The sequence below is a fragment of the Homo sapiens genome, chromosome 12 (genome assembly GCF_000001405.40).
Source record: "Homo sapiens chromosome 12, GRCh38.p14 Primary Assembly".
Lineage (NCBI taxonomy): Eukaryota > Metazoa > Chordata > Mammalia > Primates > Hominidae > Homo > Homo sapiens.
Genome location: NC_000012.12, coordinates 77,016,438 through 77,160,616, shown reverse-complemented (window position 1 = coordinate 77,160,616; position 144,179 = coordinate 77,016,438). Strand labels below are relative to the sequence as shown.

At 38.7% G+C, this 144,179-nt stretch overlaps 1 protein-coding gene and 1 long non-coding RNA gene across 5 annotated transcripts, besides 10 other annotated features; one reads left to right on the top strand and one right to left on the bottom strand.

Moving 5' to 3' along the window:
* Positions 1-8,512: 8,512 nt before the first annotated feature.
* Positions 8,513-38,210, bottom strand: LOC105369853 (uncharacterized). 2 transcript variants are annotated; one of them, XR_945118.2, is made up of 5 exons: positions 37,995-38,210; positions 31,398-31,468; positions 26,600-26,899; positions 26,105-26,160; positions 8,513-8,596 (listed from the first exon to the last, which is right to left on the bottom strand). It is a non-coding gene; the product is annotated as an uncharacterized LOC105369853 (long non-coding RNA). The 2 variants fall into 2 exon arrangements; XR_945119.1 differs by lacking the exon at positions 26,600-26,899 and having other exon boundaries at positions 37,995-38,182.
* Positions 57,594-57,888: an enhancer, noted in NCBI's record as "tiled region #14502; K562 Activating non-DNase unmatched - State 9:DNaseU". NCBI's record gives its function as "activates a minimal TATA promoter and a strong SV40 promoter by Sharpr-MPRA in K562 cells {active_cell/tissue: K562}" and the evidence as "EXISTENCE:reporter gene assay evidence [ECO:0000049][PMID:27701403]".
* Positions 94,394-95,100: an enhancer, noted in NCBI's record as "OCT4-H3K27ac hESC enhancer chr12:77459297-77460003 (GRCh37/hg19 assembly coordinates)". NCBI's record gives its function as "activates a minimal SCP1, AML or CMV promoter by ChIP-STARR-seq in naive H9 embryonic stem cells {active_cell/tissue: H9 hESC(naive)}" and the evidence as "EXISTENCE:reporter gene assay evidence [ECO:0000049][PMID:30033119]".
* Positions 94,394-95,138: a biological region, named in NCBI's record as "OCT4-H3K27ac hESC enhancer GRCh37_chr12:77459297-77460003".
* Positions 94,429-94,658: an enhancer, noted in NCBI's record as "active region_6684". NCBI's record gives its function as "activates an Ori minimal core promoter by ATAC-STARR-seq in GM12878 lymphoblastoid cells {active_cell/tissue: GM12878}" and the evidence as "EXISTENCE:reporter gene assay evidence [ECO:0000049][PMID:35858748]".
* Positions 94,709-95,138: a silencer, noted in NCBI's record as "silent region_4677". NCBI's record gives its function as "represses an Ori minimal core promoter by ATAC-STARR-seq in GM12878 lymphoblastoid cells {active_cell/tissue: GM12878}" and the evidence as "EXISTENCE:reporter gene assay evidence [ECO:0000049][PMID:35858748]".
* Positions 95,048-139,366, top strand: E2F7 (E2F transcription factor 7). 3 transcript variants are annotated; one of them, NM_203394.3, is made up of 13 exons: positions 95,048-95,272; positions 95,982-96,074; positions 104,487-104,762; positions 109,873-110,041; positions 114,289-114,579; positions 115,822-115,980; positions 117,418-117,552; positions 126,575-126,760; positions 127,495-127,567; positions 130,285-130,786; positions 132,479-132,734; positions 134,635-135,059; positions 136,432-139,366. In NM_203394.3, the coding sequence occupies exons 2-13, from the start codon at positions 95,982-95,984 to the stop codon at positions 136,600-136,602; spliced, it is 2,736 nt and encodes a 911-aa protein (NP_976328.2). In that variant the 5' UTR covers positions 95,048-95,272; the 3' UTR covers positions 136,603-139,366. The 3 variants fall into 3 exon arrangements, with proteins under 3 accessions (NP_976328.2, XP_011536268.1, XP_011536271.1); XM_011537966.3 differs by lacking the exon at positions 117,418-117,552; XM_011537969.3 differs by lacking the exons at positions 95,048-95,272; positions 95,982-96,074 and adding an exon at positions 107,955-107,997.
* Positions 95,159-95,208: a silencer, noted in NCBI's record as "silent region_4676". NCBI's record gives its function as "represses an Ori minimal core promoter by ATAC-STARR-seq in GM12878 lymphoblastoid cells {active_cell/tissue: GM12878}" and the evidence as "EXISTENCE:reporter gene assay evidence [ECO:0000049][PMID:35858748]".
* Positions 97,500-97,649: an enhancer, noted in NCBI's record as "active region_6683". NCBI's record gives its function as "activates an Ori minimal core promoter by ATAC-STARR-seq in GM12878 lymphoblastoid cells {active_cell/tissue: GM12878}" and the evidence as "EXISTENCE:reporter gene assay evidence [ECO:0000049][PMID:35858748]".
* Positions 97,680-97,739: an enhancer, noted in NCBI's record as "active region_6682". NCBI's record gives its function as "activates an Ori minimal core promoter by ATAC-STARR-seq in GM12878 lymphoblastoid cells {active_cell/tissue: GM12878}" and the evidence as "EXISTENCE:reporter gene assay evidence [ECO:0000049][PMID:35858748]".
* Positions 99,834-99,913: an enhancer, noted in NCBI's record as "active region_6681". NCBI's record gives its function as "activates an Ori minimal core promoter by ATAC-STARR-seq in GM12878 lymphoblastoid cells {active_cell/tissue: GM12878}" and the evidence as "EXISTENCE:reporter gene assay evidence [ECO:0000049][PMID:35858748]".
* Positions 127,366-128,565: an enhancer, noted in NCBI's record as "P300/CBP strongly-dependent group 1 enhancer chr12:77425832-77427031 (GRCh37/hg19 assembly coordinates)". NCBI's record gives its function as "activates an origin of replication core promoter dependent on BRD2, BRD4, P300/CBP, MED14 and CDK7 cofactors, with strong dependence on P300/CBP, by STARR-seq in HCT116 cells {active_cell/tissue: HCT116}" and the evidence as "EXISTENCE:reporter gene assay evidence [ECO:0000049][PMID:35650434]".
* Positions 139,367-144,179: the final 4,813 nt, after the last annotated feature.

Below are 144,179 nucleotides of genomic sequence, written 5' to 3'. Positions count from 1 at the left end.
GTTAAATCATGAGCCGGTGAATAACTTCCTGACCCTATCTCACCATTAAATTATGTCATTCTCCCTCATGTAGAGGGAGTTCAGTGAAGGGTACAGAAAAAGTCAAAATGTTTTCCCCCAAATACTGCCCTCCTTTCAGAGTTTAGGACACAATCCCACTCAAGAAAAAAATCAAAGAAAAGTCAACTAACATTTCCCCGAGAAACAAATTTTGTCAAAATTTATTTTGTGTTTATATTACTCTTATGTTCTTTTCTTAAAAAAATTAAAATTCCATTGTTTTGTCACAGTACTTTCCAAATTAATAGGTTATACAAAATCACTTGGCCAGTTTCTCTCAATCCCAATGAAAGCCACTAATAGTTACGATGATAGAATTAGCCATCTATTCTATTGACTTGATGAAAAGTCAACATAGGATGTGCAAATTTTATCAAGTGTATCACCACACATGGGCATCTGAATATTTGTCTAACGAGAATTTTTGTTTGTTTAAGGAACTGAAATGATCCTGAGAAATACTGGCCCATGTAATAATACTAAGGAAGCTGTCTTATAAGGTTACTTTACGCATGTATTCACCCAACCCATACCAGGGAGTGTTAAAAGTACTAGGGCAACAGGCAAGGCCCTGTTCTCATAGACTTTCATTCAAGAAGACAGTTATAGTCAATGAGTAAAAGAAATACATAAGCAAGATCATTTTATATAGTGATAAATAGACACTAAAACTACTCCATGTGATAGTTACTTGAAATCACCAATTGAAGACTGCAGAAGGGAGGACTTTGGGTTAAGTGGTCAAGAAAATCCTTAAGAGAAACCACTGGAGCTGAGACCTTGGTAAGTGAATTCATATCATTTCAGGACACAAAATTAACCTACAAAAATCAGTACCATTCCTACACACCAGGAATGATCAACTTGAGAACCAAATCAAGATTATTTAACCAAGAAGGCGAAAGAGCTCTACAAGGAAACGTACAAAATACTGATGAAAGAAATTGTAGATGACACGAACAAATGAAAAACATCAGAGGCACATGCTTATGGATCAGAAGGATCAATATCATTAAAACGACCATAATACCCAAAGCAATCTATAGATTCAATGCAATCCTTATGAAAATACCAATATCATTTTTCACAGAATTAGAAAAAAAAATTCTTAAATTCATATGGAACCAAAAAAGAGCCCCAATAGCCAAAGCAATCCTACATAAAAAGAACAAAGCTGGAGATGTCACATTACTTGACCTCAAATTATACTATAAGGCTATAACAAGCTTGTTCAACCCATAGCCCACAGGCTGCATGCAGCCCAGGATAGCTTTGAATGCAGCCCAACGCAAATCTGTAAACTTTCTTAAAACATTATGAGTTTTTTTGTGTGATTTTTTGTTAGCTCATCAATTATCATTAGTGTATTTTGTGTGTGGCCCAAGACAATTCTTATTCTTCCAATGTGGTCCAGGGAAGACAAAAGATTGGACATCTCTGGATAGTAACCAAAACAGAATGGTACTAGAATAAAATAGACACATAGAATAAAGAACCCGGAAACAAAGTCACACATTTAAAGTCCACTGATATTTGAGAAAGTCAACAAAAACATACACTGGGGAAAGGATACCCTTTTCAATAAATGGTGCTGGGAAAATTGGATTGCCATATGCAGAAGAATGAAATGGGACCCCTGTCTCCCACCATATACAAAAATCAACTCAAAATGGGTTGAAGACTTAAAAGTAAGACCTAAAGCTATAAAAAATACTATGAAACCCTAGGAGAAACTCTTGTGGACACTGGTCTAGGCAAAGAATTCTAGATTCTAAAATCTCAAAAGCAAAAGCAACAAAAACAAAAATAGACAAATGGGACTTTATTAAACTAAAATGCTCTGCATAGCAAAAGAAATAACCAACAGTGAACAGACTACCTGCAGAATGGGAAAGTACACATCCAACAGGGGACTGATATCCAGAATTTACAAGGAATTCAACAACTCAACAACAACAAAAAACAAATAGCCCCATTAAAAAGTGAAGAAAGGACATGAATAGACATTTTTCAAAAGAAGATATACAAATGGCCAAGAAGCATATTTTTAAAATGCTCAATATTATTAATCATCAGAGAAATACAAATTAAAACTACAATGAGATATCATCTTACCCTAGCCAGAATGGCTATTATTTAAAAGTCAAAAAACAACAGATCTTGGTGAATGGGCACAGAAAAAAAGGATGCTTATGCACTTTTAGTGTGAATGTAAATTAGTACAGCCCCCATGAAAAACGGTATATAGCGTTCTCAAATAACCAAAATACCCAAAAATAGAACTATCATTTGATCCAGCAATCCCACTACTGGTATCTACTCAAAGGAAAAGAAAAAAATAATGCTATCATAAAGATACCTGCATTCATATGTTTGTCACAGCGCTATTCACAATAGCAAAGATATGTAATCAATCTAAGTGTCCATCAATGAATGATTGGATTTTTTAAATTATATATTTTATATATGTGGGTGTGTGTATATATATAATATATATAATGGATATATATATATTATATATAATGAAATACTATTCAGCCATTTAAAAATGAAATCATGTCTTTTGCAGCAAGATGAAAGGAACTATAGACCATTATTTTAAGTGAAACAACTCAGGAACAGAAAATGAAATACCACATGTAGTTACTTATAAGTGAGAGCTAAGTCGTGTGTATACATGGACAGAAAGTGTGGAATAAATAGACACTGCAGATTTGGAAGAGTAAAAGGGTGGGAGGGAGGTGAGACCTGAGAAATTACTTAATAGGTACAATTTATACTTTTTGAGTGATTGACCCTATCTCACCATTAAATTATGCTATTGATGTTACACTAAAAGCCCAGACTTTACCACTATGCAATATATCCATGGAACAAAATTGCATTTGTACCCCTTAGATTTATAGGAATAAAAAAAGAACAGAACAAAAGAATTTAAAAAAGAATAAGGAGCCAGCCAAGCCTGAAAGGGAAAGCATTAAGTCATAAGACTATGCAAAAGCCTTGAGATCAGAAACTACAGTTTCAATTTTCATGGAATCTAGCTTATCTTAGTCCAAGAAAATCACTCTATAGAATGTTACCATACAACTAAACAGCTTACTTCTTTGTAAATAACACATGGTAAACCAGTGGGAAATGGCATACAACTAACGATGGATCCTGCGGTATTGATCCATGATGAGGGATGAATAAACGAACATATACCTAGTGCCTACTAAATGCTTTGCACTGATAAAGGTTCTTTTATATTCTGCTCACTTTGAACAAATGCATCCATTATTTATTTAACAAATTTGTATTGAGCTCCTCTACATACTTGGTATGGTACTTGGCATTAAATTCAATTATGACTCCATTCAGTACTTCTTGCAGGGTGCGTATGCTCAATTAAGGGTGCACATGCTCAATTAAGACAAACATGCTATTGTGATATAGCTTGATCAGTGTCATCAAATGAGTGAAACTCAGGTGCCGTAGGTGCACACAGAGTTGCTACTTGGGAAAAGGGGTCAAGAAAAGCTTCCTAGATGAAGTGACACTTAAATGAGGCTTTATAGGTGTGTAGGAAATAGCCAGGCCACATTACCTAGAGAGGAAAGAGTTTCAGGGAATTACAAGTACTTCTCCATGACTGAAACCACAGAAGTTGAGGAAACTCTCAAGAGATTAAGTCTGCAGGATCATCAGTGGCAGATCAGACAGAGCCTTTATGCTGAGTTGAAGAATTTGGACTTTATATGGAGGTAAGGGGAAAACCACTTTAAGCATGGAATGACATAACAGTTTTGTGGGTTTAAAAAAAAAGTCTCTGTAACTTCAATGTAGAGATTCCAAGGTGGGGAGGAGAAAAGCAGGTTGAAAACGAAGTGAACATAATCTATTCAAATAGTCTTCCGTGAATACTTGAAAGCCACCATTGAGCTAGATTTCTGCCCAAATCACACAGTGCATTGCTTTAAATGAGCTTAAACCTTACTTATAAACTTCACTCACATTTTTAATACTCACATGAATTTAATCACATAAAGTTATATTGTATAACTTACTTCATGTACTTTGAAATATGTTTTTCACTGAGCCAGCATTGCGTATATTGCTTAGCTCAGGAAAATATGTCAATCCTTATGTCCCTCAAAACTGCCATTAACACGCATGGCATCAGATTTTTTCTAGGTGATGTAAAATTAAATCATGATTCTTTGCAATGTATTCTAATCAGCTATTCCATTAACTGTTTTCAAATGGTAATCAACTCAGTTCCAAATGAACAGTTACATATTCAGCTTGCTCCATGAATTCTATGAATGCATTTACCATTACAAGTTATAATTATATTACTTTCAGAAGTCATTTACAGCAATTGAACAAACTAAGAAAAATTCTAAGATTCTTATGTGACAGAGTAATTAAACAATATGAAATGCAAGGCTCTACTTTATATTATAAAATTTAGTTATGATGTTATATTTTCAGAGAAATGATTTTTTGGAGCAAATAAGTATTGTTCAGTTAAGGCTTCATAACTTTAAATCACAGACCACCAAGTAAAATTATTAGACAATATACTATATTGTGTTACGTATGAAATTAAATATATACCTAACAGAAAGGAATCATCTCCTTTTTATTGGAGTGGTAGGTGGTAATCTCTGCAGCAAAAAGATTGTCTGGGAAAAAGTAACTAATATCTCAGCGAACTTGCTATGTGCCCATTCCCTGTGCTAAGGACTTTACATATTTTGACCTATGTCATCAATTTAATCCTGAATATGTGATAGAAGAACCTATATTACTCTAAGCAGAATTCTTTAATTTCTAATAGTTAGCTCACTTACAAAACAGGCTACAGTGTTATTTTAAGTATTCTTTGTTGTATAACACACTACTCCCAAAATTCAGGAGCTTAAAATAACAACAAACATGTATTATCTCTCATGGTTCTGTGTGTTGACTAGACATTTCGGCTTCTGTGCTGATGACTGGGGCAATGAGCTAGCTGGAAGGTCTACAGTGCTCTCACTTATATAGTAGGCACTACTGTTGGCTGCTGGTAGGGAGCTCAGTTGGATGTGTTGGCAAGAGGTCTTGGTTCTTCTACTCTATAGAGGCCATTGTACGTTGTTACTTAAATTCTCACAGCACAGCAATTTGGTTCCAAGAAAGAGCATTGTAATAGTGAGTATTTCAACAGTATTAACCCAACATGCAAACACTTACTGTGGTAAGCAGAATAAAATAAAATAAAGGCCCCCCCAAAGACATCTATGCTCTAAAACTTCCAAACTTATGAATATGTTACCTTAAATAGCAAAAGGCACTTTGCAATGTGATTAAGTTAAGGCGAGGCGGGGAGAGTGTCTGGGATTATCCAGGTGGACCCAATAATGCAATCAAAAAAATATTTTATAAGAGGGAGGTAGAAGTAAGACATTTGTCCACGTTATGCTGCTGATTTTGAAAATGAAAGTGGAAGAAAGGGCCACAAGCCAAGGAATACAGGCATTCTCTAGAGGCTAAACAAGACAATGAAATTCTCCCCTACAGCCTCCAGAAAGAATGCAGCCCTGCTGACACCTTGATTTTAGCCCAATGACACTTCTGATCTACAGAACTATAAATTAATGCTTTTATTTTGTTTTGAGCCAGTAAGTTTGTGTGATTTGTTAAAACAGAAATAGGAAACTAACACATTTGTAAAGTCTTGGTTTTTATCCCATTTGTTAATATTGTTAATATCCCATTTGTTAATACTGCATGGCTAAAGCCTAGAGTCATTGAACTGAATTCACAAAGCCATGGTTTATCATAATAGTCTACAGCAAAGTAATAATGCAATATAAGCATCATTTCCCTCAAAACATTTCCCATGTTTTAGTTTTCTACTGCTACTGTAACAAAATACCCAAATTTAGTGACTTAAAACAACACAAATTTATTATCACAGTTTCTGTAGGGTATCCATCTAACATGAGTACTAGCAGGCTGAAATCAAGATGTTGGCAGGGCTACATTCTTTACTGGGGGTACTGAGGGAAAATTTAATCCAAGCTAATTCATGTTGTTGGCTGAATTCAGTTCTGTGGGGATGTAAGACTGAGGTCCCTGTTTCCTTGCGGGCCCTCAATCAGTGGCCATCATTAGCTCTGGAGGCTTCTCTCCAGTCCTCACATGTGACCCCTTAGATCTCAAAATCAGAAAGAGTGCATCAAATACTTGTCACTCTCTGAATTCTCTGACCCTTCTTTCCACTACATCTTCCTCCATCTGGAGAACATTCTCTGCTTTTAAAAATTATGTGATTAAATTGAGTCCCCCCCGATAATCTCTCCATTTTAATACCACACCTTAATTACCTCTGCAAAGCTCTTTTTGCCATGTAATGTAACATATTCATAAGTTGCAGGGATTTGGTACAGACATCCTTGGGGAACATTATTCTTCCTTCCATAGTTCTCCAAAACCAGAATCTTCATGCCAATCAGAGGTTTAAAGTACAGCACCAATCTGCTCTGTACCCTGCGTATGAACAAACCCTCAAAGGCACAATTAGCACAGATAAACTCATCATCATTCTGCTGTTCACTGACTCCATCAGCATCTCCAGAAGACAATTTATTTGAGATGTTACTCCTCCAAAATTAGTCACAGTTGGCTATTTCATAACCAGCTCTGCTCTGTTGTTAAAGGGCAAGGCTTTTCAAAAGAGCAACAATGCTGTTTTTGCAATAAACACACAAATTGCCTTTCTTGACCATGAAGGACAACAACAGGAAGATTAATTGATTGAAAATGATCTCGTGACATCTTATGGTGGACAATGTGCCTGCAGTGACGAGTGCATCTTCACATCCCTCTTTACTCTCCAAAGATTTTGGACTTACTGTTCAACATTCAGAATCTCCTGGTATCTTCTTCATTGGAAAATGCAATGTAATTAGAGCATTTGGAGTGAATTGTGATTATCCTATGTTACAAACACGAGAAGTGTTTCTTATAGATACAGAGACTAACACAAATAGGTAAGTAGCAGCCGCAACTATATGTTTTTTAAAATCCAACTGCTTTGATTCATTCCAAAAAATTAATTTTTAAAATATTGTATTAGAGATTCAAGAACAAGTTTGAAAAAACAATACTGTAGCAACAAAGTTAAGGAATAATGTGATATTCAAAGTTAGTGAGGAGAATTTCATTTTTTAATTGATATATAATATTTGCACATATTTATAGGGTACCTGTGATATTTTGTTAAATGCACAGAATATGTATTGATCAAGTCAGGGTATTTAGAATGTCCATCACCTCAAGCATTTATCATTTCTATGTGTTGGGAACATTTCAAGTCCTCTCAGCTAGCTGTTTTGAAATATACAATACATTATTCTTCACTGTAGTTACCCTAGTCTATCCAAAATTAGAACTTTATCTAACTGCATGTTTGTGCCCATTAACCAACCTTTCTTGATCCCTTCTCCCTCCCCCATACACTGTTGCCAGTCTCTAGTAAGTATCATTCTACTTCCATAGTTATTCAACCAAGAGAGAAAATTATGTGAAGGAGCTGGTAGAAGGTAGGGTACTTTGCAATTGCTGAAGCCTTCTTGCCAGTGATGCATCTTTAAATTCTGTTCCTCCAGGGAAAATTTCAGGGTGCCCCCTCCTACCACCCCCAACAACAGATACAGCTTGGGAAAAACTAAAGCTGCCTGGGAAGATGTAAGTTTAGAAGCTTTTGTTCTAACTTTACACATTGAGGTGGAAGGGAGCCTCCTTCTGGTCAATCACATAGAAGCGAATTTTGTTTTTCACTGAAAGTTCTACTTTGCCTACTTTATTGCTGGACTTGCAACCAGCTTCTCTTACTAAAAAAAAAAAATTCTGCAGTAATCATGTAAGAACAAAGGGGGGAAAAATCACTCTAAACTACGACAGCAGAAATATGCCCAGACATATACATACTTCAAAGCAAAGGAAGTTCTGTACTGTTTCAATTACTAATCATTTAACACAACAAATTCCAAAGAAAACACAACCTACATATTGAATATATTCTTTAGTTATGGGAAGATTTAGGACAAACTCTGTAAGCTAAATAACTTGAAAGTGAACTTTTTGTATGACCTTTTCTTTAAAATATTTATTATTTTAATGTAGTCTACATGTAGACTCCTAATATTTATTTATAATAAATGTACTATAGGAGCATAAATCCTGATTTATTTATTTTAATTTACAAATACATCAATCTGATTAATGGAGTCATTTTTCTGTCCTGTCACATTAAATTACATCCATAGTCAAACACCTAAAGTAAATTATAGGCTTATTCAGGGAACATCCTGTCAAGAAACTATTTGGCACACTGTAAACAGCCAATAAATATTGAAAATAGTAAACATGTATTCTATCAAGGCATATATAGTGTAGATTTTCACATACTTGTAAATTCTTCAGTTGAAACGTTAACAGTCCAGTTTGTCCCTCATCCAATACACTTGAGAGTTTCTTCTCCTTCCATTAATTGAAATGCATTCTGGAGAGAGAAGCTGATTAATATTAATCAAGCTTACTATGAAAGCAAAGCCATGCTATTGCCATATGATAATTTTAGAATCAAGAATCAATGCATTCCTTGTTTCCTCAATTCATGCTGACATTTAATTTTTATCTATTTATTTTTATTTATTGATTGATTTTTTTAATTTTATTATTAATATACTTTAAGTTTTAGGGTACATGTGCACATTTAATTGCATGTCCTAATGTAGAAATATTCACTTGTCGAGAAGAATCGGGGAGAATGGGGCTGAAGTGCCTCCTTTACATATTCTGGGAAGGCTTCCTAAATGCTAATTCATACTGAATGGGAGGAAGAGGATTCCCCTCTACTAGGCACTGGGTCTATACAGTGGAGAAAAGAGGTACAGTTCCTGTCCTCAAGAAGTTTATAATCTATTAGAAAGAAGGTCAAAATCAGAATATACAGCAGAGAAAACAGGTATAGTTCCTGTCCTCAAGAAGTGTATAATCTATTAGAAAGATTAAAATCAGAAGTGCAAGGAAGTATTATAAATGCTGAGATAGAAAAAATGAAAAAAAAGAAAGAACTTGTCATTTCAAAGTTAGTTCTAAGGGTGAACGGCTGGGAAACGTTCTACTCTTGTGCTTGAGCACATCAGCTCCCTGCTGTAAAAGGCACCTGAAAGTCTTATCTTTCTGTGCGAGATGTAGGAAATGTTATGAAAAACTGAATGAAGGAAAAGGCCCCAGGCCAACTTGAGGCTGATTCATGATCAAAGCATTGTTTGCAGTAGGCTAGTCCCTAACCATCAGGTATAGACTCAAATGCCAGATAGCAAATGCCAGAATGTAGCTTCCTGCTGGGTGCCACCCATGGGCACACCTACATACACGGGATATGCTGCCTCACACTAGAGATATTTCTTTCACTTTGGTGTTCATTCAACAGCCTTAGAAATACTCAAGGGCTTAGAACCCTGACTCACCAGTACCACAGTCCCCTTTTCCCCACCCAGGTCTCCAAAGAGATATGTGTGTTCTGCGTAAATAGGATTCTTGGAGATATGTCCCAAAATCCCAAATTATCTGAGTTCAAGGAGCTAAAGAGCTCCCTTCTCACTATCATCTTCCTGCAGCCTCCCCAGCCCCCACTCAGCAATGGCCATTCCTAGGTGAGGATGGGATCTCTGGCAAGGATTATGTCTCCTATTTCTTTTTGGGGATCCTCCACAGTTCCTGCCATAACACCTTACAGGTTAGTTCATTAAATGATTGATAATGATGATGGTGGTAACAACAAATGCAAGAACTCCTCAAAAGTGACTAGAATGGTAGAATCCCAAGATTTTACCATGAGCCAAAAGTTCTGTGAAAAATCTGGTTGGATAGCACAATTAAAGACATTCTATGCATTTATATTCTCATTCTCTCTTCCCCCAGTATCTTAACAGAGTGTTGACTGACATCTGTGTTCTTTACTAGTGCACCCAGGAAGAAATGCAGAGGCTCCTGTTGGTGCTAAATAAGGCATCTTATTTGCTTAACACAAGTCACCATATGGAGCAGGTTCTACCTGAGTCCTGCCTGGGTGAAGTGAAATTATCATGAGACCTTATGTCCAATTTATTCTGAGCCCTGGCGTAGTAAGCAATGTCCCGAGGTGCTGCCACAGATGCTGGGCCTGTGTTAGTAGAACCAGGCATGGGGGCCCTAACCTGTGTCCAGTAAACAGAGGGAGGTCTTTGATCTCACTGGGAGGGTGCAGTTTTGTTGCTTGCACCCCATTCTGGACCCATAAAGCTTATATTTGTTACAAGAGCATTTATTTGGAAAATTAATAGACAAAGTGCTCATTTGCTTTAAGAAAAGCAAAGAACAAGCTCAACAATTTATGGGAAATTTTATTTGACTACTGGGTCACTGGTTTAATTTTGCATATGTTCTCATAAATGTAACCAGCAGGGTTTTATGCAAGAATCATCTTGTAAACTAAAAGTGCTGGCAGAGGAAAATCAGTTTGCAGCACCCAAGACATTAGGGAAATTGGCAACCATGGAAAACACCTGTAATGCTTTCCTCCCCAGCCTCACAGCCAACCACCAGAGGAAGAATACCCTTGCTCAAACACTCCTCTTGGGTGATTAGCTCTTCTGTCAACCAATTAACTTCTGAGTGAATTTCAATATTAAAGAGGAGAAGCTGAAAGTAACAATAGCACTTATCCCGGTGTTATTTTGTAATAAAAAAATATTATCTGGCCAGGCAGGGTGGCTCACTCCTGTAATCCTAGCACTTTGGGAGGCTGAGGCAGGTGGATCGCTTGAGGTCAGGAGTTCGAGACCAGCCTGCCCAACATGGTGAAACCCCGTCTCTACTAAAAATACAAAAATTAGCCAGGTGTCGTGGCACATACCTATAATCCCAGCTACTCAGGAGGCTGAGGCAGGAGAATTGCTTGAACCTGGGAGGTGAAGGTTGCATTGAGCCAAGATTGCACTACTGCACTCCAGCCTGGGTGACAGAGGGAGACTCCATCTCAAATACACACACACACACACACACACACACACACACACACACACACATATACAATCTGACTTAGTAATCAGGCTGTCACACCTTGTGTACTCCCAAACAATGGCAAATTAACGTAAAACATAATAAATAGAGAAATTCTCTGGTGTGTGTGTTGAGGGAGGGAGGATTGCATGCTTTGCATTTAAATGGCAAAGACTGACCTGAGAAAATGTGCTTATGGGAACTTTAGAGCCTTGTACATTTACCTCAGCGCTACTAGAGATCAGAAATCCACCAGTGCAGACGAACAATCCCCATGTGAAGTTGCTGCTGTGAGGATGCAAGTTGATGTTGTAATTAAATTCACTCTAGACAGACATTTTGCTTTCTGAGCAGCCCTACATACTGCTGTCCCTTAAAGTGGTTATTAAAGGGTTATGATAGGACTTAACGACGGTGGCTACTATTTGTGATTAGGACCTACCAGATCAAGACACTATGCTGGGCAAATGAACCCTAACCCCTTTCAGTACTGATACAATCTTGCAGCATATGTATTCTTATCCCTATTTTACAGATCAGGAAATGGAACCTCAGAGAAGTTAAAAAGCGGGAAAAAAATGATATGTGAACTTAGTCTAACTCCAAGTCAAGCTCATGATATGTGAACTTAGTCTAACTCCAAAGTCAAGCTCTTTCCACAATCATTTCAAGCTCTTTTCACATATATTTTCCCCTAGGGGGAAAAGGATCCCCAAATAGAAAGTTATAGTTTGCAGTTCTTTGTCATAGAAGTAGAGCCTCAGGGAGCTAGAACACTGCTGACCTGACCCAACTCAGGAGCCGAAACAGTAAACCTGTAAGGTTTGTCATTCATGTATTCCTCATTTCACCCTAAAGACAGATTGTGGTGTTTTCACCCTTGGTAGTAATGTGATTCTGTAACAATCTTCTGAATACCCATGAGAGGATTGAGGAGACCAAAGAGGAGTCATTCATTCATTCATTGGTCCTTTCACTTGTTCAGTCATTCATTTAATCCAAGCAATACAAGAATAATGGTTTCAAGCAGTGGTTGGCAATCTACTACTTTATTACAATCATAAATAAAGTTTCATAAACTTTATTAATGAAATCAGGTAGTGGGTCACATGTGGGTCAAATGTGACTCACCACTGGTTTTCATAAATAAAGTTTTACTGGAACACAACTTTGTGTTCATTTACATATTGTCTGTGACTGCTTTGCACACTACAAGAGCAAATGTGAGTTATAGCAATAGAGGCAGAATGCACCACACAGCTGAAAATATTTATGAATGGACCCTTTACAAAAAATGTTTGCTAATTTCTGATTATTCCATTCAAACACTGGCCCTGCCCATTGGGCTTGAACCTCTCTGAGCCTCGATTTCCTCTTATGTAAATCAGAGATGAAAATAATGATGTTACCTAATTGATTTGCTATGAGGATTAAATATTTTTATATGTAAAGTACCCAGGACAAAGTAAGCACTGAATATTGTTATTATTATTATTCATTCCTTCACCAGTATTGCCAGAGTGGTTGAAAAATAGGGCACAGGCTGCAATTAGTACTGTGTCCAGTCCCCTGCCTGCTGGGCTATTTGAGATGCCTGTTACATGGGCACATAGGCAGTAGGGAATCCATGTGTGGGCCAGGTGTATACACTTGGGAGTTAATCATGAGTGATATTTTAAAGCTACAAAGCTGGATGAAATCACTTAGAAAGTGATTGAGATGGAATTACTGGAGAAAATGTATGCAGAGAGTAGAAAAGGGCCAGACACAAATCCTGGAGTACCCCAAAATTTGAGGTGAAGTAGAGCAGGGGAAGTCAGGAAAGGAAGTTGAGAAGGAAAGGATCGACGAAACAGGAAGAAAAGTAGGAGACTGTGGTGGCTGAGAAGTTTAAAAATAAATTGTTCCAAGGAGAGTGTGGTCAGATATGCTAACTACACATGATGGTTCAAGAACATGTAGACTAAGAGTGGATCCATTTGATTGGCAACATGCAGGTCATTGCTGACTTCCTAAGAAAGATTTTGCTGGCTGGTATGCTTTCAAGAGTGTGAAGGTAGAAACTGTACATACAGGCAACTATTTGGAGGACTTTTGCTATAAAAGGGAGTGGAGAAATGTGGCAGAATCTAAAAGACGTGGGATCAAGGGAGGAATTTGTAAGACGGGATTACAACAGGTGGGTCTGCTGGTGGAAATGACTCAGGAGAGTGGGGAAAGAATGGAGATGGCTGCAGCAGTAGCTGAGCAAAGATGGAATTCAGGGATAAATGGGCAAGCTACATTCCTTATTCAAAATTTCTGCATAAATGAATTACATTTGTCTACCCAACTCCTGGCTTTTGGCAACTTCAATATCCTAGTCCCCCATTTGGTCCCATATTTAGCTCTTATTTTCTGTGTATCCTGTAATACTGAGACTCAAGTTCTGGCTTTCCATCTTGTCTTTGCCCTTTGACACATCTAAAGGATACAACTCTACTCCTCTTAATCCCAATGACTCCAAAGAAATTGACCCAGGTAGGCTGCTCCATTTGCTGTTTGCTGTCATTGTGCTTTTGAAGGATAATTGGATACAATTGTGCAATGTGCACTGTGTAACCCTAGAGGCCATCATTCACATAGTTGGCTGAGTTATTAATATAATGTTCTAGCAGATGGCAACAAGTGTTTTTGCTCTATCAAGACAATATTCCATCAGATAAAAGTTGCATCTTAATGAAGAAGCCCTATTTTCTTTTTTGTTTTTTGTATTTTAACTTTTTTTTTAATACTTTAAGTTTTAGGGTACATGTACACAACGTGCAGGTTTGTTACATATGTATACATGTGCCATGTTGGTGTGCTGCACCCATTAACTCTTCATTTAACATTGGGTATATCTCCTAATGCTATCCCTCCCCCCTCCCCCCACTCCACAACCGTCGCCAGTGTGTAATGTTCCCCTTCCTGTGTCCACGTGTTCTCACTGTTCAATTCCCACCTATGAGTGAGAACATGTGGTGTTTGGTTTTTTGTCTTTGCGATAGTTTGCTAAGAATGATGGTTTCCAGCTTCATCCATGTACCTACAAAGGACATGAACTCATCATTTTTTATGGCTGCATAGTATTCCATGGTGTATATGTGCCATATTTTCTTAATCCAGTCTATCATTGTTGGACATCTGGGTTGGTTCCAAGTCTTTGCTATTGTGAATAGTGCCACAATAAACATACGTGTGCATGTGTTTTTATAGCAGCATGTTTTATAATTCTTTGGGTATATACCCAGTAATGGGATGGCTAGGTCAGATGGTATTTCTAGTTCTACATCCCTGAGGAATTGCCACACTGACTTCCACAATGGCTGAACTAGTTTACAGTCCCACCAACAGTGTAAGAGTGTTCCTATTTCTCCACATCCTCTCCAGCACCCATTGTTTCCTGACTTTTTAATGATCACCATTCTAACTGGTGTGAGATGGTAGCTCACTGTGGTTTTTATTTGTATTTCTCTGATGGCCAGTGATGATGAGTATTTTCTCATGTGTCTTTTGGCTGCATAAATGTCTTCTTTTGAGAAGTGTCTGTTCATATCCTTTGCCCACTTGTTGATGGGGTTGTTTGTTTTTTCTTGTAAATTTATTTGAGTTCATTGTAGATTCTGGATATTAGCCCTTGGTCAGATGAGTAGATTGCAAAAATTTTCTCCCATTCTGTAGGTTGTCTGTTCACTCTGATGGTAGTTTCTTTTGATGTGCAGAAGCCCTTTAGTTTAATTAGATCCCATTTCTCAATTTTGGCTTTTGTTGCCATTGCTTTTGGTATTTTAGGCATGAAGTCCTTGCCCATGCCTATGTCCTGAATGGTATTGCCTAGGTTTTCTGCTAGGGTTTTTATGGTTTTAGGTCTAACATTTAAGTCTTTAATCCATCTTGAATTAATTTTTGTGTAAGGTGTAAGGAAGGGATCCAGTTTCAGCTTTCTACATATGGCTAGCCAGTTTTCCCAGCACCATTTATTAAATAGGGAATCCTTTCCCCATTTCCTGTTTTTGACAGGTTTGTCAAAGATCAGATAGTTGTAGATATGTAGCGTTATTTCTGAGGGCTCTCTTCTGTTCCATTGATCTATATCTCTGTTTTGGTACCAGTACCATGCTGTTTTGGTTACTGTAGCCTTGTAGTATAGTTTGAAGTCAAGTAGCATGATGCCACCAGCTTTGTTCTTTTGGCTTAGGATTGACTTGGCGATGCGGGCTCTTTTCTGGTTCCATATGAACTTTAAAGTAGTTTTTTCCAATTCTGTGAAGAAAGTCATTGGTAGCTTGATGGTGATGGCATTGAATCTATAAATGACCTTGGGCAGTATGGCCATTTTCACAATATTGATTCTTCCTACCCATGAGCATGGAATGTTCTTCCATTTGTTTGTATCCTCTTTTATTTCATTGAGCAGTGGTTTGTAGTTCTCCTTGAAGAGGTCTTTCACATCCCTTGTAAGTTGGATTCCTAGGTATTTTATTCTCTTTGAAGCAATTGTGAATGGGAGTTCACTCATGATTTGGCTCTCTGTTTGTCTGTTATTGGTGTATAAGAATGCTTGTGATTTTTGCACATTGATTTTGTATCCTGAGACTTTGCTGAAGTTGCCTATCAGCTTAAGGAGATTTTGGGCTGAGACGATGGGGTTTTCTAGAAATACAATCATGTCATCTGCAAACAGGGACAATTTGACTTCCTCTTTTCCTAATTGAATACCCTTTATTTCTTTCTCCTGCCTGATTGCCCTGGCCAGAACTTCCAACACTATGTTGAATAGGAGTGGTGAGAGAGGGCATCCCTGTCTTGTGCCAGTATTCAAAGGGAATGAAGAATCCGTATTTTCTAATTCACACTAAGGCAACATAACAACTTCTGATAGTCCCGCATGTGAGGTCTATTTCTGCTGTAACATGAAGGGAAATCACATAAGCGGTTCAGTAGGATTGAGCACAAAACTCAAGGAGAAGATATTGTGCCTAAAAGAACCATAACAATGTCAAAGCCTTGTCTCTTGCAAACCATAAATAAAAATATTTACCAATTCCTAATGACGTGGAATTGATGATTAAATGAACAATCCAACAGTAAAACACCTGATGAAATTTGTTATACATGTACCTGCATTCATTATTACATAAACCTGTATGTAGATTGCTTATAGCAATGCTTTTTTTCTTTAAAACAATAGAACATAACCTGTCATTTCAAAGCCAAATCAAAATACTCCATTCTGTAACAGTTGATGTTTAAATATAAGAAACCCAAGTATCGAAGCTTTTTGGCCCTAGGCAGGTACTTTTTTGCCCTCTAGACCATGACTTACACTAATGAGCCTTAGATATAACTAATGCCCAAATGATGATTCTCCCTGAATTAAGAACTTCCAGGTAAAGTCAGATATAGGCAGACACAGTGAACAGCACCCAAAATATGCACAACTTAAGAGAAATTTGCCCTGAGGAAAATGAATAAGAAGCATTATTCTTGGGCTCCTACCTCTCTCAGCACATGTTAGGGAAACATACCTTTTCACACTATCTTAATTTATTTACCTTATTTAGCTTCTATTATCTCTGCCTGTTTAGTCCCACCTGTCTTTAAAGACCTAGCTCAAAATCTACCTTCTTCTTAAAAAGGCAAATACTGTATGATCCTACACATATGAGGTATCTAAAGTAGTCAAATTCAAAGCAACAGAAAGCAAAATGGTGGTTACCAGGGGTGGGAAAGAGTGAAGGTAACCTATAGATTGGGAGAAAATCTTTGCAAACTGTATATCTGATAAGGGGTTAAAATATCTAAAATATGTCAGGAACTCCTACAATGCAATAGCAAAAAACTAACAACCTGATTTTAAAATGCTTTCTGTTATTTTTAACTGTTGATTTTATCACAAAAGAAAATCTCTAACTTTAACACCATTCCTTCCCCCTACATTTTGACTTTTTGATATCTCAATTTACATCTTCTACATTTTGTATATCTTAGCCAACTTTTGTAGTGATATTCTTTAATAGTTTTGTCTTTTAATCTTCATACTCAAGATATAAGTGTATAAAGATATCCATACCACAATTATAGTATTAGAATAGTCTGAATTTGTTGGCGTATTTACTTTCACCAGTGAGTTTTATACCTTCAGATGTTTTCTTGGTACACATTCATGTTCTTTTCTCTCAGATTGAAAAAAAGATCCATTTAGCTTTTCTTTTTTTTTTTTTTTTTTTCGAGGCAGAGTTTCGCTCTCATTGCCCAGGCTGCAGTGCAATGGCGCAATCTCAGCTCACCAAAACCTCTGCCTCCCGGGTTCGGGTGATTCTCCTGCCTCAGCCTCCCAAGTAGCTGGGATTACAGACATGCACCACCATGCCCAACTAATTTTGTATTTTTAGTAGAGATGGGGTTTCTCCATGTTGGTCAAACTGGTCTTGAACTCCCGACCTCAGGTGATCCACCCACCTCGGCCTCACAAAGTGCTGGGATTATAGGCATGAGCCACCATGCCCAGCGCATTTAGCTTTTCTTATAAGATAAGTTGGGTGTTGATGAATTCCCTTAGTTTTTGTTTGTCTGGGAAAGTCTATCTCTGTTTCATATTTGAAGGATAGTTTTGCTCGGTACTGTATTGCGAGGAAAAGGAAAGAAGAGAATGAGGAGGGGCTAGTCAATGGGTACAAAGTTTTAGTTAGAAAAGAAGAATAAATTCTGGCATCTTTTTGCATAGTAGGGTAACTATAGCAAATAACAACGTATCATATATTTCAAGATAGCTAAAAAAAGAGGATCCTGAAAGTTATTACCACAAAGAAAAGATAAAGGTTTGAGATGATGAATATGTTAATTACCTTGATTTGATCATTATACAATGTATACATATATTGAAACATCACAATGTACCCCATAAACATGTGCAATTATTATGTGTCAATTACAAAAAACTTTTTTAATTGGCAGAGGACTTGAATAGACATTTCTCCAAAGAAATGGCCAACAGGTATATGAAAACACACTCAACATCACTAATCATCAGAGAAATGCGCATCAAAACCACAATGAGATATACCTCACACCTTTCAGGATGGCCATTATCAAAAAGACAAAAGAAAACAAGGGTTGGCAAGGATGCAGAGAAATTGGAAGCCTTGTACACTGTTGGTGAGAATGTAAAACCTGCTATTTTAACTCCGCTTTCTAATACCAGGATCTTCAAGATTTGGAGACCTGAGGCTGAATCTGAGTTAAACATAAAGGTAACACAAGAAATAGGTTAAGAGTGAAACTCCTCAGAGAAGTTTCAACTGGCAGTCAAGGAAGACTATGCAGACAGTGGCCTCTTTCATTTGCTCATTCTTTCATTCAGCAAAAGATTATTGAGCTTCTAAGTACAAAACACCATCCTTATTGTGTGGGAAACAAGGCTGACACAATCCCTGCCTTTAGAAATGTGTAGTCTAGCAGATTCTTACTCTTTCTCCCAAGAAAAGATGAGGAGAAAGTGCCAGCCATGTGGGCCCGTGTCAGCCCAGGATCTGTGGGCTAGAGCCAGATATAACAGCAACTTAAGAAGGGCCGAAATGTCTCAAAATGTGCCCAAAGAAAAGAAGAAAAAATATGAGAAATTAAATTTGTCAACAGGTACAAGAAGCAAATACAAATGCCAAAATATGAGACAAAGACAAAGGTAAGGTAAATGCAGCCACGGAGCAAGAGTTAAGGACCAAGATGAGACTACGACAAAAATTACGAGGACTTTGGCCATCATCAGAACAGGATATCAGAGTTCTCTCATAATAAATGCATTTCCAATTGCTACAGGTGAATTCACCAAGGTAAAAGGCCTGGGATCAGGAAAAGCAGACAAGTAGGGTAAATCTACAAGCAAACAAATGAGAAATATTAAGTTTCATAAGAAAGAAGACTGCAGAAGAGACAGCATAACATAGCATTTAGCAGCACAAATACTGATGTCAATGTGTCTCAGTTAGACAACTGCACCAGTTATTTGCTGTGTAGCCTTGGGTGATATGACTTGGTTTTCCCATCTGTAAATTAGAAACAATTATATCTGACTTATAGAAGGCATTGTGAGGGTGAAATGAGTTGATTTATGTAAAGGGTTGAGTATAGTGCCGAGCACATAGTAAGCTAACTATAAGTGTTTGCTATTATGGGTTAAAGGCAAGAGTAATCAATTCCAGGTGTGAGAGCCAGGGAAGCAACTAGCATTTGAGTTCATTCTTAAATAATAGGTACAACTTAGACATACGTGAAGGGACTGTGTGGATAGGTGAGAATGGCATGAATGGTCAAGCTGTGTTTTGAGAAGAGAGAAAGAAAACAGAATGGTTGAAATACAGGGTCAGAATAATCAGAGATGGGACTTGAAAGGCAAGTTGCAGTGGGATAAGTTGAATGCTAAGCTAAGAAGTCCAAACCTTATTTAGAAAGCAATGGAAAATCCTTGCAGGAGTTTGAAATGGGATGATCAGAGCAGTAAGTGAATCTGGCAGCCCTTTGGCAAAGTACCAAGGTACGAAGCACATATACCCAGGTAAAGAAGAAGGATTAGGTACAAAAGGCATCGTTAAAGACTTGCAAATTGTGCAGTTATAAGAAAGTATCTTAGAAAAGAGGTGTAAATAAAACCTGTGAAACATATAACCTATCAACATACAAAATCAATACTGTATTTCCACTGTAACAACTAAGAATTTGAATCTCTTGTCATTCTATTTTTTATCTAGATGTCCATTTCTATGTAAATTTCTTTAAAACGCATTCACATTTCTTCAAAATATGATCCTAAACTGATCTCCAACCTTATCTATCTCCAGCCTGTATCTATCTCCACTCCATGCTATAGAAAAATTGCATTAATTATTGTTCCCAATCAGTGAAAATACATTGCAAATCATAAAGAACCATATAAACTTCCATGGTTTGTTTATTATTTAAATAGTTTGTATTTTCTTTACTTTAGGCCTTGGCTCACACAGTTTTCTCTACTGGAAGAGTCTTTCTATCTGCAACTGCCAAATTCCTATCTAAACTTCAAGGGCCAGCTGAAACACTGTCTTTTCCATGAAGCCTTCCTTGCCTCTTCAACAGGAAATGATCTCTCAAAGCACTTGTTATGTAACCCTCATATAGCTATAATTTAATGCAAAATGCAATAAATGCTAATTGTGAATGTCATAGCTATGCCATTACTAGTATGTTTTTTAATTTGAATAGTGCTTGAGAGTTTACAAAGGCATGTCTCACCAATATACAGAACCAAGTAATCCTTTTAAATACTTTGATACACAAGAAAAGAAAATTATTATTACCCTCATTCTTTACTGCTGATGAAAGATTACATGAATTACTCAATGTCACACAGTTGGAAGGTAGCAGCACCAAGACTTGAGCCCAGATCCAGGGAATTTCCTGTCACATCTTCTCCCACCCAAGAAGATCCCCTGATCCCAAACCTCTCAGACTGTGCCCATCATGAGCTTATGCTGGTCCAAGGAGCAGTATCTCCATGGTGTGCTGTCTTCCAGGGCAGAGGCACTGTGATTTTTACCTTTCAGTTTACAGATCACCATTACCCTATCTGCCTTTGCCAGACATGACCACAATCACAACACTCTTTCTACTTTCAGCCCATTAGTTACAGTGTCCCCGCAAGCAGCCAAGACCAAGTGATCAGAGTTGCAACCAAAATAAAGACTGTTGGCCATCCTGGATACAGGGATCATGGAGGTATCACAGTGTCCATCTCAGAACAGCAAAGGCTGGACCTGACTACTTCAGATTTAGTACAATTATCTTAGTACACTGCTCAGCAGGACATTGGACATTCTGTCCCAATTCTGTCCAGTGCAGGAAGGAGGAAAGAGGAAAGGAAAGGAGGGTGGAGAAAGGTCACTAGAACTTTGCATGATTTTGTAATATTCTGTGACTTTACTTAAGGGTCTTGCTTTTACCATCATTTATGTATAATGAATAGTTTGTCATTTTCCATGTTTCATTTTCTAGCTGCAGAGCTAGACCAAAAGGGACAACCTAGCAAAGGGAAAACAAATGATTGAGTGGTACGAGGCACTAGTTCATGAAGTATAACATTACTTTCTGCCAAATCCTTTCCCTTGTCAAATTTTTGCCAGAATCAATTGGTTATTTTTGGAATTATTAAACATAGTACTGAATCAAGCAAATTATGCTACAAATAATACTTTGCAGAGAAAGAAAATAATAGATGATTAATGCTTCAATGCAGTCTTCTTAGAATAGTGTTTTCTAATGAATTACATGATCTAGATATTTAGAAAACTGTCTTCCTACCAAGGAATGCTCCTTTATGAACTTAAAAAAATCAGAATGATGCCTTACACAAATAGTATTAATTCTTGGTTTTTAAATAAGCATTTTTCATTTAAGTAACAAATGTGTAGGAAGAATATTCAGTCATCTAATTTCATATTTTCAGGACTTTACTTCCTCTGATTTTCTTAAATCATTACAGAAAATTCAGTGTTTTTCATCACATCTTTATTTTAATCTTTATTGCTTTTCTGATTATAATGCTATGCTGATTATAAGAATAATGCTATACTGTACTACTATAAAAATTCATATATTTCAGAAAAGCATTATACAGAAAGCAAAGAATCCTGCAATTAGCCAGAATTGCTACTCTTCTAGCAATCTCTGAGCACAGCTTCAAATTTTCTCAATCTATTAACCTTTTGACCTCTCTTTCTTCAAGATCAGCCCAGCCCCAGTTCCTTCCGCCACAATACAGCCCTGACTTTCCAGCCTACGTGCAGTGAAACACCCATAATTTTTTAAATGTACTTTGGTCCTTCAGTCGCTTTAAGCCCTGCAATTTTTCTCTTTTCTTTCTTATCTAAACATCTCAAGAGCAAGGTATATTCATTTCTCAGATCACTGAAATCTGGCTTCTTTCCCTTCTACTCAACAGAAACCATGAGGTTCTAATGTCCCAATGTAATGAATACATTTTTCTAAGAAATCTTTTCTCTAACTTTAACACTGCTGTGTCTCCTTCCTCAAAATACTTATCTCGTTGGTTTGATTACGGTTCTCTGTCCTGCTTTTCTTCCTACGTCTCTGATAATAGTTTGCTGAGTTCATTTATTATTCCTTCTCCCTTTGTTTGTCCTTTATATCTTGGTGCCTTGTGTTTGGCCCACTCTCCTCCCCACTCTACATGCACTATCTCCTCTGAGTTAGCTATTGATTTCATGGTTTCTACAACCACCTATTTCAGACTGATAACTATAAATCTTATTCATCTCCAGCCCTTAATGGTATCATTAGGCTCCATACTCATGCAGGTACCTGTATTTCCCAAAGACATCTCAAAATCAACATTGTCCAGAGTGAATTCGTCATGTCCTCCCCCTTTTCCTAACCTGAGACCCCCTCCTGCTGTATTGACATCACCCATCTCATTACCCAAGTGAGAAACCAGGCAGTCATGTGTTACTTTTTCTTCTTCTCTATTCTTCTTACAAACGTAACCATCAATACACATTTTGACTCCGTTCCTTTGTTTTTAATTTAGGCCCCGTTTCTCTTTGCAACTTGTAAGAATAATTTTCTTGAGTCTCATCTATCAAAGTCCAGATACTGATTTTCTTTGTAGAGAAAGGAGGAAATAAAAATAATTGGATTATGGTAATATTTTAATTCTTAATCTGAATAGTGCTTAACTAGGAGCATTCACTTTATGATCATTTGTCCAGCTGTATATTTACAATTTTTACAAACTTTGATGTATGTGTTACACGTCAATAAAAATTCCCTTTAAAAAAAAACAGGACATCTATAACTAAATAGAAAATAGTATTATGTACAATTGAAAAAGGGTTATAACTATAAAGCAATATTTTAAAGAAACAATTTGGAGAAACTAGGTGTCTCAGCATAGATGCCTTAAAAAGCTATTACAACTAAATTACTGGAGAACTACCAACCACAAATAAGTATCCAACACAAACATATTATTACTATCTCAAAGAATTCATGCAGAAATTTTACTTAGATACAATCAAAAAGCTACTTGTTCCATAAAATATGCTCTAGCTTTCAAAGAAAGGTGAAAACAAAGATGATTCTCAGTTGTTTTTTCCAGCTGACATCACCAGAAAGTTCCTTTTCAATTTCATTTGTTTTAGAGGCAGCTGCAGGCTTTTCCTGGACCATGCATTAGCTAACTGTCCCTTTACAAACTTTTTCACTGTCTATGCATACCTAGAAGACCTTCAGGGTTTTTTATCCTTATGTTCTGATGCAGAGTAGGACTACACAGACAAATATGTGCCTTTCAAAAAGGCCGGAAAATATTTCAACAGCTTCCAGGTGTCTTTCCAGGTCAGGAAAGAGTTTATATTAAGAGGCTTTTATCTTTAAAAATAGGAAACAGGTTAACTATCAACTTTAGGTCAATGTTAGATGATCTAACTGAGAGGTTAAAATGGTATCCAAATGTCCTTGCCATAGTTTGCTGAGAATGATGGTTTCCAGCTTCATCCATGTCCCTACAAAGGACACTAAAACTTAAAGTATAATAAAAAAAAATGGTATCCAAATGGGCCACCTTCAGCTTGTGGTCCAGCAGGAATAGCAGAAGGAATATGAGTTGAGTAGATGAAGTTTGGTATCCACCTCATGGTCATCTATTGCCTCTATCTGTAGTTAAAAAGTGCAGCAGCCAACAGCACCCATACCTCACCACCATGCTTCCTCACATACAGGTACCACATGGGTTCTTTTCACAGCTATTGTAGGGTGGCCTCAGCCAGTGACAATAAGCAGAGAGCCCATAGGTGCTTTTCCTCCCAGAGAGGGGCAAGTTCTCCACTCTGTCACCTCCTACAATCAACATTTAACATATTAAGTCATATATTCCAAGACACAATATCTCTGGCCTCACAGAATTCTTAGCCTAGATGGAAACTCTGATATTTTTAAACTCCATTATTCTACAATTCTAGTAAATGGGCCTTTGCTTTGTTCCCCTAGTTGTGAGCTTCCACTTCAGTAAACCACTTAGACCCACAGTTCCTGTAGAAATGGGGTTTCTCTGGCTTGCTCTTGTCAGCTTCCTTTCAGGAACCACGATCTGCCCCTTAATCCCTGTCAGGCATTGCTGAAACATTTCAAGCCAATTTCTTGTCTATTAGTCTGACTTTCTGGCTGCCTATTTGTCTACCCACCTGGAATTTCAGATGATTCATTTTTTTCCCCAATGATGCATTTAGAATTGTTTATCATCTTGGATTGAACTCCCACCCTCACCTTTATATCAAATGCTTCCTGACACAGAGACTGATCTGGAAGAGGGGACTTCTCCAAAGCTCCAGCAATTTTGTCTAATGTTTCTGTAATGAAAAAATACTGACAGAGCCCCAAATTGTTCCCACCTTCTGGTAACCATACCTATGTATAATTCCTCCTCTTCAGTATGAGTGAAAACTACTACTTGCTTCTAATCAATAGAATATGACAAAAGTGATGGGATCCATTTCTGTGATTAGGTTACATAGAATCTTATGTTCCATCTTGCTAGCAGACTCTTATCATTGACTCTGTCTCTTGCTAGCTTTGATGTAGTGAAATTGCATATGGAGAGATCCATATGGCAAGAAACTAAAAGTGACCTCAGGCAAATAACCTGATAGAAACCAAAACTCACAGTCCAACATCCCACAAAGAACCAATCTTGCCAACAATCATGCGAGCTTAGAAGTGGATCCTTCCTCAGTTAAGCCCCAAATGAGACTCCAGCCCTGGTTGACACTTTGACTGTAGTCCTGCAAGAAACCCTATGATAGAAGACCCAGCCAAACCATGCCTAGACTCCTGAGTCACAGAAACTGTGAGCTAATAAATGTGTTATTTTAAGCCACTAAGTCTATGGTAATATGTTATACAGCAGATCATTAATATAGTTTCCAATGTCTGCCCCACTCCCAAATGGTAACCGAAGTTAAGTGGGTCAATTCCAGACCAGTCTCAAATTGTCACATTTTTAATAACAAGCCTCTAACTTGATAGGTATTTGAAGACAAAGAAAGAGCAATATGTTTACAGAGATCAATTTCTAGTGCTATTAATTTCAGCCATTTTTGAGTGTCTGAGGAGAGTTGGTAAACAGTTAGTAAATGTCTAACAATATCTTTTATTTTATTTGGCAGAAGCATTGTTCATTTTCCTATCCTGTGACAGACTATATTTTCAGAAGATGGCCACACCAATATCCTTTGTCCTACATACTCTCATGCAATGTGACCTTGCCACTATTCCATCAAATATGGAGTTTAATTCCCCTCCTCTTGGATTTGGGCCAGGTTTGATGACATGTTTATAACCAATAAAATGTGTAGAAGTGATGCTGCATTTTTGAGGCTAGATCAGAAGAGGCTGCCCAGCTCCCACTTACTCCTTCTCAGAACCCAGTTATCACACTGTGAGAAGCTGAAGCCATATGGAGAAGCCAGTTGCAGGAGCTCCAGATAACAGGTGTAGCTGAGCCCAGCCTTCAGGTCAGGTACCAAATTCATGAATGAAGAAGCCCCCCAGTGGTTCCCCAGCAGTGTGGATCACTCCAACAATTTGAGCTTTCCCAAGTGAAACTGCAAGCATCATGGAGCAGAGACAAGGTATGTGCGTGTGTGTGTGTATGTGTGTGTGTGTGTGTGTGTGTGTGTGTGTGTCAAACTGGGCTAGAATCTGGTACCCAGTTCAATTAAACACTAATATAGATGTTGCTGTGAAGGTAACTTTATAGATTGGATTAACATCACATCTATAATCAGGTGACTATATGTAAAGATTGTCTGGATAACCTAGGCTAGCCTTATTCAATTGGTTAAAAGGCTTTACAAACAGAGCTGAGGTTTTCCAAAAAAAGAAGAAATTCTACCTGTGGATGGAAGTGTCAGCTGCTAACCTCGTTTCCAGTCTAGTCTTTCTGTTGGCCTGCCATAAAATACCATAAACAATAAACAAATGGTTATTTTTTATACCACTAAGATTGAATTGTTTGTTATACAGCAATAGATAACCAGAACATTTCCTGTTACTTGGTCATTTTCTAAGGAATTCTCTAAATCACTGGAAAATACTGCTTGTATGTATTTTGCATCCCTCTCATACTTAAGGCAAAATAAAGGAAGATGTAGAGTACTGCTTCTGAATCCAAATACACTTTCATTCATTACACCATTGAGCTCTAAATCAAACACTCCTCTGTGTCTTTAGTCAAGACTATATTAAAAATATACACAACAAAATGCTTCCTAACCTATTCTTAGAGAAGGGAACTACATTTGTAACCTGGATTTTCCCTTGCTGCATCAACGTACCAGACTCACACAAATAATAACAATGATATCAAATTAATGATAATAAACAGTACCTCTCCAGATGCAGCTCCACCATTTTTTAGAGCCTCCATTCTCTAAAAGCTCTCCTTCTCTATCTTCAAATTTTTCTGTGTGCCCTTTTGAGGTTTCTCTTAAATGAGCAGGCAAAAAACCATCTTCTCCACTTCTGCTTGGTGCCCCCTCATTCTTTCTCCACACTTCTTCAGCCCCCATTTGGAGTGTCCAGTGTTGAACCTGCCACTGACTTGCGAAGTCTTGTAAGGGAGGTACCCTAGTACACCATCAGCGTCTGCTGTCCGTGGTGCTGATATCTGTGCCAAGGGCACTATAACCTAATGACAAAAAGCACTGCCTCATACTACTGATAAAAACCACTGGCCCCAGACATCAGAGCCAGAGCTTCATTCTGGATTTTGCCAGATGCTCCCATAAAAGATATTGACTATTCTCATGGTTCTGGGGGCAGGGTTTGGTTGAAGCTGCAAGTGTTATTAATATGTTGGTGCCCTAAATATACCAAAGTTCCATAGTCTCTGTACTCACCTTTTTAATCCCTTCATTTTTTTTTTGTACCATGCTTCTTTAACCAGAACGAATACAGTTTGCTTACTGATCTTGCTGTGTTACTAAGTTTTTGGTGAAAATGGGTTCTTCCCATTTTCATCTTTAGCCCTCAGTTTCCTAGAGATAAATTCATGAGCATTATGCCGAAAAGCAAATCTCAATAGCAGACAATATGTTGTATTTAAAATTGGCTCCCACTTCTAATTATCCAGCTTGCCTGTTAATTGTCTGTTCTCTTGAAATAAGCTCATTCTGGAGAGTTTTCTCAGGCCTTCTTCCTGACAGACCATGAGTGAACCTGCCCTGATGTCTCTCATTCTAAGATAAGCAAGACTCAGGCTGTATTTGAAAATCCCCACTATACCACATTTCTTTAAAAACCTAGTTTAGTTGAGAGAATGAGTTCTTGTTTCATCCTGACAAGCAAAGAATCCAGGTCCTCAATTTTAATTAAAACATCTTATTGTGGCCAAGCATGGTGGCTCACACCTGTAATCCCAGCACTTTGGGAGGCCTAGGCAGGTGGATTGCTTGAGCTCAGGAGTTTGAGACCAGCCTGGGCAACCTGGTGAAACCCCGTCTCTACAAAAAAAAAATACAATAACAATTAGCCAGGTGTGGTGGCACATTCCTGTAGTCCCAGCTACTCAGGAGGCTGAGATGGGAAGATCGCTTGAGCCCAGGAGGTGGAGGCTGTGGTGAGCCCAGATTGTGCCACTGCACTCCATCCTAGGCAACAGAGGGAGACCCCTGTCTCAAAAAAAATCTTATTTTGGTTTGTTTGCTTATTTGGATTTGCTAATCCTAATCTTGTAAAGAGTATAGTAGTTAAATGATAGTCTTTGGAACAAGTCTATCTGGGTTCATCCTAGTTCCACCAATTATTAGCTATGAGACATTGGAAAAGTTACTTATCACTCTGTGCTTCCCTATTTCTAGCTATAAGATGAATTTAGTGATAGTATATATAGCCTAGGATTTTAGTGAAGATTATTTCACATTAATAAGCAGCATAGGCATATAAACTCATCAACACAGCGATTGGTATAAGATAAGCATTGCATATGGATTTGCTAATATTATTAAACAACTGTTTAGTTGCTGTAACCTTATCAGTTATCACCCATGCAAAGAGCTTCTCATTTAGTGGCACTAGATGAGTAATAATTGATGTGGTCTGGGCATGTGCCAAGTATTATATTTACTTAACACTTCTGTGAAATCTGAATTGGAGAAATAGGATATATAAAGGAAACTGTGCAAATATTTGTACTTATTTGTAATACGGCATTTAATTCCAGCACATGCTACAGTTGTAAGAGTATGTTGCTTGGGAGCTAGTTTGCAAGCAAATGTGTTTATTGGCCTATAGACATCTTTCCTGTGTAAATGCAGCCATGCATTTTAACCAGCAGCTGGCACAGATATATGATATTTATAAATTATATATATATATGTAGCTCATATACAAGGTCCTGTGTGTCAAGCAATATAATTTAATTATATTCTATCAACAAAATGGCAAATTTATACCTATTTCAACCAAAAAAATTCTACCAACAAATATAGAATATTCACTGCTAATTTGTATATTTTCCTTATTCATTAGCTAAAAATACTGGGCACCACTAAATAATGAATTAACAAAATAAAAAAATAAGGTACAAGTGAAAATTTAGATTCGTACACACACAAAAATCTATGCATGGATATTCACAGCAGTTTTACTCCTAATAGCCAGAAATTAACTCCTAGTAGCCAAATGCTCTTCAACAAGTGAAGAGATAAACAAACTATGGTACTTAGTACTATATTTGGTCTTTCCAAATCATGAAATACTACTCAGCAATAAAAAGAAATGAACTGTTGATAAATGCAACAACTTGGATGAATCTCAAGGGAATTGTTCTGAATGAAAAACAGTCCATCTCAAATTATATACCATATGATTCCATTTATATAACATTTTTCAAATGACAAAATTAGAGAAAGGAAATTGATTGGTGGTTGCTAGAGGCTGAGGGAAGGAGAGAAATGGATATGACTATAAAAGAGTATCATAAGGAACCCTTGTGATGGAACTGCTCTGTATCTTGGCTCTCGAGCTTTATAATCCACACATATAAAAAATGCATAGAACTAGATAATAAATGAGTGCATGTAAACTTGATAAAATCTAAATAAGGTTGATGGAGTTTATCAATAGCAATTTCCCAGCTGTGATACTACGCTATAGTTATATAAGATGTTGCCATTAGAAGAAACTGGATAAAAGGCATATGGAAACTCTCTGTATTATTTCTTAAGACTGCACATGAATCAACAATTATTTCAAGACAAAAATTTTATGAAAAAGTGTACCTAAGAACTTTCATTAAGGTATTATATAAAACATCAACTTAAAAATTGGAAATCTAAAAGTGGTTTTATTTCATTACCTTTCAACTCACAATATCTGCTATTTTAAAAGCAGCAATTCCATCATTCTGATTCTATAAATGTTCACTCACTGCTTACTGAGCTCTAGGCACAATAGAAGACATTTCAGCGAAGAAAATATTATATGACCTTTAAAGATATTCTTGTGGTAGGTACTATGATCCCTACTTTACAAATGAAAAAGCAGATTTAGTGCCATTAAGGAATTTGCCCAAAACCTCATATCCATTACATAGCAGGTCTGGCATTTGCTCCCAGCCCAGTGTTTTTTCCAGTCCTTTATCAGTGCAGCCTCTGTTCTTCATAAATCAAAATACCAGATAATTAGAATAAATTTGGGAACTTAAATGACAGGTTTTGTGTTTACTTTTCCAACACAATAAGGGGTTCACCAATTCCTTGTAAATAACCAGTGAAAGAGAAGTTCTTGCTTCTGCATGAACCCTAAGGGACAGGGCCCCGCTCTGGTGCACAGGAATTTGAGCGAGGCTAGTGATGGTGGTAGGTGAGGGCAGTGGCAACACTATAGGAAAACTGAGCTTTGGTCAGGAGGTGAGACTGCTCTTTTTGTCACAAGCTTCTCAGTTGAAAGACGCCCTAATACCTAACTCAGCCCCATCTGCTTTTCCCGGACAGAGCCATTGGCAGGAATCCAATCCAAGCACATCGCATTGTACCTTGGGGACTTACTAACATTTCATCTCTTGAGGGAGAATGCCTCAACTGTGAGGCCACCCGGGGAAAACCTTACATAGGCTATCTGGAATGGGGAGTTGGGTAGTTAGTTTAACTTCCTTCATTGTCCATAATACTAAACACTTGGATTCTTAAACATCTTTAGTTCCCAGGAGCAAGCACTGCTCTTTCACTGGTCATTTACCTCTAAGATTCAGCCAGAGAAGTGAGAGCCTAACCATCATTGAATGAATTGATCCAAAATGAAAACCTGGAGGCCAATAAGCTAATAAAAATCATGAAAATTTGCTGATAACGTTTTTAAAGTTCAAATGCCTGTATTCTCTTGAAAACGCTGCACACAGCCAGAAAGGGCAAGAGCTAAGTGGCAGATATCCCCTTGCAGAAAGTCAGTCACTCTTTAGTTCTTAATTCCAGCAGGGCCTGCTTGACCCAGGTGAGTTACTGGCGGTCCCCAGAAGGCCTTCCAGTTAGCCAACTTTGACTTGGGGAGGTAAGTCTGATCATTCTTAATAAATGACACCTGTGAAAATAACCTGTGTCTCAGAGACTTTCCAGAGGCATCAAGCTCACTATTCAACAGTGTACAGAATGCATTTCCTCAGCCTTTGTGAAAATTCATATTATACCTTAGACTTTAGGGGCAGGGGAGGTAGCATAATAGCAAAAAGCTCTAATAAGGAAATTTGTTCAAAGGAGTTAGAAATTTTTTAAAAACAAGCTACGTATATTTACTGACCACTTACTACGGGCAGTAGTGGCTGTGGTTTAAAAAAAAAAAAAAAGTAAAGTACAAGCATAGTAAAGCACAAGTGCATTTTGTTGTTGTTGTTGTTGTTGCTTCTCAGGCTTTTCTAATGTTTGTTTAGCTTCCCAGACCCCTTGTCCTCCTGGGTCTACAAACTTATTTTAACAAGCACTCTGGGGAATTTTTATCCTCAGGGAGCTTGGTAAATATTGCATTATCTTATTTTATCTTACCACATTCCTATAAAGACAGATACTATTCCTGAAAGGAAAACACAATTTAGATTAGCTTATTTGCCAAGGTCTCTGTCTTAGTTCTTTTGTGCTGCTATAACAGAATACCTGTGACTGTGTAATTTATAAAGAACAGAAATTACTTCTTACAGTTCTGGAGGCTGGAAGTCCAAGACCAAGGTGCCAGTATTTGGTGTGATGAGGACCTTCTTGTTGTGTTCCTAGAAGGCAGAAGACAGAAGGGCAAGCTAGCCAAATACTGGCTGGCTATGTAATGCCTCCAGGGCCTTAATCCCATTAATGATGGAGGAGCCCTCAGGGCTGAATCACCTCTTACAGGCTGCACTTCTTAATGCCATCACATTGGCAACACCTGAATTTTGGAGGGAACACATTCAAACCACGGCAGGCACACTGCTATTGAATTGGTGTGAATCAAGAGTGCACCTAGATCAGGTATTCACAAACTATGGCTCACAGACCTAATCCAGCCCACTGCCTATTTTTTGTTTGTTTGTTTGTTTTCTGAGATGGAGTCTTGCTCTGTCTTTCCCAGGCTGGAGTGCATTGGCATGACCTCAGCTCACTGCAGTCTCCGTCTCCCAGGTTTCAGCGATTCTCCTGTCTCAGGCTCCTGAGTAGCTGGGACTACAGGCATGTGCCACCGTACCTGGCTAATTTTTGTATTTTTAGTAGAGACAGGGTTTCACCATGTTCCCCAAGCTTGTCTCAAACTTCTGACCTCAGGTGACCCACCTGCCTCAGCCATCCAAAGTGCTGGGATTACAAGCGTGAGCCACCATGCCCAGCCTGTTTCTGTTTTGTATTTAGATAAAATATACAGAACAAAAAATTTACCACTTTAGCCATTTTTCAGTTGTAATTCAGTGGCATTTAGTACATTCACATTGTTGTGCCACCATCACCACAAGTCACCTCCAGAATTTTTTCACCATTTCAAACTGAAACTCCAAAACTATTAAACAATGACTCCCCATTCTCTCTTTCACCCAATTTCTAAAACCTACCATTCTATTTTCTTTCTTTCTTTTTTTTTTTTTTTGTGATGGAGTTTCGCTCTTGTTGCCCAGGCTAGAGTGCAATGGCGCAATCTCGGCTCACCACAACCCCCGCCTCCCAGGTTCAAGAAATTCGTCTGCCTCAGCCTCTCAAGTAGCTGAGATTACAGGCATGTGCCACCACGCCTGTATTTTTAGTAGTGACGGGGTTTCTCCATGTTGGTCAGGCTGGTCTCGAACTCCTGACCTCAGATGATCCACCACCTCAGCCTCCCAAAGTGCTGGGATTACAGGCATGTGCCACTGTGCCCGGCCTATATTTTCTGTCTGTATGATTTTTGACTAATCTAGGTACCTCATATAAATTGAATAATACAATATTCATCTTTTTGTGACTGGCTTATTTCACTTAGCATAATGTCTCCCAGATCTATGCATGTTATAGCATGTGTCAGAATTTGCTGCCTTTTTAAGGCTAATAATATTCCATTGTATGTAGTATATGCCATTATTTTTTATCCATTCATCTGTCACTAGACACTTTTATTGCTTCCACCTTTCGGCTATTGTGAACAATGCTGTTATAAATATGGGTGTATAAAAATCCATTCAAGTCCCTGCTTTTAATACACAGAAGTAGGATGCCTGGATCATATCGTAATTGCATTTTTAATTTTTTGAGGAACTGCCATATTATTTTCCATAGCAGCTTCACCATTTTACATTCCCACTACAAATGCACAAGGGTTCCAATTTTTCCATATCCTTGTCAATACTTGTTATTCTCTGGTTTTTTAGTCATCCTAATCATATGAGGTGGTATCTCATTGTGGTTTTGGTTTGCAGTTCCCTGCTTTTAGTGATATTGGGCATTTTTCATGTGCTTATTGTTCATTTGTATATCTTCTTTGGAGAAATATCTACTCAAGCCGTTTGTCTATTTTTTAAATTGGGTTGTTTGTTTCTTGTTGCTAAATTGTAGGAATTCTTCATTTATTCTGGATATTAATCCCTTATCAGATATATGATTTGCAAATATTTCCTCTGTGACTTTTCACTCTGTTGAGAATGTTACTTAATGCACAGAAGTTTTTACTTCGATGAAATCTATGTGTTTTTTTTTCTTTCATTGTCCATGCTTTTGGTATCATATCCAAGACACCACTGTAAAGTTCAATGTCATGAAGCATTTCCCTTATGTTTTCTTCTAAAGGTTTTAGAGTTTTAGCTCTCAGGTTTAGGTCTTTTATTCTCTTTGAATGAATTTTTTGTATATAGTATAGGCAAAAATTTCTTGCTGCCCAGGGAACACTGATTTTTAAATTAAAAATGTGAGTCTTTAGCATTGCCCCTCTTTCAGCTGCCATAACTGGCTCTTCTGTGATTTTCTCCCCCTCTAAGTATGTTGTGTTTAATAGAACTTACATTTTCAACCTTTTTCCTGATGTATTCTCTCTGACATTATTTCAACTTTGTCTTTTTTCCAAAGAATTTTTATTGCCAGTAGCCCCAGAGTTTACACCAAATCAATCAACCCATTAAAACTCTGCAAAATTAACACCTATAATTCTACTTTGTTTTTATTGAAATAAAAATGGGGCTGGTTTTGTCCTCTATCTTCAATCCCTTCTTGGGGAATCAGCCCTGCCCGCTCTTGTCAGATTAAGGTACTGGAAACAAAGATAGGATGTTAGTGAAGACATACTTATTTTGGAGGCAGTGGGGAAGTTATGATTCACATACCACACAATTCAACGATTTAAAGAGTATAATTCAATAACTTTTAATATAGTCACAAAGTTGTGCATCTGTCAGCACAACTAATTTCAGAAGATTTCTGTCACCCCCCCCCAAAAAAGAACAAACCCCGTAGCTCTTGTCTCTGACCCTTCCATGCCCCCTAAGCCCTGGGAAGCCACTAATCTACTTTCTTTTTTCTTTTTTTTTTCTTTTCTTTTTTTTTTTTTTTTTTTTTTTTAAGACAGGATCTTACTCTTTTACCCAGGCTGGAGTGCAGTGGCACAATCATTGCTCACTGCAGCCTTAAACCCCTGGGCTCAAGCAGTTCTCCCACCTCAGCCTCCCAAGTAGCTGAGACTACAGGAAAGTGCCACCATGTCCAGCTTTTTTTCTTTTTAGAGGTAGGAATCTTGCTTTTTGCCCAGGCTGGTCTTGAACTATTGGCTTCAAGGGATCCTCCCACCACAGCCTCCCAAAGTGCTGGGATCACAGGTGTGAGCCACTGTGCCTGGCCTACTTTCTATCTTTATAGATTTACCTATTCTGCACATTTCATGTAAATGGAATCATACGATATGTATTCCTTTGTGACTGGCTTCTTTCACTTAGCACAGTGTTTTCAAGGTTCAACCATGTTGTACCATGTAGAAGTAAATTTCTTGTAATCACCAAATAATGTTTCATTGTATTGATATACCACATTTTACTTATCCATTAATCAGTTGATAGACTTTTGGGCCATTATGAATATGCTGCTATAAATATTTGAATATAAGTTTTTATGCAGACTTATGTTTTCATTTCTCTTTGTTATATACGTAAGAGTAGAAATGCTGGATCGTATGGTAAGTATGTTGAACCATTTGAGGAACTGCCAGCCTGTTTTCCAAAGTGGCTGTATTATTTTGCATTCCCACCAGTGATCTAAGAGGGTTTCAATTTTTCAACATTCTTGAAAATACTTACTGTCTTTTTTATTCTAGCCATCCTAGTGGGTGTGAAGTGGTAATTTATTGTGAGCTGAGTCACATTTTTGATAGCATCAACTAAGTCTTGTGGGATACTGAAGCCCTCTGCACACCTGATTCTCAGTGAGTTCAAGTCTAAGTCCCCAGGCTCCCTCCTGCTCCCCAGACCTCATTGCTCTTTTTCTACAATGACTGCTGTACTCCAATCCCTCCCAGCCCCTGGTCCTGCTTGAAGAAGGCCCTTATCTACATGACTCCAAAGATCTACATCTGAGTGTCAGACCCTCCTACAATAAGCTTGCAGATTTTGTGTCAGCTTCCAGGAGCTTACTGAAATCTCTGAAATTCTATGCGCCCCTGGAGCATTTGTTGATGCTCATTCCATTTCATTGAACTACATTTATCAGGTAATAGTTAAAATTAAGAAATCTGAGCTTTTTTTGCTCTTTGCTTTCCCACTTTAGGTTGCCTTCTGGGCCTTCACTTACCAATGGTCCTAGGGCACCAAAGGAGGTTGACATGTCGCCATGGATCCATCTACTTCAAATGCTATTTATTAGAATTCTCTCTCTCTCTATGACAAAGATAATGCCCCATGTGGGCGTTTTTACTAAGATCCTTTCTCTAACACAAGAGATATTTCTTGTTCTCACTGATTTGCACAGCAAGGATGACTGATGTTTCCAGAACTGAATATATGACCAAGTCCTTTCTGACTCAGAATAACCATCTCTTTGTTCATCCCTGAATTCTCTCTAGTAACCCACACTGTTGCCTTAACCCCATAGGGACTTTTTTCTGGAAGGGTGATTAACCTCAAATATTATAGTGTTTCCAAACCAAAGTGTCTTTAAGACTGGTAATTTTTCTTCAAGGAAAGAGCAGGATGGTCCCTAAAAAAGATTCTTAGGCCAATTTATTTATACTTTTAAGTCCCTTTGGCTGATTTTCGTGGTCTAAAATTGTAATTTAGGTATCAAATTATTTCAGTGTTTGCTACTTCTGGATTAAAGGTTTATCTCTAAATTCATGGTTTCTCTTACAATTTAGTAGCATGTATTGTTTAACATTGAAATTTTTTCAAGATGTTTCTTCCAAGTGGAAAAAGAAATGAATTCATTATCTGAATTTTTTGATGTTGGGAAATGCAAATAAAAGCAACAATCAACAAACAAGCAGTTGTTTTCTTTACAATTACTACACAGCTATTACAATGGCTAAAATCCAAAACCTTAACAGCATCAAATGCTGGCAAGAATATGGAGAAACAGGAACTTTCATTCACTGCTGGTGAGAATGCAAATGGCACAGACACTTTGGAAGACAGTTTGGTGGTTTCTTACAAAGCTAAATATACCCTTGCCATATGATCCAGTAATCACATTCGTTGGTATTTACCCAAAGAAATTGGAACCATGTCCCTACAAATACCTACACATGGATGTTTAAAACAGCTTTATTTATAATTGCCAAAACTTAGAAACAACTGAGGCATCCTTAAGTAGGTGAATCGGTAGATAAACTGTAATTTGTCCAGACAATGGAATATTATTCAGTGCCAAAAGCAGTTAGCTATCATGCCATGAAAAGACATTGAAGGAAACTTAAATGCATATTACTAAGTAAGAGAAACCAATCTGAAAAGGCTACATACTGTATAATTCCCATTAAATGACATTCTGGGAAAGGCAAAACTATGAAGACAGTAAAAAGAGCAGTGGTTTACAGTGAGTAGCAGTAAGAAAACAATAAGTGGGCAGAGCACAGAATATTTTGAGGGCAATGAAACTACTGTGTATGATATTATAGTAGTGAGTACATGTTAATATAAATTGGTCTGAAACTATAGAATGTATAACACCAAGAGTGAACCACGTAAACTGTGGGCCATGTAAACTATGGAGTCTGGATGAAATGATGCATCATGCAGGTTTATCAGTTATAACACAGGTCCCACTCTGGTGGCAGAGGTTAATATGGGGAGAGGCTACATATGTGTGAGGGCAGAGAGTATTGGGGAATCTCTGTACCTTGCACCCAATGTCGCTGTGAAACTAAAACTACTCAAATAATAAAGTCTAATTAAAAAGTTATTACCTTTATAATATTGGTAGCAATGCCCTTGATGTTTAGTATATTATTCTAAGCCAGAATATAATTTTTATAAATAGCTCCTGTCATTTTTTACACCTCTCCTTATCCCACATTTGATTTATTGATGAGTTTTATTCATTCTGCTTCCACAATACATCCTGGGATTTTCCCCTTCCGTTCATTTAGACTGTCATCCCTGTGGGAAAGTCTACTACCATCATCTATCAACTAGGCAATGTATTAAAGTTCTTTCTCTTCATTGTTCTCCCTGATTCCTTTTGTCTCCCTTCAATCCACCCTCCATACAACAGTCTGAGGCTCCTGTCATTCCTCAACTAAAACTCAAAGGCGTCCCCTGTCCTTACAATAAAAATCCAATGCCCTTAACATGACTAAGGTGTAAGAAGCCCTGTGCTGATCTAGCTTCTCAAAACTTATTCTAACCCATGACCACTCTCCTCTTTATTTCCAAAGCTACACTCATATCAGCCTCCTCTAGGTTCCTCATATTAATACTTGCCACATCCTTTCACTAGGGTCTCTGTAAGTGTTGTTTCCTGGGCCTGGCATGGCCTTCTCATTTTCTTCTCTTGAAATTGCCAGCTCAAGTCCCTGCTCAAATGTCACTACCTCAGAGAGACTTTCCTAACCAGATAACCTAAAACTGGTTCACTGCCAGCCCCTGGTTCTCTCTCATAGCATCCTACTTTTTTTTCAAAGATCTTTCACAATCTGAAATTTCATCTTTATCAGTATTTACTTCTTTTCCCTCCATTATATAAGTTCTAATAAGGCAAGGACTAGTTTTGTTTTGATCCACTTTATAACAGTACCTAGCACATTGTAGACCCTCATAAAAACATGAATGAATGAAAGGACAAATGAAAAAAAAATCAGTGCTCAAAGATGTAGTAGTCCCTCCTTACCTGTGGTTTCACTTTTTCCAGTCTCAGTTACCCACAGTCAACTGCAGTACAAAAATATTACATAGAAAATTCTAGAAAGAAAAATTCATGAGTTTAAAATTGTGTGCTATTCTGAGTAGTATGATGAAATCTCAGGCCATCCTGCTCTGTCTCATGTAGGGACGTGAATCATTCCTTTGTCCAGCATATCCTTGCTGCCTAATCAACCAGACTGTTAGTCACTGAGCAGCCGCCTCAGTTATTAGGTTAACTGTTGTGGTATGTCAGTGCTTGTGTTCAAATAATCTTTATTTGACTTCATAATGGCCCCAAAGCGCAAAAGTAGTGATACTGGCAACTCGGATATGCCAAAGAGAAGCTGCAAAGTGCTTCCTTTAAGTGAAAAGGTGAAAGCCCTTGACTTAATAAGTAAAGAAAAAAATCATACACTGAGGTTGCTGAGATCTATGGTAAGAACAAATCTGTCAAACTGTGAAGAAGGAAAAAGAAATTCATGCTAGTTTTGCTGTCCTACCTCAAACTGCAAAAATTATATCCACAGTGCATAAGTGCTTAGGCAAAATAGAAAAGGCATTAAATCTGTAGGTAGAAGACATAAACAGAAATTTGTTCCAATTGACAGCAATCTGGTTCACTACTATCCACAATTTCAGGCATCTTGGAACATATCCCCTACAGATAACGAGGGACTACTGTATACAACATTTGTTCAAAGTAGGAGCTAATCCTGTTCTAAGTCAGAAATAAAACCATAATTCCTTCTGTTTTCATCCAGCTCTTGAGCCATTGTATTATACTTTTCCTCAAGGAGCATAAAGGATTGTTTTTCTGGTTATACATAGAGTAGAATGGCAGAAACTAAGGACTTTCAGAATTCAAACCCCTAATTCAAAACTGCCACATTCCATGACTAATGTGAACCATAGGCTATCACTAATATAGATTAAACTATTGTGAATATGACTATTATTCTTAATCAATAATTATTGACAACTATATTCAAAACTGGAAGACCCAGAGAATAGTTGCTACTTCAGTGGATTTTTCACTGAATCATAACTTCAATATAATACCTTATTTTACTGTTAAATCTAAATTAATGAATGTTATCATGAATTAATATGAGCAACTTTTATCATAATATCATATATATTTGTTTTGATGACTCTGTGTACTGTTTCATTTTTACCCACTAGCTTTCCAGTTATCTTCTGTTTAAATTTGAGCAACTTTGAAAACGAATGAAGTTTATAAGCTCTACTGAGAATGTAAAACATTGCATGCTAAATTTGTTTGAAGTTTTTCTATTTTATATCACTTATTAGTCACAGACTGCACAACTTGGAAAGATTAAAAGTCTAAAAAGTATTTGAATTCTACAGACTCCTTTTGTTTCTAATTTTATAAAATTTCTGCCAAATTTTTCTCAGAATTGACTACTTTATCATATTCAGTCTATGAGAAGCACTCCTGCTTAATTCTGGCCATTTTTGTAGTCCCTAGACATGTATCTATCACTGTTATAGTCATCATTGTTTTCTAGTAATGCATACATGATCTCATGTCATAGAGATGTAGTTCTATATGTGCTCATGTTCTCCCCTATTTTATATATTTTGTCCATCTTCTTTGTTAGATCATAACTCTCTTGTGATGAAAATCATGTCTACAGCTGCATCTTTTGAAACTTTCCACAGATCCTGGCAAAGCCCTCTGCCCATTGTAGCTACTTCATAAACATTGGCTCATTGCCTAAAGAAAGCAATTGACAACTCAGTCATAAAGAATTCACAATGGCACATAAATTTATCAGTTTAATTTTTTATATTCCTGTGGAGGTGATGTACAAAACTATTTTCTAATCTTAGGTGAGATCAACTCTTACAATCAGTCTAATAAGTATAAGAAAAAAACTAAATAACATTTACATTTGTGGTTGCCTAATTTTGTAATAGTAGGCTTTTCAGTATGTAAAAGTTAAGCTTGCATGAACAAAATTGGAAAGGAATGTATTCTGTTTATCTGAATTTCCTTAATTTGCTTCTTTCCTTAATGTACAAATTTGAGATGTGTGATATCAACTTGGGAGACATATATCAACGATAATATTTTATAAGAGCATTTTCTAAAATAATACAAAAATGCAGAATAATAGGATGGATTTGTTGGAGAAATAATGGGCTTTGAATCTGGATATTTCTGGGTTCAGATCTCAGCCCTGCCACTTACTCATTACATGACCTTGCATGTGTCACTTCCCCTCTCAAAGTCCTGGTTATTTCAACTGTAAAATGGAATAAATAATCTACCACACAGTGTTGTTATGGGGATTGAATGAGTCAGGATCCATAAAATGTTGACTACAGATAGTGCAAACAAATGCCTAGAGAATATTTTTATTAAATTTTCTTCCATAATAGCTTCCCTTTTGTTAAGATATTGGCTGCTGGAATGGGATATAGTGGGAGGAAGAAATTATGCAAATCTCTTGGGTGATCAGGTAGCTGCTGCAACAGGTAGCAACGTTTCTCACCCCAGTTTCTCCCCTCCTCCTCACAATAAACAAGGCTTTTCAGCAACAGTGGTCTCCTGGAAAAATCAAACAGTACAGTGCCCAGTACAACGTTTATTTGTGTAGTTTTCCTCTCTTTTTACATAATATTTTTATTCTCCTCTCTGTTTACATAATACTTTCATTTTAAAACAAAAGATAAGGTTATGGCAACATCTGGGCATTGCCCCCCCAAAATCTTCAATAATCCTTAAGAGACTCAGCAGTCTCGAGTCCAGTTAATCTCACCTCCCCTTCCCACACACACACCAGTCTCTCCTCACTATGATCCACCCGCACCCACATTTGTCACCAGAATTCTCCTCTTACAGTTTAGCCTTGGGCCTGTCTTTCCACATTCAAGAACATTCTGGCACGCCCCATTTCCTAAAGTTAAACTTTTTGCTTTGGCTCCCACGGCCTTCCATAATCTAAAACCCACCTTTCTTTCTACTCTAAACTCTCACTACACTCTGATGGGGTCAAAGAGAGTTATTGATCAATCTTGAATATGCCCTAAACCACATGCCTTAATTATGGCTCTTCTCTCTACCTAATACACCAAATTTCCATGTATAACTATTAAAACCCTATCTTTTCTTTAAAATTCAATTAACATATCTTACTTTCTTTGGCTTAATCTACCTAAAACTCACTCTTATCTCCTCTTCATTACCTGAGCGCTTGCTCACCATTTAAATTCCAAATGTGAGAGTTATATCCTCTTTGGAGTCCCCCAAGATAAATTTCCCCATGTCTCTAACTTCAGGTAGAATCAATCACTGCACTAAACTATTTGTTATCCATTTCCGTTGTAGTCTTTCCCTATAATACTTTGCTGGTCTCACTTGCTCATCTCTCCCCAATTAGACTCCCTGTCCTTTAAGAGCATGTTCTGTATGCCCAATACACACCACTTATTCCTCTGTGTAATGTCGCTAAATGCATTTGCTGAATAAATGAAACTCTTCATGAAGACTGCACTGTTCTTTCCCAGATTTCATCCAAATACACTTTTTCTCTCTGTGGCACAACAGCTCTCTGTATTTCTATTATTGGACATAACCACATTATTCCCTGATGTATGATTACACGTGTCCTTGTATTTTCCTTCTTACTAGATAACAAAATCCCTGAGAGAAACAACAGGGTGTTTCTCAAGGAGACACTCATGCCTACCACAGTTTTTCAAATGGGAGGTGTTTACCGAATATGAACAGCTTTGTAACTCTTTAAACTACATCAGAAAGGCCATCAGAAGAGCATGACTCATGCTTGCTCTTTGAAGAGAGAGTACTATCATTTGCAAAAGTTGATGTAATTTAAATCAAATGTATTAATCCCTAAAGTAACAGGACAGATCCACCAAAATTATTCAGACCAGGAGGTGGAAACAGACTGGTAGTGAAAGAATAACGCACCTTTGGTATAAAGTAATAGATAGAGCAGTGACTAGGATTAACTTTATAGAGTTCTTGACCACTATCAGTTAGTATTACCACATCTTCAAGTGTTTCAAAAGAAAACTAAAATATGTATTTTATATAATATCCCCCCAGTTTGTTAATGTTGGTAACCAATTCACCTTAAAAGAATAAAAAACACAGTACAATCAAAACTTAGTACATCTCTGGGTCAGGTAAGACCTATAAGCTGTAAAATTTCCTGACGTCTCTCCTCTGAATTGATTGTAATGCCTCCTAGTCATTGAAAGTTCATTTTGAGTAACACCCTGTGCTAGGAATTCTGCATTAATCATACAATTAACTTTGCCTTCCTATAATCTGGGTATCATTGATCTGGATTACATTAAGATATCCACTTTACAAATGAGGAAACTGAGACACTGGGAGATTTAAGTTACACACATCAGATGATGTTATCAAACATGTCACCCTCCCTTGAGAAAACTCAGATTTTTGACCAACTGCAATGTAAAAATGACTTTGAGTCATGCACGCTTCCAAGCATGCTATTATTTTACTTCTCCCTGGTATTTTGATCTCCAAAATACCTGATCAAAATAAAACCAAGGTTGAGAACTTCTTCTCTAGAAAATAAAAGTAAGTGGAGATATACCTAATGTAAATGACGAGTTAATGGATACAGCACACCAACATGGCACATGTATACATATGTAACAAACCTGCACATTGTGCACATGTACCCTAGAACTTAAAGTATAATAAAAATATATATAATAAAAAAGAAAATAAAAGTAAGTAAAATTGCTAAAATGTATTATATACATACATATATATATATATATATATATATAAATCTTACCTTAAGGCTATGACTATTGGTCTTTCAAAAGACAGCCCACTATAAACATTGCATAGAAAAACATCTTAAATATCTTTATCCAAATATGAGATTAAAACCAGGAAGAATATAAACAAGCAGGGGTGAAGCCAAGAATGATGGCACAGACATTTGGGAAAGATTAAAACTAATAAGCACTGCATTCAGAAAACTTTTTAAAGTACAGACTATATTCAAAGGTGTGTGTTCAAGGAGTTATTTTAACAGCTTAGAGGACCGATGATGGTGTCAGATTTGTGAGACACTTCAGAACTAGAATTCATAGGAATTGGTGACTAATTTGAAGTGGAGGGTACTTGAGAGGGAGTAATCAGGGATGATGACTTAGAGAGCAGGGGGAAGATGGTGTTGTCATTAACTAAGATAAGGAAACATACAGAAAAGAGCAAAACTTGGTGTGGAGTAGATAATGGAGTATATTGACAATGAAAGAGGGTTCCAGAGGGCACGGCAAAGTGGACAGATGGCACTCAATAAAACAAGAGCCAGGCGAAGAGGGTGAGTTGGATGAAGATGAGATGGCATTGAGAGCCTAGGAGAGGGCAGGAGTCCAGGCATCCTTGTCTCCTAGGTCATTTTCATGAGTCACAAGAAGAGTCTGAAAATTACCAAATGGCCAGGAGAAACATGGTAATGATGGAATAGGGCAGTGCACTAAAGTTCAGTTCCAATATTCCAAATGGTACTATGCTGTCACAGTTCAGTGGTTCCAACTCCACGGAATCATTGCTTGCTATTTACAATGTAAGCAAGCCCACTGAGTTTTCAAATTGTGCAGTGCAAAGCCCAAAGGATTTTACTGAGGGGCTTTAGGGTTCACAGAACACTGAAGGAATCAAGTTCTGGACCCCATCCTAATCCAATCAGTGAAATTTTCTCAATTTTTTTTATATGTTGGGCTTCTTAGTTAAAGGCCCCTGATAAAAAAGAATTCCACTGCTTTAAAAATAAAAAGCTTAAAAATAACTGAAGTGTCTTATTATCCAATTTTGAAGTACATCTGAAGTATTATTTTGTATTATAAAGTAATGATGTTTATAAATCACAGTCAACTTAAAGATATCCTACTAATAATGCCATTCTTGCTAACACTTCTAGTTGCATTCTTGGGTTGGAGAAAAAGACTAAAGATATTTCTAGTGTGGTAGGAGTTTTAGTAAACCCAGCTACACCAGTGGGAATGTGTTGTTTATGTGAAAGTCATCCTTCCTGTGTGTTAATAGAAATAAATGTTGAGAGCTGGCCATCCTGATGATAGCCAAAGTCCTTAAAAGCTGGAGAATATCCAACTCCCCAACTTCCAACCCATGACCAAGGAAGGATGGATGAATCACTGAAGGGTCAAAGGGAGAGGTCCCTCCTAAAGACCACAAGTCAAAGCTGTGGACAACGGAGTTGCACTTAAGGGCCGCATGGAGATAAAGGGACAAATCAAGCTGAAACCTGTTCAGAAAAGCCAAACCAAAGCAACACCAAATCTAGCATGAAAAAGCAGTAAGTAATGTAAGTAGAAGCAAGCATGACAGTGATGAAAAAGGAGATATCATCAAAGCAAATTTAGTTCTATATGTGTGTGCATGGGAATGCTGAGTTATCTTAAACAGTTGGAGCAGGCAAATAGATGCCCCCATTCTGCCTCAAAGAGCATTAATTCTTCAAGCCTCAGCAACAATGGCTTCCTAAAACTATGTCTCAACTTAGATGATAATTCATGGGAGGTTCTGAAAGAGCAAAAATAAGAGAAATACATTTTATAAGATTTGATTAACAGTATAATTTTACTATACCTTTTGTATCTACATTGGGGGTTGTTTCCGTGTGCCTTGTCTCAGCCCTATCCTATAGGTATATGAGATTTGCAAAGTAAATAAAGACTTGATGCAGGAAACAATCCAGGAAAAACAATAGGGTGCCTGGCCATCAGGAGCTGAAACTGAATTGACTGTCAGGACAAAAATATAAAAATCAGAAGCAGCATCTTTGGGGAGCAAATCATTGTACACACTATAAAGACAGTCCCCTAGAAATGCAGTTGTAAGAGGGCATGACACAGTAATAGAGCAAAGATCCAGTGAGCAGATAGTTTCAACACAGGCAGTGACCACAGAGGAGGAGTTCTCTGGAGAGTTAAAGAGATACGATTTAGTACAGCAAACAAACTAATACTCATTCAATTCTAGATTTGTACTAGATGTTTATTAAGCCTGTTGGTAAGAACCAATGTAGAAACACCAGAACATGCTTCTACCTCTTACTTCAAGACATTCTTGCTCTTCCTAGTCATAACTCATTCATTCATTTGCTTGATAATAAAACTATTATAACAATTTAATACTATCATTAATAATGTATAGGATACTTTATTGCTCGTCATTATATTAAACTTTTTAAATATATGATTTAATTTAGCCTTCATAAGAAACCAGTGTTGTTATTATGAATGATGGTACAACCAGGTGTCTTTAACATACGCATAACACACACCAACAATCACCATTACCCATTCCTGACTCTTTGATGTGGACAATTGACATTTTTGAAAAGTGCTATGCAAGCTCAGTGTAAAGCTCCCCTTTCAGCCAGATTGCCAGCACAAGCCTCTTCTAAAAAGAAATTCTGGAACTATCTTTGATTATTATCCCTGCAGATGAGGAAATATAGCTCAGAGAAGCTCAGGTCACACAACCAGGATTCAAATCCACATAGCATTCCTCACAGAGTACACACTCTTAGTGTCTATATGCCTTACAGGCACCCAGAGAAAATGGGAATTTTGTGAAACTGTTAGCCAAAAATCTATAGCCTGCAGATTTTAACTTTATATTAATTATTTCTTCTAATTCAACTTTGTATTGTTTGTGTGTGCTAAGGCCTTTGTGATGGTTAATACTGAGGGTCAAATTGATTGGATTGAAGGATACAAAGTATTGATCCTGGGTGTGTCTGTGAGGGTGTTGCCAAAGGAGACTAACATTTGAGTCAGTGGGCTGGGAAAGGCAGACCCACTCTTAATCTGGGTGGGCACCATCTAATCAGCTGCCAGCACGGCTAGAATATAAAGCAGGCAGAAAAATGTGAAAAGACTAAACTGGCCCAGCCCCCCAGCCTACATCTTTCTCCCATACTGGATGTTTCCTGCCCTTGAACATCAGACTCCAAGTTCTTCAGTTTTGAGACTGGAACTGGCTCTCCTTGTTCGTCAGCTTGGAAATGGTCTATTGTGGGACCTTGTGATTATGTGAGTTAATACTTAATAAACTCCTCTTTATACATATATATCTATCCTACTAGTTCTGTCTCTCTAGAGAACCCTAAAGGGGTTCCTTCAGGATACATACAGTCCTAATACAATCCTTTAGGTTACAAGACACAAGTATTATCAGTTTAACCGTGTAGTAGGAATTGGTTGCAAGGATGTACAAGGAAATGGACAACCCAGAAACTTATTTCAGTAGTCGCTCAGTTCGCCTTCATGGACCTGGTAAGTAATTTATCCCCATTCAGAAAACGACAGACATCCACAGTCCCAGAGACCCCATAGCATCTGTTTGTCATCCCCTGAAATGGTCATGAGCTGTTGACTCATTCTTGTGACTCAGCTTCCCTTTGTCCCAGCCTCTCTTCAATGTGGCTGTCCTACTGCTGCCTAATTGTTCTCCTGCTGTGTGCCTTACCTTATAAACTCCAAAAGAGAAAGGATTCAATTTGGTTGGTAGGTCAATATCTAAACTGGAATCCCTTATGGTATGCCATGAAACATTGAGGAAAGTCTCTTAGGAGACTAAGATTTAAAAATAGAACTATCATATGATTCAGCAATTCTACTCTTGGGTATATATCAAAAGGAAATGAAATCAGGATATTGAAGAGATATCTGTACTCCTGTGTTCATTGCAGTGTTATTCATGATACCCAAGATACAGAATCAAACTCAGTGTCTATCAATAGATAAATTAATAAAGAAAATATAATATATAATTGTCTCTCAAATACCTCAAGGATATCAAATCCTCAGATTATCAAGTTCCTTATATAAAATAGCATAGTATTTGCATATAACCTACACATAACCTTCCATATACTTTAAATCATCTCTAGTCCGGGCGCGGTGGCTCACGCCTGTAATCCCAGCACTTTGGGAGGCCGAGGTGGGCGGATCACGAGGTCAGGAAATCCAGACCATTCTGGCTAACACGGTGAAACCCCGTCTCTACTAAAAAATACAAAAAATTAGCCGGGCATGGCGGTGGGCGCCTGTACTCCCAGCTACTCTGGAGGCTGAGGCAGGAGAATGGCGTGAACCCGGGAGGCGGAGCTTGCAGTGAGCGGAGATCGCGCCACTGCACTCCAGCCCGGGCGACAGAGCGAGACTCCGTTTCAAAACAAACAAACAAACAAAAAAAAAACTCTCTAGATTACCTGTAATACCTAATACAATGTAAATGCTATGTAAATAGCTGTTATATAGTATCGTTTTTTGTTTCTGTTTTCTACTGCTGTCATTTTTAAAAATCTTTTTATTCCAAAGTTGGTTGAATTTGCAGATGCAGAACTTGTGGATATAGATAATCGGCTGTACATACACACTGGAATACTATTCAGCCTTAAAAATAGAAAATCTTCTTATTTGTAACAACATTAATGAACCTGGAGGACATTATGTTCAGTTAAATAAGCCAAGCACAGAAAGACAAATACTGCATTATCTTACTTATATATGAAATCTATAAAAGTCAAACTCATGGAAGAGGTAGGAAGTAACAAGAGGGGAAATGAGGATATGTAAGTTAAAGGATATAAAATTTCAGTTAGAGAGGAGGAATAAGTTCAAGAGATCTATTGTACGATGGTAACTATAGTTAATAATAATGTATACTTGAAAATTGCTTAAAAAGTAGATTTTAAATATTCTTGCCACAAATAGCTGATACTTTTGTGAGGTAATGCATATATTGATTAGCTTGATTTAGCCATTCCACAATGTACACATATTTCAAAACATCATGTTGTATACCAGGAATGTTTACAAAAATTTGTTAAGGAAGACAAATAGACAGAGGCAAGAAACTTGGAAAGACTGTGCAATGGAAAGAAAACCTCAAAAATGTATTAATATTTTTTATAGAAAAATGTACCTATGAGACAAAAATAGGATGGCGTAAAAACGAATACTCAGAAATCAAAAAGAATCTCTTGAAAGAAATTAAAAGATGGTAATAGAATTATAGTGAATAAACCAAGAGTAAAAACAAAATTGAACAGTAAAAAAAAATTCAATTAATCCAAAAGAAGGTAGAAAAATAGGAAAAATGAACAATTATTAGATGGACAAATAGAAAACCAATGGCATAATGGATGGTCTATTTAAATCCAACCAGATAAATAATTACATTAAATGAAATGATCTAAACATGCCAATTAAAAGGCAGAGGTTGTCAGTCTGCATAAAGAATAAAAACACAACTATATGCTATGTACAAGGAGCCACTTTAAATATAAAAATAGATAGGTTTAAAGTAAACAGATAAAAAAGATGTACAATAAAACCCTGCAAAGGAACATGAGGAAACATTCTGGTGTAATTGAAATGTCCATGTATTGATTGAGTATACATGGTCAAACCTTATTAAGCTGTACCCTTAAATAAGTGTGTTTTGTTTGTATAAATTATACCTCTATAAAATTGATGTTTAAAAATTTAAAAGATGATTGTAGAAATTTAAAATAGCAGAAAGACTAAAAGAAATAATTGCCAGGCACAGTAGCTCAAGCTTGTAATCCCAACAGTTTGGGAGGCCCAGGCAGGAGGATTGCTTGAGCCTAGAAGTTTGAGGCCAGCCTGAGCAATATGTCAAGACCCTCTCTCTACAAAATAAAAAATAAAAAATTAGCCAGGCACGGCGGTGCACTACTGTGGTCCCAGCTACTCAGGAAGCTAAGGCAGGAGGATCACTTGAGTCCAGGAAGTCAAGGCTGTAGTAAGCCAGGTTGGCACCACTGCACTCCAGCCTGGGTGACAGAGCAAGATGCTGTCTCAAAACACACACACACACACACACACACACAGAAGAAATAATAAGGAAGCCCCTCAGAAAGTAGGAAAAGGACAGAAGTAGTAAGTAGTAGAACAAAAATAAGAAAATCAGATGATTAACTTAGGAAATCCAATTGCGGTGTAATAGACATGTTTCAAAAGATCATGTTGAGGGATAAAATTAAAACCAAGTTTGAAAAATGTGAACATAACTGAAGACAGGTTTCCAGAGTGAATGCTGAGCACAATGGATGAAAACAGCCCCACATTACTGCACATTATTGTAACACTTCAGGACATAAGAAAGAAGAGCAGACACACACAAAAAAAAAATTCCAGAAAGAATAGGTTTTACGCACAATCCAAAATAATGATGGCATTTTGGTTTCTTATCAACAACAGTTGAAGCTATAAAATAACAACAGAGCAATGACTTTAAACTTGTGAGGGAAAATGATTTGCCACCTAGAATTTCATATCCAGCAAAACTATCAATTAAATGTGAAGATGGGATAAATACACTTAAAGGTATACAAGTATCAAAAAATTTACCTCCCATCTTTCATTCTCCAGAGGCTCCTGAAGAATGTGGTCCACTAAAATGGGGAAGTAAATGAAGAGAAAGACTCAGAACTGAAGAAACAAAGATTCTAACACAAGAAAGAAAGAGAAGAAACTTCCAGGATGAGAACCTAGGGGATAGCTCTGCAACAGGTCTTGAAAGTTGCCATGTAAATTGAGTGAATTAGAAGTTTTCAGGAAAGTCATCTCCAAAAGATGAAACTGATAGAATATTTCTTGTGTTAATAAAAGGTTTAGACAATGGGGGTGGGGGGATGGTTGGGGTTGAATTTGTGGTAAATACATAAAAATAATTATCATCAAGAAAGATCACTGTTAATCCCCCAAAACCAAAGTATTGCCAGGTGTCTTAGTCCATTTTCATACTGCTATGAAGAAATACCCTAGACGGGGTAACTTATAAAGAAAAAGATGTTTAATGGACTCACAGTTCCACATGGCTGAGGAGGCCTCACAATCATGGCAGAAGGTGAAGGAGGAGCAGAGGCACATCTTACATGGCAGCAGACAGAAAGTGTGTGCAGGGGAACTGCCCTTTATAAAACCATCAGATATCATGAGATTTATTCACTTTCATGAGAACAGCATGGGAAAACCCACCCCTATGATTCAATTACCTCCCACTGGGTCCCTCCCGTGACATGTGGGGATTATGGGAGCTACAATTCAAGATGAGATTTGGGTGGGGACACAGCCAAACCATATCACCAAGTAAGAAAAAAATAATCATAGAGTATAACACATTACTCAAGTATAACCAGCATTTGTATAGGGATACTTATTTAAATGCTAAATATAGATCCAAACAAATGTTTAAATATCATAAAACTATATTGAGCGGATGACAGAATGGATGGATGGGAAGTACATGCGTGCATTTGGGGTGGACAGGGAGGCAAGTGAAAGAGCTAAACTGTTACCTTTCATTGTAGGAAAGCAGTAAATAAGGGCTAAAACTGAAAAAGCAAGAAATAGCAATACATTAAAGTTATTTAAAGATATCCAGATATCAAGCATCAATGAAAACATCTAAATATAGACAAAAGTGCTTATCTCTGGGTAATGAGCAATGTGGGAGGCATTAGTGGCTGGTGTTTATTTTAATGACCCTCATAGAACTGTTTGACTCTCTGAACAATGTGAATGTAGTACTTTTACATAAAGAAAATGTTAGGCCAGGTGCAGTGGCTCATGCCTGTAATCCCAACATTTTGGGAGGCCGAGTTGGGTGGATCACTTGAGGCCAGGAGTTCAAGACCAGCCTGGCCAACATGGTGAAACCCCATCTCTACTGAATATATAAAAAATTAGCCAGGCGTGGTGGCGCATGCCTGTAATCTCAGCTACTCAGGAGTCTGAGGTAGGAGAATCTCTTGAACCCAAGGTGTGGAGGTGGCACTAAGCCGAGATCGCACCACTGCTCTCCAGCCTGGGCAGCAGAGCACCACTCTGTCTCAAAAAGAAAAAGAAAAAAGAAAGAAAATTTTAATTTAACAAATACAAAGAAAGCCTAAAAGTTATTTTTTTAACAAAGCTAAAGCAAACTGACAGAGCAGTATTTGGACAGAGTTATAGAAGTGGATTCCACATTGCTTCTCTCTGAACCCCTCCCTCATTCCTTTCCTTGAGTAGAGGTAGCACATAAAAATATGACTAGCTGCAGTAACGCGGGTCCCCTCATAAGTAGCTACGGTACTTGTAAGATTGATATAGGACTTCCTCTGAAGAGCTCAGCTGCTGAACTGAGAACATTAAGCATGGAATATTTGATTGATACAGAACTTCCTCTGAAGAGCTCAGCTGCTGAACTGAGAACACTAAGCATGGAGTATTTTAACACTCTGAAATTAAAAAACAAGGCAAAGGTATGGAAAGAAAAATAAGAATGAGAGATTACAAAGAGCAAATTAAATCAAATCTTCATTAGAAGATAATTAAGACCAAGCCTTGAATAATTCTGTAGCTTCCCCAGGATGCTAATGACAGAAATTAGTAGTGTTATCAGTTTTTTCATGAACCATTTCCACCATATGTCAGTGTTTCTCACTTCTGCCATTTGTTTTGCTAAAAGCACCCAAATAAACTTTGACCATCTGAAGTGATCAAAAGCCAGCCTATATCACTTCATTCTACTAAGATTATTCAAGTTTAGTTAGGGAAATATGTCATCAGGACCACCTGTGGCTTGATCTCTTTTACTTGTGGTTTGCCCTGCCCCTTGGAAGGTCAAATATTAACTTAAAATAATCTGGTTTAGTCCTGGATTCCTGGAACTTTTCTTTCTAATTCAGTCTCTACTGGACATTCAGATACGGACTTATGGAAAACTGAGATCTTGTTTATAATATTACCTCTTTGGGCTAGAAATCTGGATATTATTTAATAGAAGTGGCTTAAATATATTAGCCAGAGGAAAGAACTCTGTCAGCTCATTTTCATTATGAGCTGCTCTTATGATCTGCTTCAGAACTCCCTTTTCTACAGATTTTTTTTAAAGCAGGGTGTGGAAAAGGAAAAGTGATGATTAATTTTATTCTGACTTTAAGATATGAGCATAGAAAAGAGTTTAGTCAGAAAGTATATGACATTAATTCCCTTTCATTGGGTACTTTCTCTGTGTTGGCCACTGTGTTAGACCCTTTATATAATATGATCTCTAATTCTCAAAATAACTCCTCAAGATAGCTATTATATCTGCAATTTACAGATGAGTACACCAAGGCTCTAAGTAATGCAGTCTTCCCTAGATCTCCAAAGGCACCACAGAAGCAGTGTGGCCTGCTCAACCCCCATCTTCCCTGAGTTGATATGTAAGATTTTCCACTGCCTTGGAAGGAGACATGTCCTGGTAATGGTGAATTATACCTACCTTATGGAGTTGTTTCAAGGATTAAATAAATAAAAGAAAATAATAAACTAAAGCACTGAGACCAGTGCCTCAACATATGAGTGTTCAGTACATGTTAGCTCTTGATGTGATTGTTAGTGTCAGTAGATATTCAATAAGCTAGAAACATCGACTTCCTTTTATTTTCTCTTCTCCCATGGTGGAAAGGAAGAGAGAGATCAATATGCCTTTAAGTGGAAAGAAATAGTTTCATGATTCAAGAGATTTCAGCAAAAGCTTTTGCTCCAAGAGATCTTCCCTGCTAAACAGCGTACAGTTCCCCTAAGACAGAGCTTGTTGTGTAAGTCACAGCCTGAGTATGTAACAGGAGTTAATACCTCATATGAAATCTATTTTCCTGACTAGCTCAGTCCTTTGGTAAGATGCAGTACTGAAGGGTGTGCACTGCTACCTCTGAGTTGCCAGGACCAGCATCATAAATAAAGTGATGTTTATTGAAACAATTTACTCTAGCTCATTCCCTCCTCTCACATGGGAACTGAGAAAGAGGGCTCCCCCTCAATGCAGTTTGCATACATTTCTGACACCCTTCTATTAGCCTACTCATGGCACTGTTCTACTTGGTTGTAAACACAACAGCGACCCTACTTCTAGCAGATGATGGGTTGTAGCTATCAAGTGCCTTAACACAATTACTCCCTTCAAGAGCCTCTCATAATGCTGCTTTATACCCTCCACCAATTACCGTTTCACATACTGTACTTACCTTGCCATTTTCCCTACAGCTTCCTTCACATATTCTCACACAATATTCCTAAGATTCATATAAATTCCTTCCCTTCCTCCTCTCCCAACAAATGCCACCCCATCAGAGGTGAATTTATCTCCACCTGAGCGTCTCCACACCTGGGTCTTTAGTTAAATCTTGACTGCTTTTCTGATTCTATTCCTATATCCCACCGCCAGGGCTGTTGGCTGCCACACAGCCACTGTAAGGCTGCTCACTCAACTCCTTCTCCTTCCCCTTCTTTATAGGCCTCTCTTGAAGTTTTTGTTTTTGTTTTTGTTTTGTTTTTTTGAATGTCACATTTTATTTTATTTTTAATTCACAAAATTATATATACTTATGGTGTACAACATTGAGTTTTGAAATATGTATACACTAGAATAGTGGACTCAAGCTAACATATGTATTACCTCAAATACTTATTTTTTTGTTGTGAGAACAATTAAAATCTCTCCTTGCAATTTTCAAGTATAAAATACATTGTTATTAACTGTAGTCATTATATTGTACAATGGATTTCTTGAACCTACTGTTCCATCTAACTGAAATTTTGTACCCTTTGGTCAAACATCTCTCTAATCCCACCCCACTACCCCACCTCAGCTCCTGGTAACCACCGTTCTACTCTCTCCTTCTATGAGTTTGTTGTTTTTTAGATTTCATACATAAGCGAGGTCATGCAGTATTTGTCTTCCTGAGCCTGGCTTATTTTACTTAACATAATATCCTCAAGATTCATCCATGTTGTTACAAATTAGGAGATTTTTATCTTTTTAAAGGCTCAATAATATTGGTTGTGTACATATACCATATTTTCTTTTTCCATTTCCATTTATGTGTCAATGAACACTTAGGTTGATTCTGTATGTTTAGCCAAGGTGAATACTGCTGCAGTGAATGTTGGAGTGCAGATATCTCTTTGTCATTCTGAATTCTTTTCCTTTGGATATATACCCTATAGTGGGATCACTGGATCATATAGGTAATTCTATTTTAATTTTTTGAGGAACTTCCATACTATTTTTCATAATGGCTAGATGATATATCCCCAACAGCAGTATACCAGGGTTCCCTTTTCTCTACATCCTTGCTAATACTTATCTTTTATCTTTATGATAATAACTAATCTACGATAATAGCTAATCTATAGCTAGGTATAAGGTGATATTTCGTTGTGGTTTTAATTTGCATTTCCCTAATAATTAGTGATGTTGAACATTTTTTAATGTACTTGTTAGCCAGCTGTATCTCTTCCCATAGGAAATATCTATTTAGGTCCTTTGCTTATTTTTTAATTGGGTTATTTGTTTACTTGCTATGAAGTTGTTTGAGTTCTTTATATATTTTAGATATTAACCCCTTATCATAGAATGACACATTTTAAGAAAAGGAATGAATCTTCTTGTGGAAGCTTAATTCCCTGTCCCAACATGGCACATGTATACCTATGTAACAAACCTGCACGTTGTGCACATGTACCCTAGAACTTAAAGTATAATAAAAAAATATATATATTTTTATACATATATAAATATATATTAAAAAACAGTAGAAGTATAGAGTTTGTAAATGAGTGTGTCTAGTGCAAGGAGATGTAAGGGCTGAGGAATTAGGACAGGTAATTAAGCTTCCACAAGAAGATGTTTTTGTTTTTTGAGACAGGATCTCAGTCTGTCACCCAGGCTGGAGTGCAGTGGCACAATCTTAGCTCACTGCAACCTCTACCTTTCAGGCTCAAGCAATTCTCATGCCTCAGCCTCCTGAGTAGCTGGGACTACAGGTGCCCACCGCCATGCATGGCCAATTTTTGTATTTTTAGTAGAGACAGAGTTTCTGTATGTTGGCCAGGCTGGTCTTGAACTCCCAGCCTCAGGTGATCCTCCCACCTTGGCCTTCCGGGAAGTGCTGGGATTACTGGCATGAGCCACCATGCCCAGCCTCTTGAAGTCTCTTCTAACAACAGTGTCAGAGGAGAGTTTTCTGTTCTTCTCCTCAGTTGTTTGACCACATGAAAAATAAAAAGAAGGCTCTAAATCTGGGAAACAACACTTGTTACATACCACTATGCACAACTATTTGCCATAATCCTGACAACATAGGAATGCACATAGGAACAATTCTAGTATTACAAAGCAGCATTATATTAGTGCCCCTCATAAGACCCACATGTGTGTACAGTCGTTCATTCATCCATGAATCCATCTGATAAAAATACTTTTCTTGCCTAAGTGCTGGCCACTGTGATAAACACGAGATACAAAGGTGAACCACATAGTAACTGGATCAGAGGAGGAAGGGACAGGCTTTGACCAAAGAAGCCGGTTAAGACAATGAAACAGTAGATTCAGGCAAGAAAGGATAAGGTCCGGAATGAACTAAAACAGGCACAGTGGAGCTAGAAAGCAGGGACAGACTCAAGATATAAGGAGGCCATATCAGAAGGACTTGGGTATTGATTAGCTGTGAGGAATGAGGAAACAAATGACTAAAGCAAAAGATTTCTCAGTAACACTGAGTGCATGATGATGTCATTTCCTGTCAGAGGACTAGGAGAAATCGGTTTGGAGAGAAAGAATGAATCCAGTTTTGGAAAGTGAAATATCTGTGGGATATCAAGGTACAGATAACTACTAAATATTTAGAATAAAGCTAGAAATATAAGTATATGAGATTAAATACTTGTCACAGAGTAGAATCTCATGCTCAATGTCCTCAAGAAGTATCAAAAGCTGTTTTAAAGAATATTTAGGGAGAATTGCTTGCAAGACAATAAAACTGTCATCACTTCAAGACATCCTAAGTTAAGTAAAATAAAAAACATATTCTACAACATTCCCGTAGGAACAGAGACCATGTTATATTGGCCTATAACTGAATTGCTTTAACTAAATTTAATCTTATTCATATCTATATCCTAAATGGAAGATGTTTATAAGATACAGACCCTGAGAACTCATGAGTGCATCTTCTGGAAGGATGGCATGGAGGATGTGATTCATATCATGTGGAGGTCTCCTCACCCCACCCTGAGAGAAACCTTTGTTCATCTCAGTAGCAAGAATGGTTATATTTCTAGACAATTGGATGTGTAACCATGATGAGATGTCACCCTCTTCTCATTGGCTTCTCAAAAGCTTAGAATTTTCAAATTTAGTACTCACATTTAGCTGCACTCTACTTGGGTTATATTTTGTCTTCACCCTTATTTTTTTTTCTTTTACCTCATACTAATTTTGTACTACTCAGTAGATGTTTGTACCCTTCTTAACCATTTTAAATCTTCTTAAGACAAGATGTATTATTTTAAAAGTAATTATTCATTTATTCACCTCTTTTGAGTTCATGGATTTTCAGCCTATAGATAGAAGTCATAGGAGAAGATGAGATGTCCAGGCTGAGCACTTACAAAAAGAAGAGAAGAATAGATTATTTACATCTTAGGGTGGGAACAAGAAGAGGAACTGGCAATGGAGACTGAAAAGAAATCATGAGAGGATTCTGACAGAATTGTGCCACAGAAACCAGGGAAGAAAAGTTGATTGTAGGCCAAATGCTGCAGAGAGATGAACTATAATGAAGTCTGAAAACAGTCCCTTGGAGAATGGTTAGGAGATGATGGCCAGGGCAATCTCATTGACATGATGGAATCAGTTGCCTGACTCCCACAGAATGAGTCAAGGCAGAAAATAAAGATAATTCTTGTGAGGCATTTGATGCAGAAGTGAATGGAAGACACAAGGAGACAGCTAGAGGCTCACTTGTGATCAGGGAAGAAGTTATTTTTACATAAAAGAGACTAGAATTGTTAAGACCACAGGGAAGAACTGAATTAAGAGGATAGAATAAAAGAACGGAAAAGGCAGATAAAGCAATGCAGTGGGTTTAGGGTGACTGAATTAGGGACAAAGACTGAGTTAAAGATTTCAGAGGTGGTATTGATTGGACCCAGCAGGTAGCCACATAGGTAGCTGAAATATAGGAAATTCAAGATCCTCTGAGAGTAAAGTGTTCAATTTATCATCCATGGTGATAGTAAAGTCAATTAGGATAATGGCGTGACTTGGAAGATGGTGATCCATATGCCAACACCCTCAACAAATGAGAAGGAGTGACCTAGATTGAATGACAGTCAGAAAGTGTTTAGATGGTAGTATGGACAGGAGGCAGAGTCCAAAAGGGAAAGGGACATTGCTTGAAAGTGAAAGAGACACGATTGGCCACAGTTAATGGCAATATTGAAAAGTCTCATGCTGCCTCATAGTGCACCCACACTGAAGAAAGCTGAAATTCATTAGGGCAAAAAGATGGGAGGTTAATTGCCCATTCTGATGGTTATTGTTTGGAGAAAGCTTAGAGATGTGACTTACAAGAGAAGAGTTCATGCTCATTTATTGCCCCGCCCCCACTTTTTTTTTTTTTTTTTTTTTTTTGAGAAGTGGAGATTACCGCAATGCACACAGCCTTTGAATAAATACCTGGATGCCACTTCAAGGGTGTTGAGCCTGAGAAGCAGATTTGATATGCTGAAGAAATGGAAGCTTCTCCCAATACAAAAACAGTAACAACTGCCACAATGCTTATCATGATGTGACTCACTCTGCAAAACTTCATATTTATTTGGAAGAGGAAGAAGGCAAGAGAGGGATGAATAAGATGATCACATCACTAGTAAGTGTCTAATTTGTCTGGGTGAGAGTTTAGGAAAGCAATGCTCTCAGAAGTGCATTAATACATTAGCAGCTCTAATTAGCAACACAGGACACCTAATTCTTTCCCTTTGGAACTCACAGGGAATGAATTATATGAAGAACTCATCTGATGGGGCGGGGAGACTGAACTTGTTTGGATCCTTTCATAAACCAGAGGATATCAAATATACAAAATGGTCTTGCTTACAACTTTTATTTCAAAAAAAGAAATCAGCTTTTTTTCACATTCCACAGCTAAAGAAAATACCTATTAGTAGCTACAGTCACTTTGATGTTCTGATAATCCTCAGAGAGCATTTTTAAGTGAAAATAGAAGTCCATTAATGTTTCACATAGGATTTAAACTCTTGGGCATTTGAGAGGAAAAAAAACCCAAGTGGTCTGATTTTTCTATAATGACGATTTTATGTTGTATATCATCACTTGCTCATCTTACAGAGTTTTAATTCAGAGCTTTAAATATTGCACAATATGGGTGGCAGCCAGATTGACACAATAAATCTTAATGTTTCTAAATTTAAAAGTCAGTAGCTATTTGCCAAATACATCTTCAACCTGCTATATCAATTTTTGCATAAAAACTATACCTTGTAGAGTCTACATTTTTATAGCTCTCATCATAATGAATGGCGTGTAGTCAATGCAATATCAAGCTGTGTCCTTTTTACTATAATTTTTTATATTTAGGTAATTTTCTAAGTATAACATTTACTATAAAGCTAAAAAAGGAGAGTTGCAATGGTTATTTCCAACACAAACGTGCGTTATAAAAACAATTATGATGTAAAAAACGATATTGTCCTCTTTCTTTCATGAAACAACCCACTTCCAGTTTAGAATCTGGAACAGCCAAGGTGCTCTAATATTGCTATCTTACACATTTGATTTATAATGGCTATGTTTTCCCCATCATTATCATCTAATTTTTAAAGCTGTAAGCATCTCCTGAATACACAGTTCAAAGAAGAAGCAATCATTTAACACTTACTTGCATAAGTAAATATTCCTGAAAATTAAAAAGTAAAAGCTATTATGTTCATTGGCATTTTCTGCTACCAAAGGGCCACATTTCAAAATGAAAATCTAAACCATATATGCGGCACAGTGTATAAAAAAAATTAAGACATAAAAGATATTTATTGCTTTTAAACAAACTTGTTCTGATGCACCGTCTCTCATCTGCCTAACTACTGCCTCATACCCCCACCACCCTACCCTTCATCCTATCTCAATGTCCTTTTTGATTGAAAGTAACAACTGCCAATGTTTTCTTTCCTGGCTTGTTGCATTGGTATCACGCTAAAAATTGGAATAATATATGAAAAGACTTTACACGCACAGAGAATACTTTTTATATTCTTCTTCACCTTCCCAGTACTTTTATAATAATTTTTATAATTAAGTATTTAATCTATACTGTTTAATTTATAATGAATGTGAGTCAGAGTTCTAATTTCTTCCTTTCTTTTTTCTTCCTTTTTTTCTTTCCTTTCTTCTTTCTTCCTTTCTTCTCTTCTTTTCTTTCTTTCTCTCCAAATGGCAAGCCAATTGCCCCAACACTATGCATTATATAGTACCTTCATGCTGCACTGATTTTAGTGTCATGTTTATTATATATTAAATTCTAGCATTAACATTAGCTAACACTTTTTCGGTGTTTACAACAGGCCAGGCAATGTTCTAAATGCTTTACATTTATTGTCCCTACAGCAACTGTAAATGGTTTGGACCACTTTATCCCTAATTTTTAGATGAGAAATTTGAAATACGGAGGGCTTAATAATTTGTCCAGGGTCACAAACCGTTAAGTGGCAAAGCTGTGCTTTGTACCTTGACAGTGTGGTTCCAGAATCTGTGCACTCCACCACACACTACCTTGCTCTCATCTGCCACATATACCTTGTCCTGGACTCTAGTTTGTCCCCTTAACAATCTCTCAGCTGCTATCACACTTTTTTTAATAAAAAATTGAGACAAGGTCTCAATATGTTGCCTAGGCTAGTCTTGAACTCCTGGGCTCAAGTGATCCTCCCACCTTGGTGTTACACTTTTAATTACCATAGTTTTATAGTACGTTTTGACATCTACCAGGGCACATACCCTTCATTGTTCATTTTCAGTTTTCTTGCTGTTCTAACACAGTCAATCATTAACATAAATTTCACCATTAACTTATCAACTTAAAAAATACATTTTGAGTGGAATTATATGAAATTTACAGATTTGGGGAGAACTAATGTCTTTACAACACTAAATCATCCCATCCAGGAACTTGCCATGATTCTTCATTTACCTCAGTTTTCTTTTTATGCCTTTCAATAAAATGTTATAGTTTTCATCACATGAGTTACAGTCATTTCTTATTTATCTATAGGAATTACATTTTTATTTCCATATGTTTTCATTCTATTTCTAGTCTCTCATGGGTTAAAACATCATTGAAAACCTCTTGATTTTTGTATCTTATTTCCCACATCTTACTGAGTTATCTTATTTGTTTCTAATAGATTTTCAGTTAACTCAATTGGATTTTGGAACATTTAATTATATCTTCTGAAAAGAAACATAATTGCATCTGTTTCTTTCCAATATTTGTACTTCTTTGTTTTTCTATTTTATTGTTTGGATTAAGACTTCCAGAACAATATTAAATAAGGTAGTAAGGCAGAAAGTATTAGCTGTTCCCTAGTATCCATTCTTTACTCATAGAAAACCCTAGTTTTTAGATAAGCACATGGCTAATCAGATTAAAGCTACACTTTTCAACATTCCTTGCAACAAAGTGTGGCCATGTGACCAATTACTGGCTAATGCCAGCAAAACTATCATGCCGTAACTTCCACAAGCATTATATACAAAACAGCAGATATGACTTAGGCCTCCTTTGTTCTTTGTCCTCATATTTTTCCCCGCCCTTCTGAATTAAATAAGGATATGCTGAACTTGAATTATTCCTTGAAATATGAGAATGAAGACCACACCCTAGCAGTGATAGAATGAATCTGGGTCCCCGGATAGGCAATGGATTAGACCCACTTTGCCACCCTTTACTGCCTTTCTTCAGTGTTCTTGAAAAGAGGGAGAAACAAAATTATTTTAATCAAAACCAAACCTAATTCTAATGGACATAGTTGTGATAGTAATGGTCATCCTCTGTCCTGAATATAATGTAATGCCACTTGTATTTTACTACTTATTATATTTACCATTGGTTTTTATGTATACTGTTTCTCATATCAAGAAAGTTTCCTTCTAACCCTAATTTACTATAAGTTTGTTTGTTTTTTGTTGGTTGTTGTTGTTGTTGTTGTTTGTTTGTTTGTTTGTTTGAGATGGAGCCTTGCTCTTTCACCCAGGCTGGAGTGCAGCGGCGTAATCTTGGCTCACCGCAACCTCCACCTCCCGGGTTCAAGCGATTCTCTCGCCACAGCCTCCCAAGTAGCTGGGACTACAGGCGCCAGCCACCATGCATGGCTAATTTTTTGTATTTTTAGTAGAGACGGGGTTTCACCATGTTAGCCAAGCTGGTCTCAATCTCCTGACCTCGTGATCCTCCAGCTTCGGCCTCCCAAAGTGTGGGGATTACAGGCATGAGCCATGGTTCCCGGCCTATAAGTTTTTTATCAGGAATGACCATTACTTTTATCAAATGACTCTGCAGCATTGATTTATAGCAAAACTATCCAATAGAACTTTCCCCAATGATGGAAGCACCCATTATCTGTGTTTGTACCGTAACTACTAGTCACATGTGGCTACTGAGCACTTAAAAGTGGCTAATAGGAATGAGAAATGAAATTTTTTAAATAACCTAATTTCAACCATTCAAATTTCAATGGAAAGAGCCACATATGGCTAGTGTCTACCATTTTGGACACAGCTGTGAAGTCAGAGGAACTGTGAGTCAATTAAGCCTCTTTCCTTTACAAATTACCCAGTTCTGGGTATGTTCAGAGCAGATCTAGATGATCACATAGGTAGTTTCTTTAAATCTATTAATATAAAGATATGTATCTTCATAAATATGAAATGAAACCATGCTAAACCATCTTTCATATCTGAAACAAAACCTACATGGTAATGCTATATTTGACTTGCTAATATATTATTAATGTAATAAGATGGAGAAAATTGCATCCACCAGAATTCTTATTAGAGAAAGCACTATATTTATTCAGAAGAAATGCTTCAAAAGCCTCTTGGGGTGGTATATAAGACCTTGAGGGGATGTGCAAATAACAAGGATAATGGAACTTGTTTCCTGTGATGAAGGAGTGTGGAATTTTAAGTCCCAAATAGAAAAACTGAGAGGGACAAAGTGAGTAGAGCCAGTGAGGCTGGAGGCTGCATGAGGGAAGAAGAAGAGAAAAACAAAGCATTACCACCATAGAAAACGAAGTAGGAAAAAGAGAAATTTCAGATGAGGATTTTTCTAGCAAAATTCTATATACAATATGATATAATTCCTCTTTTGGTCCCCACAAATTTTCAACAAATTCCACAAAGGTTATTAATGTTGGGATGTGTGTGTGTGTGTGTGTGTGTGTGTGTGTGTGTGTGTATGCTATCCATTGGATGTGTTCACTGATACTCTATTTCTCTGTCCTTTCAGACATATGGTAGAATTTAATTTTCTCAACCTCTTAAAATTAGCTATGACTTGCGTTCATCAATAAATGTAAGTGGAAGTGACATAGGTCATTTCTAGACAGAAGCTTGAAGCACCTGTGTGCTTCCCACACTCTCTTTCCCCTGACATGGCTGCTGGCATTGATATGGTTTGGCTCTAGGTCCGCACCCAAATCTCACCTCAAATTGTAATAATCCCCACGTGTTGTGAGAGGGACCTGGTGGAAGGTAATTGAATTATAGGGGCAGGTTTTTCCCACACTGTTCTCATAAGTGAGTAAGTCTCATGAGATCTGACAGTTTTATAAAGGGCAGTTCCCCTGCACATGCTGTCTCTCGCCTGCCTCCATGTAAGCCATGTCTTGCTTCCCCTTCGACTTTTGCCATGATTGTGAGGCCTCCCCAGCCATGTGGAACTGTGAGTCAATTAAGCCTCTTACCTTTATAAATTACCCAGTTCTGGGTATGTTTTTATTAGCAGCATGAGAACAGACTAATACAGGCATGTTCAAGATAATAGCATCTCTAACAACCTATGTCCCTGAGGGAGGACAATATAGAACACAACCCATAGTCAACCTGTGATAAGCATAGTGTGAGTGGGAAAAAAAATCTTTGCTGTCTTAGACCACCAAAATTTGTAGATTGTTATCACAGCATAACCCAGTCTATCCTAATGGATAAGGAAAGTGATAGCATAGACTGTTACTACATTTTAAAAAAATAAAATATTTGGCATTGTATTAAGAAATGGAAAATAGTTGGTGAAGAAAACAATGCTAGATCATGAAAAGATGAAAACCCATGCTGTACAGTGAGAAATCATTTGGCATGAGATCAAGTAAACAAGGCATATAGCAATTATCAGAATTATGTCCTGAAAAGAATTGTGGCTACACCTATTGGCACATGGAGCTTACTGAAATCTAATAGGAAATAAGCAATCCATGTCTTTAAGTGATTTGTACGGCAAAAGTACCAACAATTTGGACTGAAAATGATTATAACTATTCTATATTTAAGACAACCATAGACTCCAATCTTCTATTGACAGAAAACAGACTGATAAAGCCAATTGCCCCAATAAAAGCCATAGTCCCCAATATTCATTGCAGATGTCACTGAAGACAATAATCAAAAAAAGGAAGCATTTCTTAGAGATAGAAGCTAGGAACAATGAAGAATAATGGTCAAGAGATGCAAATCAGGACTTGATCAAGGAATAACTCCCACATCCAAAAAACAGGCTCTTTTCCTATTCCTCTAAAAGTGTTTATTGAGTTGCCCAACACCTGTGTATACTGAGTATGTGAAGGGCAGATAACATTTTAATTCATAAGTTTCCAGATGAAAAGCAACCACATCCCACGCCTGATAGAGACTATTAGGCATTACTTTGTCTTCATGAAAAGACCATCACACATCACCCAGAGATCCTGGATGTTGAGTATGGTCTTGTTACACTATGCAAATTTTGAGTCTCCCTTACAATGGGGACAGTTGTATTTTGAATGTAGAAAGCAAAGCTAACCAAATAATTGGTGAATAGAAAAGAGCACTCTGGCTGTTCCAAGATGGCCAAATAGGGGTAGCTCCGGTCTGCAGCTCCCAGCGTGATTGACACAGAAGACAGGTGATTTCTGCATTTCCAACTGAGGTACCTGGTTCATCTCATTGGGACTGGTTTGACAGTGAGTGCAGCCAACGGAGGGCAAGCGGAAGCAGGGAGGGGCATTGCCTCACCTGGGAAGCACAAGGGGTCAAGGGGTTTCTCTTTGCTAGCCAAGGGAAGCCGTGATAGACTGTACCTGGAAAAACAAGACATTTTCACCCAAATACTGTGCTTTTCCCAAGATCTTAGCAACTGACAGACAAGGACATTCTCTCCTGTGCCTGGCTCAGTGGGTCCCATGCCCACGGAGCCTTGCTCACCGCTAGTGCATTAGTCTGAGATTGACCTGTGAGGCAGCAGCCTAGCAGTGGGAGGGCCATCAGCCATTGCTGAGGCTCGAGTAGGTAAAAAAAAAGTGGCCAGGAAGCTCAAACTGGGCGGAGCCCACCGCAGCTCAGCAAGGCCTACTGCCTCTATAGACTCCACCTCTGTGGGCAGGGCATAGCTGAACAAAAGGCAGCAGAAACTTCTGCAGACTTAAACGTCCCTGTCTGACAGCCCTGAAGAGAGCAGTGCTTCTCCCAGCATGGCGTTTGAGCTCTGAGGACAGACATACGGCCTCCTCAAGTGGGTCCCTGACCCCCATGTAGCCTAACTGGGAGACACCTCCCAGTAGGGGCTGACAGACACCTCATATAGGTGGCTGCCCCTCTAGGAAGTAGCTTCCAGAGGAAGGATTAGGCAGCAATATTTGCTGTTCTGCAGCCTCCGCTGGTGATACCTAGGCAAACAGGGTCTGGAGTGGACCTCCAGCAAACTCCAACACACCTGCAGCTGAGGGACCTGACTATTAGAAGGAAAACTAACAACAGAAAGGAATAGCATCGACATCAACAAAAAGGAAATCTACACTAAAACCCCATCTGTAGGTCACCAACATCAAAGACTAAAGGTAGATAAAACCACAAAGATGGGGAGAAACCAGAGCAGAAGAGCTGAAAATTATAAAAACCAGAACTCCTCTTCTCTTCCAAAGGATCGCAGCTCCTTGCCAGCAATGGGGCAAAGCTGGACGGAGAATGACTTTGATGAGCTGACAGAAGTAGGCTTCAGAAGGTCAGTAGTAACACACTTCTCTGAGCTAAAGGAGCATGTTCTAACCCATTGCAAGGAAGCTAAAAACCTTGAAAAGAGGTTAGACGAATGGCTAACTCGAATAGCCCGTGTAGAGAAGAACTTAAATGACATGGTGGAGCTGAAAACCATGGCACAAGAACTTCATGACACATGCACAAGCTTCAATGTCTGATTCAATCAAGTGGAAGAAAGGGTATCAGTGATTGAAGATCAAATTAATGAAATGAAGTGAGAAGACAAGGTTAAAGAAAAAAGAGTAAAAAGAAATGAATAAAGCCTCCAAGAAATATGGGACTATGTGAAAAGACCAATCTACATTTGATTGGTGTACCTGAAACTTATGGGGAGAATGGAACCAAGTTGAAAAACACTCTTCAGGATATTATCCAGGAGAACTTCCCCAACCTAGCAAGGCAGGCCAACATTGAAATTCAGGAAATACAGAGAACACCACAAAGATACTCCTCAAGAAGAGAAACCCCAAGACACATAATTGTCAGATTCACCAAGGGTGAAATGAAGGAAAAAATGTTAAGGGCAGCCAGAGAGAAAGGTTGAGTTACCCACAAAGGGAAGCCCATCAGACTAACAGCAGATCTCTCGGCAGAAACCCTACAAGCCAGAAGAGAGTGGGGGCCAATATTCAACATTCTTAAAGAAAAGAAATTTCAACCCACAATTTCATATCCAGCCAAACTAAGCTTCATAAGTGAAGGAGAAATAAAATCCTTTACAGAAAAGCAAATGCTGAGAGATTTTGTCACCACCAGGTCTGCCTTACAAGAGCTCCTGAAGGAAGCACTAAACATGGAAAGAAACAACTGATACCAGCCACTGCAAAAGCATGCCAAATTGTAAAAACTATTGATGCTATGAAGAAAATGCATCCATTACCAGGCAAAATAATCAGCTAACATCATAATGACAGGATCAAATTCACATATAAAAATATTAATCTTAAATGTAAATGGGCTAAATGCCCCAATTAAAAGAGACAGACTGGCAAACTGGGTAAAGAGTCAAGACCCATCAGTGTGCTGTATTCAGGAGACCCATCTCACATGCAGAGACACACATAGACTCAAAATAAAGGGATGGAGGAAGATCTACCAAGCAAAAGGAAAGCAAAAAAAAGCAGGAGTTGCAATCCTAGTCTCTGATAAAACAGACTTTAAACCAACAAAGATCAAAAGAGACAAAGCAGGCCATTACATAATGGTAAAGGGATCAATTCAACAAGAAGAGCTAACTATGCTAAATATATATGCACCCAATACAGGAGCACCCAGATTCATAAAGCAAGTCCTTAGAGACTTACAAAGAGACTTAGAATCCCACACAATAATAGTGAGAGATTTTAACACCCCACTGTCAATATTAGACAGATCAACGAGACAAAAGGTTAACAAGGATATCCAGGACTTGAACTCAGTTCTGCACCAAGTGGACCTAATAGATATCTACAGAACTCTCCACCCCAAATCAACAGAATATACATTCTTCTTAGCACCACATCACACTTATTCCAAAATTGACCACATAGTGGGAAGTAAAGCACTCCTCAGCAAATGTAAAAGAATAGAAATCACAACAATCTCTCAAACCACAGTGCAATCAAATTAGAACTCAGGATTAAGAAACTCACCCAAAACTGCACGACTACATGGAAACTAAACAACCTGCTCCTGAATGACAACTGGGTAAATAACAAAATGAAGGCAGAAATAAAGATGTTCTTTGAAACCAATGAGAACAAAGATACAATGTACCAGAATCTCTGGGACACATTTTAAGCAGTGTGTAGAGGGAAATGTATAGCACTAAATGCCCACAAGAGAAAGCAGGAAAGATCTAAAATTGACACCCTAACATCACAATTAAAAGAACTAGAGAAGCAAGAGCAAACACATTCGAAAGCTAGCAGAAGGCAAGAAATAACTAAGATCAGAGCAGAACTGAAGGAAATAGAGACACAAAAAACCCTTCAAAAAAATCCATGAATCCAGGAGCTGGCTTTTTGAAAAGATCAACAAAACTGATAGCCCACTAGCAAAACTAATAAAGAAGAAAAGAGAGAAGAATCAAATAGACACAATAAAAAATGATAAAGGGGATATCACCACCAATCCCACAGAAATACAAACTACCATCAGAGAATACTATAAACACCTCCACGCAAATAAATTAGAAAATCTAGAAGAAGTGGATAAATTCCTGGACACATACACCCTCCCAAGACTAAACCAGGAAGAAGTTGAATCTCTGAATTCAACAGGCTCTGAAATTGAGGCAATGATTAATAGCTTACCAACCAAAAAAAGTCCAGGACCAGACAGATTCATAGCCAAATTCTACCAGAGGTGCAACAAGGAGCTGGTACCATTCCTTCTGAAATTATTCCAATCAATAGAAAAAGAGGGAAACCTTGCTAACTCATTTTATGAGGCCAGCATCATCCTGATACCAAAGCCTGGCAGAGACACAACAAAAAAAGAGACTTTTAGACCAATATCCCTGATGAACATCGATGCAAAAATCCTCAATAAAATACTGGCAAACTGAATCCAGCACCATATCAAAAAGCTTATCCACCACGACGAAGTTGGCTTCATCCCTGGGAAGCAAGGCTGGTTCAACATACACAAACCAATACACATAACCCATCACATAAACAGAACCAACAACAAAAACCACATGATTATCTCAATAGATGCAGAAAAGGCCTTCAACAAAATTCAACAGCCCTTCATGCTAAAAACTCTCAATAAACTAGGTATTGATGGAACATATCTCAAAATAATAACAGCTATTAATGACAAACCCACAGCCAATATCAAACTGAATGGGCAAAAACTGGAAGCATTCCCTTTGAAAACCAGCACAAGACAAGGATACCTCTCTCACCACTCCTATTCAACATAGTGTTGGAAGTTCTGGCCAGGGCAATCAGGCAAGAGAAAGAAATAAAGGGTATTCAAATAGAAAGAGAGGAAGTGAAACTGTCTCTGTTTGCAGATGACATGATTGTATATTTAGAAAAGCCCATCATCTCAGCCCAAAATCTCCTTAAGCTGATAAGCGACTTCAGCAAAGTCTCAGGATACAAAATCTACGTGCAAAAATCACAAGCATTCCTATACGCCAATAACAGAGAGCCAAATCATGAGTGAACTCCCATTCACAATTGCTACAAAAAGAATAAAATACCTAGAAATCCAACTTACAAGGGATGTGCAGGACCTCTTCAAGGAGAACTACAAACCACTGTTCAACGAAATAAAAGAGGACACAAACAAATGGAAGAACATTCCATGCTCATGGATAGAAAGAATCAATGTACTGAAAATGGCCATACTGCCCAAGGTAATTTATAGATTCAATGCCATCCCCATCAAGCTAGCAATTACTGTCTTCACAGAATTGGAAAAAACTACTTTAAAGTTCATATGGAACCAAAAAAGAGCCCACATTGCCAAGACAGTCCTAAGCAAAAAGAACAAAGCTGGAAGCATCACGCTACATCACTTCAAATTATGCCACAAGGCTGCAGTAGCCAAAACAGCATGGTACTGTTACCAAAACAGAGATATACACCAATGGAACAGAACAGAGCCCTGAGAAATAACACCACACATCTACAACCATCTGATCTTTGACAAACCTGACAAAAACAAACCTATTTAATAAATGGTGCTGGGAAAACTGGCTAGCCATATGTAGAAAGCTGAAACTGGATCCCTTCCTCAAACCTTATATAAAAATTAATTCAAGATGGATTAAAGACTTAAATGTTAGACCTAAAACCATAAAACCCCTAGAAGAAAACCTAGGCAATACCATTCGGGACATAGGCATGGGCAAGGACTTCATGACTTCATGACTGAAACACCAAAAGCAATGGCAAAAAAAGCCAAAATTGACAAATTGGATCTAATTAAACTAAAGAGCTTCTGCACAGCAAAAGAAACTACCATCAGGGTGAACAGGCAACCTACAGAATGGGAGAAAATTTTTGCAATCTACCCATCTGACAAAGGGCTAATATCCAGAATCTACAAAGAACTCAAACAAATTTACAAGAAAAATCAAACAACCCCATCAAAAAGTAGGCAAAGGATATGGACACTTCTCAAAAGAAGACATTTATGCAGCCAACAGACATGAAAAAATGCTCATCATCACTGGTCATCAGAGAAATGCAAATCAAAACCACAATGAGATACCATCTCACAGCAGTTAGAAAGGCGATCATTAAAAAGTCAGGAAACAACAGATGCTTGAAAGGGTGTGGAGAAATAGGAACGCTTTTACACTGTTGGTGGGAGTGTAAATTAGTTCAACCATTATGGAAGACAGTGTGGAGATTCCTCAAGGATCTAGAACTAGAAATACCATTTGACCCAGTGTTCCCATTCCTGGGATATATACCCAAAAAATTATAAATTTTAAATATACCCCAAAATATAAATATACCCAAAAAATTATAAATCATGCTGCCATAAAGACACATGCACAAGTATGTTTATTGTGGCACTATTCACAATAGCAAAGACTTGGAACCAACCCAAATGTCCATCAATGATAGACTGGATTAAGAAAATGTGGCACATATACACCATGGAATACTATGCAGCCATAAAAATAGTTCATGTCCTTTGCAGGGACATGGATGAAGCTGGAAACCATCATTCTCAGCAAACTATCACAAGGACAAAAAACCAAATGCCACATGTTCTCACTCATAGATGGGAATTGAACAATGAGAACACTTAGACACAGGGACACAGGGTGGGGAACATCACACACTGGGGCCTGTCGGGGGGGTAGGGGTCTCGGCGAGGACAGCATTAGGAGAAATACCTAATGTAAATGATGAGTTGATGGGTGCAGCAAACCAACATGGCACATGTATACCTATGTATCAAATCTGCACATTGGGTATATGTACCCTAGAACTTAAAGTATAAAAAAGAAAGAAAGAAAGAAAGAGAAAGAAAGAGAGAGAGAGAGAGAGAGAGAGAGAGAGAGAGAGAGAGAAAGGAAGGAAGGAAGGAAGGAAGGAAGGAAGGAAGGAGGGAAGGAAGGAAGGAAGGAAGGAAGGGAGAGAGAAAGAAAGAGAGAAAGGGAGAAAAAGAGAGAAAGAAGGAGGAAGGAAGGAAGGAAGGAAGGAAGGAAGAAAGGAAGGAAGGAAGGAAGGAAAGAGTTTTCTGGTAATCATTAAGAATGTTTGCAAATATTCCAGTTCTTTCTACTTCTGGAGTGAAAGTAGGATTGCTCTTAATCAACCTTTAAAAGATAGATGCAGACATGTGACTTCCCTTGGCCAGTGACATGTAAATGAATATTAAGTATATCATCTCTGTGATATGCTTCAAGAGCTCAAATATCCTCCATGTTTCCTTCCTTTTGTAGCAATCACTAAGTAATGTGCCAAATGGTTGATACTCTGAAAGCCTGTATAGTCCTCAGTGAGGAAATCCCCAGCTGACCCTGGGAAGAGCAAGCAAGAAATAGGCTTTCATTGTTTAAAACCATTGAGAACTTGGGTTTATTTATTACCACAGCAAAACCTTGTCTGTCTGGACAGGGACAACGTGACTGAGTTTTCTGTGCAAACCAGAGAAGAGGGTAAGATCTGCAGTGAATAATTCAGGGCCAAATGGAACCAGCCTGTGAGGATAAAGAGATAGATGTCTTCTGGTTACATTTAGGATATATGCATCTATAGTCTTATACTCGTTGTTTTCATGTGCTGTGACTTTTCAGTTTTTATATCATAGTTACACTAGCCTTATAAAACAGGTGGAAAAATGTTATGGGTGTTTTTCCCTCTGCTTTGGAATAGCAAAAAGAACAAAGGAATTATCTGTTCCTTAATTATTATTTTAATTCACCAATAAAACAATTTGGGTCAGAAGTATTTCACCTGCAAGTGAAAGATGACTAAATAAAATTAGCTTTAGCAAAAAAAAAAAAAAGAAATTTAAAAAAATTATTATCTCACATGTAGGAAGGACAGGAGTAGCACTGATAGACAATGTTCGATCTTTCTCTTTTCCTCTTTTTCTTTATTTCTATGTCTGCGTCTAAGTTCTATGCCTTATGCATCTCTGCCTGTCTCAGTCTCCATTTCTTGGTCAGTCAGAGGTTTCTAACTGTGTGTGTATGTGTGTGTGTGTGTCTGTCTTTGTCACTGTATACCAACCCCACCCCCCTATCCCTCTCTGAGTTCTCTCTCTCTTATTGCAGATCAGCTTCATCTATGTGGGAGAGGGTAGCTGTGACCATACCCAGTTCTAGGCTTACACCATTGCCATTTAGCAACCCAGAAGAGACCTTTTCCCATAAATACAATACTACATATTACAAGACAGGACTCAATTAACTTTGTTGGGTCACCTGCCCCACCTTGGATTAATATATACAAGGATATAGGCTACTATACTCAAACATACCTGAGTCAGTGTACAATTGTTTTCTGCTATCATAGTATCATATAATTGGGGTAGGAGAGGATCCATCCCCAAAGGACGGCATAGTATTTATACCAAAAAAAAAAAAAAAGAAAAAAAAAACAGAGAATAAGATAGGGAGAGACACACAATTGCTAGCTAAATAAACACAGTAGATAACGACTAAAAAAAACAAATGGGCTTAGCTCTAGTGGAGAATAGATCTTCAGCCATCTTCACAATTCCCTCCTTGGTCATGGTCATCAGTCTATTCATGTTTCTCTGACTCCACTTGAGTCCATTTTAATAATTCACAATTTTTTAGAATCACCTATTTCATCTAGATTTTTGAATTTATTGGCAAAAAGGTAAAAAGGCTTTTCCTCATAATGTCCTTCAAAATGAAAGCCTATGGCATAATGCTGAGAGCAATTCCATTAAAGCAATTCTCTAGGAAACTAAAACAAAAGTATTTCAGGCTGCAGTTCTCTCTTGGTTTGGCTTAATCCAGGAATAAAATTGAATGTGTCTAGAGAAAGGATGGACTGCATATCCTTCAGGCGATTCTCCATCTATATTACTTTTGATAAGTGAGCTTTTGATAGGTTCTAGGTAGCAGAGATTTGTAGGTTATAACCTCTGACAAGAATTTGAAGTACAAATTATTTTACAGTGCTCAATTTCATATGTTTCATTGGTCAGTCCAAATGGAAAGAGTTGACATTCTCTTATGAAAGTTGAGACACCTAAATAGGACATGTGTCTGAAGAGAAGATGTTCTCAAGACCACACAAAAGTAGTTCCCAGAATAGTACTCATGGGGTAAAGCCAGGCTTTTCCTAGAGCAATTAAACAGCTGAACAAAACACAAGGCGGAAGACAGAATGAAAAACACACAACAAGATAAACCAAGACAGGGGGACAAATAGCATTCTGTGGAGAGCCAAGAAGTAACTGAGGTGCTGCTATTAAAGGGTATGTGAAAATGACCTAGACTTCATCAAGAAAGTGCTAGTTGAGATGGCATTATAAGATGAGAAAAATGTTGATGGGTAGAAGGTAAGCAGAGGAGCTAGAAAGAACTTCATGAGCAGGTCTTGTGTCTTATGTTTCTTTGGAGTTTAGGGAATGGGCTGAAGGGATAAAGCAAGGGCTAGATGAAAAGATGAACTAAACTGTTGTCTAGCCACCACGATGTAGGAAAGTCCAGACTAAACACTGAATGATGTGGAAAGTGGCCCTGAGAGACAAAGGCCTTGCATGTTGCAGCTCCCAGCTGAGCTACCCATTGAATCCAGCCACATGAATCACCCCAGATACAATCGCATGAAGCAGAGGAAACACTGAGCTTCACCCTGCCACAGTTCAAGCCAACACTGAGAATAATAAGCTGTTGTGGTTTGAATCCAGCAAGTTTTGGCATGGCTTGCTCTCGGACATATGCTCAGGTCTGAAACTCCCTGCCTCGTCTTGTGCTACTCTTATGCTAATATTCATTATGTCTCTTTGCAATCAATCCTACCTCACTCCTGGCCCTAGGAAATCACTTGTCTGCTTTCTGTCTCCAAAGTTTATTTTGCATTTTCTAGAATTCCAAGTAAATGGAATCTCACAGTATATCCTTTTTTTTTTTTTTTTTGAATGGCTCTTTTGCTGCACAAATAATATATTTGAGATTCTTGCGTGTTGTGTATTCCTTTTTATTTTTCTTTATTGCTGAGAAATATTCCACTCTATGGCTATACCATAGCTTACTTATTTAGTCTCTATTTGATGGACATTCAGGTTGTTTTCAGTTTGGCACTATTATGAGTAAAGTTGCTACAAATTTCATAAACAAAGGTTTATGTGGATATATACTTTCATTTTTCTTAGGTAAATTCCTAGGTGTAGAATTGCCAGATAAATGATAACTACATGCTTGACTTTATAAGAAATTGTAACATTGTTTTTCAAAGTGTGTGTACCATTGTACTTTCCCTCCAGCAATGTGTGAGAATTACAGATGTACCATATCTTTGCCAACATTTTATACTGTTAGTATGTTTCATTTTTCAAGGCATTCCGATGGATGAATAGTGGTATATCACTGTAGCTTTAGTTTGCATTTTTCTGATGGCCAATAATTCTGAACATCTTTTTATGTGCTTATTGGCCATTGGTATATCTTTTTTGGCTAAGTATCTTTTCGAATATTTTGCTCATTTACTATTGAGTTGTTTATCTTGTCTTTGAGTTGTGACAGTTCTTTACATATTCTTGATACAAGTACATTTTTTATATGTGTGTATTGAGAATCATTTCTTCCAATCTGTGTCATGGCTTTCATTTCTTTAATGATTTCTTTCAAAGAATAAATGTTCTTAATCTTGAGGAAGTCTAATTTCTCCTCTTTCATAATTTTATGATTCGTACTTCTTGTGTCCTATCTAAGAAACTATTGTCTACTCCAAGTTCATAAAGATTGTCTCCTATAAGTTCTTCTAGAACTTTTATCATTTTGGCTTTTACGTTTAGGTTTATGATCCTCCATTTCAAGATAATTTTGTGTATAATGTGATGTATATGCTGAGATTTTGTTTTATTCCATGTGGATACCCAGTTATTTTAATGCCATTTGTTGAAAATAATTACCATTTTTATCCATTGAATTAACTTGAAATTTTTATCAAAAATCAAGCAATTGTATATATGGGTCTATTTCTGGACTCTCTATTCTAGCCCATCAATCTGTATGCCTATTCTTATGCTAATATTCATGATCTTGAGTTTTAACTTTATGGCACTTAGAAATTAGATAGTATAAATTCTCTTCATTCTTAATTTTTAAAATTGTATTGGATATTTTAGGTCACCTGCATTTCTATATAAATTTGATAATAAATTTGCTAAGATCTACAAAAGACAGCCTATAGGAATTTTGATTGGGGTTATGTTAAATTGATATATCAATTTGGAACATTTTTAAATTTTACTAACATTGGGTCTTCCAATCCACGAACATGATATATATCTCTGTTTTTTCTTTTTAGATTTTCTTTTCTTTCCCTCAGAAATGTTTGGTACTGTTCTGTGTTCAAGTATTACATATATCTATTAAATATATTTTTAGATATTTTATTTTTATACTATGTAAATAGTATTCAATTTTTTATATTTGATTTTCCAAGTGTTTCATTGCTAGTATAAAAAATTCAAGAGTATTGTATATTGAACTTGTAGCATGCCAGCTGACTAAATTCACTAATTAATTCTAGTAGCTTTTGTAAAGGTTCATTAGGACTTTTTTACCTAAACTATCACATCTTCTGCAAATGGAACAATTTACTTTTCCTTTTCCAATCTATGTACCTGTTATTTCTTCTTTCTTGCCAGGATCTCTACAAAAATATCAGGAAACAACAGATGCTTGAGAGGATGTGGAGAAATAGGAACACTTTTAAACTGTTGTTGGGAGTGTAAATTAGTGCAACCACTGTGGAAGACAGTCTGGCGATTCCTCAAGGATATAGAACCAGAAATACCATTTGACCCAGCGATCCCATTACTAGGTATATACCCAAAGGATTATAAATCATTCTACTATAAAGACACATGCACACATATGTTTATTGCGGCACTGTTCACAATAGCAAAGACTTGGAACCAACCCCAATACCCATCAATGATAGACTGGATAAAGAAAATGTGGCACATATATACCATAGAATACTATGCAGCCATAAAAAAGGATGAGTTAATGTCCTTTGCAGGGACATGGATGAAGCTGGAAACCATCGTTCTCAGCAAACTAACACAAGAACAGAAAACCAAACACTGCATGTTCTCACTCGTAAGTGGGAATTGAACAATGAGAGCACATGGACACAGGGAGGGGAACATAACACACCAGGGCCTGTGGGTCTGGGGGTTAGGGGAGGAATAGCATTAGGACAAATACCTAATGTAGATGACGAGTTGATGTGTGCAGCAAACCACCAAAGCACGTAGATACCTATGTAACAAACCTGCACATTCTGCATATGTATTCCAGAACTTAAAGTATAATAAACAACAAGAAAGAAAAAATATATTGTATCACAGTGGTGAACACCTTTGCCTGTTCCCAGTCTTAGAGGGGAAGCATTCAATCTTTACTATTTTTGTTTTGCTTTGTTTTTGAGACGAAGTCTCATTCTGTTGCCAAAGCTGGAGAGCAGTGGCAGGATCTCAGCTCACTGCAACCTCCACCTGCTGGGTTCAAGTGATTCTCCTGCCTCAGCCTCCTGAGTAGCTGGGACTGCAGGCATGCACCACCATACCTGGCTAATTTTTGTATTTTTAGTAGAGACAGATTTCACTACGTTGGCCAGGCTGGTCTCAAACTCCTGACCTTGTGGTCTGCCTGCCTCAGCCTCCCAAAGTGCTGGGATTACAGATGTAAGCCACCGCACCTGGCCCAGTCTTTACTATTAAGTATGATGCTGGTTGTAGGTTCTTCACAGGCTCCACTTACCAGGTTGAAATTTTCTTCTATTTCTAGCTTTCCAGGGGTTCTTTTTAGTCATTAACGAGTTGAATTTCTAAAACATATTTTTACTGCATCTATGAAGATGATAATCTGGTTTTTCTTCTTTGTTCTTTTGATATGGTGAATTACATTAATTGATCATTGAGGGCTAAACCAACCTTGCATTTCTGGAATAAATCGGATATGGTCATGAGGTGTTATTTATATTGCTAGATTTGGTTTGCTAATATTTTGTTTAAAATTTTTTGGTCTATGTTCTTGTCTTTAGTTTTCTTATCTTTTAATATGTTTATTTTCAGGGAAATTCTGACTTAAAAATATTAAAAATGACTTGGGAAGTGATTTTTTTAATCTCTGTTTTCTGAAAACTGTCATGTATTACTGGAAATATTACTTCTGAAATTTTTGGTACAATTAACTAGTAAGTCCATCTGAGACTAGAGTTTTCTTTATGGGAAGGCTTTTAAATATTAATTCAAATTATGTAAAATGTAGAAGGCTATTCAGATTTTCTGTTTCTCTTTGAGTCAATTTTTATTATCTGTAACTTTTGCTAATGCCATTTTTATCTCAATTTTAGTAATGTATTACAGTCATTTATGTCTATTTTATCTGATGTACATGTGTAAGACTGTGTCTGGGATATATACCTAGGTGTAGAATTTGAGGCTTTGCCTGTCTTCTCCATTGCATCTCTGTTTCCTTTTACATTAATTTCTGGTCTGATATTTATATTTTACTTTCATTTGGTTTATTCAATATTTTTTCTAACTATACCTCGCATTTTGATTTTCAATCCACCTTTTCTTTTTTCTTTTCTTTTTTTTTTTTTTTTAAATAGAGACAAGTTCTCACTCTGTCGTCCAGGCTGGAGTGCAATGGTGCAATCATAGCTCATTGAACCCTCAACTCTCTGGGCTCAAGTTATCATCCCTTCCCAGCCTCCTGAGTAAGTAGGACTACAGGCATGCACCACCACACCTGGCTAATTGTTTTATTTTATTTTTTGTTAGTCAGGGTCTCTCTATGTTGCCCAGGCTGGTCTTGAACTCCTGGCCTCAACTGATCCTTCTGCCTTGGCCTCCCAAAGTGCTGCAATTACAGGCATGAGCCACCATGTCTGGCCAACTGTTTTTTGTTTTTTTTGTTTTTTGTTTTTTTTTTTCTAAAAAAGAAGCATTTATTTTTAAAAATTTCCCCTAAATGATGTTCTCACTCATTGTTCCAGTAATTATTTTTAGCATTTTTATTATCATTGATGTCTAAGTATATTTTCCTTTTTGACTATTATTCCTTTTTCACTAAGTTACTTAGATATGCATATTTTTAAATTTTCAAATGTATGAGATTTTGCATTTTAGAAATATTTTTGCTATTGATTTTATACTAGATTGCATTGTTGACAGAAAATATAAGTTATGTCATACCTACTCATTTCTTACAGCTTACTTCATGGCCTAACACATGATCAGATTTGGTTTTTTGTTTCAAAGTTCCTTATGTTCTTGAGAAGAATACATACTTTCTAATTGTGGAGTACAGAGTTTTATATATATACATTAACTCAAGGTTATTAAATGTATGATTCGTGTCTTCCATATATTCATTTTTGGTTTGTACAACTTTAATTGAGAGATATGTGTTGAAATCTTTCATTTGAATATCAGAGTTATCTACTTCTTCTCTAGTTATATCAAATTCACTCTCTGTATTTTAAGGCTTTGTAAATTTTTGATTGTGTTTTATATATTTTACTGAGTCCTGCAAATTTAGAATTATTAGAATTTTCTGTTTAAACTGTTTATCATTGCATTGTGACTCTTTTTATCTGTAACAGTAGTTAAAAAAAATAAATTTAAGGGCTACAAGTGCTGTATTGTTACGTGGATATATTGTGTAGTGGTGGTAAAGTCTAGATTTCAGTGTAACCATCCCCCAAACAATGTACATTGTGCCCATTAGGTAATTTCTCATCTCTCACCCCCTCCCCGCCCTCACCCTTCTGAGTCTCCATTGTCTATGATTCCACACTCTATGTTCATGTGTAACATTATAACCTTATTTAGCTTATAAGTGAGAATTTCCAGTATTTGTTTTGTTTTTGTTTTGTTATTTTATTTTTTTTAGACAAGGTCTTGCTTTATCTCCCAGGCTTGAGTGCAGTGCCACAATCTTGGCTCACTGCAACCTCTGCCTCCCAGAGAACATGCAGTATTTGGCTTTCTGTTTCTGAGTTGTTTCACTTAAGATAATGGCCTTCAGTTCCACCCATGTTGCTGCAAATGACGTGGTTTCATTCATTTTTATGACTGAGTGGTTTTCTATTGTACACACACACATATATACATATAATTTTCATTATATGTATTGACAGACATTGACAGACACTAAGTTTCATTTCATATCTTTGCTATTGTGAATAGTGTTGCAATAAACATAGAAAAGCAGGTACCTTTTTGATGTAATAATTTCTTTTCCTTTGGGTAGATACCCAGTAGTGAGACTGCTGGATCAAATGGTAAATTCTGTTTTCAGTTCTTCGAGAAATCTCTATACTGTTTTCCACAGAGGTTGTACTAATTTACATTCCCACCAACAGTGAATTAGCATTCCCTTTTCTCCACATCCTCACCAAGATCTGTATCTTTAAGAGTACTTTTTATCTTAAAGTTTAGCTAATATTGCTACAAAAATCTTAACTTTTTTTGGCATTTTCCTGGTGTGTCTTTTTTTTATTCTTTTACTTTTAACCTTCCTTCTTCCTTATGTTTCAGGTATGTCCCTTACAAACATGCAAGTGGATTTTGCATTTTTATATCTAATGATCTCTATATTTTAGCTGGTGAGTTCAGCTGACTTACAGACATTGTTACCTGATATTGTTTCTATCATCTTGCTGGTACTTTATTGTGCTTTCCTCTATTTTCTCATTCTTTCTTCAGGTAAATTGTTAATTTGCCATCTTTTTAAAAAAAATTTGTGGTAAAATATACATAACATAAACTTGCCATTTTAACCTTTTTTTTTTTTTTTCAAGGAAAAAGAGAGAAGCAACCAATATTCCAAATGTTCTTTCAGTGGTGTTACTATATCCACAATGTTGGGCAACCATCACCACCATTTCCAAAATTTTTTGTCACCCAGTGCAGAAACTGTGTAACCATTAAGCAATAACTCTCCATTCCTCCCTTCCCCAGCCTCTGGTAAGCTCTGATGTACTTCCTGTATCTAGGAATTTGCCTATTTTAGATATTTCATATCAGTGAAATCATACAATCTTTATCCTTTTGTGTCTTATTTCCCTTAGCATAAAGTCTTCAAGGTTCATCAATGTTGCAGCATGTATCAGAACTTTGTTCCTTTTATGACGGAATAATATTCCATTGTAAGTATATGCCACGTTTTATTTATCCATTCATCTGCTGATGGACACTTGGGTTTTCTGCCTTTTGGCTATTATGAATAATGCTTCAAGGAACATGGGTTTACAATATCTGAATCCCTGCCTTAGGTTCTTTTGGGTATAAACCTAGGATTGGAATAGTAATTTGCTTTCTCACTTGATTTTTCCCCATTCTATTGGTTAAAGATTACAGACTCTATGTCTAGTCTATTGGTTATCTTTTAAATGATAACACAGTCTACATGTTAATGTTTTAATTCTCTCCAAACAATACAAGGAATTTAGAAACTTGACTCTGATATTCTTCCTCCCAGATTGCATAGATTTGTTGTGAAAAGTTATGTTCTGCCTTCTTTTTAACCCCACAAAGTATTTTGTAGGAGGAGTAGTAGCGGCAGTAATAGTATGCTGATATGATACAATTTTTAAAATAATAACTAAAGGGTATAAGTAGAATTTATAACTTACAAAACAGCCAAATTAAAAATAGAATCTTGATTTGTAATGTAAAAGTATCCAGTTAGCCACTAGTAAAAATAGATACAAAATTAAAATTCTCAAAAAAAGTATAACACTGTGAAGAACAAAAACAACAACATAAAACACCAGGGTGTCATTTCAGCTCAAGGACAGCCAGTTTCACATCTGTGAGGCAAGCTGATATTGCCATTACGTCTAACTCTGGTTTTCTCACAATTACGTGTCCTGATAGAACATAGTACATCAATTATCTGAACCATACTAATGAGTTTCTGAACTGTGTTATCACAAGGACCCAAAATGTCTTCCTCAAAGCTTTATTTGTGGTTTAGCAGGTCAATAAGGGTCATCATCTTTGGGTTGGCATACAGTCCTTGAGTGTCTCATACATGGCAGCACAGTTCCAGGCACTGGACACACAGCACTGAATATACAGACAAAAAAAGGATGACTTCATAGATGTTATACGTATAAAAAGAAAGACAGAAAATGAAAACATAAACAAAGTATGCAATGTGCCAAATACTGAAAGCATTCTAGAGAAAGACAAAACAGACAAAGTAGATAGGGAATGCTGAGAGTGAGCGCTCAGGATAGTTGTAGCGGTCAGAGAAGACTTCACAGAGGAGGTGATGTTTGAGCAAAGACCTTGTGGTAGATAGAACTAGCTGTCCACAAAAATTTATGCTCCCCTGCTTAGCGCAGAATTATTGCTAAGAGCTGGCCTCTGAGCCAAGACTGCATTTCCCAGCCCTTCTTGCATGTAGACATAGCTATGTAACTAATTATCACCAATGGAATTTGAACAGAAGTGCCTTATCTTACCTCCAGACTGGAGCTTTAATGAATTAGGTGTGCCTTCTCTCCTCTCTCTTTACCCTTCTGCCAGCTGAAACAGAAGACTCTGAGGCTTCAGAACAGTTCTATCTGGCAGAAATATAAAGTGAGCCATATATGTTCTTCTGTATTTTCTGTATGAGTAAAAAGAAACACATGAAATTCATTTTAACAATACATTTTCCAAGCACAATATTTCTAAATATTATTTCAGTATGTATTCAACATGAAAAATATTGGAGATAATTTCTATTCTCTTTTTCAAAATCCACTATGTACCTTACACTTAGAGTACATTTCAATAGCTACCAGCCACTTTCCAAGAACTCAGTAGCCACATGTGGCACCATATTAGTGCAGGTCTAGAACACCGTACAGCAATGAGATTAAAGGGGGCAGGTCCCTGATGGAGGACAGCCACCGTCAACCAGGAACAACCACATTGCATTATTACATGAGTGAGAAGTAAACTTTTTTACATTAAGCTTCCAAAATGTTGAGGTCTGCTGGTTGCAGAAATTGATTTCTTGAAGTGGTATATTTAAAACTCAAAACTAAAACATAAGGCATTGTTTTAGCAGTCAGTTAACAGGTGGTTCTAAATAGACATTAGAATCTGGAAAGCAGAGAGCTGTGTTAAAATGAATTTCACAGTTTTACTATGGACACTTGAAAGACAGAACAAGTACCTAGTGATGCTGTAGCATTAGAGTAAGTGCTTTGAAAGGCAGAATGTCAGCCAGGCGCAGTGGCTCATGCCTGTAATCCCAGTACTTTGGGAGGCCAAGGTGGGTGGATCACTTGAGGTCAGGAGTTCAAGACCAGCCTGGCCAACATGGTGAAACCCCGTCTCTACTACAAATACAAAAATTAGCCAGGTGTGGTGGCGGGCACCTGTAGTCCCAGCTACGCGGGAGGCCAAGGCATGAGAATCACTCGAACCTGGGAAGCAGAGGTTGCAGTGAGCCAAGATTGCGCCACTGCACTTCATCTTGGGTGATAGAGTGAGACTCAGTTTCAGGGAATAAAAAAATAAATAAAATAAAAAAGAATGTCATTAGATTCTGTATTAGTCTGCTATGGCTGCCATAACAAAATACCACAGATTGGGTGGTTTTAACAACAGAAATTTATTTTCTCAGAGTTGTGAAGGCCAAAAGTCTAAGAGCAACATGCCAGCAGGATTGGCTCTGGTGAGGCCTTTCTCCTTGGCTTGCAGATGGCCACCTGCTCACTGTGGTCTCACACCTCCTTTTCTCTGTGCATGCACACTCCTAGGCATCTTCCTCTTCTGATAAGGACACCAGTCCTATTTGATTAGGGCCCCACCCTTGTGACCTCCTGCAACTTTAGTTACTTCCTTAAAGTCCCTATCTCTACATACAGTACATTGGAGGTTAGGGCTTCAACATATGAATTTTGGAGGGCATAACTAAGGCCATAAAATATGCTGAATGCTCCTTTCTGCAGTGAACAAGTGTTATAAGAAAGAAATGTGATCAGGAAACAATTGGCTGGTTTGCAAGCAGAAATAAAGGATAAAAAGAATCTAGAAATCAAGATGAGTTTAGGGTCTTGCAGATTTGGAAAACTGACTGCTTCTAGACACCAAGCAGTAGGCCATAGGACCTAAAATGCATTCAGCCAAAACGCTCTTGAGTTGTCTTGGTTCAGCAGAGGTTTGCAAGGTTGAAGCAGACACATCATAGTAACTCAATTCTTTTACTACCAACACTGCTTCTTCAAGGAGCTTCAAGTTAACTGCATTAAATTAAGAGAGAAAAGTGTAGGGACAAGCAAATACAAGGAAAGAAACAGAGCAGTCTTTAAGCATCATTTCTGGGAAAGAACTTTGGATATGGTTACTGTCACACTGAACTGAATGGAAATCAAGGGAATCGTGTTTCCCAAAAATTCACAGAAACAGTAAACTCTGTCTTGAACACCTGTGGCTGTAAAAATTTCCCCAGGATTTCAAATATCTACCAGTAAGAAGCAGGTGTGAAAGCTGTGCAAGCTCCAAGGAAGTCATGTTCCTTGATGCCAATCTCAGATACTGCCAGGAAGTATAATGGACAAACAAAGAACATCACAGAGAGCACAGGTGAGGAACATAGAGAACAGGGAAAAGGAAGTTCCTCCTACAAAGCAGGACCATGCTCTAATGAAGAAATCTGCTCTATCCAAGGGCAGAGAGACTTCATAATGTCTACCCAGTTGGATTTCTCATGGCTATGGACCAGTTGCTGCCATAGGTCTTCCAGTCTTCCCCTGTCCAAATAAGAGTTTTTATTTTAGTTATCTTGTTCTGGGTCCATATTTGCTGTATTAGATTGGTGGATGCAGAAAGTGGAAAATAAAATGTGTCTTTAAATTCATAGATCTCTGAACCAAAGGAGCCACATTAGCCGGAGTTGCTGGACTTTGTCGTAGCTGGAACTTTGTCTCCTTTAGGGAAGGGGCCACACAGATATTTGGTGGCCAGAGGGTAGTTTGTAGCAGCAATGGCTAGCTGCCCCATGAGTTCTTTCTCTCTATGCATAGTATTAGTTTCTTGCTGGAATGTGCTGCAGAGCCAGTGACTACAATCACAGCTCCATTTGAATCCAGAGTGGCCATGTGACTGGTTGTTCTTTCAAGAGGATGTGAGTAGAGTGATGTATGCTTTATATACTGTCTTTTTTCCTCTTGTTCGAGCTGGACTTAGGGGCCTGTGTAAAGACACTGCAAAGCACAAGGTGGAAGAAGCCTGGGTCCTAGAGTCACCACATACAGGAAAACCACCTGCTATCCAGGAACATCATTATTAGACCATTGCATGGATGAGAGATAAACTTCTGTTTTGTTAAGCCACTGAAATTTTGAGGTTTTCTTGGTATAGAATCTAGCATTACCTTAATGAATATGCTTCTGAAAGAAAAGGAAAGAGCTATGCAGCCCTTGATGAAATACTGGATGGAAAGTATTCCAGGCAGGGAGAACATGCATGTAAATGCATATTCCTGGAGCAGAAGAATAACAAGTGTTTCCAAGGACCCACAAAGAGCCAAGTGTGGCTGAAGCAAAGAAAACAAAGGGAATAACTGAAGGTGATAAGATGAGAGCAGTAAAAAGAAGACAAATCCTTATGGCCTCTCAAGCCACTGGGAGGACTTCGGCTCTTATTTTGAATGAGTTGGAGAAATGAGAGTGTTTGCAGCAGAGAGGGGACACAACCTGATATTTTAATTGGATTCCTGTAGCTGCTGTTGAGGAACAAGTTACAGAGGGACAACATGCAGGGAGATCAGTTTTGAGACTATTAAAATGATCCATGGGAGAGATGAAGGGGGTTTAAAATTGGGTGGTTGCGTGGGAGGAGATAAGCAGTATTCGAATTCTGAATATAGCTTTAAGGTAACCCCTTGTCTGTAATTCAGGCATAAATGCTACTTACGCTCTGGCTGGCTCAAGTCAGAGAACTATATACGCATTGAGAGCAGAAACTGGCTCCCAGCACCTCATAAAGTGCCTGGTGTCTTCTGTACCGAAAGGGTTCTGCCAATGCATAATAGTGTTATTGTTTCATTACAAGTATTAATAATTAATGTGCAAAGAGTAAATAAAACTAGCTGAAGGATTTATGAATGCTTTCTGAGTTACCTAGGTCATAAATACTTTTCATTGAGATTGAATGCTATTAATATATATTCATCTCGGTGCCATCTTTCAGGTTAACCATGAGATTGCCATTGGCCTGAGGGACAAGATTGTTTTGGATTCTTTCAAAGAGCCAACTATGATTATTTCAAAACAAGCAAACAAACAAAAATATTAGGCTACCTGTATTACCCAGGGTTTTCCAGAGAAACAGAACCAATAGGGTGTATATACGGAAAGACATTTATTCTGAGGAATTGGCTCATGTGATCTATGGCACTCTGGCAAGTCCAAAATCTGATGAAGGAGGCTGGCAGACTGAAAATTTAGGGAAGAGTTACACTTTGAGTCCAAAGGCAGTCTATTGTATGAACCAAGAAGAACAGAGGTTGCAGATGATGTCAGAAGGCAGAATTGACTCTTGCTCCAGGAAGGTCATCATTTTGTTCTTGTTCAGCCTTCAGTGATGGGATGAGGACCACTCAGATTATGAAGGGCAATCTGCTTTACTCAAAGTCCACCAATTTAAATGTAAATCTCAACCAAAGCTCCCATCTTTGTCCATTTTCTGCTGCTATAACAGAATACCTAAGAGGGAATAACTTACAAAGACAATTTTTTTTCTCTTTTTTTGGCTCAGTTTTAGAGGATGGGAAGTAGAGGATCAAGGGACTACATCTGGTGAGGGCCTTATTGCTGCATCATAATGGGCAGAAGTCATCACACAGAGAGCGAGTAAGGGAGAGAGAGAAAATTGAGCTGAACCTTTCTATCAGGAACACACTCCAGAGATAACTGACCCACTCCCAAGATAATGGCATTAATCCAGTCCTCATGGCCATTAATCTTCGTGGCCTAATCGCTTCATCTTAAAGCCCCATTTTTTAGCACTCTTACAATGGTGATTAAATTTTTTGAAAAATTTTTGTATTAACACTCCTACTGTTCTAAGGCAATTAAATTTCAATATGAGTTTGGGAGGAGACATCCAAACCATAGCAGTATCTTTATAGAAACTTCTAGAACAATGTTTGGCCAAATATCTGGACATCATGGCCCATACAAATTGACATATAAAATTAACTATCAGACTACCACTTTAATTAGAAAACTTCAAGATGTCCTTTTAACAGCTCTTAAATTCAGTGAATCTTGCCTCTTATCAGCCTCACAGACTCTATGGTGATTTCCTTTCTTCACTGTGTAATTGCATATTTAATGAAAAAATCATTAGATAATGGTGAAAGCCCAATTATTTTCTTACTATTGTAAAAATGTTAATTCATCTCTTGCTTTTTAAAAAAAAATTAGCCATATAGTTATAACATGTGGTATCTCATATTGGCAAAATTGTCTGCTTTCCTCTCTTTAAAATATGTTGTCAAATGCTTCATATGACCTTATAATTTTTTACTCCTTTAAAAGAGTCAATGGAGAAGAAAAGAAAATTGTCTACATAACTGTATTATTTTTCAACTAACTATTTTGCTTGGTTTATGTTGACAGAGACTAAGGTAGAATCTTCTTGATATTTTTAAATATTAAAAAAAAATAGGCCAGGCAATGTACCTCATGCCTATAATCCCAGCACTTTGGGAGGTAGGATGATTGCATGACACCAGAAGTTTAAGACCATTCTGGGCAACATAATGAGACTTCATCTCTACAAAAAATTAAAAAATGAGCTGGGCATAGTGGCATGCACCTGTAGTCTCAGCTACATGGGACACTAAGGTGGTAGGATTGCTTGAGCACAGGAGTTCAAGATTACAGTGAGCTATGATATGGCCACTGCCACCATCATAGAGGGTGGGCAACAGAGTGAGACCTTGTATTAGTCTGTTTTCATGCTGCTGATAAAGACATACCTGAGACTAGGCAATTTACAAAAGAAGGAGGTCTAATGGACTTACAATTCCATGTGTCTGGGGAGGCATCACAATCATGGTGGAAGGCAAAGGGAGCAAGTCACGTCTTACATGGATGGCAGCAGGCAAAAAGAGAGCTTGAGCAGGGAAACTCCCACTTTTAAAACCATCAGATCTCATGAGACTCATTCACTATCACGAGAACAACGCAGGAAAGACCCGCTCCCATAATTCAATCACTTCCCAACAGGTTCCTCCCATGACACGTGGGAATTGTGAGAGTTACAATTCAAGCTGAGATTTGGGTGGGGACATAGCCAAACCACATCAGACTCTGTCTCTAAAAAAAATAATAATAATATGGCCAGGTGCGGTGGTTCATGCCTATAATCCCAGCACTTTGGGAGGTGGAGGTGGGTGGATCACGAGGTCAAGAGATGGAGACCATCCTGGCCAACATGGTGAAACCCTGTCTCTACTAAAAATACAAAAATTAGTTGGGCATGGTGGCGCGCACCTGTAGTCCCAACTACTCGGGAGGCTGAGGCAGAAGAATCGCTTGAACCCAGGAGGCAGAGGTTGCAGTAAGCCGAGATCGTGCCACTGCACTCCAGCCTGGTGACAGAGTGAGACTCTGTCTCAAATAATAATAATAATAATAAAATAAAAAATAAAATAATAAATAAATAAATAAAATCACAAGATTACCAAAAAAATTAGAGAAAAGAACAAAAACAAACTACCCTAAAAGGATACTCTAGCATTATGTCATTGTAATTGCAAACATCAATAAAATATTTAATAATCATCAGAAAAGTAAAGAAATCAGTAAAATGGAAAAAGAAATTCCTAGTGCAAATTTCAGCAAGCTTAAGAAAATAGCAGAAGTGGCCACATGGGAACATTATTAAACAATGAGACATCCAGTAAAACCGAATGCGATAACAGGAAGAGATCCTCCTTGAGTCAAAACAATAGGAAGAATTTAACTTCATCAGCTAAATAAATAGAAATTAGACATACAGAAAAAAAGAATATTAGACCAGCTTAATAAACAGATGTAGGCCTAAGAGGGAAGAAATAAATGCAACAAAATATTAGATATCAGAGATGTGCTGGCCTGATATGACTTTGCAGACAGTGTGAGGGTTTGAGAGGGCGGTCAGTGCCATCTTCCACACTCTGCAGAACCAGTAGCAGCAGGAGCCCCAGTCTTAGACACAGCAAAGACCCAGACTGATGGCAGTAGCAGCAGCTGGCTCCCTTGATGGAGGATACAGAGCTCCCTGCCCTTCTGAGTGATGACAGCTTAGTTAGCAGGAAGGAGTTGTGCTACCTGGAGATGCCTGATGTCATGCATCAGCAGTGGGGCAGAAAGAAGCCAACACATGTCAGTGGAGTCCTGGGGTGTCACAGAGGCTGAAAGAACTTCTACAAGAGTATGGATGATTGAGGACTCCCAAAATTTACTGGGAAGGCAGGGTGAGTCTTTGAACAAGATTAGAGATTTCAGTACTATATATAAGATGTTACAGAGAAAACATTGTTTCCTACTTTAAAGTTAACCCCCAGGTATGTTTTGAGTAAAGATGTCTTATGTGCTACATAGATGATGTTGGTTAAATGATTACTCTTTCCAGGAAGTTTGTATTTTAACATTGATTTTGTGCAGACAATACTTTAACCTTTGTCCATTAATATTTCCCTCGGATTGTTTAGTGAAGAGATGGTGGGTTCAATATCCCACATCTCTAGTTTTTTCAAGGTAGAAAGCTCTACATCCGATGAGGTGGCTCTAGGTTAGAAAAATGCATTCATTGTATTTGAACTTAAGTTTTCAGTCCCTGAGCTGCTAACCCCAAACTCCTCTCTCCATCACCCCTTACTCCAAACTCCTCTTTCCACTGCAAACTGAAAAAATTCTCATTTCATCCTACAACGTATCATAATAAACAAATGCTAGCGGTGGCTCACGCCTGTAATACCAGCACTTTGGGAGGCCAAGGTGGGCAGATCACAAGGTCAGGAGTTCAAGGCCAGCCTGGCCAAGATGGTGAAACCCCGTCTCTACTAAAAATACAAAAAAAAAGAGTAGCCAAGCATGGTGGTGGGTGCCTGTAATACCAGCTACTCGGGAGGCTGAGGCAGAGAATTGCTTGAACCCGGCAGGCAGAGGTTGCAGTGAGCCGAGATCGCACCACTGCAGTCCAGCCTAGGCAACAGAGCAAGACTCCATCTCAAAAAAAAAAAAAAAAATGCTATTAAAATAATGCTATTTGGTAGGTATTAAAAGTTACCTTCAGCCATTTAATTCTAAGCTTCTAAAAATGAAGGTCACAAAGGTCACTTTGGCCCAATATTTAACATTCTCATTATTAATGTATAAATGTACACAATGTAATTTAGTGAGAATGTGTTCAGTTTCACCAAACATGAAAATAAGAAAGTGGTTTTAGCAATATTCTTACATTTCCACACCGAGTGATTAGGAGTCAATAGCAAATCATTTTAAGGGATATACTAAGTATCCAAGTAAGTATTATAATAAAACTTAATATTTAAATATTAAGAATAATTAAGTATTAAGCATTAAATATTAAGAATTCACAGGTTCTACAGAGGTCTTCCAAGTCAGCCCATCACTTCACAGAGAAAACTAAGGCCTATATAGGGAACATGCTTTGTTCTAGGTACCCAGGAAGTTCATTCTCAAGGTTGACCTAGAATCTATGTCCCTCTACTCCTCAAAGTGAATTCCTTCCCGTCTGGATAAGACTTTGGTGATTAGAGGGAAGCTTGTGTTCCCCATTTTCTCCAGAATCTCACTTCCAGGGCAGTAGTCCATCCCATTTTTATTGCACCAATGGGTGCACTGTGTTGCCTCCAAATAACCTTGCCCAAACCTGCAGCATAAATGCAGCATTATGTAAAGGAGTGGTCCATTATACACTCATCATTCTCATACTTTTCCCAGAAACACCCAACTTAAAATTCACCCAGTCCACTGTGATCTGGAATGTTTGCTTTAACACAACTTCCTCCCCGGCCTCTGCCTTCAGCATGGACACACAAATACACACATACACACATATGCATACCAAATACACTATATGCATTCAGCGAGGATGCAAATCACGTGACTATTTTAAGAACACCGACCTTGCTCCATAGTGCTAACGATCACAAGGAGTCTAAAACTTAAAGAATGAATTCCCTCCATTCCTTATGGGACATTTGATCACAGCTGAGGCACCTCCCTTTAAATAGCTGGACATCTGGATGTCATTTGAGATGGGAGCCACAAATGCCCTTTGGCCTTATTTTCTTTTATTGTGGCTAAGGTCATGAGCAGGAACCAATCACTTTGGTTTCTCATATTCTCCTCACATTGCTTATAGTTGCTCCAAGAATAGATTTTTTTGCCTTCTCTGAAGTTGTTATCAAATAGAGAAGCAAATGCATCACATTCTCAGACCCACAAATGGCTGAAGACTAAAGTGCATTTTAAATGGCAAGACTCAGTTTAAGAACTGTTGAACAGGTCCATGCAAAGAAACTTGACAACTGCCACGATGTGAAGTCAAGATCCCTGTTACCTTTGTGGTGAAAAATCAGTTACCAATTCCTTTCTGTGGCTGCTCTTTTGAGAACAGATGTCACACCAAGATGACTGCACTTGCAGTAGTGGGAGAAAAGGAAAGTATGTGAGGAGGCTGATACTTTAACCGAACAACTCACACTATCTTGCCCTAGAGCTGACTGACATGAATTGTACTTTTACTACGGTATATTCTTTCTGTAAAATGTGATAAATCTCTTTTTTTCTGTAAAGTGTGATTAATCTTGGGATGTGAAACCCCAAAAGGGTAAAAGACTATTCACAGGTTTGAGAAGTGGTGGAGATTTTTGCAGAGAGGAATGTCAGACATAATCTGTATATACATCCTTCTGAGCACAGCCTTTGTTACTCACTCTTCTGTTACAGCTCCACCCTGCTCATCAGATTCCTCATTTACAGCCTCAACTCCTTCCAAAAACCAGTGACATTGCCACAAACCAGCGAGATGCAGCCCCTTTAAACCTCTGTGCCTACTCTGGAGGGCAGCACACCTGTCCGGCTCTTCCTGTCCTCATTGATGGGACGTGAGGATCCATTTCTGAAATCACTGAGTCAGAAGCATCCAAAAGAATCAATGAAAGAAGAGTACAACTAGCAAGATGCTAAGGAACAACACACTAAGCACTTAAAAAATACTTGATACCCAAGGGCCAATTCCAGATCAAGTAAATTAGAAATCTCTAGGTGTGGGGTTCAGCTGCTGGTATTTTTTTAAATCTCCCCCAGATGACTATAAAGAATAGACAAGGTTGAGAACTACAAGATTAGCACAATACAGAAATGTAGGGAGAGCTGCCATGTAGGTAACACTATACTGTTTCAAAGTCAATGATGTCTCAGGCAGAAATTATTGAGGTAGAGTCATAGGATACTCCAATTGGCACAAAACCTGGTGCGGTAGTTTTAAAATATGTTGAAGAGAAAAACAAACAACCCCATCAAAAAGTGGGCAAAGGATATGAACAGACACTTCTCAAAAGAAGACATTTATGCAGCCAACAGACATATGAAAAAATGCTCCTCATCACTGGTCATTAGATAAATGCAAATAAAAACCATAATGAGATACCATCTCATGCCAGTTAGAATGGTGATCATTAAAAAGTCAGGAAACAACAGATGCTGGTGAGGATGTGGAGAAATAGGAATGCTTTTACACTGTTGGTGGGAGTGTAAATTAGTTCAACCATTGTAGAAGACAGTGTGGCAATTCCTCAAGGATCTAGAACCAGAAATACCATTTGACCCAGCAATCCCATTACTGGGGTATATACCCAAAGGATTATAAATCATTCTACTATGGAGACACATGAAGAGGTTTATTGCAGCACTGTTCACAATAGCAGAGACTTGGAACCAACCCAAATACCCATCAGTGATAGACTGGATAAAGAAAATGTGGCACTTATACACCTTGGAATACTATGGAGCCATAAAAAAGGATGAGTTCATGTCCTTTGCCAGGACATGGATGAAGCTGGCAATCATCATTCTCAGCAAACTAATACAAGAACAGAAAACCAAACACCACATGTTCTCACTAACGAATGGGAGTTGAACAATGAAAACACATGGACACAGGGAGGGGAACATCACATGCCAGGGCCTGTCATGGGGTAGGGGGCAAGGGGAGGGGTAGGGGTAGCAAGGGGAGGGGTAGCTTTAGGAGAAATAGCTAATGTAGATGACCGGTTGATGGGTGCAGCAAACCACCATGCCATGGCACGTGTATACCTATGTAACAAACCTGCATGTTCTGCACATGTATCCCAGAACTTATTTTTATATATATATATATATATATATATATACACACACACACACACACACACACACACACACATATATATATATATATAGAGAGAGAGAGAGAGAGAGAAATATGGCCCCAAATTCTTTGACACTTCTCCCATTGAGAGTGAGGTATATGTCTTCTCCCCTTGAATGTGGATGGATTTTTGACTGTTTCCTCCCAAAAACTGTAGTGGAATTGATGCTATCAGTTCTTAGGCTACGTCACAAAAGGTGATACTATTTCCACTTTGCTACATGACACATTCATTTTGGATCCCAGGAGCCACCCTGGAAGAAGTCCAACTACCTTGAGCTACCAGGATATCTAGACCAGGCCATATGGAGAGGTCACATGTCGAGACTCTTCTTGATACTCCAGCCTAGTTCCCAGCCAACATCAGTGTCAACTGAATTACCGAGAGATTAACAGGTTATGTATGCATTCTGGGACTTAAAAACATCAATATAAATAAGTGTGTTGGAATAATGTCTCTGAATTTGTCCATCAAACATTTATTTTTCAGTTTTCCTCCAAATCTAAGATAACTCTTATAATCAATGAAATTATAAGTGCCTGAAGTGATGTATCCAACTGAGTTTTTTTTGTAACTTGAATAGAAATTACATTTGTATCAAAATAGAAAAAGTACTTTTACTCTAAAAATGTTAGGAAAAGCCCTGTACCGTGAAACTGTCTAACCTCAAAGAAACGATCATTAGTATTTTGAAATATCAGAGAAATGAATGGACTTTAATAATTTGAATGTTGGTCTAGAAGGCTGAATGGTGGGCCCCAAAAAGGTGTATCCATGTCCTAATCCCCAGAACCCATGAAGGAATGTTACTCTGGAAAGAGGATCTTCCCAGATGCAATTAAATTGAAGATCTCAAGATGAGATCATCCTGGACTATCCAGGTGGGACCTAAATTCATTGACAGGTGTCCTCATAGGAGACACACAGGAGAGACTTAACAGACAAAAGAGAAAGCAACGTAACTATGGAGGTAGAAATTGGAGTGAGGCTGCCACGTGTCAAGGACTGTTAACAGCCACCAGAAACTGGAAGAGGAAAAGGACAAGAGCCCCAGAGGGAGTGTGGCCCTGGGAATACCTTAACTTTCCAGAACTGTGAGAGACTAAATCTCTGTCCTTATAAGCCAGTTGTAATTTGTTACAACAGCCATAGAAAATGAATACTGTTGGGAAAAGTATTTCCTTATCTAAACTTCTGCTTCCACATATGTGCAAAATTTAATAAGTTGCAATTTTTTATTGTTTAAACTTCTCATTAGGTTTCTACCTACAAAAGAGATTTCAGTTCAAAATGTTATTCCTATAAAAAATGTCAGATTTTTATTACTATTTTCTTTTGTTTAATGTTTTGCATACTTTTCTCTTTTCAATGTATGACCTAGCAGTGATTTTTTTTTTTTTAGGCCGTATTTACCAGCAATCTAGAGTACGAAGTGAAGGACTTGATTGAGCATTCTGAATTCTGCTGAGAGTTCATTTAAAATATATGTATTTGAGGCCGGGCACGGTGTCTCACACCTGTAATCCCAGCACTTTGGGAGGCCAAGGCAGGCAGGCAGATCACCTGAGGTTAGGAGTTCGAGACCAACCTGGCCAACACAGCAAAACCCCATCTCTACTAAAAATACAAAAATTAGCTGGGCGTGGTGGCGCACGGCTGTAGTCCCAGCTACTCGGGAGGCTGGGGCAGAGAATCGCTTGAACCCAGGAGGTGGAGGTTTCAGTGAGCCGAGATTGGGCCACTACACTCTAGCCTGGGTGACAGTGCAAGACTCCGTCTCCAAAAATAAAATAAAATAAAAATATTTGGAGGGTAAGTGGTGAAGAATGGAGTCTTGGTATAGAAAGGAAAATGATACCTTTGCTGTAAAGTAGATGGGGGGTAGGGACATGTCTGTACATTTAAGAATGTCTGATGCTTTAAGAAGGCTGTCTCACATTTCAGTTGAGGGATATCTTACAAAATACTTGACCAATACTACTCAAAAATGTCCAGGTATCAAAAATGAGGAAAGTATGAGAAACTGTCATAGCCAAGAGGAGCCTAGAGACATAGGAACTAAAGGTAATGTGGTATCCTGAACAGAAAAAAGGGCCATTAGGAAAAAATTAAGTAAATCTGAATAAAGTAATGACTTGAGCTCAGAAGAATGTACCAATATTAGATCATTAATTTCAAAAAATATTCTATACTAACACAAAATGTTAATAGTGGGTGAAATTGGGTGCTGAATATATGGGAATTCTTGGTACTATCTCAATTTTTCTGTAAATTGAAAACTTCTAAACAATAAAGTCTGTTTTGTAAAAAGTCCATCTCTACCAACATTCATATTTTAAACAAGAAACTGTAGGATGAAAGAAGTGAAACATTTAATACAGATCAGTGGTGTTGAGGAAATTTTCTAGACTGTCTCCCAGAATGCTAGTCCCTATTGCAAAGAACTACTTTTTTATATAAAGCTTTTTCCCTCCTAATTATTTGCAATTTGCCGAAAAGGGAACACCAAAAAACATTTCCGGATTTGCCACACACACAAAACAAACAAACAAAAAAAAGTTAGAAAAACTTCTGGTTTGGCTTCCAGTCTTGTCTCCAGGGCTAACTGGCGTGCCATCTGCTCGCAGCAGAGCGGTAACCATGGTTCATGTGTCACACCAGCGTGCGATGTTAAGAAGTTTGCCCCGGCAAGTCTGGACAACTCCGCTTCCGCACAGGTTGCTGAGGGCGGGCGGGGATGGCGGCAGCAGCATCCAGAGGGTGTAGATCGTTCTTCCAAACCCCATCTGCTTTCCTGTCCTCTGGCTGTGCCCGGGGTCCCCGGGCGCGGCAAGCCGCGGGGACGTGCGCGGGTCTTCTATGCATAACAAAAGAGCCCTCCTCCTCCTCTTCCTTCTCCCGCCGCCCCGCGCCGCCCCGCGCCGCCCCCACCTTGGCTTCCCGCGGCCGCCGGGGCCCGCGTCCCCAGCAGGAATTGGCTCCCGGGCCCGAGGTTTCCAGGTACCCGGAAGGGGGAGGGGGCCGAGGCGGCAACAATTGGGCGGGTGAGGGCAAAACGCGCGGCTCGGAGCGCCAAGACTCCGAGGGGCGGTGAGCCCGGGCCGTGCCGCCGCACGATTGGCCGGGGCCGCCCCGCCGGCCGCCGCTGATTGGTGGATTCTCAAATTCGGTCTCAAGGCGCCAGAGGAGGTGTTTTAGCGGGGACTACGATCCAGGCTGGAGTTGCGCTCGGCCGGTCTGAGCGCTGGCGCTGCCCGGACGCCGCGGGGTCCCCGCCAGCCCAGGGCACTCGGCGCGGGGATCTGCGCGCCTCGCTCTCCCTTCCCGATGCCGCCGCCCGGCTGCTGATCGCCGCACCACCTTCCCTCATCGGCTTGGGTCCGTGGAGGTCCCTGCAGAGGCAGGAAGCCTCCTTAGGAAAGCAGGGGTAAGCGTGCGGCCCCAGCGCCAGTGGGGAGGCGGGAATTGGGATACAGGGCCCACTCCCGCCCCGGCTGCCAGCCTGCCACTCCTCACGTCCCCCGGCTGGCGAGGGCTCGAGGTGTTTCTGCCGGGGAACCCGGTGCGCAGAGGGTGTGCCGGGTGCAGCTCTCACTCCGGCCCGGCAGTAGAGGGGATTTGCCCTTCCCCACAACTTGGAGCTTTCATTGGAGAAGTTTATTTGGGGGATCTGCTTGGAGGCCTGGGAAGGGGCTGCGCTCAGCGCTGAGTGGGTTTGGTCTAGCGATCGGGTTTCCTTCCCCCGATTCAAAACCCCTCAAAGCCGAATTCCTCTCAGTTCTTTGCGCCAAAATTAACTGACCTGGGAGACCCTGTACTTTTCTGACAGATTTGCCCAACACCCTTCCGACTTGGTAACTTTATTTTGCCATCTAGCTTTTCATAAGGAGTTACTATTTTTGTAGATTTTTTTCTTCCCAGATTTTCAGTATTACTAAGCACACTTTAGGTGTTTGAGTTTGTTCGCGTGAGTTTTAGAAAGTTGAGGGTGGCTACAACTCCTGGAAATGCCCAGGATGTGCTTAGAGAAGGGGGAATTTCATATTGACAAACAAGTAACACATATGTAGATATTTTTGTTTGAGGAAAAAATACCTAATTGCAAAATCATTTTCTAGTGTAATTGTGCATTACAGATGGAGGTAAATTGTTTAACACTAAAAGACCTGATCAGCCCCAGGCAGCCCAGACTAGATTTTGCAGTTGAAGATGGGGAAAATGCACAAAAGGTAAGCAAACATAAACACCTTAGTTTCTAATATGTTAAGGATGGTGATGTTGAATTCAATTAAGTGTTCCAACATGCCATTTGTATTTGTATTTAAGCATAATAATTAATATTGATAAACATTATAGAAACATTCTTTTTTAAAAATAGAGCCATCCAAACCATTATTGTTGGAATTCTACTCTCAGATATAGTGGGAAAAATAGGCAAGGTTACATGTAATGTTGTAACCAATTTATATAAGTCAAAAATATGCTGGCTACAGCAATCAAAGTTTATAATACAGTTGTCAAGGGTGGTGTAGCTAGTGCTCTGTAGGAATGCTAAGCCTCAGTTCCCAGGAAAATAGACCTTTGCAGGCATAAATGCTGGATTATTAAAGTGCTGTGAAATGTCTTCATACCAATGAACTAGCTCCCAGAGACTGTTCCATTCACCCAAGAGTAGACCTGTGCCTACTATATAGGGAGATAAAGTGGCTGAACTCATCAGTATATTCTGAATATTTTACCATACTGTTGCTAGTTTTGCACTGAGCCATTCCCTTACATTTTGCACCCCTTGTGATTTGTAAGACCAAGATGTTGTTTTCAAGAACATTACAAAGTAAACTGGCCATAACAATGTCTAAACTATCTGAGCATTTTTAGGCACAGGCAAATAGAAATAACAAACCAAGTTTTAGAAACTTTGAATATAAATCTGTGAGTAGCAACTTGGGCATTGAACTTCTCCGAGCTCCTGGTCTTATTTTTAGGCTTAGCATCAACAGTGAAACTCCTTGGTTGCAAAGCAACCCAGGCTCATATGAGCCTTTGAAGAATACTTGATAATTGCTAATTTAGGATAGATGCGAAATTGTATGCTCCCCCATCTAGGGATTTTTTTTTTGTCCGGCATTTTGATTTATTTTTATTAGGTAAAGAAATACAGTAGTTCCCCTTATCCACAGGGAATGTGTTCCAAGACCTGCAGTGAGTACCTGAAACTGTGGATAATAGTGAACCAGATTGCCATTAGTTGGAACACATTTCTGTTTATTCTGTTTATGTTTTCCACCCCCAAATTTAGTGCCTTTTCCATCTTAACTAAGTACTTATGTACCATGGCTATAACTTTTGCAGTTTGGGGTATGACAGCAAAACTAGCATGAATTTCTCTTTCATTCTTTACAATTTCACAGATAGGAGACTAATTCTTACAGTAGATCTTAGCAACCTTGGCGTACGATTTTCTTTCCTTAAGTCAAGAACGTTCACCTTTTCACTTAAAAGAAGCACTTTATGGCTTCCCTTTGGCATATCCAAATTGCCAGCATCACTACTCTTGTGCTTTGGAGCCATTATGAAGTCAAATAAGAGTTACTCGAACATGAGCACTGCAATACCGTGACAGCCAGCCTGAAAACACAGTGGCTGCTCGAGCAGGTAGTATCTACCGTGCAAATACGCTGGACAAAGGGGTGAGTCACATCCGAAGCAGGACGGAGCAGGATGACGTGAGATTTCATTACACAGAACTGCACACAATCTAAAACTCATGAATTGTTTATTTCTGGAATTTTCCATGTGATATTTTTGGACCGCAGTTGGCCACTGAAAGTGAAACCACAGATAAAGTGAAGATTATTTAAAGTGGCCTTTTTTTTTTTTTTTTAATTATCTAAGTCATGAGGGTGGAAATGCCCAGACTTAAAGTATATATTCAGAGTTTTGGCTTTGAGAGTTTTAGAGCAAAACTTTGTTTTCCTTTCCAATTTGGATGGTTCAGCCTTGAAAAAATACACATCCATACATTTATATAACGTCTAAGTCAGTGCTTTACTTCTCTTCCTCTGGGTCAATGACTTTTATCAAGTACCTTCAACAAAGACCCTTCTCCTCTAGCATCAGCAAGTGCTACTGTGTCCAGTTGAGCTTTCACATTCTAATGTGTGTGGGGAAAAAAAACTCAAGTGACTTAAAGAGATTGGGAAAGCAGTGACAATGTTTGAAATAGCATTTATGAGCAGGGATTATGTCAACTCAAATAGAAGGCAAGAGATGAGAACAGGGTGCTTCCACAGAGTTACTAGGAGGGGCTTCTGTCTGTCTTTTTCATGCTGCTATGAAGTAAAGGAAGGATGCTTTCTAGGGATAATGAAAACATGGGGTTTAAGAGCCAAGAGGTCCTGGGTTTGATTTCCTACTTTGCCATTTATTAGCTATGTGACCTAAAACAAATATACTTAGAAAGTCTTTCAACAAATATTTTTGTTCCAGATGCTGGGGATACGGTGATTTAATGAGTTTCCTAATCTCCCTAAATCCATTTTTTTCTTCCATAAATTGGAATCAATATATAATACTCCCCACATTGAGTTTTTGTAAAGCACCCATAGGCACATAGTCTTCACACTGTTTTGAATCAGACTGATAGCCTAAAGATGAACATGTTGTCCACCCTGCCCTCAGTTACCAGGGAGACTTTCAGGGGCCCAGATGTAAAACTATACTGTGATTTGGTGAGTGCTATACTAGGAGTAGGAACAAATTACCTGGGCAGAAAGAAGAGGAGGAAATAAATTCATGGGAAGTTCAGAGGGAGTTAAAAAGCTTCACAGAGGAAGGAACATTTGGGCTAAGCCTTAGTGGATGAGGAAGCTCAACCTACAAGAAAGCAAGAGTGAACGAGATGGACATTTTAGGCAGAAGTAACAGCATGAGGTGTGAGCATTCAAAAAAATGTTCAAGAAATCAAGAGTGGCTGGAAGCTAGTGGTGCTGAGTTGATCCTTCTTGGAATCTCTCCGGGGAATACCTGGAGTGGTGTCTTGCTGGATCAGCGGTCATTTAGAGGATTTCTTTCTTGGCCATTTGCCCGTTGGTCAAGGTCTGTAAGTACTGTATTATGTATGCATCTTCTTACCAGTCATGGAGAAACTTTTCTTTAAAACATAAAGGAGTTTCCAACTTCATTACCCGAAGTTACTATGCCTCTTACCTGTTTACAATGCACTTGACACAACAAAAGTGGAAAACAGTCTGGGCCAAAGAGGCTAGGAGAGCTTTGTGAAGGAGCTAGCACTTGAGCTGTGGCTGGAAGGAAGGAATACTGAGTCTCAGGCAAGTAGAGAGGAGGGGAGTTAGTGAAGAAGTAGAAATGAGCATGGCATATTTGGGGACAATGCCCAAACTTAATGGGCATGGGTGTTCTTTGAATGTCATTCATGTCTCTTGGGAGTGGGTGAGAATGAAGGTGAGTTCAGTTTGGAATATGTTTGTACCTGTGTGGTTTATAGGTAAATAAATATGTGCAGAAAGCAGCAGGTAGCCTGATTTTGGAATTCATGAAAGGTCGTAATCAGGTCCGAACAGGAATTGTCAGCATACAGGTTGATTTTAAAGCTTTATACGTGGGAGTGGCAAATAATGAGAGAGCGGCAGAGGGTTGTGTGTGCACTCTTGCGGTTTGGTTTGTAAGAGTGAAAATAGAAGGAGGCTGAGAAGGCACAATCAGAAGTATGAGAAGAACCAGGAGAGAAAGAAACAGTGGTATCTCACAAGTTAAGGGCTGAGAGTTCTATAGAACAAAGAATAGTCAACAGTCTTAACTGCTGCAGTGAGGTCAAGTAAGATATTTTGCCATTGACTTGATCTGGCAACTGAGAGGTGACCTAAGTAAGAGCAGTGGATCAGAACAGACTGGTAGTTTGAGGGACCCCTAGGAGGTAGGCAGGGGAAACCCTCAGTGTGGATTGCTTCTAGAAAGTGTGCTCTGGAAAGAAGGAGAGTTGTTGGTCCATAGCTAGAAGGAGACACTTTCTAACATGTAGTCATTGCAATGAGACTTAAATAGTAGACAGAATTTCAACAGGCAAAGCCAGTGGCATTAAAGAGGAAGTGGTGGTGTGAGCACCAGCTTAGCTGTGACAAAGTGCAGGGCAGGTTTGAGTAGCAGGGGGACTGTTTGGGCAGAATGTGGGATGTGCATGAGAGGGAACTGAAAAAGAAGTTGGCTAAATATGGCCCAGAGCTAATATATACACTTGACTGTGTATATTGTTTGAGATAACATGATCAAAGCTGTATCGGACACAGGAGCAGGACTAGAACCAAGACAACGAAGACCTTTCTTTGGCAGCATGAACTAGTTTACCTATAGTCAGTGTGCTGGTGTTATTAGTAATAATAATGAACATTTGTATAGCACTTCACAGATGACAGAGTGCTTTTACCTTCTGAGCTCATTATCACAGCAACTCTATGGTAGGTAAGCCAAGGTATATTACCTCTATTTATATATAAGAACTAGAGGGCCGTTTCACAGGACACTCTAATGGAGGGAGTGATTTCCAGGGTGTTGCAGGTTAGATTTCCTGAAGCAGATCTTACCCAGAGGTTAAGTGTGCAGGAGGTTTTTAGGAAGTACTCTTGGGATCAATGCCTAGGGAAGGGACAGGAAGGCATGGAATTGGACAGAAGGAAAAGTGGAGCTGCAATACAGTCACAGTGGAAATGACCCTCTGGGGAGTTCTAGGGCAGCCATCAGAGGAGTCCAGAGTTGGGGCAAGGAGGCCTGGCTTTTTTTTTTTTTTTTTTTTTTGAGACAGAATCTCGCTGTCACCCAGGCTGGAGTGCAATGGCATGATCTCAGCTCACTGCAAGCTCTGCCTCCTGGGTTCACGCTATTCTCCTGCCTCAGCCTCCAGAGTAGCTGGGACTACAGGCGCCCGCCACCACGCCCAGCTAATTTTTGTTTTTGTATTTTCAGTAGAGACAAAGTTTCACCGTGTTAGCCAGGATGGTCTCGATCTCCTGACCTCGTGATCCGCCTGCCTTGGCCTCCCAGAGTCCTGGCTTTTATATGTCTGTGCTACTTCTACCAGCCAATGAGTACAGGAGAGGCTTCCCAGGAAGTGGTGTGATCTTGGACAAGTCAGCTGTCTTCAGCCAAAGCAGTCCAGTTATGGGATGACTGTTGGCATTACTTCTAGCAGCTGGGGAATGAGTCATGTCTGAAGAGATCAGGGTACATCCCAGCATCCACTCCACAGCTAAGCAGCCTTGCTAGAAAACCTTGGAGATAGATACTTTCATCTAAATTCCTCATTTTATACCTACGGAAATCTGGGCCCAGACAGAATGAACAGTTATCCAGGATCAAAAAGATACAAACAGCTGGGACACAAATCAGGTTTCCATTGCAGTGCCCTTTCCACAGCCGTATATGCTGTCAGCATAGCAGGACAGACAGATGGAGCAAGGTGTGACTAGATTGCAGTTGACTTTCTGTCCACCTGACACCTTAGAAAACAATTGGGTTGGCATTTTTTTTTCTTGATGTAGAGGTGTAATACAATCATAACCTACCACATGACCTAGCTCCCCTCCTACTTTAAGTATTCAGTAAACTACAGTGAAAATATATCAAAATATATGAAGAAATAATCCATTCTCAGTTGCTCCCTCGCTAAAGTAACTCTTTTGGAAGCAATGGAGAAGGCATGTAAATCTCTGTCCACCCAGCATGCCTGGACCACACCCTCCACCATGAGGATACCTTTTGGAATAACTCATCAAAGCACAGTGTTCTTTGAGTATCTGCAGTGGGCAACGCATTGTGCCAAAAATTGCGATGAACAAGACATGTGGAACTTGCTTCTTGACCTTTTCAAGGGCACAGTCTTGTTACTGAGACAAGACACACATCCTGGAAGTTAAATAGCAATATGATGTGCTGTAGTATATTTAGCTCGAAATGCCAGAGTGAATGGTAATAAAGAATAGAAAAGAGGGAAAAGATAATAGCTAAGTTTTATCGAGCGCTCACTATATGCCAGGAACTAATCTCATAACCCTTGAGATTGGTATTTTTATGAACTTCATTTTCGGTTGAGAGAAATAAAGTATAGTGAGGTACAGGAACTTGCCACACTCACCCCTGCTGATAAGCAGCAGGGGTAGGTTAACTGGCCCTACATCCTGTGTATATAACTATTTCCCCATGCTGCCTCTCGCTAGGTACTAGTGGGGATCAGTGGCCTGCTGGGTACCTTTGGTTGGAGCTGTGGAAAAGATAACTTCCTCCCAGTTTGTGCCCAGGACACAGGCTCATTTTTAAGTGTAGAATTTCAGAAAGTTCTGCCTTCAGCTGTTTCTTGCATACCGATGATTTTACACTGAATGAGGTCATAGGTGACCTCAGCCAAGTTATTTGACTTCTCTGTGCCTCAGTTTCTTCATCTATACAACGGAAAAATATTAGTGCCTATGTCACAGGATTGGATGAGGAGTCAATACATGCAAAATACATGAAACAGAGCGTGGCACATAGTAATCAGTAATTTCCCTTGAGAGTTCACCTGTAGAAGCCTTTATCAGAATAGCACACTAACAGGGACTTGTTAAAAGAGGTGGGTAGATGCAGCATTCTGGGCCGAGTACTTACTGTAGTATGAGAAATCGCCACTTCCACTGACTCCTCTCCTTCCTCTTATACTAGGACCGAATGTTGCCATGGCTAGCATGCAGCTTCTGCTGATCCAAGGAGCAAGAGTTGCCTTGCCTACACAAACTCCAGTTTCTCCCAATATTTTACCTCTTCACACGTTGCTCATTTATAGGAAAACACTTACTGTAACCCCCTGCTCAACCAAAACCCAAGCATTCAGTAGCTATACAGAATGTACAGGGAAGGAGTGACTGAGAACTCATCTACCTTTGTAATTATATGACACACTATTGACTGGAAAGGAATACTACAGAAAGAGCAGAATCTTTCTGTTTTTGAATATTGAATTATCGAATTCTCATATTGAATTTTTGAAACTTTTTTAGGGGAAAGATACGTTTTAATTACTTGTTAGTTCCAAAGGTGGATTCTATATACTTAGTCCTTTTTTACAATGGGCCCATCGTTAGTCTTTTCTTAGAATTATTTAAGACAGTCTACATCAACGGGTGGTCTGGAGGCAGATGGTATTCCACAAACTATCACCAGGGTGCAAAAAATTAAGAACGGAACTTGAGAGTTAAGCACTTAAAAACCTCAGTAGTCTAGATGTGGTGGCTCATGCCTGTAATCCTAGCACTTTGAGAGGCCAAGATGGGATGATTACTTGAAGCCAGGAGTTTGAGATGAACCTTGGTAACATAGTGAGACCCCGATCTCTACAAAAAATTAAAAAAGGCCAGGCCTGGTGTCTCATGCCTGTAATTCTAGCACTTTGGGAGGCTGAGGCAGGAGAATCACTTGAAGCCAGAAGTTCAAGACCAGCCTGGGCAACATGGCAAGACCCCGTCTCCACACAAAATTTTAAAAATTAGCTGGGTGCAGTGGTGTGCACACCACTGTAGTATGCACACCACTGGAAATCCCAGCACTTTGGGAGGCTGAGGTGGGAAGATCACTTGAACCCAGGAGTTTGAGGCTGCAGTTAGCTGTGATCATGCCACTGCCCTCCAGCCTGGGTTACAGAGTGAGACCCTATCTCCAAAAAATAAAATATAAGTATTTGGGTGTAGTGGTGCATGTCTGTGGTCCCAGCTACTTGGGAGGCTAAGGCGAGAAGATTGCACGTGCCCAGGAGTTTGAGGCTATAGTGAATTATGATCACACCACTGTACTCAGGCTGGGCAACAGAGTGAGACCCTATCTTTTAAAAAAAAAAAAAAAGTAAGAAAAATAAACCTCAGTAGCAATTCAGTATTGCCACCATATCTAAGCTTATGATTAGTGGTCTCTTCTTGTTGAAGAAGCTGTGGGTCAGTTTGAGTGACAAACTCAAATGGCAAATCACATCTGGTGGGAGTTGTGTTGCACATTAGTCCTGTGAAGTAAGGTCACATATCAGTTTGCAGGAGTTTGGAAATCTAAAAAAACGAGTCCTTTACCATGGGTAGTTTGAGATGCACTGCTCTGGAGAATGACGTTAGAGAGCTCTCTAGGTTGGCTTAAAATGTGGGATTTTGTTGGATGCTCTTCCATTAACTGGTCCTGCTACTAAGTGCTGTATTAGCACTGGTGCACATTGAACTACAGAAGCATTGTTGCTCTTCACTAGTCAATGCAAACTTGTAAGTAGTGTTTTAAAAAAGGTGACACTTAGAAACAATATGGACTCAACCCACATTGGCCCTCATAGTCCTCATCTGTTATAAACATGCAACAGTAACAGATACGTTGTGATTTCTTTTACAGAGATACCATGAAAGATAGGTGTAAAAGGAGTAGCAGAGTATAATCTACTTCTCATTGGAGCCACTCTTCTATTCCCATGACTACTTTTCGTTAGTCCTATCCTGATACTTTTCAGCCCTAAACATATGGTCCTATTTGTATTTTCAAGTCTTAGTGAATGGTGGGAACAAAGTATACTCTTAGCTGATACCTGCCCTTTCTCATTCTTGCTAAAAGTTTCTTTTTTAAAATAGGAAAATATATTTGTTGATCGATCAAGGATGGCCCCGAAGACTCCAATAAAAAATGAACCAATTGATTTATCGAAGCAAAAAAAATTTACTCCAGAAAGAAATCCCATTACTCCAGTTAAGTTTGTTGACAGACAGCAAGCGGAACCATGGACACCCACAGCTAACCTGAAGATGCTCATTAGTGCTGCCAGCCCAGATATAAGGGACCGGGAGAAGAAAAAGGGACTATTCCGACCCATTGAAAACAAGGACGATGCATTTACAGATTCTCTACAGGTAAACAGACTGTGCTCCTCAGGGATTTTTTAGAACTTAAACAATTTTACTTGATTATTAAAAAATCATAGAACTGTCAACTTTTCAGCTCCTATTGAGCCAAAAGCAGTGGCAAACTGAATATCTTTTGATTTGTAGTAGAATTCTCATTCTATCTTATTTTTCATAATGAATGCTTTCTTTTCTGTATGATACTCCCTGGACCAGGGCTCATTTAAAAATGATAAATTATTTTAAAGTAATGATATTTAATCATTTTTATTTAATGAAGGAATTTGGATTCTTTAAATGCTGCTGTGAATTTTAATTTTGCCCAGATTTTAGGGATAATGTTAATGTAAATATTTTTGATTTAGGAAATTCCATTATTCTTATATATGTTCAGTTGGTTAGTTTGGGGCTTTATTGAAGTTAAGCCATCTTTAAATTACCTGTTCTGTGGGGAACCAGTGCTGTTGAATAAGCAGCATGTCTATACTTCGTTAAAAAAAAAAAAAAAGGTAATTATTTTCACTTCCCATCAAGCTTTTTCTCAGACTTCCTAAGAAAAGTTTTGCAGATTTCAGTATTCTTAACCATTTTTCTCTTTTTGGCGGATTTTTCAAGCTATAAAAATTGCCAAAATGAAGAAATTGGGAAGAGAGAAAAAAGATGTCTCGAATTACAACTTGAAATTCATAGAACAGAATGAATTTAATCTGTTATATATCTTGCAGTGGTAGAGTAGCGGTAGTAGTAAGAGATTCTTTCATGTAACTAAATACAAATCACACAGTAGTTCCTATGTGCTTGAAGCCAGAGGAATTTCACAATTCCTTTTTTTAAGTCTGGGCTGTTCTTTGGCTTCCTTTCCGTCTTATGTTTGATGTGGATCACACAAGGAGCTGGTCTAAGGCCTTAGGTTCAAATCACTAGCTGGGTGAGTTGGGGATATCACTCAGGATCTCTGCATCTCAATTTACTCACCTGTAAAATGAGGGTCGTGGTACCTGTCCTGGTTTTATTGGGGTTCTAAAAACTAAATAAGATTAAATGTGCCTTTTGTTGTCAAAGGCATGTAAGTATTAGATTTTTTGTAATTTTTTTGACAAAAATATAGCAAAGTGAAAATCAGCCAATGGGAATCGTTAGTGACCTCTTTCGCAAGGTAACATTGTTGATCTCTTACTTTGGCAGAACTAGTTGTTTAACACGCCCCTAAAACAATTAAAATTTTGGTTTTCTACCCAGGCTTTATAGAGAGATTTTAGCGATCAGTCACTAGAAAGGTTCACCACCTGTAGGAAGTAAATGCCTAAAATTTCGGTGGATTTAAAACAGACTTTCTTTTAAAATCTAGGGCTTTAATATCTTTCAGCAGTGTTTCACAATTTTTGGTATACAGGTGTTATACATCTTTTGTCAGATTTATCTCTAGGTTTCCAAATTTTTTGATGCTATTGCAAATTGTATTTTTTTTTTAGTTTCAATTTCCCATAGTTTGTTTCTAGTATATACAAATACAATTGATTTTTTTGTGTGTGTGTATTGATCTTGTATCCAGAAAACTTACTATACTGATGCTTTTAATGTCTGATTTATTAGATCAAAGTCAAGTGTTTTAAGTAGTTTTTTTTTTTCTTTCTAACTTTTAAGTTCAGTGGGTACATGTGCAGGTTTGTTACATGGGTAAGTTGCATTTTGCGAGTGTTTGGTGTACAGATAATTTGGTCACCCAGGTAATCAGCATAATACCCAATAGGTAGTTTTTCAATTCTCACCCTCCTCTCACCCTCTACCCTCAAGTAGGCCCTGGTGTCTATTGTTCCCTTCTTACTGTCTTGGGGTACTCAGTGTTAAAACAGACTTTTTTATACCTTTTTAAAACTAGTCTTTATTACCTTTTGATAGACTATTTGATCATGTAAAATACACTTATCCTTTGCAGTACCTTTAACACCATGAATCTACCTCTCAGCCCAAAAATGGATGCGATGTAATTAATTTACATTTCTCTCCCCAACAGAATAACCATTCTTCTGAATTTGTATTTATAGTCTTAGAGGACTTGCTTTTGTCAATCAACATACATCCTTTAGGTTCATTTGTGTTTTCGCATGTAGCTGTAGTTCTTTCATGGCTGTATGATATTCCATTGCATGACTACACCACAATTTATTCATTCTCCTGTTTATAGCCATTTGGGTTGTTTGCAGTTTAGGGCTAATACAGACTATGCTATGATATTCGTTCTTGTTTATGTCTGCTGGTGTACATATACAAGTTTGCCTTGGGCAGTGGTTCTCAAAAGGTCATCTGGGGACCTCAGTGTCCACAGACAGTCTTTCAGAGAGTCAGGAGGTCAAAACTGTTTTTCATAATTATACAAAGACCTTTGCCATTTGAACTCCCATTCTCTCCCAAGTGTACACTGGAGTCTTCCAGGAAGTACACAATGTGGATATTGCAACAGACTGACTACAAAAGGCAAGCACAAGAATCAGTTCTCTTCTATTAATCCAGAAACTAAAGAGATTTGAAAAATAATATATAAAATGCCCCTTTCTCACAAAACATTTTAACTGCCTCAATTTTAATTTCTAACATGCTAACTATCAATAGATAACCCACATAAACAAAAAGCCCTGTGGAGTCCTCAGTAGTTTTTAAGAACATAAAGGGGTCCTTGGAGCAAAAAGTTTGAGAACTACTGTTTTGGGTACATACCTACTAGTATAGGTGCTACGTCATTAGATATACAGATGTTCACAAGATAATGCCAAATTGCTTTCCAAAGTACTATTTGCCTCCCCCCAGAAATATATAAACTTTTAGTCACCCATATCCTCTCTGACACTTGAAATTGTCAAATTTAGTAATTTCTGCTAATCTCATGTCTATACAGTATGTATCTTTTTGTGATATACATTTGCTTTTCTTTGATTACTCATGAGATTAAGCTTCTTTCCACATGTTTACTGGCCACCATGTTTTTTGCTCCTCTGTGAAATGCCTGTTTGTGTTCTTTGCCAATTTTAATTGGTTTTTTTTTGTCATGTTGATTTGTAGGGGTTGATTATATAATGATACTAAACCTTTATTATATATGTTATGTATCTATTCTTTCAGTTCGGTAATTGTCTTTTCCCTTTATGTTATTTCTTGATGGACAAAAGTTCTTAAGTTTAATATAGTTCATTTTTTCCTTTTAAGGGTAATGTTTTTTGTGTCTGAAGAAGCTCTTCCCTATTCCAAGGTTAGAAAAATATTCTCCTTCATTTTCTTCATTTAAAATTTGCTTTACATGAAATCCTTGATCCATTTGGAATTGCTTTTTGTGTATGGTATGAGTCAAGATACAACTTTGCTTTTCTATACATATCATCAGTTGTCCCTGCACCATTTATTCAGGAGGTCTTTCTCTTCCCCCTAGCTGGCAGTGCAACTGCTTTCATATTAAAATTCCATTTACATGTGTGTCTGTTTCTGAACTCCTCCTGTTCCATTGTCCATCCCTGCCCTAATACCCTATTGTAATAAGCACTGATATCAGGTAAAATGGGACCCTCAACTTATTTTTCTTCAGTGTGTGGGCTACTCTGGGCTGTTTGTTCTTCCATGTGTATTTTAGATTGGATTTTATTGAGATTGCATTTAATCTAGAGATTAAAAATTAACCTCTTTAAGATACTGAGTTTTCTTATCTATGAAGACAATATATTTCACTAAATTTTAAGTATTCTTTAAAATCTAAGTTTTAGGATTTTATGCAAATAGATTTTTGCTAGATTTATTTCTAAAATCCTTATCATTTTTGTTGCTTTCGTAAATGATGTCTTTTCAATTTATTTGCTGTTACTGTTGTACAGGAATGCAGCAGACTTTAAAAAACATATTATCTTGTATTCAACTACCTTGCTAAATTCTAAAACTATTTTTAATGATTTGTCTGAAATTCTTTTGAGTTTTTTTGTATGAATAGTGACATCTTCTGCAGAAGGAAAGTAGCTGATTACTTTCCAGTCCCTGTGCCTCAGTTTCTTTTTCGTGTCCTCATGCATTGACTAGAGTCTTCAATATGAGATAGAAGAGAAAGTGATAATGGGCATCCATATTGTTTCCTGACTTTAAGGGAACACGTCCAAGGTTTTACAAATAGATGTTTGCTGTTGTGTTTTCATGAATACCTTTCATTGAAGAAGTTCTCTGTTATTCCTAGGTTTTTTTAATTGTATTTTTATTATACTTTAAGTTCTAGGGTACATGTGCACAGTGTGCAGGTTTGTTACATATGTATACATGTCCCATGTTGGTGTGCTGCACCCATTAACTCATCATTTACATTAGGTATATCTCCTAATGCTATCCCTCCCCCCTGCCCCCACCCCACGACAGGCCCCGGTATGTTATTCCTAGTTTTTTAAAGGTGTTTTTGAAAATCATGAATGACTGTTAAATTTATCAAATGCTTTTTCTGAATCTGTAGAAATAATTATATCACTTTTCTTTTGAATCTGTTTGTTGAAAAGCCTTTTACTTTCTTGGGGCTTGAATGGAGCCCCTTTCAAATGTGGGTTGAGGAGACAGGATGCTAGTTTAATGTATTTACAAATAAAAGGATAAGGAAGAATATGATTGGACTGCCTTCATTCACTTTCATCAACCTTTGGTCGATTGTAAAATATAAAACAGTTTGGTGACAGAATGCAGGCCAGTGCGTCTGAAACTTCCACGTCATTAGAAATCACCTAGAATCTTATGAAAAGGCAGATTCTGATACAGCTGATGCCTGAGCTTCTACATCTCACAAGCTCTTGGTGATGCTGATTCCACAGGCCTAGCGAGCGCACTAGTAGCTAGACTGTAGCAACCTGTAAATGACTCTCATTTTTCATTTGTCAAACTTTTGACTAATAGACTCAGCCTCAAATTATAAAGGAGAAAAAAATCAGTCCAGAGAAGACAATAGATAAAACATTCAGGGAATTAGATTAGGAAATGTATTTTAACTAGAATCTAGGATGGTATGGATTGAGATGTCCCCCCAGTTTGCCAACACTGGCCATTGCCATTTCTCCATTAGGATGTTAACTGTGACATCTTCCCCCTCCCTTCTATCTGCCCTCTGTAGCTTGATGTTGTTGGGGACAGTGCTGTGGACGAATTTGAAAAGCAAAGGCCAAGCAGAAAACAGAAAAGTTTAGGACTCCTGTGCCAGAAGTTTCTAGCTCGCTATCCAAGTTATCCCTTGTCAACTGAGAAAACTACCATCTCCCTAGATGAAGTTGCTGTCAGTCTTGGTATGTATCATCAGATTACCTGGAGGTCTGTCTCCAGTTACAGTGGGAAACTGGTTTCCTTGGGCAGGCTGAAGGCTTGAAGTAGAGTGGGCCCCTCAATCGGGTGAAGACAGAGGAACAGGCAGAGCTTCCTTTGTCATCGTCAAATTTGTTTTCATTATACATGGAATTTCAGGGAGCCTTTTAGACCTGAGGACCAAATGAAAATGCAGTCTTTTTTAACCTTAAAAAATATTTCTATAATAAGTAATATTTTTATAATAGAGTTACATTACAAATTAGTATCTCATATTTTAAATTCATCTTACTTCAGACAGACGCAAAACTATTTAGAAATAGCCTGCTTTTTATTTTTAATAATGCTTCCAGGAGTTCAGAACTAGTGTTATTTCAACTTTGTAAAGCAAGATTTGAGAGGAAGAGCATTATGTTTAAAGCCCTATACAATGATTGGCACAGCAAGTGGGTCAAATTAGAAAAAGGTCATTTGGACATAACTCAAACAACTAAACCTTATAACAAAGAAGAATCCGTGTGTGCACGTGCATGAGTGTATGATGTGAGATGGGTGTGTGTGCTGGAAATATGTATACACCTGCTTCAGAATAGAGACCCCTAGTGGACATTGCAGTTAGTTCCAGAGTGAACATATTGTTGACACTCGTTAAATAAGCAGAAATCACAATGACATGAAGGTGTCAGGGTGTCCCCTTAAAAATAGGAAGGTTTTACATACACACAAAAAAGAAAAAGTTCTGAACAAATCAGCTAAATAAATAAATGATAGATTATAATTTTTAGTTTGTTTCTTAGTTCTATTTCTTCCATATCCTAGAGAAATGTGCCCAAGTAGAGGAAAGTCTACTTGAATTATTCAAGCTGAAAGCTAAACAGATTTTGGTTGTTGGAAACTGAGAAGAAGAGACAGTGGGTTATGATAAGAAGACCATGGGCTGGGCTTTGGGTCACATAGGGCTGGATTTGAAGCCCAGCTCTCTAATTTACAGGCTGTAAGAGCTTTAAAAAGTGAAGTAACCTTCTTTTGGTCTATAACTTGGAAACTGCAGCACCTACCTTGCAGAGATATAGCAAAGTTAGGGATAATGTCAGTAACATGCCAAAGTCAATGGCTGGCATGGAGAGCTCTTATTATGTGGAACAGTTTCTAGTCAGCTCTTACTAGAATGTTGATACCCTAGCTGTCCTGTCCATCTCTATAGGAAGAGGAAGTAGAATGCTATGGTTTGGGGGCCGATTTGGAGCCCAGAAGTATAATATAGTATTCTAGGATTGGGGGCAATTAATCAAGAAAGGGAAAGTGAGCCAACTGAACATCAAAAAATTGGGTCCCCTTGCTGGCCCTGGGTGTATCAGTTGCATTCACATGGCATTTCTAATGGGAGGGTATATGGAATGTTATACTCCCTCAACAAGATGTGTTAATATATGAAAACAGACTAGAATAAAGAAGCAGGCAGTTTTAGGCAAGGGACTGCTGACTGCTCCTGCCAGCATCTTCCAGTAGGCATGGTGAAAATCCAGTTGAGGGCTTTTGGGTCCAGGGTCCTAGAAAGTAGTCTTACAGTAATGAAGGTAAAATGAAAGATCATCTGATATCCTTTTCATTGGGGTTCATGAAGCCTACTTCTTCCATGTACCCAACTTCCATTGAGGAGTGTTACACTGGTGTCACTGCAGAAGACAAAGGATTAGATGTTGGAGGGCCGTGTTACATCCCAGGGAGGACAGAAAAGTGGACTCCTACTTTTGTATGGCTGCAGATCGTTGTGCACATCCCCATGTTATGGCTGCCTGGAGCAGAACTCCAGAGATTTTTCCACAGCTTCCCAATGCCTCCTGATCACCCAGACCTACCAAACAAGCATGCCATCTTTTCATGTGACATCATAAAATGGCGTCCCTTGCTGGAAGCTGTTTCACTGACGACTGTCTTTTGGGGTTGAGTCTGAAGTCTGTGCTACATCCCAGGTTACAGACTGCAGGACTGTATTTAACTAAGGACGTGCAGAGCATTCAAATTGCATTGTTTTCCAGATTCCAGTGCCATGTAGATTTAACACTGGATATCATGGGTAACAGTTTAGAGAACTGGAAGTGACTTAATAGCACAGCCTAGGAAACTGTTTTCTGGGCTGAGAATTCTTAGTAAGTCCCATCAGCAACTAAGGGAAGCATAGCAAAAATTAGTAAATCCTTGACCATATAACTAATGCTGTGATTGGGATTAATAGAATGACCTCAATACAAAAGAAAAAGAAGACTGAATGCAAGGAAAACTGTTCTGACAGAGCAAGCCCCCAGAGTAACCTACGGGTCTTGAGACCTGTGAAGTGGAACTTTTTAGTGCACCAGCCAGTGGATGGGTAAACTCAGTTCAGATGAAAGAGGTAAGGGATTGTGCAGACAGGCAGCTCTCATGTTGGTTTTCACCAAAAGCACCTACTAAACACTCACTGTGCATCCTGAGAATCATACTGAGAATCTCCAGGTGGTCAGAAACTTATTTTGTTTTCCCTTCTTGGGATGTCTAGCCACTAGATGGAGACTTAACAGCTTGTTATCAGATATCAACTAACAAAACAGCCGGGCATATGGCTGGCCCTGGGGTGTCAGTTGCGGTCACATGATATTTCTAATGGGAAGGTTTATAGAATGCTATGCTCTAAACAAGATGTGTTAATACATGAAAACAGACTGGAATAAAGAAGCAGGCAGTTCTGGACAAGGGGCTGCTGCCTGCTCCTGCCAGCACCTTCCGGCAGGCATCTGGCACCGAAGCCTGAGCTTGTGAGGGTAACAAGCCTTTCAGGGTCATGAGCTGAAATATTCTGATTTACTGTGAAATGCCTCTTCATGCATGTGATAGAACTTCCTATCAGCTCTGGAGTTCTCATTGTAATTTGGTATATTTCTCATGTTAAATTTTTGAAGGGCCAACAGCTACATTCAGAGTCTGCCCTGATTATATAACAGCTCCTGGCAAGTGAAATGAAAGAAGGCTTCTTTGTAGCTGGGCTGGTTTTCTGCAAGATGCCTGGAGGCTTTTGCTATGTGCCCAAGGGCCTGTTGGATAACAGAATGAGTCACAGACGTGAGATTTTTAAAATCTGTTTCTACTATGACCTCTTATGCTAGCAGGGATTTTAGGTATAACGAATGTCATGCCAAAAGGAATGACAAAAGTATGTATTTAAAATTAACACCTACTGGGGACTCTACAGTTACAGTTACATTTCATCCTCATTATTATATAAGATAAATACAAAGGCACAAAAAGGTTAAATAACTTCCCAAGATCACTCAGCTAGTAAGGGATATATCAGGGATTCAAATGTAGGCAGTCTGACCCAAGAGCCCCCCACCCTTAACAACTATAAGTATTTTTGCTAGGTTTAATGGACAGTTTATAATCCTAGCTGCCTTGGGAGTGTTGGGAAAGTGAGTAGTGAGCTGCGGAGCTTCGTGATCAGCTTGTACTGGAGTCTCTGTGTTTCACTTTTGGGCTGTTTGCCGGGTTACGGTGAATGAGAACACAGAGAATTGTCTATAGCCATGATGAACAAAAGGAGACTCCCATGTTGTTCCAACCCCAGCTCTGGCTTCTTTCAGCAATATGAGAAGGGTATTCAAGCCCTTGACACCTGCATTTCCAGTTCAAAATAGAAAACATAATATTTGCATCCATTTTCCTTACTGGTCCATTGAGAGCGTTATCAAGGTAATTTTTTTATATCATTGGAACTTCACGAAAGGATAGACAGTATTGTCTAATAGGGAAGTGTCAGTTATTGGACACAGTTGATTTTGTAGTCTGCATAATTAGGAACACAAGTCACAGTCAACCATCCATTTATCACGTGTCCATTAGGCACACTGTTACATGTATTGCTCAGGCCACCAGTTTCAGCTGCTGAAATGTTCGCGTGGTTTGCCTAATGGGTCTAAAGAGCAGTTGCTGTACTGTTTGTCAGACAGATGGAAATGTCACCATCTCTAGATAGATGTTTTATCTTAGATTTTTTTAAGGGTTGGATCTCAAGAAGGAAAAAGAAAAATAATTTATATTGCTTGCATCCTTACAGGTTGAATTCCTTGAGCATCCACGCAGTGGGCATTATATTGGGGATCAGACAAAGTAGTTCACAGATATAGTCCAGGCCCTCAAGGAACTTCTCTTCAAAAATGTTTGTCTGCATGATGTCCATCAGCCTCTGTTTTTCAAACAGGTGTGGAAAGGAGACGCATCTATGACATTGTAAATGTGCTGGAGTCGCTGCATCTGGTCAGCCGGGTGGCTAAGAATCAGTATGGCTGGCATGGACGGCACAGCCTGCCAAAAACCCTGAGGAACCTCCAGAGACTAGGAGAGGAGCAGAAATATGAAGAGCAAATGGCCTACCTCCAACAGAAAGAGCTGGACCTGATAGATTATAAATTTGGAGAACGTAAAAAAGATGGTGATCCAGATTCCCAGGAACAACAGTTACTGGATTTCTCTGAACCCGACTGTCCCTCTTGTGAGTCCATTGTAACTTCATGAGTAATGGCAGAGAAAGAGCAAGTGATGGTCTCTTCTGCAGATTCACTGCTCAGATGGGAAGTGCCAGGTTGACAACCCTGGAGGGAGATGTTCTCTTATTCTCCTCACTGAAGAAAGAGAAGCAGATGGCTCCCCAACTGGACTGCCCACTTGACCTCATTGAAATAAACCTGGCTCATGGCAGTTCACTCGAGTTTGGCCTGTTGGGAGAATAGATCACTAGCATTACTCCCATTTTTAGATTGGCAGCCCCATGCTGGTTCTTTTTGTGCAACTGTAAGATTTACTTTGAAAAAGTTATATTTTCAAAGAATTTTATCTAATTATATACTGGAGTAGACTTAGACTACTTAGAAAAGAACTCCATTCACAGAAAATGTTGATAAGAAAGACAGACAACCTCTGCTTTCATTTGGTGCAGAATTTTTATTTACATCGGCATCGTTCTTCCCGATTCATATTTAGCCTCTTCTTGTTTTAGCCATTGATCTTCATCCCTGTTGCTAAGATGACAAAGTACAAGTATCACGTCTCACTTGCAAATATAAGAAATGGAAAGAAAGGTGGGCCTGGTTTTCATTAGAGTTACTGCCTCCTGCCTTTTAGTTCCACCCCATGAGCCAGTACTTATCTTAATAACCAGAGAAGACAGCCATCTGTTGGGGATGGTTTGCCTGCCATCCACAGGAGCACATATCTAATCTGTCTCCTGTTTATATATAGTTCATTTATTCACATATTTCTGAAAAGAAGTGGAAGAGGCGGGCATCTTCTATGTTTAGGGTATAGTCTAGATATTGCGGACACAGAGAAATAAAAATGGAGTTTTTGCCTTTGAGAGGAGAGTTGAGGCTCTGAAAACAATTCTGTATTCCCACCCTATCTTTTTATCCTTCTACATTAATCTTTCCAAGAAGTTGCTTCAGGAAAACTACCGTATGGATTCTATTATAGGAAGTATAAGTGTAAAGCATTGAGTGGTTTAAAATATGCATCTCAGAGTTTATGCCTACTGTAGAGTAATTTTACAAGCCACAAGAAAATCTGCCTCATTTCTTCCTGAGCTGACTTCTGTGATGTGTATCCAGTAAGCTTCTGCCAATGACAAGGGTGATCTTTCCATCTGCTGATAGGGCTAGATCATTTTGGCAAGCTGCAAGTATAGTCTTTCTTGTAGAAAATCATATACTTTGATGCTTTTGTTTCATTCCTTGTGTAGCATCTGCAAACAGTAGAAAAGACAAGTCTCTGAGAATTATGAGCCAGAAGTTTGTCATGCTGTTCCTCGTCTCCAAAACCAAGATTGTCACTCTGGATGTGGCTGCCAAAATACTGATAGAAGAAAGCCAAGATGCCCCAGACCATAGTAAATTTAAAAGTAAGAATCTTCACCTCCATCAACTTACTAGCACATAAAGGGTGGGATTTCATGTGTTGATATTTTCTGCTTCCAAGATTAAAAATATATATATTGTTTTTGACATACATACTCCTTTCCTGCATTCATCAAGGTTTTTGGTGCTGTGAGAGGTAAGTTAGTCACCTACTAGAATTCAGCTTAGAGTCCTGTCAGTGCCTTTTCCTCGGTGGTTTCAGTAGAGTGAAAAACAGAACACTATCCTGAGAACTCCGGTCAGGGAGGGTGTGAATTATTTTGCATTTCTCTTTAGTATTGCTGCATCCAAGACAGAATGTCTGAGTTTTCTTTCCCCTTTTTTCCCCACCCCCTGCATACTCTTCTGAAGGGTGGAGATGAAAATTGTCTACAGGTAAGAACCAGAAGAATGGCCAGGGTAAGGGTGGTGGGACATGGACAGGGAGAGAGTTTCCAAGTATCACACCCAGTGCATCCTCCTTTTCTGTCCATCTTGGATACTGAGCCAAATGCCCTGGGCTGCTGGTAGCCTGTAAGCCCTGGGAAACCATGAGCTGCAACATCTGGCTATTTTTTGTTTCCAGCTGAAATTACAGTCACCCTATGGGTGAAATAGCTAGATAAAATCAGGATTGGGAAGAAGAAAGCTGCATCCAGGGTGAATGCTTCCTATTTCTGGATGATAATTCAAACTCCTTTGCTTGATCTTAACACTGAGGTCAAGTGGGTTTCCTACCTGTAAATCAATTTCTTGAATAGAAAATACTTTGTGGTCATTATCGTGCCTGTCTCATGTGCTACCACCCCTTCTGAGTATTTCCTGTACTTTGTATATATTTAAGTGTTTCTCCCAAAGCCACTTAAGATTCAGGCAAGGCCCATCCAACCCCTTCTCACTGGGTGGCTAGAATGCTACAATTTCAGGTGAGGAGCTGCCTGTCTTTAGTACAGTTGTACTGTTGACCTTGAGCATCCTGTGTGCCCAGGAGTGCAGCCTGGCAGGAAGCTCTGGGGAATCTTTGTCATTTTCACAGACCAGCTGCCTTGTGGAGCTGGCGCCACAGTCTCCTGCTTGGAGAAACTCAGGGCATGCTTTTGACGTGCCATGTCAGAATTACATTTACTAAGCTTTTAATTACAGCCCATTCCCTCCCTTGGTGTTTTTGCAATCACAGTGCTCCCTGTTTGTCGCCAGGTGCCTCTTGTAAGAGGTGTGAAGTTGTGGAAATGGAAGGACACACTGACCTTCCCTTAGCCTTCAGATACTGCAGGTACATAAATCCTGGGTGATTTTATGACAGAGCCACTGGTCTCCTCATCCCAACCTGCTGCTTTCCACCTGAGGTTTATATGGCAGCCGAGAAAAGTTACCTGTCACATAAACTAAACTGTCATGGTGTCACAGGCAGCATGACCGTAATCGTGTTTTATATCTTCAAGCAAAGGTACGACGCCTCTATGACATAGCCAATGTTCTGACCAGCTTGGCTCTGATAAAGAAAGTGCATGTAACAGAAGAGCGAGGTCGTAAACCAGCCTTCAAGTGGATCGGGCCTGTGGACTTCAGCTCAAGTGGTAAGGTGGCGTGGTTTTGCTAGCAGGCTGTTTTATTTAGAATTCTCAGTTCCTTTTCCAAGTCTCACATCTACTACACAGTGAGACTGATCTTTTTCCCATGTCACATACAAAATAGACTAGTGACTCCACTCTTGGAACAGTTAACATTAGCCTACAAATTGTGCATGCTGGTTTGCCCACACATGGTAGGAAAGGAAATACTGAGTGTTTATAATATGGGAGTTTCTGTAACTACTAATTTGCAGCTCTTTGTTCTGAAGCTTTTTCCTGAAAGTTTGGGACCGAGAATTAAAAATGACACCTCTTTTGAACTCCAGTTGTTGCTACATTAGCAGAGTAAAACGTGGTTTCTCTTTGAAATTCTACATAATGTAAAAACTGTAAGTAAAATTATGAGTAAAAATCACATCAGTTACCATCACAAAACAAATTACATCTAAAGATGTGGTTAAGATTGCATCTAAATATAGTATGGATGTAATGGACTTTTTGTATTTAAAAGGTTATAAATATCATAATTTTACAAAACTGGAGTCAAAGAGGATATTAATCTTCTACTTATTTCATGGGTAATATATGAGCAATCAGGGACTAGATCCAACTGCACCAGCTATTTTACATATAGCTGTACTGCCTGGGAAAAAGCCATTAAAGTCATTTTTAAATTACCCTTCCAATTTTGGTGTTAGTGGTGTAAATGTGAGCCACTTAACCCAGGCGTATAAATATATAGCTCTCCACCTCACTTGTAGCACATTATTCACTTAGGATCTAGATGAAACCACTTAAAATCAAGTATAACAAATTCAACCCAGTGCGTATGCACTGAGTGTGGACTGTGTGCCAATGACTATATTAAGGGCCCTGAGAGATTGAAGATGTGGGTAACACAGTCCCTACCTGCATGAAGCATACAACTTTGCCTTTTTCTCCTTTCTGCCTCTGATTTCTCCCGTTCTTTTCACCTGTGAAGCCCTCTTCTTAACATGAAAATATTCTCAACCTTCAAGATCTGGCTCAAATGTCAACTCCTCTATGAAGTTTTCCTGATAGCCCAGAGCAGAGTGTCTCATCTGAACAACTGCAATTGAGTATTGTGCTGTTTGTGCTGGGTGAGGTAGATATGGTGGTGTCGTCCCTGCCCTACACATTTGAGACCAGACATTATCTTTATTTATCCTTGATTACCCCATAGTATCCAGAACAGTGCCTTACTCACTTTAGTTGGTTAATGAGCTTCTATAATTAGGCATATAGTTAGCATACATTTGAAAGTTAGGAGAGCAATTACATGCTAGACGGGGTGGTACTGGCTCTGTAGGCATTCAGAGAGGATACAGATTAAGTTCTGATGGGCTGTTAGATTTTGGAGGCATGAAGAGAACATGGGATAGAAAATAATGAGATACAATGTGATCAGTGGGGACTGCATTTTTGGAAGGCCTCAAAAATTGAGGCAAGAAATTTGGACTAGATGTGATAGACAGAATTAACCAAGAGTCTTCAGACAATGATTAAAAGAGAGGAAGGACTCAAAGGTGGTCGTACCATTGAAGAAAATAAGATAGCTGGGCTGGGCACAGTGGCTCACACCTGTAATCCCAGCACTTTGGGAGGCCACGGCAGGCAGATCACCTGAGGTCAGGAGTTCAAGACCAGCCTGACCAATATGATGAAACCCCATCTCTACTAAAAATAAAAAATTAGCCAGGCATGGTGGCATGCACCTGTAATCCCAGCTACTCAGGAGACTGAGACAGGAGAATCACTTGAACCAGGGAGGCGGAGGTTGCAGTGAGCCGAGATCACGCCATTGCACTCCAGCCTGGGCAACAAGAGTGAAACTCCGTCTCAAAAAAGAAGAAAGTAAGATAGCTGGAAGATGAGCGGCTGTTGAGAAGTCGAGGAGTTCGTGTATTTGCACGGAGGGACAGAACTGGGAGAACTCTGATTTGACATGAGAGAAAGACTTTGGAGGCAAGTCAGGAATATTAAATTGAACGTATTTTCTCTGCCCTCCAGAAACCTGATCTTTCTGTATTCCCTAGTTTCATTACTGATAACATCAAGTTTCCTTTGATTCCTTGAGCCACTCTCCTTCACCCCTTGGCTAGCAATTCCTCACAAATTTCATAAATGTCTTTCTCCTCTTCTTTCCTACCAGCAGGGTACAGTGTATTACGAATAGTGTTTTCTTTTTAACAGCTTTATCAAGGCATCATTGATATGCAATAAATGGCAGGAAGTTAAAGTTACAATTCGATAAGTTTTTCATAGGTATGTACCTGTGAAATCATCAAGAAAATGAACATATCCATTACCTTCAAAAGCCTCCTCCTGCCCCCTTTGTAATTCCTCCCTCCTGGTCCCCACTCCCATCCCCAGACAACCACTGACCTGCTTTCTGTCATTCTGGGTTTGTTTGTATTTTCTATAATTTTTTGGTAAGTGAATCATGTATGGTTGATCTTCGTTATTCACAGATTTCATATTTGCAAATCTGTCTACTTACTAAAATGTACTTTTAACTCCAAAGTCGGTACTCAGGGTGTTTCCACAGTCAGTTGTGGTCATGCACAGCTTGGTGGAGAATTTGGGTCTCCCAATGCACTTGTTCCCAGATGAATCAGGCGGTACTCTGCCTTCTTGTTCCAGCTCTCATACCATAAGCCAGCATTCTGTTTGCAGTCTTTTTAGTGCCACTTTTTCACATTTTTGTGCTTTTTGGCTCCCAAATATTGCTGTCTAGTGTTTCTTAGCACAAGAAAGCTGCATTGTGCCTTATGGAGAATATACATGTGTTATATAAGCGTTGATCAGGCATGAGTTACAGTACTGTTGGCCAAGTTCAATGTTAATAAATCAACAACAAATATTAAACAAGGTTTCTTTAAAAAGAAACACACATAAACAAGGTCATATATTGATCAGCTTATGAAAATATTGTAACCAGAGGCTCACAGGAACCTAACCCTTTATGTCCCCTAGAAGCAATGGGTCAGTATTTGCTAATTCAGTGTTTGCAGTGACTTTATAGAACATAACTACTGTGAATAATGAGAATCAACTATAACCTGTACTCTTTTGGTCCGGCTCCTTTCACTCAGCATAATTATTTTGAGATTGATACATATTGTAGCATGTTTCAGTAATTTATTTTTATTACTGAAGAGGCTATTATAAATAAAGCTCCTGTGATTATTTATGTACATGTCTTTGTATGGGCATATGTTTTCATTTCTCTTGGGTAAATACCTAGGAATGGAAAGGCTGCATCGTATGGTAGGTGGATGTTTGAAATTTTTGAGAAACTTCCAAACTGTTTTCCAAAGCAGTTATAACATTTTACATTCCTACCAACAGTATATGAGAGTTCTAGTTCAACCATATCTTGCCAAAACTTGATATGGTCAGTCTTTTTAATTTTAGCCATCCTGATAGGTGTGTAGTGGTATCTCATTTTGGTTTTAATTTGCATTTCTCTAGTGATTAATGATGTTAAACATCTGTTTTGCCATCTGTTTATCTTCCTTGGTGAAGTGTGTGCTCAGTTTTTTTGTCCATTTGTTGCTATTGGGTTGTTTGCTTTCTTATTACTGAATTGTGAGAGTTGTATATACATTCTGCATACAAGTCTTTTTATCAGATACATGATTTCCAAATATTTCCTCTCCATCTGTGGCTTTGTCTTTTCATTTTCTTAACAGTGTCTTTTGAAAATCAGAAGATCTTAATCTTCAGGAAGTCCACTAATGTATTAGTTTTTATTAATTTTTTCTTTAGTGGGACATGCTTTCAGTTTTTATCTAAGAAATCTTTGCCTAACACAAGATCACACATGTGGTGTGAGGTATGGATCAATGGGGTGCTTTTCTGAGGGGATGGGAGGTTGCATATGGATATCCAGTTGTACCAGCACCATTTGTTGAAAATATTATCCTTTCTCTAGTAAATTTCTTTTGTGCTTTTATTAAAAACAAATTGACGACATATATGTATGGTAATGTTTCTGGACTTTCCAAACTGCTGCATTGATCTGTTTGTCTATTTGGTGTCATGCTAATACTGGCCTCTTAAAACAAGCTGGGAAGTAGTTACTCCTCTTCAGTTTTCTGGAAGAGTTTGTGTAGAATTGTTACTATTTTTTCCTTAAACGTTTGGAAGAATTTATCAGTGAAGAATTGATAAATAAATAATTTTCCAGTGAAGTCATTTGGGTCTGGTTTTTATCTGTAGTTAAAAACTTTCTATGTGAGAAGGTTTTTAACTACAGATTACAATTTTTTAATAGCTATAGAGCTATTCAGATTATCTCTTTATAGCTCCTTTAACTTTGAGTTAACTTTGAGTTCTTATTCTAGTTTCTCAAGGTGGAAGCTGAAATCATTAATTTGAGACCTTTCTTCTCTTCCAATAAGCATTTAGTGCTATAAATTTTCCTCTCAGTACTGCTTTAGCTGTATCTAACAAATGTCAATATGTGTGTTTTCATTGTCTTCCAATTCAAAATACTTTGTATTTTCCCTTTTGATGTCTTCTTTGGCCCACAAATTATTTAGACATGTAACATATAGTTTCTAAATATTCTGGGATTTTCCACATACCTTTCTCTTAGGGATTTTTAATTTCATTTAATGTAACCAGAGAATATACTTTGTATAACTTGAATCTTTTAAATTTATTGAGACTTGTTTTATGGTACAGATAGAGTCCATCTTGGTAAATATACACAAATATACAGAGTATATATTCTGTTGTTTGGTGGAACGTTCTATAAATGTCCAGTTCTTTTATATTCTTACTGATTTTATGTTTACCTGTTCTAGCAATTATTGATAGATGGATATTGAAATCTTGATTATAGTTGCAGATTTGTCTGTTTCTTGTTGCAGTTCTTTAAAGTTTTGTGGAATGGATTTTGAAGCTCTATCATGAACTCTGTCTGCATAAATATTTAGGATCACTGTCTTCTTGATGAACTGACCCTTTTATCATTATAAAATGACCCTCTTTATTCCTGGAGATAATTCTTTGCTCTGAAATCTACTTTGTCTCATAGTGATATAGTCACTTCAGCTTTCTTTTTATTAGTTAGCATAATATATATTGTTTATCCTTTAAATAATTTCTGTCTCTATTTAATGTGAGTGTCTGGTGGGCAGTATATAGTTGAATTTTTTTAAATCTAATCTGACCATTTATGCTTTTCAGTTGGGTTATTTAATGACCATTTATACTTAATATGATTCTTGATCTACTTGGATTTTAATCTGTCATCTTGCTATTTGTGTTCTGTTTGTCCCATTTGCTTATTGTTTCTTTTTCCTCTTTTTCTTTCTTTTGGATTTATAAGTATTTCTTATGCTTCCATTTTATCTCCTTTGTTGGTTTCTTGGCTATAATTCTTTGTTGTGTTATGTTAATGGTTCCTTTAGGGTTTATAGTATACAGTTTTAATTTGTCCCAGTCTACTTTCAAGTGATAGTATACTACATGTATTGTACAAGAATCTTGCAATAACTTGCTTTCATTTCTCCCTGCCTGGCCTTTGTGCCATTGTTGTCAAACATTTTACTGCTATATATGTTACAAACCCCATAGTGTGTTACTGGGGTTTTTTTGTTTGTTTTTTTGGTAGAGACAGGGTTTCACTATGTTGCCCAGGCTGGTCTCGAATTCCTGAGCTCAAGTGATCCACCCGCCTCAGCCTTCCAAAGTGTTAGGATTAGGGGTGTGAACTACTATGCCTGGCCCACAGTTAATTACCTTTTGAAGAAACTTTAATAAGAAAATTGTCTAACCCTAACCCATGTTGTTACCATTTCCAGTGCTTATCATTTTTTTGTAAATGTAAGTTTCCATCTAATATTTTTTTCTGCCTGATGAACTTTAACATTTCTTTTAGTGCAAGCCTGCCAATGATGAATTCTTCTAGCTGTTGTATGTCTGAGAATGTCTTTATTGTGCCCTTGCTTTTGAAAAACATTTTTGCTGGGTAAAGAATTCTAGGTTGGGCCGGGCGCGGTGGCTCACGCCTGTAATCCCAGCACTTTGGGAGGCCGAGGCGGGTGGATCACGAGGTCAGGAGATTGAGACCATCCTGGCTAACACGGTGAAACCCCATCTCTACTAAAAATACAAAAAATTAGCTGATTAGCCAGGCGTGGTGGCGGGCGCCTGTAGTCCCAGCTACTCAGGAGGCTGAGGCAGGAGAATGGCATGAACCCGGGAGGCGCAGCTTGCAGTGAGCCGAGATCGCGCCACTGCACTCCAGCCTGGGCGACAGAGCGAGACTCTGTCTCAAAAAAAAAAAAAAATGGAGAATTCTAGGTTGACGCCAGGTGGTATCGCCCATGCCTGTAGTCCCAACTACTTGGGAGGAAGGTGGTGGGAGGATTGTTTGAGCCCAGGAGTTCGAGCCCAGCCTAGACAATACAGTAAGACCCCTGTCTCAAATAAATAAAAGAATTTTGCGTTGAAGATTTTTTTCCTTTTGTTCCTTTTTTTAAATTTATTTTATTTTTTTTGGAGACAAAGGTCTTACTCTGTCACCCAAACTGGAGTGCAGTGGCGCGATGGCATGATCATGGCTCACTGCAATCTCAAACTCCTGGGCTCAGGCAATCATCCCACCTCAGCCTCCCAAAGTGCTGGGATTACAGGTGTGAGCCCACACACTCAGCCTTTTATTAAAGAAGTTGCTCCACTGTTTTCTAGCCTGCATAGTTTCTGGCAGGGAATCAACCATCATCCTATTCTTTATATGTAACATGGCATTTTTCCCTGGTTGCTTTTAAGTTTCTCTCTATGATTGGTTTTAAGCGATTTGATGATGTATGACTTGGTGTCCTTTTCTTCATGTTTTGTGTACTTGGTTTTGTTGCGTTTCTTGGATCTTTGGGTTTAAAGTTTTCATCAAATTTGGCAAATTTTCGGCCATTACTTAATCAAGTATTTTTCCTGTCCCCTCCTATTTTTACAGATTCCACTTATGCTTGCTTTTGGTTACCTAAAGTTGTCCCACAGTTTGCTTTGTTCATTTCTGTCTTTTTTCTCGTTTCATTTATTTATTCATTTATTCATATTCTTTATTTCTACAATTTCTAATCTGCCATTAAATGTATACACTGTATTTTTCATCCCCCCACTGTATTTTTTTTAATCTCTAGAAGTTTGATTTGAGCCTTTATATTTTTGATGTCTCTAAGACTTAACATATCCAGTCTTTCCCCTAGTGTCTTGAATTTATGGTATGCAATACTAGTATATGTTTTAGTGTGCTGGTCTACTTCTCTATCATCTGCGTCACTTCTGGGTCCATTTCAATTGATTTTTCTCCTCATTGTGGGTAATATTTTCAGTTGTATACCAGACACTGAGAATTATACATTATTAGGTGATAGACATTTCTGTATTCCTAAAAATGTTCTTGAGCTTTGCTCTGGGATGTGGTGAAGTTACATGGAAACAGTGATGCTTTTGGGTCTTGCTTTTAAGTTTGGCTTAGCAAGACTCTATCAGCTTTTAGTCTTTAGTACGTTTTCCCCATTACTGGGGCAACACCCTTTTTAGTACACTAACAAATGCCTCCTGAATTAGGAGGTTTTTCTACTGTAGCCATTGGCAACAGGCACTTTTCCCAGTCCTATATGAGCTGCATTGTACCCTCTAGTGCTTTTGAATGGTCCTTTCCCTGGCCTTGGGTATCTTTCTCACATGCATCTGTACTCCACTGAAGGTTCAGTTTGGACCTTTGCAAATCCCCAGCATTCTCTTTCTGTATAGCTCCCCTCTCCAGCATTCTGCCCTGCAAACCCTAGCTGCCTTGACTTTCCAGGACTCCCAGCTCTATCCTCAACTTAGGGAGACCTACAGTCTCTGTCTAGGTCCCCCTCCCTTCATCCCAACCTAGAAACATTCTCCAGGCAGTAAGCAAAAATCATTATAGAGCTCACCCTATTTGATTCCTGTCTCACAGAGATCACTGTCCTTCATGTCCTGATGTCCAAATGTGTTGAGAGCCACAGTTTTATGCATTATGTCCAATATTTTGTTTCAAGAAGGAGGCAGATATGGCCCCTATTACTGACTTGACCTATTTTCTTTTTGATTTCGTAATTTCTGATTTTTCTAATTGGGCTTTTGTTGTAAGAAAAAGAAAACTGTGAAGGTGACTTTTTGTTGTTGTTTTTCATTTTTAAGTTGCATTAATGTGAAAGCGCATGTTTTAGAAAATATAAGTCCAGCTGGGCCTTTCAGTTTATTAAATCAATCCTCTAACTAAAATGTGCATGCTTTGAGCTTAGAAAAACATCAGCACAAATGAATATGGTAGAGATGACTGTCTGTACAACAAGGATAGCTGCCTCAGTCTATATAGAAAGTTGTGTCTTAACCCCACATATACTCCGTTAAACACAAACTGTGTCTCCAGGGCCTAACCTTTTATTATCTCACTGTTCTGCAGCATTTCAACCATGAGGTTTCTGCTGACCTTATTCCTTTGGTCACGTAGTAACTGAGCCTCCTACTGCATAAGAAAGAAATAATAAAGCATCACAGAAAATAGAGATTCTCCTATTCATTGCTGTAGGTCTGTGGCATAGGAAGCTGATCTCAATTAATCTTGAAAGTGAATCTCAAAATATGCATGTTGGGCTGAGCATGGTCGGGCTTTCCTTTGATACTCTCTGCTCAAATAGAGCATCTAAAATGTGAGGCTCATTCTAATTCGGGTTGAAGAACATCTTGCTCTACTTCTGTTGCAATTCAGATAATTTTAGAATATATATGGATTCAATCTCATTTTATAGTCATCCACTAACTTAAAAAAAAAAGTACATTGAAAGAAATTGGGGTTTGAGACAAGGCTCATAAAATTCCTTTGATTGTCTTAGTTTTTGATTTATAGGGTGATAGCTCCATTACAATTATAGGTTCAAAGCCATCTCTTAAATAGACGAAAATTATCCTGAATTACAGCTGTATAACAACACTACCAATTCTCTCGTTTATGTAGATGAAGAACTGGTGGATGTTTCTGCATCTGTCTTACCAGAATTGAAAAGAGAAACATATGGCCAGATTCAAGTCTGTGCAAAACAGAAGCTGGCTCGCCATGGTTCTTTTAACACAGTTCAGGCTTCTGAGAGGATCCAGAGGAAAGTGAACTCAGAACCGAGCAGCCCGTACAGAGAAGAACAAGGTATCTGCCCTTGCATAATCTATGGAGTCCATCAGTTGCCATGTAGCTGTAGCCCATGCCAGTGCAGCACCCACGTGCTGGCGTTTTAAAACAAACTGACTCTCAGCCCTGGCTGTTTTTTCCAGTGGTCTACTTTTTACTTAGCTGAAGTGAAACAATTATTGGAAGCAAAGGAGATGCTGATATCACAGTCTATGAACATGACCCCTTGCCTAAAATTGATCCTAGTCACCTTGTAGACCAATTGGTTTGGCATAGTTGACCCTATTTGATGTATCTCAGAAATTCATTAGACTTAAAGCAATGCTTGTTTTAAATACTTCTTTTTTCTTTTTCTTTTTCTTTTGAGAGAAAGGTCACTCTGTCACCCAGGCTGGAGTACAGTGGCATGATCACGGCTCACTGCAGCCTTGACCTCTCAGACTTAAAGAGTCCTCCCACCTCAGCCTCCCAAGTAGCTGGGACCACAGGCGTGCATCACCATGCCTGGCTAATTTTTCGTTTTTTGTAGAGACGGGGTCTCCCTGTGTTGCCCAGGCTTATTTTGAATTCTTAATGAGACCTGAATTCATGAACAGCTAGCTACTGAAAATTTCTCTTTGAATCAAAACCATAACAGATTTGAGTAATCTTTGAGCTGAGAATAATGAATTCTCAGCTAGATAATTCTCAGTATATAGTTGGTATGTATAAGTCTCTTGCTATATTTGTTAAGCCTTCATCTTCCTTTTCAGGATCAGGTGGCTACTCTTTAGAAATTGGAAGCCTGGCAGCTGTCTATAGACAGAAAATAGAAGACAATTCACAGTAAGTAGTCTATAAAAGCTCAGAGTGTATTCTTTTCTATCTCCTAGTGTTAACTTTGACTAAATTGCAGTGCCACCCATCAAAAGAAAAAATTTAGGTCAGCCGTTTATTTGTTAGGAATTGGTAAGTTTTCTCTTTGTGCCCTACACTGTGCAGGAAGTAGCATCAGGGATACAAAAGTATGAAAAATGTATCCTGTAAGCTATGATGGCTTATAGGAACAAGATAAAAAGACCAACACGGAAAAGAGACAATTCATAATTAACATGACCCTGAGAAATGAAGTATCAGAGTTCCATGAATCACTTCATCATTATCATAGTTGGTTTTGCCACTAACTACCAGGTACCGTTCCAGGAGCCTTAGTGTATATTGACTCATCTGATCATAAGAGCAATCCTTTGAGGTTTTACAGAGAGGTATTACCCTCATTTTACAGAGAGGAAGCTGAAGTGCAAAAAGGTTATGTAACTTGCCCAGTCACATTGCTAATAGGTGACAAAGCTGGGATTCATACCCAGGCTGTCTGACTTAAATTTGGGGCCCAATTTTGAAAGAAATCATGTGTCACCAGAGAAAGCAGAAGAAACGCTAAACAGAGTAATTAGAAAAGTGTTTAACAACAGATGTGGGAAGAAGCAGATTACAAGGCAGGGCCAGGGAGCAGAAGATACCAAAGCCTGGCTCGTTTTGCTGTCATGGTTTGTCCAAACAGGACAGGAAAAGGAAAAATCATTCAGCAAAAGAGGTTAGGTGTTGGAGGCAAGTAGGTCAAGTTGGCAAAAAGCTTTGAAAGCCAGAGAAGAGTTGGATTCATCAGGGAAACCATAAAGAGCTATTGGAGGTTCACTGATGAAGATCATCCTGGCTACTTTTTGCAGGTGGGATTAGGAGTAGAGAAAGACAGGCCACAGAACAGAGCATTTGTAGTCGTTCTGGTCTGCTGTAGGGCAGAGCTGAGCTGTGCTCACCAGAGGTGGAAAGAAAGGGAAACCAGTGTGAGACAGTGAGTTGGCAGGGCTCGCTAAAGGAGACAGGCATCAGAAAGAATGTCTGCATGTCAGGTGATAGTGATGTCATTGGTGGAGATGGAGAAGTTGAAGGTGGATGGCTGGGTGGAGGGATGGTGGGTGATATACCCAGGGTGGGCATGTTCAGTTTCACAGAGCTGAGCAATACCCATTACTCAACCAGAGGCAGCTGATTGGAGAGATGACTCATCTCTGCGGCCCAGGGTACTGCATTTTATTCTCAGCAGCGCAGTAGGCAGTGAGATGGTAGGCAAAACAGGTCTTCCATGATTCCATCAGAAAGACGGAAAGAAATCCTGGTCCTCTGTTTACTGTTTTTTTTGTTGTGTGTTTTTATTTTGTTTTGTTTTGTTTTCTGCTTTTTGCTTTTTCTTTTTGGAGACAGAGTCTCACTCTGTTGCGCAGGCTGGGGTGCAGTGGCATGATCTCAGCTCACTGCAACCTCCGCCTCCCGGGTTCAAGCGATTCTTGTGCCTCAGCCTCCAGAGTAGCTGCGATTACAGGCGTGTGCCACCATGCCCAGCTAATTTTTGTATTTTTAGTAGACACGGGGTTTCGCCATGTTAGCCAGGCTGGTCTTGAACTCCTGACTTCAGGTTATCCACCTGTCTTAGCCTCCCAAAGTGCTGGGATTACAGGCGTGAGCCACCACGCCTGGCCCTCTGTTCCTATTTCTTAAAGGATCGTTCTTCTCTATTCCTAAAAATATACTAAGAACATAAACATGGTTTTAAATATTTGGAAATTTTTCCAAACAAAAGGCCCAAACATTGTTTATATCTTATTTATTTCATTTTCTTATTTTAGAGACAGGGTCACCCAGGCTGGAGTGCAGTGGCGTGATCGTAGCTCACTGCAGCCTCAAACTCCTGGGCTCGAGCAATCCTCCTAGGCCCCCCACAGGAGGCATGAGCCACCCTGCTGGCCTATAAACTTGTACATTTATGGGACTTAATTTTGATTGTGTGCTGCCTAAAATTTTGTTAATAACACCGAGCAGAATGGGACAAGAATGACAGAAAATAATAATTTAGAAGATAAGTTTGTTTCCTCACTGTCCACTTCATTTCTTTCATACTGGATTTGTGAAATGAGACAAATGAGATTAATCTTTTTTTAAATCAAAGTCCAGTCTCTGTTACTCTCCCAGCGTCTCTCACAGTCACTGAGAACATGGGTTTTGCCATCAAACAGATGTGGGCATGGGGCCCAGCTTCTCACTTCAGAGCTGGCTCACCCGAGGCAGGGTGATCAACCTCTGCGCTTCAGTCTTCCTCGCTAGTAAACTGGGGAAATGAGAGTAGCTATTATTATAATAATTGCATAAAATTGTTATACTATTAATGCTAATTATAATAGTATGTACATGCCTGGCAAGGGTGTAAGTGCTTGATAATTGATAACTATCAGATGTGGAAGAGATGAAGGAGGAATGAATGTTCACTCTCACCTGAGATTCCAATGGCTCTTCCCACTTCGGCTCTCCCACCCCATCCTAACCATTTATCCAGGCCATACCTGGGCGTCTAACTCTGGGATGAGCTAACACGTGCTCAGCAAGTGCGCTTTCGTATCTGCCTGAGGAGTATTATCTCATTCTTGATTTGGCATGGCTGTCTTTGGGAAAGTAAAGGGTCAGGAGTTGGTAGAATGTGCTAACTTCGTTACGTTTCTTTTTTATTATAGGGGAAAAGCCTTTGCCAGTAAGAGAGTGGTGCCTCCATCAAGCAGCTTGGACCCTGTTGCTCCTTTCCCTGTCCTCTCTGTTGACCCAGAATATTGTGTTAATCCTTTAGCCCACCCAGTATTTTCTGTTGCTCAGACGGACCTGCAGGCATTCTCCATGCAGAACGGTCTGAATGGACAAGTGGATGTCTCACTTGCTTCTGCAGCCTCTGCTGTGGAGAGCCTGAAGCCAGCACTCCTTGCTGGCCAGCCTCTAGTGTATGTGCCCTCTGCCTCACTGTTCATGCTGTATGGAAGTCTGCAGGAGGGACCAGCGTCAGGGTCAGGGTCAGAGAGGGATGACAGAAGCTCAGAAGCCCCAGCCACAGTAGAGCTGTCATCTGCACCCTCAGCTCAGAAGCGCCTCTGTGAGGAGAGGAAACCTCAGGAGGAGGATGAGCCAGCCACTAAAAGGCAAAGTAGGGAATATGAAGACGGCCCGCTGTCGCTTGTCATGCCCAAGGTAAGGGAGTGCAGGTGGATGTGTCTGGTGACATCCTGTTAGCCCTGAGCTTCTTCCTAATGAAGATACACTGATATTAATAAGCAATGGAGTCTGGAATATGGAGCTGTTTCATGTCACTTGCATAATTAAGCACTGGAGTGGCTCTGCCAAAAATCTTGCCTTAAAATAGTGCATAAGAAAGGTGATTTTTATAAAACTCACACTTTCTATAAAATGCTAAAAAGTATAAAGAAGAGTTACCCAGAATCCCACCACATAGAGGCATCACTATTAACATGTTTATATATTTCCATCCAGTCTTTTTTACATCCTTTTTTTAAAACAAATTAGGATCACTGAAATAAACATCTTAATCCAGGATGCAGCTGAGTTCCAGAGGGAGGAATGTGGGTGCTGTCTGGCTATCAGATCTTATGCTTGGTCACTTCTCTTCAGTGTTCAGTGATCCTGTTTCCCTAGCTTCAAAATGAAAAGAACAAAAGTATGAGCTGTCCACATCTCCTGCTTAGTAGCCATTCAGAGGTTAATGAGATATGACCAGTAAATCCAGAAAGCAGGAGCACTGTCATTACAGTGGTCTGCAGTAGGTAGGCTGGGCACACTTCGTGGAAATCATTACAATAATTAAGAACCTTTCTCTATTTTTTTTCTCTTACCAGAGTGAATTTTTCTCATTTTGTAGATAGCCTGGGGTTGCAGATCAGAAGTGAAAGACTGACTGGCATATGTCTTAGGTAACCAAGACATCTTGGGCCAGCCCACAGTTCTTATAAGACCCGAAAAGACTAGTATCAACACCCTTTATGTGTGTTACTAGCTCAGAAATATATTTCACAGTCTAACCACCATGGCCAGTTTTCCATTGCTAAAATCTCTTGTCATTTCTCTACTTCGAAATCACAATACTATCAATGCACAGGACATGACCTTTTCAGACCATTCCTACAAATACAGTGGAAACCTCTGACATACACAAATCAGTGTGGCACGCAGCTATATGCTACCTTTATGTGTTAGCAATATTAAGAAAGCTGTTATTAAGATTTACTAATCCCAGCCGGGCGCGGTGGCTTATGCCTGTAATCCCAGCACTTTGGAGGCCGAGGCGGGCGGATCACCGGGTCAGGAAATCGAGACCATCCTGGCTGAAACAGTGAAACCCTGTCTCTACTAAAAATACACACAAAACAAAATTAGCTGGGTGTGGTGGCGGGCACCTCTAGTCCCAGCTACTCAGGAGGCTGAGGCAGGAGAATGGTGTGAACCCAGGAGGCAGAGCTTGCAGTGAGCCGAGATCGCGCCACTGCACTCCAGCCTGGGTGACAGAGCGAGACTCTGTCTCAAAAAAAAAAAAGATTTACTAATCCCAGTACTTTGGGAGGCTGAGACGGGCGGATCACCTGAGGTCAGGAGTTCGAGACCAGCTTAGCCAACATGGTGAAACCCCATCTCTACTAAAAATACAAAAATTAGCCAGGCATGGGGGATGCCCCTGTAATCCCAGCTACTCGGGAGGCTGAGGCAGGAGAATCACTTGAACCTTGGAGTCAGAGGTTGCAGTGAGCTGGGATCGTGCCACTGCACTCCAGCTTGGGCAACAGAGTGAGACTCCATCTCAAAAAAAAAAAAGAGAGATTTACTACTGGAATTTTAACTTACTTTCTTGCTTCCTGGTTTGGTTGTGTTTAGAAACCCTCAGATTCCACAGACCTTGCCTCTCCCAAGACTATGGGTAACAGGGCATCTATACCCCTCAAAGACATTCATGTGAATGGCCAACTCCCTGCTGCAGAAGAGATTTCAGGAAAGGCAACAGCAAACTCTCTTGTTTCTTCTGAGTGGGGAAATCCTTCAAGAAATACAGATGTTGAAAAGCCTTCAAAAGAAAATGAAAGCACCAAAGAGCCTTCTTTGCTACAATATCTTTGTGTGCAGTCTCCTGCAGGTAAGGGATGTCATCATGTCTTAGAGTCCCTTGCGGCAGTCAGATCAAGAATTGGATTTTTAAATTTTTGTCTGTGTCACCTGACCCAAAGTGGCTTATTGATGTGCCTGAGTCATTTTACTCTTAGCCCCTTTGTTTTCTCCATCTATAAATGAAGGGAGAAGCTGCTTCTACTTTCACCAACTTCAGGAGTAATGGGAAAATAATTGAGGCAGGTGATTCAAAAAAAATACATTAAACATTATTTGGTGAAAAAGCACGGTAATTCAGCTGAGTCTAGCATTGGTTTAGTATAATAGTGTGAACCTGTTGGCCATTGCATGCAGCTAGTGTTTTGAGGTCTTGAACATCTAGAGGTACTGAGTATATAGAATTGTGGCCAAGTGCCAGGTCTGGAGTAAGAGGGCTTGACATTTAAAACCACTTATTATCTGCGTGAACTTAAGTATTCTTCATCCTCATTGGTTAAACAGCAGTAATAATAGCACCTGCTTCATATGGGTGCTGTGAAAATTGAATTAAATTTAATAAGATAATACATCTAAAGCACTTAGAATAATAGCACCTGGCACTTAGTAAGACTCAATAAATGCTGTTACTATTTTGTATTAAAGCCGAAATACAGATGCCAGATTTTAAAAATATGTACTTTGTACATAAAGCTGCTCTTGATGCAAAGATATCTAAATTGATTTTCCTCAATTCCTTGTTGGCTTAAGCCTAACCTGCTAGAACAGGTTAGGTTAGTATTTATGATTATTCACTTATCTAGAAAAAATTCTTTATTTCTTTAGTAAGTATCTTTTAGTGCTTTCTCTAAGCACTGAGTATTGGGGATACACAAATGAACAAAAATAGATTCAGCCCCTGCTGAATGAAAATTACAGCCCAGCACAGGGGTTTTTAACTTTTTCTGTGCCATGGACCTTTTGGCAGTCTGGTGAAGGCCATGAATTCCTCCTCAGAATGTTACGGATGCATAGAATTAAATACATGGGATTACAAAGGAAGCCAATTATATTGAATGCAACTAGAAAAATCATTTTTAAAATTACTGATAGTAATAAAAAGACCTGGCAGCAAGCCCAATAGTGTCAAAATTTCCAAGTTGTGATGAGCTTAACAGTATATTAAGAAATCTGTAATAGGTTTAATGTAATATGCACATATCTGTACTATTTCCTAATGACAAAGTCAAGGTACTGTTAAAATTGTTAATTTGTTGCCTGTGATAATTGAGGGAAATAAAAATTTTCAGTTAGGAACTTATAAAGATATTTTGGCCAGGCACAGTGGCTCATGCCTGTAATCTCAGCACTTTGGGAGGCTGAGGTAGGAAGATCACTTGAGCCCAGGAGTTTGACACCAGCCGGGCAACATAGGAAGAACCTGTTTCTACAAAAAATAAAAAAAAATTAGCTGGGTGTGGTGGCATGCTTGTGGTCCCAGCTACTCTGCAGACTGAAATGGGACGACTGCTTGAGCCCAGGAGGGTGAGGCTACAGTAAGCCATGATCACACCACTGCACTCCAGCCTGGGTAACAGAGCAAGACTGGGTCTCAAAACAAAACAACAAAAAATAAGTAAATAAATAAAAATAAAGATGTAATCTTTCCCATCTAAGCTTTTTGCCTTCTCAGTTTGGGTTCAGTGGAACTCATGTTAAAAACTTCACAGGCACCAACTAAATGATCACACAGATAAATGTGGGATTACAATCTTGGCCACAGCTGTGAAGGAGCAGGGTGTGGGCTGTTTGGCCTGGTCAGCTGGGGGAAGGTCTCATCATTCATTGATTTATTGTGGACTCCCGTTTGAAAGGGCCATGACAAATGTGAGCTTGAATGATATCCTCATGATGACATATATTGATTTTCGCCTGTTCTGCTTTTCTTTCAGGATTAAATGGTTTCAATGTACTTTTATCTGGCAGTCAAACCCCCCCTACTGTGGGCCCGTCCTCAGGTCAGCTGCCGTCTTTCAGTGTCCCTTGCATGGTCTTACCATCTCCACCTCTGGGCCCTTTTCCTGTTCTCTATTCTCCTGCAATGCCGGGCCCGGTTTCTTCTACTCTTGGTGCTCTCCCAAACACAGGACCTGTGAATTTCAGCTTGCCTGGCCTTGGATCAATAGCCCAGCTTCTCGTCGGCCCCACAGCTGTGGTTAATCCAAAGTCGTCCACACTCCCTTCTGCAGACCCTCAGCTTCAGAGTCAGCCCTCACTAAACCTAAGTCCAGTGATGTCAAGGTCACACAGTGTCGTCCAACAACCTGAGTCCCCCGTTTACGTGGGACATCCAGTCTCAGTAGTAAAATTACATCAGGTGAGGCCTGAAGTTTCCTGAAGACACTGTCACTCTGGGAAGGGGTATGCCTGTGTTTAGCTTTCATTTTAGCCACATGACTGCCGGACAGAGGCACTAGGTCAGGCTCCACCTGGCTTCCGTTGTAGACCTAGAGTTATCTGCTCCTTTTATAAAGCACTGAGACATGAGGTGAGAGATCCTGTGCTTTAAAGACAAAAATGTATGTTTTTAGTTGTCATTCTGTTTCTTATAATTAGAGGGACCTGTTTTAGGCATAGTTCGGGGGGATTTTTGAGGAATGCTAAATATTTTTATTATTTTGGTGATCTTCAAGCTTTTATTTCACTAGGTCAATAAAAGAAGCTACCCTAAATTTTAATTATACAGCTATAAAAACAATCAAAGGAAACAGAAGTCTTGATAGTAACTCAGAGATTCTTAGCCTGTCAGTCATTTCTTAAGATGTGATGTTTAGAGACTGTGTGTGTGTATAATGTCTGTATGTATATACATCTATAATACATAGATGTATATACATCTATACATACGCAGAAAACATACAAATATACACAAAGATACGTTATCAATATAAGTTAATGAGTCTATATTTGTCCCCCAACCTCCATTTGTAGTTCAAGTATTCGTTGAATTCCTATTACACATTAGGTTGTTCACAGTGATTACTTACTCTCCCAGACAAAGAATTATGTTTAGCCAAAAATATTTTAGACAAGTTATTCAGAGGCTCAAAAGTTTGCGAGACATTGAAATGAACATGTTAGGTTTGAAACAAGATGATTATAGCATAACATAGAATTTTCTATCACCATGTGCCAGGCACCGATCTAGGCAGTGAAGATAGAGCAGTGAACCAGTGAACAAGATAATGGTCCCTGCCATTTTATGGCACATTAAGGGAATAAATATTTAACATTTAACATTAGGGGATAAATATTAGCAAGTAAAGAGAAAGAGCCAACACACAAACCATGTTGGCCTCACATGCTCTAAAGTGCTTTACAATTATCTTATTTAATTCCTACAACCTTGTGAAGTCAGTAATTTTACCATCGCCGTTGGATGGAGGAAGAAACTGAGGGACAGGTTGCTTAAGTAACTTGTCCACAGTGGCAGAGCCCAGTCCCTGGCTCCAGATACCAAAGATACCTCTTTGGTAGACTGCCTTTCTGCACCCAAAACAACAAATATGAATTTAATTTTCAGTTGTGGTAAGCAGGGGAGACAAACGGGGTAAGTGTGATAAGAAAGCAAAGAAGAAGGAACGCCTGCCTTGGGATCCTAACACACAGGTCAAGAAAGGGCTGCCTTTCTACTCAGAGATCAGAAACAATATGACTTCACTTCTGTTTTTTCTTTTTTCTTTTTTCAGTCACCAGTTCCAGTGACCCCCAAGAGCATCCAACGCACACATCGTGAGACGTTTTTCAAGACACCCGGCAGCCTTGGAGACCCTGTCCTGAAGAGAAGAGAAAGGAACCAGTCACGAAACACCAGCTCGGCCCAGAGGAGACTAGAAATCCCCAGCGGCGGCGCTGACTAACCTGCCGCTTTGCCAGGTGGGGGTGGGATCAAACGCCCTGAGAGTCCCGGATGTCCGAGGCGGGATGCAAACCATCCCGTCCTGAGCACGGGTCCTTCCTCTCTCTTTCATCCACACTTCTGTTAACTTCCCACCACCATCAATCATCTGATTTCCTGAAAGTAATTAATTGTGCATTTAATACCAGTTAGAGTTCCGACTCTGCATGGTGTCACAGTGAAAGCGCCGACTGACTTATGGTTTTGATTCAAGAATCGTCTTATTCTGGAAGTAGATCTGAATAGGCTACCGGAGCCTTGTTTTTCTAAAGGGGGGCGCTGTCTAGCACTTAACTAGGGTAAGCATTCTTAACATGTATTTCCACTTGCCCTGAGTAAATCTGTGGTGAGAGAAGCTTCCTTTCTGCAGTTTAAAAAAGCTACTGCTTCCTTAGGCTTCATCAGGAAGCCACCTTCAGTTGTGAATCCTATGGTGTTATTTATTTTGTTCCTGAAATGGGATTTAGTGCAAAAAGTTTACAACTACAGTCTTTAACACATTTTTTTCAGGGTATGACGACTTGAATGTTTATACTTTTATTCTATAATTTGCCCTGCACTTATTTTACAACCTAGTAATAATGTGGATAAATGTATCTACATGACACATGTCAAGACCAAAATAACTGTGAATGACACACCTTGCTGTAAATGAACTGTGCTAACCCTGACTGTGGGCTTGAGAACAAAGATGAACTCTAGAACTCTAGCAGCCTAACTGCTGCTTCTCAAATAACTGTGTGAACAGTGAGATATTACTGTTTGTTTCTAAAAATCCTACTGTGCCCAGTTTCCTTCACTACATGCCCTGCATTTTTTATTTAAATATTTAGCTGTAGCGCCATCAGATATGGATGCCTTCTAACAATTGCTGTTTGTAAAATAAATCAGGATGGTAGAAAGTGATTATATGGAAAATTGGAACCTGGATGAGACCTTTTCGTTGAATTCTGAAGAGTAATGATGTGAAAATTGATACAGGGCAAGAGATGATTCTTTTGTTTTTCTTCTACTTCATGTCCAGAAGAGTAAGAGGGAAAATGGACATATGTTTCATATCCAAGGGTATTCAAACTGTAGTTAGTTGGTACCTCTGAAAAATGAGAATGGTGAGCGCACGGGTTGGTTGTTCTAGCATGAATACAATTCTGGAAACTGTTATGCAATTTCCCTTTTTTAACCCACATTACTTTAGGGGTGCATTAAGTCGCCAAACTATACTAGTTCTTTGTATTCCTAGACTTGCTGATATTTACCTCTCTCTTGTCTCTTCAGAGTAAATGGTTCCCTTCTTTCCTTCCTACTTTCCTTCATTCTCTCTTCCTTCCCTCCTTCCTACTTCTTTTCTTCCTTCCTCTTCCTCTCTTAAAACTATCTTAGATGTAGAATCCTGGTGTAGGGTTTTATTTTATTTTTATTTTTTGACCCAATAAAATGTTATATGAAAGAATGAAAATATTAATTTAAGAGACTCTGGGAGTCTGAATAAAGTAGCTTTATATTAACTACAGGATAATATTAGCCTTATTACCCCCACAAGATTTTTTAAAACTTGAGGTAGGTAGCTACATTAAATAAATTTGCTACTTATATAAAAATTTTTATCAACACTAAACTTTTAAAGTTTACAAGTTTTTTTTTTCTTTTTTACAGTCTTCTATAGAGTTAGGTTAAAAATGTGGTTCTAACCATCAACAATTGCATGGTTAAATGACCCTGAACTAAAACTGATGGGTTCCCTATCAAAACAAATAAAAATATACCTTTTTCAGGTTTCAATCTGTGCAGGGTATATGCATGTTAATTCTACCATGCTTAAGAACTTCCACAAAATATTTCATGGAGAGGTCTGCATTTAGACGGAAACAGAAATTGCTTTTCCCCTCACTGTTCCTGAATGCTCTATACTTGTTTTAACATTTTTGCTATCTTTTTTTATTATTCTGATCATGATATGACCATTTAACCTCAGAATTCATAATTCCTGAGGGGTGTTAAGAAGCAGTCCCATTGGTGAGGATATTATGACTTGGTGACCATTCTTAGGAGTAGAAAACCAAGGACAATTGCTTCTGTATTCAGTATCCACTTCTTAATGTGGCTTTATATGTAAAAATAATAATGCAGTGGTTGTTTCTGTCAGGAAAATAAATCTTACAGAACAACTGGTGGAATTGAAGCTGCTGCGCTAGACTTGGATATTTTGGGTAGTGAAGAAGCAATGGCAATCTTGAGTCTATTATTGTATAATTTAGTAAAAGAAAAAAATAATCGTTGGTGGTCCTACTAAGAGAATGCAGCTTTTTTGAGTTGTCACAGAGGCTGTGTGTGCCCTACACTGACCAGGGTTTGTAAAACCCTTTCATTCTGGTACAAGAGTCGGGGGTATAACTTTTATACTTGAATCTACCTACCAAGTTTACATTTCTCAATTCCTTTTTGTAAGGTGCTATTTCTGTATTTAAATAACTTTCTTTTAACGTAAAGCTGCTTTCTGCTTATCTTATTGCACTGCTAGTTGTATGTAGGTATTAATTTTATTGCTGCTTACTGCTTTTGTTTTCTTATTATTTAGCTCTGCTCTTTTTCCTAATGGCTATATTATCTATAGCTATTTACTTGTAACTGTACTACATGTAAACTGATTTTTTGTTCTGATTTTTTTTCTAATATTTTTAGGAAAATATTAAGCTTTATAAAATAGCAATAAAAAATAATTCATTTAAGAAGAGATGGTGGTTGTATTTTTTGGTAGGCTTTTTTTGCATACTGTTTTGAGTAAAACCATTAACAGCTACAACATAGCCAACCAGGCCCTCATAAACACAAGTCAGATCTTTTTGCTGAGATCACCCCGTGGTTGCTAAATGCTGAATCTTAGTGCATCAGAATTACATGGGAGCTTGCGGGGGTTCAGGTACTGTGTAACTGAGCTTCTGATTTCTACTAAGTCCCAATCTCTGTAGGTTTGGAGCTTCCAGATGATTCTGATGTTTATCCAGTCTAGGAATCACAGGTAAATGCAGACCACCCCTCAACTTCTTGTAGCATCCATTAAGTCAAATGCTTCTCATTTTAGCTAATGCCCACCTTTCATTGAGAGCCAATTTCTATTGTTAGCCTTACTTTTAAATTGACCTGCAAGAAGACTTAATCTGATGTCCCCCTAGCTCTTTATATCTCCAGAGTGATCTATGTTGCACTGTTGTCGGACTCCCCTGCTAAATTCTGAGGTGACACTTGGAGATGTTTGAGCTGATTCACGTGGAGAATTCTTCGAAGGCCTCATCTTGGGAGCATTTGCCCGAACTGTGATGCAAGTAATACATATTCTTCCAGCTGCAGCTCTCTCTCTGCTGCTGGTTCTCCTGCCGTCCATTCCACACAGATCCTTGGGCAGGATTTTGAATGGTCCTAGTCTGGCCCTGATGTGGTTAACTGAATCATGGGGGTGGTTTCCCCCATACTGTACTCGTGGTAGAGAATACGTTTCATAAAATCTGATGGTTTTATAAGAGGAAACCCCTTTCACTTGGCTCTCATTCGCTCTCTGGCTGCTGCCATGTAAGATATGCCTTTCGCCTTCTGCCATGGATTGTGAGGCCTCCCCAGCCACGTGGAGCTATGAATCCATTAAACCTCTTTTTTCTTTGTAAATTACCCATTCTCAGGTTCATTTATCAGCAGCATGAGAATGGACTAATACAGGCCCTATCTCCCATCAGCCACATCCAGTGCTCTTTGCCTTGATTCTAGGAGAGAAAACCCAGCCAAGCACACAGGCTTCTCCCTCCACTGCCAAAGCTGCTGGCCCACTCATCTCCCTTTGGTCCCCCAGGTGAGTCAGACACCAGAGCATACCTCTCACTGCACGAAAGAGGTGTGAGAGAAGCATCACCCTGAACACCTCCCCTTATTGGCTCATAAGTGGCAGAAGTGAAGAATTACAGCATAACTTCAAAGAGATCCTCACTAAATCCATTTCTTTTTCCATCCCTTCAACCCTTTCACAGACTTGTAGGTGAACGCATTCAATACCTGGTTCACTAGTTTTGTAAAACTTCCTCCATCAATTCTGCAGAGTCCAACACCTTTGGAATGCAGCATTTCCTGTGACTAGGTGCTGTAGCCAAACTTGCCATTCAATCTCCTGTTACAATAGTTACAAGCTGCCATTGTCCAGGATTTGCAGTTATGGCACTCCATATTTCACACTTATCAGAGTAACTTTTGATAGCTATCAACTTGTTTTTAGTGTGAAAATCAGTTTAATTTGATGTCCTTTTCTACTCGAAAATGCTTCTGAAATTAATAAATCATACCCAAAGCTAAAATTATTTTCTTATTTTCATACTCTTACATCAAAATCCTTTTTTTGTAACTAACCCACTGGTAGTCTCCAATTTGACTGTCTTTTCTGTTAATATAGAAACATCCAGTCTTGCCCCAACTGTGCTCTGAAGAACTCAGTATTCTTAATATTAAGATATTAACTCAGTATTCTTAATATTAAGATATTAACTCAATATTCTTAATAGTAAGAATCAAAAATGGATAATACTGGTAAAACAGTTATTTTTTTTCACTGTAAGATTAGAGACATAAGCTTATAAGAGGAAATATACATACAATGTGTTTTTTTAAACTGGTTTGATTATGAGACCATTTTTTCTTAGACTGTCTTACAAGCAGCAGAAGATACTCCAAGAAGCAAAGAATCCCATTAAAAAACCCTGAAATTACTTACTCTTCACTGAAAAGAAAAACAGTACTAGCTTCTTAACGGCAGAGCCCCTAGGTGATTTATATCTGTATTCACCATACCCACCACAAAATGTGTACTCAATAAAAAACTGGGGGGAAGAATATGGGATGGATTAGTTAGCACAAACATTGTTTTTAAAAAACCTTACAGGGCTCTTTCATTGCACGGTTCCATGTACCTAGCTTGTTTGTTTTGCTTGTTTTTGTTGGTTTGTTTTACTTTAGAATGGCCTCCACAGCATCACCAATGTTCATAAAACAAAATTAATCATGATAATTCTGCATTTAAACTTTTTTTTTTTTTTTTTTGAGCTGGAGTCTCACTCTGTTGCCCAGGTGGGAGCGCAATGGCACAATCTCAGCTCACTGCAGCCACCGCCTCCTGGGTTCAAGCAATTCTCCTGCCTCAGCCTCCTGAGTAGCTGGGACTACAGGTGCCACCGCGCCACCACATCAGGCTAATTTTTGTATTTGTTTTTTTTTTTTTTTTTTGAGACGGAGTCTCGCTCTTTCGCCCAGGCCGGACTGCAGTGGCACTATCTCGGCTCACTGCAAGCTCCGCCTCCCGGGTTCACGCCATTCTCCTGCCTCAGCCTCCCGAGTAGCTGGAACTACAGGCGCCCGCCACCGCACCCAGCTAATTTTTTGTATTTTTAGTAGAGACGGGGTTTCACAGTGTTAGCCAGGATGGTCTCGATCTCCTGACCTCGTGATCTGCCTGCCTTAGTAGAGACGGGGTTTCACCGTGTTGGTCAGGCTGGTCTCAAACTCCTGACCTCATGATCTGCCTGCCTCGGCCTCCTAAAGTGCTGGGATTACAGGCATGAGCCGCTGTGCCTGGCCTCTGCATTTAAACTTTAGTGGCATGCCATGCAGTGTTTTCCTCTTAGGCATGCCTTTCCAGTTCCTACAGAGTCTACCCTGGCTCTCAACTTGCCTGCCAGCTATGCAAGATATTGCCTATTGACCCTCAGCATTGATTTTCACTCCTTTTCTAAGTTTTTTTAATCACAGGGGCAACAAGGCAGGCAACTACATTTCCCACATTCCCTTGCTACAAATGATTTTGTTAGTAAAATAGACTTATGCAAGATTTGGTAGATAGAAAGGAAGCTGAGGCTTCCTTACAGTAGAAGCACTTCATGCACAAATTGCAGCAGGCTCCGTTTTTGCAGCAGCCATACTTTATTCTACTGTCTAGTCCAGGACTGTGTATCAGCTGTGACACTGGTAGTGGTTTTACACTGTTCCCAGCCATCGTGCAGCAGCAGCATTCTCCCCATCCTCTGAGTAGCAGCCACGGTGGCATGATCCAAAAACATTTCACAGCAGCCCCTTAACTTCCACTTTCCCTCCCTTCCTACAATTGTGTAAGCACCTAATTCCCTGTATTAAAACCTTCCTGTTAGAAATACCTAGAGTGTTTTCTAATTTCTACACAGAACCCTGCAGTGCTATCTCCCACCTCTACTCCCTTCTTCTCCCCACTCCTCTGCCCATCCTGTCACTCTACTCTTGGTGGTCACATTCTTCATATTATTTTATTCATCCATGCCTTAGTGCCAGCCATTCCCTTTTTCTAACATACCCTGACATCCCCATTTCTCTTCCTCTGTCAGGCTACCTCATATGCATCTTCCCAAACCCATTTCAAATGCCCATCCCTCAGGAAGAAGTTGTTTTCCTCACCCCATTGTGAGATCCTTCAAGGCAGGAATTAAGTTTTTCTCATCTAGGGCCCAGCATTGGGCTTAGTATATGAACAAATAATCAACCATGCTGAAAAGGATACACAATAGTGCACCTTGACTTATTAGAGTAGCTGTAGTTTAATATGCAATGGCAACATGAAAATAGTACAATAAACAGAAGCTTCTCACCAAAATCAAACATTTTATGCATAGCTCTATTGCACCATAGTCGTGCTAATTATTTATTTACTCAATAAACATTCATGGTTCCTATGCAAACAGAAGTAGCCTTGGTGGGAGGGCATTCTACCCTCTTTTTTTCTCTTTAATAACGGTAGAGAAATCTAGAAACTTAATGCCCAATGGAACTTTAAAAATTGTCTTATTTGTGCACCTATTTTACAAGGAGGAAATCGAAACAAGGAAATTAAGTAACTTGCCCTGCATTAAACAATAATTTAACCACAAAGCTGAGACTAGAGCACAAAACTCCAAATTTCCCAGTCCTGCACCCTCACCCCTATGCTATGCCACTTACCAAGCTAAGACAAATTGTTTTAACAAATGTGATAGGTGTAGTCCATACAAACCCATCAAATAGGTGATCCATACAATTCCCAGATTGTATTAATTTTACAGACCACACACTTGTATGTGCAGGAAGTTGTAATTTTATTATGCAGACAATCCTCTCTTTACATAGTAATGCAAGACCATAAAAACAGTCATGCATACTGAAAGTGTGCAAAGCAATCTTCACATTTGAACTGGTCTTGAAAGATGCCTATTAGATTGCTGGGTGGGAGGCGTTTTAAGCCAAGTGATTGCTGCAAAAGCATGCATGCATGCATAATTGCAATTGTTCTGTGACTTCTTAAATTTTTATCAAGATATTAAAAATTCTCTTACTGTTGGCTATAGAGAAATGAAAAGATATTAAAACTAATATTTAGTATATAATTTATAGTATTAGAGAGATTGAGAATTAAAATGTTTTGTTTCTTTGTAAAAACTTATCAAGAGCAGCTTGAAGAACTCTTACCTTCTCATCAACATATAACTTACGATAAGTACTGAACATCTT

Excerpts from the sequence above, each read along its gene's own strand:
- E2F7 (NM_203394.3), top strand. The coding sequence starts at position 95,982 with ATGGAGGTAAATTGTTTAACACTAAAAGACCTGATCAGCCCCAGGCAG. Across the intron at positions 117,553-126,574 it reads TGTGGACTTCAGCTCAAGTG|ATGAAGAACTGGTGGATGTT; the intron begins GTAAGGTGGCGT and ends TCGTTTATGTAG. Across the intron at positions 127,568-130,284 it reads AAAATAGAAGACAATTCACA|GGGAAAAGCCTTTGCCAGTA; the intron begins GTAAGTAGTCTA and ends TTTTTATTATAG.